The 144,179-nt window shown below is 40.3% G+C and overlaps 3 protein-coding genes across 7 annotated transcripts in view; 1 reads left to right on the top strand and 2 right to left on the bottom strand.

Moving 5' to 3' along the window:
• The first annotated feature begins 2,815 nt into the window (after positions 1-2,815).
• Positions 2,816-67,274, top strand: LOC149289070 (SH2B adapter protein 3-like). Its single transcript, XM_089491000.1, is given in 8 exon segments — positions 2,816-2,878; positions 21,378-22,193; positions 55,322-55,423; positions 59,078-59,166; positions 65,096-65,190; positions 65,725-65,939; positions 66,438-66,625; positions 66,995-67,274. Coding segments are annotated over 8 exon segments (1,848 nt in total).
• A 9,447-nt stretch (positions 67,275-76,721) lies between these two features.
• Positions 76,722-109,280, bottom strand: LOC149289071 (ataxin-2-like). Of its 3 annotated transcripts, XM_089491051.1 has the most exons (24): positions 109,251-109,280; positions 107,758-107,817; positions 104,228-104,299; positions 102,535-102,682; positions 102,040-102,185; positions 101,548-101,639; positions 97,033-97,227; positions 96,763-96,947; positions 96,194-96,403; positions 92,245-92,424; positions 91,303-91,500; positions 90,768-90,872; positions 90,160-90,230; positions 89,297-89,607; positions 87,036-87,099; positions 86,428-86,580; positions 85,787-85,853; positions 84,948-85,132; positions 84,578-84,710; positions 82,322-82,375; positions 78,437-78,582; positions 77,686-77,910; positions 76,969-77,122; positions 76,722-76,750 (listed from the first exon to the last, which is right to left on the bottom strand). In XM_089491051.1, the coding sequence occupies exons 2-24, from the start codon at positions 107,788-107,790 to the stop codon at positions 76,722-76,724; spliced, it is 3,156 nt and encodes a 1,051-aa protein (XP_089347177.1). In that variant the 5' UTR covers positions 107,791-107,817; positions 109,251-109,280. The 3 variants fall into 3 exon arrangements, with proteins under 3 accessions (XP_089347177.1, XP_089347175.1, XP_089347176.1); XM_089491049.1 differs by lacking the exon at positions 109,251-109,280 and having other exon boundaries at positions 76,969-77,155; positions 77,638-77,910; positions 85,793-85,853; positions 107,758-107,790; XM_089491050.1 differs by lacking the exons at positions 82,322-82,375; positions 104,228-104,299; positions 109,251-109,280 and having other exon boundaries at positions 85,793-85,853; positions 107,758-107,790.
• Positions 109,281-141,635: 32,355 nt separating this feature from the next.
• LOC149289072 (BRCA1-associated protein-like) overlaps positions 141,636-144,179 on the bottom strand; it is a 19,147-nt gene continuing 16,603 nt past the window's right edge. For all 3 annotated transcript variants that reach the window (XM_089491059.1, XM_089491057.1, XM_089491058.1), the window contains 3 exons: positions 143,019-143,108; positions 142,336-142,439; positions 141,636-141,990 (listed from right to left, as the gene is read on the bottom strand). In XM_089491059.1, coding sequence (XP_089347185.1) covers positions 141,636-141,990; positions 142,336-142,439; positions 143,019-143,108 — 549 coding nt within the window. The remainder of the gene's footprint in view (positions 141,991-142,335; positions 142,440-143,018; positions 143,109-144,179) is intronic.

The following is a 144,179-nucleotide window of genomic DNA, read 5'->3' on the forward strand; positions in this document are numbered from 1 at the left end:
TAACATGCAGAACTGAAGCTGGAAGACTTTCCGTGGGCGCATTAATGCAGGATGAGATATGATATGCTCCATCATACATCCAGGCTTATCTTCTTCTGTCAGGACTCATTGTTATGTGTGGTTGGTGTTTTAAGCAGGATGTTAGTACGCGGTGGGCTATTGAGACAGTCCAAAGCAACTCTCTCACTTTGATGGGGATTCTACATTTGGACGCTCAGCGGAGTTAATAAAGGAAATCCGTATCCAAAAATATATTGTCTTCATAAAGCAAACAAGTGTAGCATGATGCTGCGTCTGTTATTATTGTTTTTTTAAAGGTCCATTTAGAGAGGAATATGAGGGAGTAGAAATATTATTTTACCACATTACTCACAACTACAATCACTGCCACTGATAGAGGATCACCATGTTCTCCAACCCAGTCACCAAGGATGACTTACAAAATGTTTTCACGTCCCACTTACCCTTACTGCCGTTCCAGTGGCTGATCAGGTTCTTGGGTAGCCACTGGCTGGATATGGCTGCACGCTACCAGTATATGGACCGCATGTCACTGAGCGGCCAGTGGCCTTAAAGCGCAGGGTCTGGTCCAGTCCAGTCCTATTGTTGACCTTCAAGATGTAAAGGCTGGGAGAATCTGCAGAAAGTGTTTCAAAACGTTTCGAGACTGAGAAACCGCTTATACCATCCATCGGACACGTTATCGAAACGATGTGTAAAGCTGTGGCTTCTTGCTAACGCCCAATTATGGGGCATCGAGAGTACCTGCCAATCAATGTTGAAGGCATTTACAAAACTCAGACTCACAGGCAAACAATTCAATGGAAACCCTTGCAGTTCTTGAATCTGGTCACTTCAATATTCGGTGGTTTATCCTACATTACATGCCCCACCTGAAGAGCCTTAATGTCATTCTCGACTACTAAAAAGCATGCAATTTCAGAATCAGCCTCCCAGGACACCTTGTATGGCACATCATTTCTACTATAGCAAACATGCTTTCTCTGAAAAACCTCTTAACTGTTCGAATTATGTTTTACCGGAAAAGAAAAGTGTCCCGCGCTATATAAGTGAAATAATGATTGAATAAATAATTTATAGATTAATGACTCTGATATGCATTCAAATGAATATAAGTAACATATAAGTGATACAAATATCTAAATCAATACATATATAGATAAGTGAATGAATATGTAAATAGACAAATAATAAATCAATACTTTTTATTGCTTTATTTATTTACATAGTTATTAACTTATCTATATATATATATATATATATAGTTGTTGATTTAGTTATTTTTATCACTTATATGTTGCTTAATATTAATTTTAATCATTATTTATTCAATCTTTATTTCCCTTATGTTTAGCGCAGGACACATCTTTTATTCTTGGCACAGACAAAGAGTGGTTTAAAGCATGTTTATAGGATGCATTGTATGTTTTGTGTGTTAGGGGGTTATATAGTTTGTTTTCTATAAAGCTGTATTCCTCATTGAACATGCTGGTGTTACACCGAGCCCCGAGTCAGTGCTTGCACAAACATCTACACCTTTTTGTAACAAAAAAGGGCAGGTTAAAGAGAAAGGGGCAGCACACAGGAATGCTGGATAAACAATAGCACTCCGAGAGAATGACGGGAACAAAGGCAAGACGGGTTGTATTTCATGTGGTTTAGGGAAAGAGATACTATAAAAATGGAAAAAAGGGAAATATTATAATAGCACATTTAGTGCTGCTTATACCAACCTGTTCTTAGTGCCAGGTGGCTGTCTGGGGTGCCTGGATCAGGGGGCTCTGGCAGCAGGCCTGCACTGGCCACTTGGCAAATCCCTAGTGGCCTCCTGGCCAAAAGCCAGAGCCCGATCTGCCACTCTGTGAGCATAAAAACGTAACGCGCGGCCTGCCATATCCAGGCATGCTTGTATCACAAGGCGCCACCGGCCTTAAAGTGCCAGGGGCTGCCTTGTTATCCCCAATAAGCCGTTGACTGGTACAAAATGCACCCAATGTGTACAAGTTGGTTTGGTACCTGATGCAACAGAAGCCTCACAATCTGGGGGGGGGGGGGGCTGCATCGACATTCCAAATTAATAAAGTGGGGTGTTTATGTGGGGCAATAAAGGTGCTTCTTGCCTGGTGCGCTATTCAGTTGAGGATCAGCCCTGTGCTGTTGGAAAGTTACAGAGACAGGCAGACAGATGACAGATCCATCTTCATCTTGAGTTTTGCAGCTGCATTACCCCAAACTATAAACCCCCACCCCTAAAATTACACATTCGATGAACTGCAGACACATTGAGAGGTTAATGGAATTGAAATAACTCAAAGCCTAAACTTTATTAACCCCTTTTTAAGTAGAGCCTCGCCGGCCCCCGTAGCAGGAATTAAAGGGAGCGAGTCGGGGGGCTCGCGGGGACAGGATGTGCGAATCCTAGAGAGAGCCGCCAGCCCTAGGGGTGTGCGGGGGGAGGATATTAATGGCTGCGCTCCTCCCTTCGCTGGGCAGAGGGGCATGAAGCTCACTTTCGGTTTTGGAGCCTCTATGCAACTTGGTGTGAATTCTTCCATTAAAATCTTTAACAGTCCCACGCGCGAGTGCTGGGATTTAAGCCACGCATCAGCCGTTTCACCCGCTTCTCGGTACAGATCTTTTCGGTGCAGATCTTTTGTGAGGGGTGCAATCGCTTGGATTATGTCCTGCAACGGGAGATCTACCGGATCTGATACTTGTAGAATGCGATCCATCTCAGCGTACGGTGATCTCTGAGGATACACTGAGCTGGAAGTCCCACTGCCTTTCTGAATGAATGCAGACCCGCCTTTGTGACTATGTACCGGAGATCCAAGAGCGCCGTTGCTGGGTAGATCCGGTGGGTTTCTAAATTCAACAACTGTCCCCACATTCTCTCCGCTGTCACTCGTGGCCGTGCACATCTAGCTGTCACGCTGTCTTCTCGGATCCACGCACAGAGGACACTGCAGGACAGATAGTGGATCCCACCTCCTCGCTTTACATAACATCTGACCATGGGAAGCGCATGCCGTGGACCCACCAGCGAGGATCTAACACGGAGAACCCGTTGATCCCCCCCCCCGGGATCTCCCCACTGGCACCCGATTACCGAGCCCGGGCTTCCATTCAGCTGTCAGATTCGTCTATATTCACAGAAGCTGTTCTATTTTTTAGTTCTCTCCTGGCGGAAATGATGAGAGTTTAAGAGTATTTATTCAGGGGGATCGGCTTCCTCCCTTGAAGACCTATGCAAAGTTATGGCTTGAGACACCATGGGGACACGGAAGACAAGAGACTTCTCCTGCAGGTAAATGCCGCTTATTTAACCCTTTCCGTGCCTTGCAAACTTACTATTTTTTTCTTTTTTTTTAATCAAACTCGCATGATCCGTCCCTGTTACCCTTTCTAGTAATTTAAGGTCCAGTCTGCATTGCAACCCCCATAGTCACCCCAGCATTTAGATCGTGGGGCCCTAGCTGTTTGTTAACTCCATGTGTCACCTCAACAACCCCTATGCGGCGTGCAGTGACCACCTCCCCCTCCCTGCAGCCCTCGCCTGCCCCACTATCTGATACTAGCAGGTGATAATGGAGCTGTCAGGCTGGTCCGCGACACGAGGGACCGGGAAAGCTCTCTAGTAACACAGCCCGCGGCTTCACCACGTTCCCTCTGTTTACTCTCTCACCGGAGATCTAGACCCGGAGCGGCCCAAATTTAACACACAGGCAGCAGTGAGAATTATTTAGTAGATCCCACTGGAATTGACGCGTGACGCGTGCGAAAACACGCAGAGATCGTGTTTTTCACCTGTCAGAAGGGGTTATATACCCGCAATGCACGGAGTCACTTGTTGATCCTGCGATCCGTTTTTAAGGATCGTATAGGTTTCTAGCTGCAAACACGCGGATCGTGTCCAGGTCTCCCCACCGAGAAATAATGTATTATTGCACAAACACGTGTCACTATTATTAGTGGGTGCACGTTGCGGTGCCATGTTGTTTTATTGCTGCAAGCAAATGGAATCTATGTTCCTGTCTTTTATTATTAAGCCTGTTCCAAGACCTATATAATAAGTACATATTTCAGTGGGGTTTATTCACTAAAGAGAGAGTTGTGGTTTCTCACTCCACTAATCATTATGAAGAGCCAGCATTCGAAAGTTTCTCCAGAGCTGGACAGGTATCGAGTATAATTCAATGTGTAAGGAGAACCTTCGCTGGTTTAGCTATACATTTTACAGGGCCAGCCAAGATTTTTCTGCAGCAGAAGCTCACTGGGGTTTGGACCTTCATAATGTAGAATGAAGTCAAGGAGCGAAAACGCAGCTCTCCTGCCTACTCTCCCTTCAGTGAATAGACCTCCTTTTCTCCTATTTGTTTCTCAATGGGAGTGAATGGGTTGACGCTGGTTGCAAAGTATTTTAATTCAGGACCCGAACAATCTGTATTATTTGTAGTAACTACATATTAATATATCCAGGTTACAGCATCCTATAATCATTTTGTTCCTAGTGCCAAAAAAAAGGCCTTATAACAAAAGCAGATTAAAAATGTACGAAATAAAGTGAATTATTATAATTATTCTCCACCCTAAGTGATAAATTACCAAATCTCAATTTTATACACGTGGACCACGTTCAAATAAGTATAGTTACTTATTTATTAAGAATCACAAAAATGTCCATAAATGCCAAATTAAGAGCTTATATGCAGAAAGTAAACATATGGGTCAGTCTCAATATGAAGTCTGGCTTCGGCCTCTCGGTCTGCCCCGCCATTGTTAACAAAAATCCCCATATATTATATAAAGTATTATAACTGGGCCTGTGTATCGCTACCTCAGAAATGCTTGTTAACTGTAAGAAAAAAGTGAGGAAAAGGCTAAACCGCTAAAATTGTTTCTGCAGAAAAGTTAATTCTTATCTTATGATATAAACTAAATATTTGTTTGGCATAGTTGACTAAGCATACATTACCTGTGCCTGTTACAATGTATGTATTAAGTAGGCCAGTAATTAATAAGTGAGAAGCAACACCGCCAAGAACTCCCTGAAACGCTATGCAGACAAGTATAAGAAGCCGATTGTGTCTTTCTGAGGAAGTCCGTTGCACCAGTATATTGCTTAAAACCAACGGAACCGAGCATGAGGTGTTCTTTCTATTATCGAAGCCCCCAGGGCAGTCACCTAGGCCGTGGAAAAACACTATACTGCTCCACAGAGTATGTTGGTGGTATTTAAAAATAAATAAATACATATGCTGTTCTTATTTGGAGTATGTTTCCCTGGAGTGGGAAATGTAATAATGATGAGAGGACTTCCTGTGTGCCCACCGAGTGTTGGTGTGTGGCCAGGTTCCGGTGTTTTCCTGTGATATGAGGCGGGTGAAGTGCTTGGGTCGCTGTTTCGGTGGGTAAATGACCACTGAGAGGAGGTGAGGGCTGGGCTGTGACACCGCTCTGTTTGTCATGATATGCCTGAGCCTAGGACATTGTGTCCTTTTAACCTTGTTGCTTCTAGAATGTTTGGCACAGTTGGCTCTGAAAGTTTACCTTAGGTTATACGAAAACCAGTGCTGGGCAGGTTAACAAGGCCGGTGTTAGTGTGGTAATGTATGTGTGTGTGTTGTTGGAAACACAGTGTCTTATAAGTTAAAGCGCAGGCTGTCAGGGGATGGAACCAGTAAACCTACTGTAGGAGGTTATTATGTTTGGAACTGGTTAATGCTGGTCCTGGCTGCAGGTACCCTGTAATTAATGGCTATAGGCACCTCTCCTTTTCTCATTTTGGAGGAGTATGGATTTCAGGAGTATGGAGTATGCTGCCTTTGCTATGCCTGGAATGTAAATAGCTTGTTAGAGAGTAAAGGCAGCATTATAATTACCCCGCATATCACCCGAGCAGCTCTGTTAGGCCACGGCAGGGCATGACAACCAAACAAATATCGAATTTCATTGTTCTGCTGTCCATACGTGAAGATGCTCCTTCTGCGCTGTATCACATTTAAGTGTTAAAAACTTTAGCTCTCTTAACCCATTCACGTGCCCAAGAGGGTGAGCAAAGCAATGCATTGCATTTAAACAGAAACCATTAACCCCCCTTCACTGTGAGAAAGCCCTTAAACATTTTCCATTATTCTGTTCACTTAGAAACAAAGAGCAACAATAATAAAACAAAAGTTTATTAAATAATGTCAGGCGACCAAATACATTGTCATGACGCTCGGTAGCTTAGCCCCCCTCGTGCTCAAGAGGTGAGCAAAGCAACGCATTGAAACAGAAACCATTAACCCCTTAATGTGAGAAAGCACTTAAACGCACTGCAAAGCAATGCATAGTTTGTCCTTTAAGAACAGGAAGAGTTAACCCTTTCAGTGACTGAAGGGAGCGGCACGTATACACACAGTGCTGAAAGGGTTACATTTTAAGTAGATACATTTCTATTTCACTTGTGCTCCTAGTGTGTTAAATAAAGTGTTTTTGAAATGGAGGTGGTTTTTATTAAGTACTGGAAATCGTCATCGATAACAGTTTCAGGTCCTTGGCGGTGAGTAAAAACAGTAACTACTGCGTCGATATATTTATATTAAGTTTCTCAATTTCCTGGATGTAATTATACTTTTGTTGTTAGATTCAGATTCAGTCGATGAAAGTACAGGATGTCTGGGGGGTAATCCCATCTTTTCCCCGCTGCACTATAAATGCACAGTTCTAAGCGCTCTACAGTATGGTAGTTCTTTCCGAGAATGTTAATGTATTTGAATAGTGACAGTGATGTATAGGTGACATATGCCTGTCTGTGTTTAACTACTGTTGCTAAACAGTGTTATTGTGCATTGAATTCAAATAGCAGTGTTTCTAAGCTGTAACTTTATGTATGTAATATATTTACATATAAAAATAGTATTCTGTTTGGTCAGTTTTTAGCAAAAATATGCAAAATAAAATCTCTCCATAATTTCAATGGTTAGTAAATACCCTTCTTTATATGAGAGATATGAAGATAACTCCAAACTCCCAGCAGAAGTGGTAGGGGTTAATACAAGTGAGAGAATGTAAACATGCATGGGATTAGCGTATATCTATACTGAAAGTAAGACAAGAGCAATGAACGATTTAAAGCAGGAATGACGGTTCAATGTTTTTTATCCTTTGTTCAATTGTCCTACATTGCAGAAAATAATAGAATATCTCTAGCGCCAGCAGATACCGTAGCGCTTTATGGTCAGAGTCGGTAGGATAAATTTAAAAACTGGTAGAAAAGGAGAAGAGTGGAGTAGGAAACTTCTAGTCCTCAAGTGAATATAATCTACGTCTAGTGTCCCATACAGCAATTAACGCATATTAAAAGGTTTTGTAAGTACTTTCATATCCTTTATGTATCTGTAGGGGGGGGTCAGTTATCTTCATCAGTGGCTGCGTCAGTCGGTGGCAGGAAAGCACCCCATTTAAATAAATGGGAAATCTTTCTGGTCATGCGCTCAAGGGGTCATGTTAGGCCTCCTGGAACTCTTGTGTGAGCCCATGCTTGAGCTGGTTGCTAGTAAGTATAGCGCGCATGTTCCTTGACAAGCAGAGGATGCGTTTGATTGAACACATCTCCTGCAAGCGTAGGAGCCAAGGGTGAGGGAAAGAGGCAAAAGGCATAGAAGAAGTGGAGAAATGATAGAACTAGAGGTCATGGTCTAAAACTGGAGGGTCAGAGGCTTAGCTGTAATTTAAGGAAGTTCAACTTTACTGAGAGGGTAGTAGGTGAATGGACTAGGCACCCAGCAGAAGTGGTAGATGCTAATACAGTGAGCAAATTTAAACAGGCATGGGATAGACATAAAGCCATCCTCGCTATAGGACCTGACCACGGACTGATACATTGCTTGCTATATTGGATCTTTAATCCCTTTCATGGTGAGCAACCCTATAGCACTAAGTGGTTTGCTGGTTTCTAATGGGCAGCATGGTGTACTCGCTATGGCCGGATCGTGTGTTCATCATGTTTCTCACAAGGTTTCCAAGCCAATAGTGTTCTTGGTTCTGATACAGAGTCTCTGTGTACTCTCTGTGTACCTGATACACATGCACCTAAACTACGTTTTTGAACAGTTTGAAATAGAAGTGTGTTGGTGGTAATGTTTTAGTATTGAAAAAAATGCATTTTTGTGTATTATTTTGGCAAGTTAACATTCAGGTAATTTGTAAAAATAAAAGAGTGATTTTTAAAAAAAAATTATTTTGGGCAATAGATCTGTCCCTGTAAAATGCCCCTAAATTTAGCAATTTCACTTTCACTGAAACCATGATTGATTTCGGGTTTCGAGTGTTGCAGATAGAAACATGTTTTGAATCGGTGTAGTCTGCTTATCTAAAAGTTTCAATTGCTTTTCACAGCTTCTTAAATGTTTTGTTTAACTTCTAATATTCTGGTGTCTTTGATACATTGATGCACCCGTTTTTATTCTCCCAGTAAAATAATTTGGCTTTTATGTTTCCTCATAGTATGTGTACGTTAGTCTAGCCTTCAGAAGCTAAATGTTTATTCACATTGAGGTTGTTCTATCTGTCATTAAGTCGTTTCTATTCACATTGTGGTGCTCAAAGGATGTATTGATATACTAGAGAGAAGCAATCTGAAGCCCTCCAGATATTATCAGAATATACTCATTGTGTCTGAGCGAAGTAGGTTGTTATTTCCTGAAGAACAAAATTTTGAACACCTGCCATAGTTTTTAGTGTCTATCTTGCCTCTAGAATCACGTTTATATATAACTTTTTGAGGTTGCTCCTTTGATGCAAATTTTGGTGAATTGCATGACAAAAGAGCCTGATTATGGTCAGTACAGATGTATTCTTTAGAACTGGCCAGAAACCAAGAGGTTTAACCGATTTCAAGTCAGAGTTTTTGTCCTTTTCACCTCTACTTGGTAGTCCTTGGACCCCAGAATATCTTCCCCTAGTTATGTTTTCACATTGGTCAATCCCCTGGTAAATTAATCCAATTCCTCGCTCATACACAGTTAAACATAACTATAATTTTCTTAATTATAAGATTTCCTAACTACTGACCACAGCCTCAGCCACGTGAATGGTAAGTATGTGGTAGGTGGGAGTAGCGTTGTGGAAAAAGGCAAACAGTGATAAATAGTGCCTACAGATTAGTGCAATAACTACATCGTGCCTTCACTGTGGAAATGGTATAGAGGGTTCTACTTCACATCATTGTGTTAACGTTATGGTCTTTATGGGCTAGATCGTACATTGACTGAAATGGGACGTGTCAGGAGGTTGGGAGGAGATGGTTTTGAGGCTTTTGAGCCCTTATATAAGCCCTTATATAATTATTAGTGAATTGAAGGGTAAGATTGGCCCAGGCAGTTGTAAATAGTATAATCATATGGAGGATAATGAAACATAAAAGCATTAAATAAGGAATAACTCGGATGAACTGTGGTGCAACTTTAGAAATTAGAGCTTTGTTTAGTATATGGTTTTCATCACAGTTCACAAGTGTTTTTTTCCCATGCTGTATCTGTTTTCTGGCGTTCCCTATCATGTTCTGTCTGACTCTTTCCGACCTGCTCTAACTTTAAACACTCACTAGAAGCCCCACCTTGTCAGAGAAGCATTCAGCTCCTCCAATATCCCAATCCTACATCTTGAACAAGCCACCCATTCTCCCCACAGGGATAGGCAAAGTGTCCTTACAAGGACACCAGTCTCCATGGCAAGGTTTGTGAAGGTCCATTGAGCATCATTAAATTGTCCACCACAGACCCAGTAAATGTCCAAATCCTACTCACCCAAGCAGTCCCTCTCCCACTTTCTCATTCAACCTCGAAATACATTGTACGCTTCTCCCATACCAGTATGTCTAAATGTATGTTACTATCAAATTGTGTATGGTCACTTTTAATATTATTGCCGATTGTCCCATTATTGTGATAGCAGTACAGAATCCGCTGGTATTCTACAGAGAAGTATAATATGCCCGTTACCTGACTATTGATTCGGTGTTGTTTTTCTGTGGCACTAATGCTAAATGCATTCATCAATTTGTACTGGGTACGATGTCCCCCTCCAAGCCATAATATGTTGCCGGTTCATAAATAAATGATGATAGTGACACGTCACATTCCAGAGAAACTATTTTCTTCACAGTTCCATTCAAGAATGAATTGTTTATCAAATCTTAGTGATTTGCTGCAAGCAGTAGAATGTCGGAGCCTTTTCTGAAATATCTCTTTACTGCATATTGACCCCTATGAGAAAGCTATACCGGATTCTGATATCACGCTGCTAAACTCATAGTTGCTTCACGTAGACCCTTCCGTGTCCAGATAAGCTCCCAAAACTGATAAAGTGTCTCCCGGTGACGTCAGAACTACTCGAGCATATCAGATCCCATGTAATGTCAGTGTCCCCTTGGCAAGCATCCCATACCACGATGGCTGTGAAATGTTTGGTCGTTTAGAGGTCGGGTGGACCTAAGAAGCTTAATTTTGCCCACTTCTGTATCTAGTGTGTGTTCCATAACTGAATGGATGCATGGAAGCGTGAGTAGACCCCAGATTCTGTAGCACTGAGTACATGTCTTGCACGTTCGGCTTGGTGTGTTGTGTGACGTCGGTGAGAGTGTTAAACAGGCGCGTTAAGTTCTCGTTCAGCTTGCGTCTGTGTCGTGTGCAGGAAGAAGCTTGACAAGTGGCTAGAAGGATGCTGAGTCATTTACTGCCTGGCAGTGACAGAGCTGATAGACCAGACAGGGGGGCCCGTGAAGGGACATTCATGGAGATCATCTCCACAGCAGGTCCTCTATTTGTGCTGTCCCTAATGCATTATAAGAGTATTTTATTTAGCAAAATATCGCTTTCATGTGAACGCAAACATTCACAACTTCAGCTTCAATGTAAACGTGATCGATTTTGTGCTTTGAAGATAGCACAGTAGGTTCCTAAAAGAGCCCAAGAGCGCGTGTGGTGGAAGATAATAGAATGAGGGAGTGCTAAGCATTCTGAGTGAAACCCTCCGTATAGTTGCTTGGCTCTGCCCTTTTTCGAGCTAAGGGCATGTTAGTGTGTCTAGCAGGCCAGCACGTCAGTGACGCAGACGTTTAGCGGCATGGAACAGTCATGAATATTGCATTCTGTATTGGTAGTTGCATATACATGTGCATTACAATTGGGGTGCTGTATGCCTACTTCACTGAACCCTATAAAAAATAGGCATGAGCGCTGCCTTAAACTTCTGCTTTTATGTTTTTCTACATTTCATCTGTGATATCTGAATGTGGATGTTCTTTATTAATATATGTTCGTTCTTTACTTTTGTTTATCCCCTGCCTACAAGACATACTAACGAGATCTCGAAATGATTCAGTGCCAGATCCCATAAAGTTCAGTATCCTGGTGACTGCCAGCTACAAAATTAGATTTCTTATAATGCTGTCAACCATTTCATGCATGTGCGCTCTCAGGGAAATCAAGCAGACCACGGGGGAAAACAGGTCAGTGTCAGCCGAACTGCCCAGCTCCCTTCCTCTGACCTGTAATGATGTCTAATTAAAAAACCCACGGCCACCAAATACTTTTTTATTTATCTTGTGGTACTTGTCTGTCCTGGCCACTGTGATCACACAAATTTCCAAACATCCAGCAGGAGAAACCTCTTTCCATGCAATTAGGAACATAGAATTTGACGGCAGACCATTAGTCTGACTATTCTTCCTGATGTTAAGACTCTAATCTTGTCTTAGATTCAGTATTGCTTTTACGTGTCCCTTGTATGCTTAATTTCCCTCACAGTTTAGTAAATTTGTGCAACGCAGTGGAAGCTCTTGGGCCCAGTGTCACTGTACTTTTGTTAGTAACAATGACTGATGAGCCTATTTTCTTCTAGTTATTTATTTATTACTGAATTGCTGTTTTGATGGTTTTCCAGCAGATTAGATTGAAGGTGAACTTTCTTAAGGATAACATACTTTTTATCTGCATGGCAGATAATGGTGTAAAATATCAGAAAGCTCCCTAAGCACCCTTTTTGACACACTTAGGCTGGTGGATGCAACATTGATGCAATTTGATGAGGTGCCAGTATTTGCATAAACTAGATAAGTACATATATAAAAGGGCATATTTCATTCATATTTTTTAATGGCAGTTTTATTTTATGGTTGTTTTATCTTTAATTTAATTACCATTAAATGTGATTATTATTGATTTTTTGAACATATTTAATGTGCATAGTTCTGTATACAGTAAATTTAAATTGCATACAAGGGCACCACACCTGGGCGCTCTGAATAGCAGGGACACATCGGGCTGGGACCTCAGAGCAAGGGTAGAAGTCTGTGCAAGTTGAGTTTCCCAACGTTCTCCGCCTTCCAATTCCGCGTTTCTGTTTGCTTTCTAGCAGCACTTGCCTCTTCTTGTTTTTCTGCCTTCGTCCACTTCTCCCAGTGTCTTCTTTCTTCATCTGCTTCTTCATGAATCAGGCCTCCTGGAGCAGTTCCGCAAAAGGAGGAACGAGGGGAGGCTGTCCCCGTGGCTCTGCCGTTTTGCAGAAGTACTCAGAGAGGTCAGAATAAGAAACTTTCTCTGCAAGAGTGAGTGAGAAAGATAGTGTGAGTAGGGCTGCAACTAACGATTATTTTAATAATCGATTAGTTGGCCGATTATTTTTTCGATTAATCGATTAATCGGATAAAAAAAACAATATGCAAATTGTTTGTTTATTTAAAATTTAGTGAACTGGATGTTAAAAAACAACTTCAAATTTACATTAACATTCTTATTTTGTTATGATGTAATAAAAAAACAATATGTTCAAAGTACAAAAACCCAAACACAATATTTATGAAACAAAATAACCCCAAACATTCTGAAAAGAGGTGGACTATTACTGTTCAAGAAACTTTGCCCCAGCCCTGGCACTTTGCACCCAGCACTTTGCACCCAGCACTTTGCACCCAGCCCTGGCACTTTGCACCCAGCACTTTGCCCCACCCCTGGCACTTTGCACCCAGCACTTTGCACCCAGCACTTTGCACCCAGCCCTGGCACTTTGCACCCAGCCCTGGCACTTTGCACCCAGCACTTTGCCCCAGCCCTGGCACTTTGCACCCAGCACTTTGCACCCAGCCCTGGCACTTTGCACCCAGCCCTGGCACTTTGCACCCAGCCCTGGCACTTTGCACCCAGCACTTTGCCCCAGCCCTGGCACTTTGCACCCAGAACTTTGCACCCAGCCCTGGCACTTTGCACCCAGCCCTGGCACTTTGCACCCAGCCCTGGCACTTTGCACCCAGCACTTTGCACTGTGCCCCTGCACCCAGTCTCCAACTCTGCCCTGCACCCAGCCCTGCCCCCACATTCTGCCCTGCCCCCACACTCACACCCTGCACCCAATCTGCCCTGCACCCACACTCACACCCTGCACCCACACTCACACCCTGCACCCAGTCTCCAACTCTGCCCTGCACCCAGTCTCCAACTCTGCCCTGCACCCAGTCTCCTGCCCTGCCCCCACACTCACACCCTGCCCTGCATCCCCATCCCCACTCTGCCCTGCACTCAGTCTCCTACCCTGGCCTGCCCCCCCACCCCCACTCTGCCCTGCATCCCCTGAAACCCCACCCCCACCCCCGCGAATCGCTCTGTGCGAATGGAGCCACTCGCACAGAGCGAACCGCTCTGTGCGAACGGAGCCACTCGCACAGAGCGAACCGCTCTGTGCGAACGGAGCCACACGCAACTAAAAGAAGGCGGAGAGTGCAGCGGAAGCGGGGAACGCTCGCGGAGGTAAGTAAAAGGAGCCGAGTGCTCCAACAACGAATCGTTATCGATTATTATCGATTTTATCGATTCGTTGTTTCAGCCCTAAGTGTGAGTAAGAGCATTCAAATGAAAGTGATGATAGGAGATGGGATTTATGCTGTGCCACCAGCGGTATCAGACTCAGCATATAGTGATGTGAGTTATGCTGTACCACTATCTGTGTCTGGCTTACTATATAATGATAGGAATCAATATGTACCATGGTTTGTGTCTGGCTCACTATATAATGATAGGAATCATGCTGTACCACTGTCTGTGTTAGGTTTGCTATATAATTATAGGAGTCATGCTGTACCACCTTCTGTGTCTGGCTTGCTATATAATGATAGGAGCCATGCTGTACCACTGTGGTATTTTCTCTAAATAAAAAACAATTATGGCCTATGCACGCATGCATTTTTTCGTCTTAGGCTATATGGTATATATCAGGGGCGTCCAACATGCGGCCCGCGGGCCAAATGCGGCCCGCGAGACCTCGAGGTGCGGCCCGCATAAGATCGGCAGCCAGGGCAACCGATCTTACACGAGCCCCACCTCAAGCCCTGCTACTTACTTGTGGGAGGGTCTTCTGGACAGCACAGAGGAAGCGGAGTTCACGTGACATCCTACTTCCTTTGTGCTTTAGCAGAGAAGGCAGAGGGAGGCCGCGCCCCCTGCTGAAGTCTGTGAGCGGCATCGAAGGGAGATGCAGTGTAGGTAAGGGGGTGGGGAGGGTGTTTGAATGAGTGTGTGTGATAGCATGGATGTGTAAGTGCTGGAACCTAGGCATGATGGGACTGTGATTGCTGTTAGCAATCACACTCCTATCATGCCAAGTCAGCCAGTACATGCTGAAACCTGGCCAGCTGCCCCCCTTGTGTAGTGATGCTGCCAGCAGTATGGGGTCTGCACTTACAGCCACCCTGTACCAGCATGTACTGGCTGACTTGGCATGATAGGAGTGTGATTGCTAACAGCAATCACAGTCCCATAATGCCTAGGTTCCAGCATTTACTGGATGGATGTGTAAGTGCTGGAACCTAGGCATGATGGGACTGTGATTGCTGTTAGCAATCACACTCCTATCATGCCAAGTCAGCCAGTACATGCTGAAACCTGGCTAGCTGCCCCCCTTGTGTATTGATGCTGCCAGCAGTATGGGGTCTGCACATCACTTACAGCCATCCTGTACCAGCGTGTATTGGCTGACTTGGCATGATAGGAGTGTGATTGCTAATAGCAATCAGAGTCCCATCATGCCTAGGTTCCAGCATTTACTGGATGGATGTGTAAGTGCTGGAACCTAGGCATGATGGGACTGTGACTACTGTTAGCAATCACACTCCTATCATGCCAAGTCAGCCAGTACATGCTGAAACCTAGCTAGCTGCCCCCCTTGTGTAGTGATACTGCCAGCAGTATAGGGTCTGCACATCACTTACAGCCACCCTGTACCAGCATGTACTGGCTGACTTGGCATGATAGGAGTGTGATTGCTAACAGCAATCACAGCGAGCACAGTCCCATCATGCCTAGGTACCAGCATTTACTGGTTGCCTGGGTATGATAGGAGTGTGATTGCTAACATATGCCAAGTCATATTGCTAATTTTGTCCAATTGTGTGTTACCTACTTTTATTAAACATGTGAGTTTTTATTATTATTTTTAAAGGTGGGGGTCATTTTCAGTTTTGGCTAAGTGAACCCTGAATGTTTTGGTCCAGAATTTTCATTTTAGTTCATCCCTAGAATAAATCTAGGGAATCCTGAATTTGTAGTCGCAAAACTTTCAAGGCCCAGAAATCAGTGAGAGGAAGAGTAAAGGTTTTGTGTCATTTTACTTTATTTTAATCTGCATATTTTATTAAAGGCCATATTTTTTGTCACAGTGAAAAATGAGTGTGGCCCGCGCACGTATACAATTCTGATGAAGTGGCCCACTGCAGAAAAAACTCGGACACCCCTGGTATATATAATAATTGGTATGTAGCAGAAAGTAATTTTAAAATGACTTGGATTTAATATTCATGCTTGAATTGTATTAAGTTTTTAAGTGCATTATTAATGAGTATTGAATGCTGGTGGTCTTATTACATTACACTATTGCTCGTTGTTTCAACATAAAGATTTTTTTTTTTTAAAGTAAACATTTACACACCGGGCTCGATAAATTTGGTTTATATCTAGGATCCAGCTAGAAAAGTTAGGAGCCAGCTTTATTTTTCTTCCCCAGTCATGTTTTTACTCAGATATTACCCAACCTGGCGCCCTCGTCGAGTCTCGCCATACATTTAATATATATGTACAAACTCTAGCACCATACAGTGACACATGTTAACATCTTATGCTCACAAACACTAACATGCTACAGTAAAGCACGCATCCTAACTTTCTACCATACACTAACACACATACACACTCTAACACTGCAGAAATGCACATGCTAATACTGTAACAAACAACACCATGCACTCTAGCACCACACTCTTATACAATGTACACACACTTACACTGGCTAACTCTATACATATATAAAAATACACAACAACACTATGGACACATACACACATATACACACACACACTACTCTCCCTCTCACCTTCCATGCCGATGCCTATCTTCTGTCATTGTGAATCTGGCACACTATGCTTTCCAACGGATGCACTGTAAAGCGAGTGACGTAAAGGCACCCAGCAGGGTCACGTAGCATGAATGCCCCTCACGGCACCCGCTACAGCGGATTCATGATGGCAGCCCTACAGAACCTTGGCCCCCAGGAAGTGATTTTAGTCACCATGGCAACCTGACACTCTGGGTTTGTCTAGCCCTGTACTAAAGTGACTGTGAATGTGCTGTGGTAATAAACTGCAAATTCAGCGGCATTGAATTTAGTGTAGGAGTACCATTGTGGCTTCCTTTTTATGGCACGGTCCAGGTGTTTACATTGACATTTACATTTATCTTCCTTACCATGCATTGCATTTCTTTTGTTGTGTCTTGTGTATTCTAGACAAAGTTGTTGATAGTCTGGAATGCACTGAAGTCTAGTTTCCATAATCACTATTTCTTGATTTGTCATGGAGTTGAATCGCGAACCTACTGAGGATTTGGACAGTCCCTGAATGGAGCGAAATATCACGACAAAGTCTTTGTGTGTTTTAAACTCCTGATTCAGGAATATTTTTAAGTTAGATTTTCTAAATCATCTTAATGATGCAGCAGGGCTCGTGATAATTGGTTATTAGTCATCAGTGGTTTGCAATGTATAAACACTGACTGATTTTTTTTCTATTACATTTTCAGGGATTTGGTTTGATATTCAGTAATTTCTGTAAGTTATGAGTTATGTAAAATGATATCCTTGTTTATGACTGGGGAGAGAATACGAGAAACGGGTGAATGGGCCATAATGTTGAGAATTACATTTGCAATGTTTATACTTCAATAGCTAGGTAGGCAGAGGCAATGGCCAACATATAATGACTGCAAATGGATTAGAAGAAAGGATGACCAACAGCAGATAATGCCGTACTGGTTTTCATATTGACGTAAAATTAAAGAATGTATTATTAAAGGAGCATTGGTGGTCCTCGAAGATCCTGCTGGGAAAAGAAATTTCTGAGCCTAAACAGTATTAGGATTTTGTTATGTAATATGTAGTTATATGTATAACGTATAACCTTGAAGACTTTGCCAAAGCAGTTGATTACTGAGCCTCTGGGGAACTGTTTAGTATTACAAATAACAGTATATTGGGATGTTTGAAAATTAACCGAGATGGCAGCGGACAACCCAATTACATATGATTATTACAATCAGAAAAAAGAATGATTAACACAGTTTGTGCAATAGATGTGGCCAGTACATCACCTGGGATAAACTGTTTAAAGGGACAGTTTAATGTACCTTTCCATACTAAGCTCTTCTGTGCTATACATTTACATGTCCATTTATTTCTATATGCAGGGCCGGCCCGACAATGGAGCTGAGTGGGGCAACTGCACTTTGCCGCCCCAAGCCCTTTTTTTTTTGTTAGAGAGGGAGAGGGACGCCGAGTGGTTTTTGCTTACCAAGTTGTCAGTACCCGCTCAGCGCCTCTCTCTCCTCTGTGGCGAGTCTCCCTGTTCGGTCTTGGTGCCCGCTTGTAATGCTGAGCGCAGGAAGATTACGTCATTTCCGGCGCTCAGCATTGCAAGCCGGCACCGAGACCGAACTGGGAGACTCACCGCAGGAGTGCTGAAAGGTAAGTACAAGGGGGGTGGTAGGGTAGATAATAGGGAGGAAGGGAAAGGAAGGGTAGATAATGGGGGGGCGGCAGGGATGGAGGAACGGACGGAGGGAGAGAAAGGGTAGATAATGCGGGGGGCCGCATTTTAAACTTCGCCCCAGGCGGCATTTTGTCTTGAGCCAGCCCTGTCTATATGTTCAGACAAAACATTTCTCACACCCACTATCTAAATCTTGTTGTTTTTTTCAAGCTGTCGAAGCTTGAATCTATAGAAAGTGTTAAATCAACATATTACCGTATTTGCTCGATTATAAGACGACCCCCCAAATCTGAATATTAATTTAGGAAAAAAAGAAAAAGCCTGAATATAAGACGAGCCTATAGGAAAAAGTCTTACCAGTAAATGTTAATTCATCTAAACTATTTTTTTTTTTATAAAAGCTATGATTGAGAAAAATATTTTGGTTTTATTTCCTTCTATTTTCCAACCTGCCCCCCAGTTATGCACATCTGCCCCAGATATGCCACTGTGCCCCATGATATGCCTTTTAACCCTCTAAATGCCACTGTGCCCCATGATATGCCTTTTAACCCTATATGACACTGTGCCCCATGATATGCCTTTTGACCACCTATGTGCCACTCTGCCTCCAGAAATGCCTTATACCCCTATATGCCACTCTGGCATTTAGAGGGTTAAAAGGCATATTATGGGGAAGAGTGGCATATAGGGAGGTTTAAGGCATTCAGGAGGCAGAGTGGCGTATAGAGGGTTAAAAAGGCATTTCTGGAGGCAGAGTGGCATTAAGTGGGTTAAAAGGCATTTCACAGAGCACTCTGCCTCCAGAAATGCCTTATGCCCCCCATTTAACCCCCCCCCCAACTTACCGGTGCTTCTGACTTCCCTGTCATGTAGCCGGGGCAGCGTGTAGATCCCACGCACTTACGCTGCAGCAGGAAGGAGGTGTGGCTAGCAGCGGGGGTTGTCTGCGTCCATCGCGCAGACCTTCCCTGACTGTCAGAGACAGCCGGGGAAGGTCTGCGCGTAGACATCTACACGCTGCCCCAGCTACACACCGGGGACTCAGAAGTACCGGTAAGTGGGGCGGGGGACAGGAGGATCCAGGTCCCCTGCAGCTGCAGGGGATCTGGATCTTAGTCGTCTCATAGTCAGACCTATTTGAGGTCTGATTATAAGACGACCCCGACTATAAGACGAGGGGTATTTTTCAGAGCATTTGTGGCTGTGGTTATGAGTTAGGCAGAATATGTTTCTCATTTGGCAAGGTTGCCAAATGGCCTTATAGTGTTTGTTCCTCTCATAAGTAGTCAGGTTATAAATTAATATTTTAAGAAATTCTCAACTCCTTTCTTCATCATTGGGAGGGTTATATCATGCTTTGTTCTGCTTTATAAAACCACTAGTAGGAAGAGAAAATGTTTTCTGAGATCACTTCCAGTTTGTTCTAAAGTTTTATTCAATATTCCTCTGTCTCCATTAACCAAAAAAAAAGTTTGCAGTATTTTAATGCTAGATTATGTTTTTACCAACATACCCTACAAAGTGTCTGGACTTATTATAAACAGAAACCGATTGTTTTAATATTTTAGGTATACATTAACAGACCTAGGTGCCTTTTTATCTGAACAATTACCTCAGATCAGCCCCTTATATTTGCAAGTAAAGTCATGTAATCTATAGCATCTTTTTCATAAATTTTTGTTGTTTCCTTAAATGTCGTATTGTACCGATTATAGGGCGCACCTCTATCATTTGGTGCTATTTTTAAAAAAAATTAAATGTAAAAGAATATACACATTAGTAGAAGAGTAAAACAATATTTCCTCACTCTTGCACTCACACTCTTACTCATGCTCTCACACTTTTGCGCTCCCTACCTTCTCAACCGATCGCTTCAGTTTCCCTTTCTTCTCTCCCACAGGTCCACTGTTTCTCTTGCATCTTCTTGTTCTTCTGACTTTGTCTGCTTCTTCCCATGTCTTCTGTCTTCTTCTCCATGAAACAGGCCTCCCGTGCACTTTTGCAAAAATGGCGGTGCCTCTGGACACCCCCTCTCCCCTAATGGAGAAACGGAGGAGAAGCTGTCCCAGTGACTACTCTCTCTTGCGGAAGTAAGCCAATTGGCCAGAATAATACAGACAGGTTGGTGGAGAAAGAGAAGCATTTCTGCACCTCTCTTTCTCCACCCTTTTGCATAAGTGCATGGGAGGGCTGGTTCACGGAGAAGAACAGAAGACATGGGAAGAAGTGGACAAAGACAGAGGAATGTAGAACAAGAAGATGCAAGAGAATCAGCGGACCTGTGGGAAACGAGACAGGGACACGGAAGTGGTCAGCAAAGGAGGTTGGGAGACCTTGAGAACATCTAAACTCCGATTATAGGGCTTACTTCTAATCGGGACAATGCCATAATTATAACTTTGATAAATATACATCTTATCCTGGAGTGATGTAACAGAAAAAATAACATTGTCAGAAAATAAACATGTTTTACGCTTTTTTTTTATGTACAGTGACAAATGCTCAGCGGAGAAGATAAAAGGCCCCCACTTAGTTCTTTGTCTTATACACTCCCCCCAGTCACGATTCTTAGGTGCTTAAATGTGCTGTTCCACTTGATGCAGCATTGGAAACATAATTATAGGTACTAGATGAGTACTCAGTGTTTACATTTATATATGGTATATACGGTACAAACCTTTTGTACGTTAAGAGTGCTATTGGTGAGGAGAGTCTTCATCCACAAAATAGATTGGTATCTAGTCAAATCACATACGTATTTGTATGCTTATAGTTGTGATGTGTATTCTGTACTAGATAAATGTAGTATAATGTAAAGGCAAATACCTCTTCCAAATTTAATAATTATAATGCAATGTTGTGATCACCAATACAGTTTCCATGGGTAGACTATACATAAATATCCTTTTAAAATGTTAAATACTTAATTCACATGTATTATTTAATTACTAGGTGATCACTGATTTCGTCTGTAAGGTTAATCATCATTAATCAGTTTTCAGCAAATGATGGTGACTTAACCTGTGCACATTAAAGTGTTTTACTAATCACTTGTGTAGCCTGGATTCAGTGCTCTGACATATGTTTATCTCTTACATATAAATACACATATTCCCATAGACTTCAGCTCAATAATTTTTGATAGAAGGTGAGATATTTATCTCCGGCAATTTGATTCAGCTGTAAGTATCCCTGTCTAATTTGCTGCAGAATAGCTTCCTCATGACATTGCTTATTCAGTGGAAAGCACCTCATTCATTGTTTCCTTTTTCTGCTTTCGTAGCACACCACAGCTGCTTCAGTCACTGAGATGAATGGGGACACTATTCAACCTGAAAGTTCCTCCGTCCCACAGGGCTGGAATGAGTTCTGTGAGCTCCACGCCATCTCCACTGCGAGGGAGCTGGCAAAGCAGTATTGGTTATTCGCTAACCAGAACCCGCATCATGACATCCTGGCTGCGGAGAACTTCTCTTTACAGTTCACCGATCTCTTCCAGCAGTATTTCAGGAACGAGGTGAGGGAAGGTCGGGGCATGGACCAATGTAGATTTTTCCCATTTAGCAGAGTAAAAGATTATCGAGAAACAGGCAGGAGGCCCTCAGAGGAGTCTCCAAGTACGGTTGCAGCAAAGGTGGAGGTGGACGTGGCAGCTCGCCATGAAAACTCTGAGCAGACTGTTTGTGATACTGGTGTCCAACATGTGCCAAAATCATGGAGCTTAGAGGAACTCCGGCCCAGCCTCAACCATCCACCTGCGAGACCATTCATTCGATTTTCATTCAATAGCCTCAGGAGAAGCCTTCGTAATATATTCCGTAGGAGGCCTTCTGGCCCCGCAGCCGGCGACACCAGAGAAACAGAGGCTGATACAGCAGAGTCACCCACTTGGCATGGCCTTCAAAAACGGATTTTACCATGGACTACTACAAGAGAGCAAGTGGTGGAAGTAAAAAAAGAAGGGCAGTTAAATTATAGCATGGTGGATGAGGCATGTATGGACAGTGGGAATGTTTGGCAGAGGTGTCGGTTGGTTCTGCGGAAAGCAAGCTGTCTGGAGACTGAAGATTACCTTCTAGAGCTGTTTGATCCTCCCAAAGTAAGTTACCTGATTATTAATTTTTTTGGAATGTCTCATATTAAAGCCATGGAAAGTTCAGTGTGTTTCTGTATGATTTGATTGTGTGTTTGTTCATTTGTGTATCTTTGGTTGATGATGGTGACTTAAAAATAAGTGTCATCAGACAAGATTCACTCCAGTAAATCTGACACTAAAATAAGAGATGAAAATGGCCTTCTGATACAAACCTTATACCACAACCCCTTTGTGCTAACTTTTCATAGCATCAAGGTTAGTATGTATTACCAGGGGTCTCAGCACATGCCCACCTCTACAGGCACGGGTTTAGTTCAGCTCATGCCAACCGCCTACCTACCTCAATACATTTTAAGACATTGAGCTGGGGGAACCTGTTTATTTAGTTCACTTTATAAATAGTTTGGGCAGGGCCCTCCTCACATGTTGTTTCTGTTATATACTTGTTATGCGATATACTACTTGTCATGTCCTGTTTACCCATTGTACAGCGCTGTGGAATATGACGGCGCTATATAAAACAAGAATAATGCTGTATGATAATGGGTATGCAGTAGTGTGGAAGCTCACTAAACGTTTCATGTCACGCAGCTATTCTAGCTAAGTTTTGAAGGGAGCGTCCATGGTATTTACAAAAAAAATACCGCTTTTTATATTAATAGGAAGATAGGGAATTTAAAAAAATTAAGCTTGTTTCTCTACCCATGCTTGAATTCACTGCAGCGTAAAGTGTACGCCAGTCATATTTCAACTCAACATAAAACCTTGTGGACAGTCCTTGTCATTTCTCACCATCCATAGCAGAGAACTGTAGTCATTTTCATTGCAGTGACATTAATGCACTCTTGTCATTGTGGGATAATTTGCGATATTAGCGTTCAACTTGCAAGTTCTTTCCAGCCTAATGTTGTTTTTCTTTTCCATATTTTAATATATTTCCATGGTAAAAGATTATGACCTTTTAAAACATGTTTATTTTATTTGCCAGGTATGTGAGCTTTTCAGTCCTCCAATTGTTATATAATGATTTGCCTTTTAATTTGTAGCGTCATCTGTGGATAAAAACCTTTGCAGAAGATGATCACACAATAAATAGCAATCTTGATTAAACAGAGCAGAGACACCCCTTGGCATCGTATATAGTGGTTCCATGGCTGCATATGAGGGTGATGTTTGCATTTAAATGCAAGTTAGATACAAAAAACAATAAGTATAAAGAAGAAGAGTAATTCATACAAGCATGTGTGAGAGATGGGAAATCCAGATTTGGTGCACAATACTTGAATGGCTAGTCAAATGCATTACAGTGAAGTACTTCAAGTAGGTTACATCTTCAGGCCTTTTATATCTAGTTTCCATGGTTCCTCTTAAAAAGCGGGACTATTGACACCTACCTATTGGAGAATCCGTTGGTGAGATAAGTCATGTATAATTTCTTGTTTCACTTTCTGCCATACCTACTGTGAACTAGTTTGATATCCCTTGGAGATCTCTTTTGAATTTTGATTATAGTGAATAGATTATATTAAACCCTATCCCTATGGGACAATACATTTTGATTATTTAGTGTGAATTTACCAAATCGAGGACAGTATTCAATAAAATATGCAATAAATGCTGGAAACTGCTACTGCTATAGAATAGAGTCACACCCTCTCTTGTCTTTTCCCATCTCTCTCTATTTTAAAACAAGACAGATACATGACTTTGGTAGGGTACATGGCATACTGCCCAGACAAATGTTAAATATCTTAAAGTACAGGAAAAGAAAAAAAAAACTTCCTTTGATAAGAGTCTGACAAAAAAAGTATAGAAATATCTGATCTGGCAGATTTCCCAGAGAGATAGTATTGAAACCTCCATGCGTCACATAGTTCTCTATAACTTTTAATTCACGCTAATTCAGGCCTTGACAAAAAAGCCGTTGCTTTAAAGATGCGAATTGCGGCACCTACCTTTTAAAGTTTTTTTGGTTACATGTTTAGCTATTAAGTAAATCAGAACGCCTCCTAATTTCTCCACTCATTATATCAAGTCTTGCTCCAAACATCCTCCCTTTTAGGTTAGACGTCATCCTCCTCTGATAATTTGGGAATCGCATTCAAATGAATTTGAATTATTACTGCTTTTCTTAGAAGCAAGGGATGAGGCCCATACATACAAGACCATCTTTAACTGTTTTCTAAATATCACCTAAAAAAATAGCAAGCTCAATAATTGGGGTATCCATGTAGGGTTTTAGGACATTAGAGCCAAACAATGGCAGGAATATGATTGGAGTGCAGCAAAATGTTTAACACGTGTGCTAGCAGGTGTCAAGAAGTTATTTTATATTGAATGAACACTTTATCATAATATATATTAGTTCTACCCATAAAAGAAATGTTAAGCTACGCATTTAGCAGTGTCTGATATGTTGTGTGAAAAGGGTTAACATTAATATGCTGGCTCGGAATTTAACTCAGTGCATTACAGGCTTTTGGTACTGAACGGGTTAAAAAGCATAGCGGAAATAGAGGCGTGACTATAAAATGTCATATCCACTATAGAATTTTTGAAATTTTCACTTTGACCACTGATTTTTTTCGTGGTGGTAACTGAACCTGTGCGTGCCTAGTTTCCTTAAACATCACAGGTTATAGAGGAAGTCACCACATCCTCTCCCACTTTCTAAAGAAAGTCACAAGATATTACCAGGCCTAAAAATTCCCGAGTCAGTTACACTTCTGTATCGCAAACTTTTACTTCCCCCTGCAGAGGATATATTACCGTATTGGCTCGGATATAGCCCGCACCCGAATATAGGCTGCACCCTAAAAGTTAGGTGCTTTTTTAAAGAGAAAAGTTTCTGCCCCCCCGAGATATGCTGCCACTCTGTCCCCAAGATGTCCCCCCCACCAGACTTACCAGTGCAGACTCCACGGGGTCTTGCGGGGCCGGCGGGGCACATCTACGCATAACGCGTATTCAACTTCCCACTGCGGAAGATTGTTCGCGCAGACGTTCACCGGCAGCGGCGATGCGAGCATAAACAACCTCCGCTGCCGGCATGTTTGCAAGATGTGCTTTAAAAATCTCCCTTGCCGGGACTCCCCCCGTGGAAAGTGCTGGCAGGGGAGGCTGTCTGAGCGTATTGGAGAGTAGGATGCAGGTCCCCTGCACCGCTGTGGGGGATCTGTATCCTAACCCCGAATATAGGCCGCACCCCCACTTTAAAGACTTAAAGTGGGGGGAAAAAGTGCGGCCTATATTCGGGCCAATACGGTATATTATGTGTTACATTTAAAGGGACACGCCAGCCATCATATGCACTTTAATGTATATGGTAGCGGTGTGGTCCCTTTAAATTGATGTGTTGTCGCTTTTTTTTGTAAATGGGGGTATTTTGCAGAATCCCCCAATATGAATTTGCCCCTTCCCCAGCTATTTTCCGTGCAGGAGATGGATTCAGCTGAATATACTCGTCCTCCAGTCAGCTCCAGTTTATCCAGTCCCTGTGATAATGTGTGGGAAGTATTCCCATTGATTTTAATGGGAATGTTTTCCTGTCACTGATTGGCTGCAAGTCAACGGTCCCTTTAACATCTTAAAGCCTTCAAGGTCATCCATGTGCATTTCTCAGCACAAAGAAGCACAAAAAGAAATGTCCAATAAATGACAAACTGTTTAGGCCAGTGTGTAGCAAAGTCCTCCAGGTAGCACCAATTATATTATATAGCGCCTATATGCGGCTAGTGTGATCTTTGCAGTGTATCAGGTTCTGCTTGCAGCAGCCAATCACTGGCAGGAAAGTGCTCCCATCGAATTCATTGGGAGCGCTTTCTGTGCATTGACATGGGGTTATGTACGTCTGCAGCGTTCACCATGCCAACACTGGAGCGGACTGGAGATAAGTATAGCATGTGCATGGAGGCCACACAGGTCATATAGCTGGGGGGGGGGGGGGCAGATGCTAATGGGGGGATCCTGCAGAAGCCCTCCATGCAGCATTTGCGTTGGGGCACCAGATATGGATCACACAGATATCATATTCCTTTAACAATTTTCATCAGTCATAATAAAACCCTTCAGATTATTCACTTTCAGGTCATCTGTGATGACTCAAAGCTTTCCAGAAAACCCTTGGAAAGCATTTTGTTTTGTAGTACATTCCATTATGATTTACATGCCAGGATGCTTCTATTTCGGGGCCTGGATTGTCAAATGAGCTGCTGGGAATCTCCATGTGCAAACAAGAAAGCTGTTGGGACAAAGATTTTTCTTATCAGCTGTCGGACGTGGACTGATCCTCTACCAAAACTGGCACTATGGATTCAGAAGAATGCTGTATAAAACTGTAAGAAGGGTTTTATAGGATAAAAAGAGCTACATTCACAAGTTAAGTTCATTTACATGTTCCTAAAGTGTTCTTTTTTTTTATTCTTGCAATTATTTTGGTCTACAGCGCCTGTGCCTTTTTAGACCCATTGTACAGCGTCGCGGAATATGATGGCGCTATATAAAACAATAAATAATAATATGTATTCTACAACACGTGCGACTAAAAATGAAATGCATTATGTTTTGGTTCAACAGGTTCAAAACTTTTTTTGTCTGTCAATGATCATTTTATTTAATGTCCAGTTTATGAAACTTCTAAGAGTTTATTTAAGGTCACAATGCCAGCTGTAGAATGGCATACTTTGCAAATATAGAACAGGATGTATTTCACAGCTCGGTGTGTTACATCATAAGCACTCTCTTGAAATGATGTAACCATATGTTCATTCAATTCTTTGAAATGAAAGGGAACACAGAAAGGTACAGGCTGTAATACCTATTTAGGTTACATTCATTTAGGCAATGATCCTAGCAAAAGGACCCACTGAAGAAATGTGTATTAAAGTAGCTTTAATAAGCAGTTTCTAAAAATGAAGAAAGTAAAAGAAAAAAAAAACCACATTAAGTGGAAGATGCAGCTTCAGTGCTACAGCTACCCACCTCCTCCATGGCCCAATGATTCTATCCACTGATTGGCTGCTTAAAGCATCTAATTAGTGGCATTAAAGTGTTCTCATTAAAATCAAACTTTGCACCACAATCACTTTTTGCACATCATCCCATATCAGTCTTGACCTTCTAAAATGTGTTATGGACCTTAGTCATTCGCACCTTCCAGCAATTACACAAATTGCTGGCAGAGCGGAATTAAGAATGGGAATGGCTACCCGTTGCCTCTCCATGCTGACTTTTTCTCAGTGCCCATGGGCAGCTGACGGTCTCCAGGCCAAGGTATTTCTACCCCTTTAAGACATGCAGATCATAATAAAGCTGTTTAAAATAAACTTCAACATGTCTTAACCTTACAGGCATCCTAAAAATTCTCTGCTCCATGTTTGTGTCTTTTCCTTTGGAATAGTAATTTCTATTGGATGGCCTGCAATATGTTCAGCTAATTTCTTCTTGGATTGAACACTTTGACAAAAAATATCTAGGAAATCGGCACAGGTGCCGATGCTGTTCTATATTAACTATATTTATAGAGGGTCTTTTCCTTTAAATACTATAAATGTGCTGAAAACCTGTTTTTAGTGCCTGAAAAACATTGCTAGTCGGTGGCAATAAATAATTATCAGAGCTTAACATGCCGCTGAGGGTTTTGTGTCTTTATGTATTATATATGATCAGAGTTCCGTTGGAATATATTTAATAGGTCTAGATTTCTGAACCGGGCGCAGGGATCTACCTCGCTGTTACATATGTTGTTGGAAATGAATGTTGAGCTAAAAATGGCAGCGCGTTATGCGGTTAGGAACTCCTCATGTGAGGTCTTTCATTTGTAAATCTGACAACTCGCAAGGCGTACCGTCACAACCACCTTCACAGATAAGAAGAGCAAATGTGCAAAAACATCAGTTTGATTTTTTTTTTAACGTCACATCCCGAGGTTTGCTACAAGGTGCTGCTGCTCGAACAGCCAACGTATTTTTATATGAACAAAGGCGGAGAAAGCACGTTGTTCTTAGAATTAAGATGTTGGTACAGGAAACCGACTCCGATAACACGAGAGCCACATGCATATATAATCTGTGAGTGCAGCTGTCAGTGAATGGGACTCCGCCATTCTGCGATCTCCAGCTAGACTGCACTTGTCTGCAGTGAATATAATGTGTCTCTTTATAATGCCCCTCGCCCCACAAGCACGATGAGAAGGGAATGGTTGTTTTCAGTTGGCCTGACCTTGTACTATTAGCGGATTCATTAGTTTGCCGTAATGTCAACTTTGCACCTAAAACAAAACCACCTCTCCCGGAGAGAACAGAAATTGCTCGGGGCACATGCGACCTGCTTAATAATGTCATATTAAATCACTTTATTGGGTGTGTTATTAACCCCATACGTAGCCTGCAGTCCTCTTCAGACGCAGTAGGTCTAGGGAATACTATACCACAAGTGATGGGGAAATAATAGTAATAGTGGTAATAAAAAAATAAAAATAAATATATATATATATATATATATATATATATATATATATATATATTGTGCCATTTTTAATAAGCAGAATTAGTTTTACTAATCAGGTGCAAACAAGCTGCACAGCTTTTATATTTTGGCAGTGCTTTTGTATCAAAATCTTTCCAACATTTTGTTCTATAAACTGACATTTTTTTTATTGTTACAACTTGTTGCAAATTTCCAATGTGACGCCATTATAAATTACCCATAGCGATTCAAAAATAAAGCACACTCGCATCATTCCCTGTTTTACACCTTTTCTCATGTAAGGGCTCACATGTACATCTCATTGGCCTTTATAAAAATGTCTTTGATCTCTTGAAATGGAAGTCCTTTTTATATCTTAAATAAAATGGGTAGACTAGATCGGCCAGATTGTTCTTATCAGCCATGTGGTATACTCACCGCCAGTTAACTCTAGCGCTGGCTTGGTGAACGCTGTGGCCGGTGGTCTGTTGAGACCCTTTTGTGCTTCGGTGGATTTCCAGAAGAAAGATAACTTTACATTCTCTTTCTCTGGACACTTATAAGCAGAGTTAGATTAATTGTGAATATTTCTCCCATATAAGAAGAGAGAGGGAGGATGCAATGGAAACATTTAACCCCTTAATGACAAAGCCCATACATGTACAGGCTGAAAATGCATTGTTTTCAATGGGTTTAGGGACCGCCCATTGTCCTTAAGGGGTTAAATACTTAAAGGGCTTAACAAAGCTTATTTGAAAGGAGGAGCAATGTTAGAACAAGAGGTCATGTTCTAAAACTTGAAGGCCAGAGGCTTAGATGTAAAGTAAGGAAGTTCTACTTTACTCAGAGGCTGGTTGGTAAATGGAACAGTCTCCCAGCAGCAGTGGTGGAGGCTAATACAGTAAGGGAATTTAAACAAGCATGGTGTAGACATAAAGCTTCCCTCACTATAGGTCCTGACCAAAGACTTATAGCGGTTTAAACCCCTTAATCAGGAAAAAATGGGCAGACTAGATGGTCGAATGGATCTTATCTGCCGTCAAATTCTATGTTTCTAAAACACCAATGTCTACCTGGTTTTGTTGCCAAGTCCATAAAAATGCATAGGGCAAATGTCCTCCCAAAAGCAGCAAAAGGCATATAACAATTGATTCTCTTATTAAGTGCCAAGTACAAATTGCAATTCATTGGCTCTAGTCTCTCAGCCACTAAAGGGTAAGACAGAAATTTGAATTGAGTCAACACCAATGTATGTAATATTTGCTCAAAGTTCCTTATAAAAAGGCTGGTTATGAGGTTTCCCCACTTCCCTTTTCAAACAAGTTTTCTTTAAAATATAAAGAAATATGAAGGGAAAAAGGTTTGCACGTCTGTACCCGTACAGTAATGTGAACAATTTTCAGCTAAACTAGTTCTCACCATTGCCCATTTCCTACTGGCCTTTTTTGCAATTGTAGCTGTTCCAGGACAGGACAAACTTAGACACAATCAAACTGTTTATCTTTTTTGGAAAAGTCAACTTCCTTCCTGCAAAACAGACTGTGTGCGTGTTACTCCTTAAACAAAGCCATCACGTTAAACGCTGCGTCATTAAGCTTCTTTTTTCTTTTTAAACTTAGAATGTAACATCAGATAAGAGATGGTTGGCCCACCCAGTCTGCCCCTCTCTTTACCCCCCCAATGCTTCCTTAAAAATATATGCTTCCTTAAAAATATATGCTTCCATTTGCTCTATTACCGTTAATTTTGAATTACGTATAGCTTTCAGGATGCTATAGGAGACCTTCCATGATTTCACCACCTTTATAATAATACAGTTATTAAAATATATAGCACAGATATCACCTCTGAAAAGTTCAGTAGGATTTATGTCTTTAAAGACTGTTCTTGGATGGAATTCCAGTAAGATGGTATAACAGGGGAACACCAAAGAGGAACCCTCTACTGCACAGGGGAACCTTATGGAGAAACCCCCTGATTGCTGTAAAAATCATGTCATATCTATCCCCATAATACATTTTAAAAAACCTCCACCCCCTACAATGCTCCCCAGTTACCCTAAAAAAAAAAATATAAACACTACTGGCGAAAAGAGGCAACTTTTAAAATTACCATAACAAATTTTTAAATACCGCCTTACTCAAATTTCCACCACATCACATATAGTGTTGATATTGCACATGATAATGCACACAGGGATCCAACGAATGTTCGTGTTCCTCAGATACCCTGATGATTCCTGCTAGACCTCCTTAGACAGCGCTTTTCTTCTGCTTCCCTGCTTTGTGAAGGCCTCCACTGGCTCCCTATTACCTCAAGAATGAAATGTAAAATCCTTATACTATGAAACAATCCCCTCCATGGTGCTGCTGCCCATACATTTCTTCCCGCTGTGGACTAAGCCTCTCCTCGTCCGTTATCACGTCTTCCTTCGCATGCTTACCCAACATAACTTGTGCTGCTCATACCTCTCTTTCACCAAACCTCCGGCTCTCACCTTGTCTCTTAACTGCCAAGAAAAACCTCAAAACCCTCAAAAACTCAATTGCACTATTTAACTATTTTAGCCCTGGTTCTCCATGCCTTATGTTTTCTGTCCCCTCTAGACGGTAAGATTGCGGGTAGGGCCCTCTTTACCTAATGTATCAGTTTCTTTGTCAGTTCTAGTTTTGTCATTCCCTTTCAATATATGCACGTTGTTGATGCCATATAAATAAAAGGTACTCCTACTAATAATAATAATGAATCCTTATCTTCCATCGGTCTGCCTCTGTTATACCAAGTCTCTTTATGTGTGATGTGGTGTCTTTGCACTCTTCCTTTTAGCTATGGATTTGAATCATCGTTCTTCGAAGGTTTCCTTTTACATGGCTCTGTTCATATCATGCTTGTATTCATAGCAAATGTCCCTTTTGACTGTATTTAAACCACATTGTTTTCCATTCTGGGTCTAAAATGAGAAAAGAAAAAAAAACTGCCGTGCAGAGACCTCAGACCTTGTGTGTTAATGAAGAACACATTACTTATTTTGGAAACTCTGCAAGGAAACCCATTCTTCAGCGTGGTGTCAGAACCACTAGAGCAGAACATCCAGGGTGTGAACATTTGAGTTTTAACCACTTCGCTGCAGGGTTACACAAGCCTGTTGGTGCTTATGTAGCCAAACGGAGCAAAGAGCCACTTATGATTTATCATAAAGGTATTCTAATTAAAAGAAGGTATTCTAATTAAAAGAGTGCAGCTGAGGACGTGTGATTGCTGAATGTAGACACCCAAGACTTGAAGGACCAAAATAGCTGTATAGACGATAGAGTTGGAGAACGTGCCGTGGGAGCTTTCTTGCCTGTAGCCGGCTGTGCCCAAATTTTTGCAGAACTATAGAAGAAGCGCCTTACCTCTATTCTGTTTGGAGATTTGTAAACCCAACTGTTAAAACACACACACACATATATATACACACACACCCACTTTGATTCCGATCACTTATATGGAAAGTGCAATTCTGATGCAAAGTGGTTAAAAAGATGCCGCTAACCTAGAATCCCTGGGATGCCGCTTGTGATTGCAGCAAATTTACATTACTCAAGCTTAGAAACATAGAATTTGATGGCAGATTAAAACCATTCGGTCCTCTAGTCTGCCCGTTATTTTTCTAATGTAAAGATCAGGGCTTAGTCTCATCTTACATTGCTGTTTATAACCCCCAACCTTAATCTTTTGGACCAAAACTTTCCATGATTATAAACCGGCGTCTCAATTCTTTAGAAATCTTTATAGAGGAATTCTAAATACATAAAAGCTTGTGCATGGAATAAAACAATAAGAGAAAAGTAGAAGAAATAAAAGTTATTAAAAGAAGGCACTATGTCACCAGATACAGTCCAGGGGAAGTATAAAACGGTCTGTATATGTTATGTGTTGAAATCGTTATATCTCAGTGGATGTATTTAACAGAAATACCTGCCACATTGTATATCGAATAAATAAAAATGTATATGGAGAGAGAGAGCACGTGGCTGTACATTAGGTACTTCCTATATTTCTTTATTGTTGTATATTTTTTGTTCCCCTTTTTATTTTTTTAAACATCATAAAGCCCAAAATAAAGATTTTTCTTTTTTCAAAAGTTGACCCTTCGCATACTGAGTATTCTGTTATTTATGTGTAGCATTCTGATCATCTCAGTCTATTTGAGATCATTGTTCATACAGAAATATTTGCAGAATGACCCTAATCCAGATTTGCCTCTGTGGATACATTCATACTGGACTAAAACTGTTTTATGCTGTTCCTCCTCTGGGTGCCGTGCGGTAGGTTCTCCTGGTAGAAATGGATAAAATAAAACACTTTGCTAAACCAGCAAAAAGAGTATCCAAAGGCAGTCTTTTTTACTGCCATGGAGACATCAAAATGTGATTTATGATTTGTCTTTGTATGCTGTCCTCAATCCAAAGGCATCACTGGGCTTCCTTGTTGGCCTAGTTACGTACCAATATGTCACACATGCTTTAATGATCAAGGAGGCACAGAATAAGAGACAGCTTTACATGCTGTCACATTTAGTTTAAAAGTGAATCAAGGGCACACTGTTCAGAAACATGGCCTACGCTAAAAGACGACAGAGCTAACAGAGAAGGCTCTTACTGCTGAAGGGGGAAATATGGCTGGTTTTCATCAATAACCAACATAAGTGTTAGGCTCACTTCTGTACCAAGCCGCTGATGTCTCCTCCCTGCTCCCTCGACTGCAGCTCCGTTGTGTGTAGGCCACAGCGCCAGTCTATGGTAGGCGCATCATGATCTTGATCCTACATGCACAAAGAACAGGCCTTGGTCCTGTGAAATCAGGCTCCAGGAGGTGACCATGCCCATGGAGTCTCAATTAGCTGCAAAGAGGTTGCACAGGTGAATGGACAGGTAAACCTTCTGCCATTGGTTAGCCAGCTTTTGAACAGTGTCTCACAGGTGCTACAGGTGATTGATAATTGCCTGCAGCCCTACATTGCCCCATCACATACTTCAGTCAGTGCTAAGTTGTCTGATGCAGTCCATTTCTGATGCCTTTTGCTCTGATGAGGACTTTGCTGTGTGATTACGGGACTAACTCTGGCTAACCTGTTGAACCTTCACCACCGCTACTGACCTATGGACAGTTTGTTGACTATGCTTTTGTCTGTTTCCTTTATTCCAACAAATTGTGGATTTGTTCCAGTAGCTTTTGTCTTGAGTGGTTCTGTACTTCCTGGTGACCGACCTAGTATCGGAACCCCTGGGCCTGTGTTCCACAAACCCAACCTGCTAAATTATATGCAAGCTTCCTGTTATCTATAGGCGCTGGAAACAGAGGACTAAAGCAATAAGAATAGTAGAAAGGAATTAAATGTAATTTAATAAAGGGACGGTTTCACCGCATGTGATCCACAGGAAGTGGTGTGCGTACAGCGCTCTCTATGTGTATATTATACATATATGTATATATATATATATAGTATAAATTATATCTGTGTTTTATAGATTATATTGCTCGCTGGCCTACATCAGGTGCCAGTGCGATTTGCCCCCCCCCAACTGTGCTACTGCGCTGCACCCCTGTGTAGTATATTCAAACCTATGTCCCATTTTATTATAACATTATTGTATTTATATTTATTTTCCCGATAAAATATTGCCCATGTTTTCCCAATAGTTACACAGTAGCAATAACTTTTTTGGATTATTTTATAAATTACTGGTAAGGGATGAAATATGTTTAACCCATATGTATCTCTTGTGCTAGAAGGGTGTACAGGTATAATAAATATTTTTCACCTACTGAGTAGTGAGTATGCTAACTCTCTGCATTACCACATTGTGATATGATGTCCATTTAAAAAATATCTTTTTTGGAATTAAACTTGTTGCAGCTAATTAAACTTCCACCTAGTGAAACCATTCACTTGCAGAAAGCAGAGAAAAATCTGTAGTTGGCTATGAAAAAAAAGTAGATGACGAACGACAGCATTTAATCACAAGCCGTTATTTATAAGGATGGGTTCACTTTCTTTCTGGGTGGGCAAATTGTAAAGGGTTGCTAATGTTCACTAATCCAGTTTACTTTTAACCCTTTAAGGGTTTACACTACAGTACCAGAGCAATCTTTGTTTTTGCTACTTCTCATTTCTTTCTCATTTAGTATCCCCACACAAATCACACACATACACACACATAATTTTAGGACTAAGAATTGTGAATAAAAATTGTATTTTGCTTAAGAGGGCCAAAAGACTACCTTACACGGTACACTGAGTTTACTATGTTTTTAATACTTACAGATTGATGACAGCAAAAAGAGAGCAGTGCAACATGACTAGCAGGCATCTCTCTTGAAAATAGCAGGTACTCTTGATGAAGTCATGGTGACATCACTAGGGTCTGCATAATTATTTAGTTTTATTGTTTTTTTTTATATCACTATTTAAATTACTTTGTAATTATTTTCAATGGTTTTGAACAGGGTGAAGCTTTGTTCCCCCTTTTCTCACTCTTATCACCCTGACTGCTGATCAGATCAGTCATCAGGAAACAGTACAGCCCTGCTGTGATCAACAGAAGCCCCAGCAGGGTCACGAGGTTGTTAAGTTAGCACTGTTTATATGTTGACATTATAGATTGCATTTGCAGAATTCTACATATATCTGTTTTTTATTATAGGACCTGGATTTTTTTTAAAAAATTAATTGCTGATAGATAGCTCCAATTAGTTATCTGGTTAGAGTTTTACTGGTTTATAGTTTTCATCTGATTGGTACTTCAGAAGCCTAGGATTTGGGTATTTTAATGAACCACCCATGTTTTGACTCCCAAAAGTAAATTTAATAGTCCCTACTAGTTTTTAAATGCTGTAAACATATGTCATAAACCAGATGAAAAATCTGAGAAAATTAATAAGTAAAGAAAAGGATAAAACATGTCTCCCTCTATTTAACACATAAGCAAAATGCTTTTTACAAACCATGGACTAAGCTTAAACAGAAAAAAGGGCAGATAAAATTAGTTCCTGTCACAACTGATGTAACACTTGTTAGTGATTGAGATGTGCTGTACACGCGTTTCACAGAATTATCCCCTCCTTTCCAATGAAATTAATTTCTGTGAAATCCTCTGCTATTTACCACCACTTGTTTATATAGGGGTATCAGTTAAGAGGGACTACTTTTTATTGTCAATTTTTTTTTGTTTAAGCTTATTCCAGTGATGGCATTTTTCTCAGCTTTTACTTTTTTTAAAATACAAATGTTTACGTTTTCTAGGACACATTTATATATACACAATGTGGGCAAAAGTATTGGGACACCCTGACCATTACACCAACAGGGCCTTTTATGACATCACATTCTAATTACATAGACATTAATATGTATAACAGCTTCCACTCTTCTTGGAAGGCTTTCCACAAGATTTTGGAGTGTTTCTGTGGGGATTTTTGCCCATTCATCCAGTAGAGCAGTTATTTATTTATAAGGGGACAATTACCTGCATCAAAATGTGTTGAAAAATATATTTTCCTCTTCTTAAAATTTGTACATAGAAGCAAAGTTGTTTTTTTCCGGGAAGGAAGGATGAGCGGCAAATGTAGGAGATACGTTTTGGACTGTCATGTTGTGTGAATAAAATAATAGGTACATTAAGATACTAACAATAATCGGGGAATGGTGTCTGGAATCTTTACATTTACCTTTATAAATGTATATATATTGATGGTGTGTGTATTTTTATATATATATATATATAGTACACCCTTATTCTAATGAGTAATCTATATTTAATTCTAATATAATTACCATATTTAATTACGTGTTAAATTAATTTAAGTACAAATCAAGATCTTTGCTTTGTATTAGCAGGGTGTGTGGGGAATATTTACTAAACAGAAATGGCTGCTTTGGTACTAATAAGAAGGGACAGAGAGTTTAATCACTGAGTTTTAGAAATTATTTTATATTTTTAATAGACACAAAAGTTACTTAGACACAATAAAAATTTCGGTTATGTTCTTTAATGAAGTACTCCCAGCCGCACCAGGCTAAGCAGTAACTAAGACTAAGCTGTTACTATAAAGACAATTGACAAAGAAGAAGACTAGAAAAAATAAGGATTTCATTCATTCAAGACTAGAGACCATGACAGAACAGTCAGTCAGAAGAGAGACAAGAGTGACCTCTGTGTACACGCATTCCTTATGTATGTATATGAATGTGACATCTTGGTGTCCATATACTAGATAAAGCTGTGTGACACACAGTGACTGTTCTGCTTCGCTTGCATATGTGGATGCCCCATGTCGGTTGGTGTAGAGCGGTTTCTGCATAAAACCAAGTTGCAGACCTTAAAGTGCAAATACGTTGGTGCCTATCCTTGTTGCGGTTCAGCGTTGTTTTCACCTTCCAGAAAAACACCACATAACACACGTAAGCACATACTTACCCTCACTTGCATGCAAGCACACATACATACAAATTCCTACCTTTGTAGGCGCACGTGGCTTCAGTGCTGAGCTCCGGCATATGGCATCATATCCTGGCACTCCGCATCAATAGCCGCCATGCTTCGAGAGACCACATGCCACAACAGAGGCCTGGTATAGTGGCTTGCCGTATTATGATACAATTATTTCTATAAAAATATAGAAAATAACGATAGGCCTGATCGAACCATAGGACATGCAGGGTAAATATTGGGCAGGCAGCTAGGTTGAGGCATACGTCACAATTACATTGGCCTTTAATGTCTGAACCAGTGTGCAGGGCACTTATAGTGAAAGGGAACATTTGGTGTGTTTAAAAATACAGTGTTTTTTCATAGACATTTGTCAGCTCAAACCCTACTAACGCTATAGAAATAAATGATTCGGTGAGCTGGAGAGTATTATTTTAATGCCAAGTACATTTTGACTCTGGGAATGTGTTTCTTACTCTGTTATATTGCCCAAGCTATTGTGTTCTGAGAAAAAAAAAAACTCAGAAAAAAAAAAGATATTCGGAGTTCAAGAAATCAACAAAATAATGATCATCTAATCATTAACCAGCAAAAACCACAATTTCCTGAGAGGAAACTGCAGCCATACTCACCTTCTCAGAAACCTAAAAAGTATAAAAAATTTCCGGCGATTACTGCAAAAAATGTTAAAGAAAAAAATAAGACGTAAGGATTACTGCAGACAGCAAAAAAAAAAAAAAAGAAAAATACATTTGATGGCGATTGCGGCTTGAAACGGTCACATTCTTATGCTTTTTATAAAACACAATCTCAACAGCGTAAGTAAAACAGAAATCAATGAACTGATGTAAATTATTATTTCTTCTAGCTTGTCTCCGAGCCATCAGTGATACATAAATTTAGGGGAGAATAAACAATGAGACAGAGGAAGCAGAGGTGCTCCTGGGCACCTGGTGGCAAGGGGCCCTCACTTTCTGCAGTGAAATGTATGCATATGCTTGTGCTGGGTGGTTTATTCACTAAAAGAAGAGTTTGCAGGATATTTGTGGTTTCAGTACCTTGACTTCAATATGCATTATGAGGATCTAACTCCAGAAGAGCCTCTCCTGCAGGAAAGTCTTGGCTTTTTTAAATCAACAATATTATATTACGGCTTACACAGGGCAAGCTCAGCCCTAATAGCTGCATAAAACTGCCAATGTTGGTCCTTCGTAATGAATAGTAAGGTTGGCAGACTCTTCTGCCAACTCTCCCTTTAGTAAATAGAGTTATGTGGGATATCTCTGTATGAATACTTGTTCCTTTTATGCATGTGTATGTATGCGCATTATGCCTTTTTGTATCAGTATCTCCGCTTAAATTGTATATACAAAGATTTATTTTATGCTTTCTTGTCTGATGGATATCTATAAGATTTGCGCATTCAGATTCATACAAATTGCAAATTTACTGAATTTTGGCAAATTCGGTGATTCATATAAAGCCCCAAAAACAAGGCAAAACCCCCCACGACGGACACAAATGAAGCAAAAAGCTCAGTATTTTTGTCCGAATTCATGGGCCCACATTCACTTACACTAGCTCTCTCATTCACTCTCTCTCACGCTCTCCAAATGTTTTCCTTCCTTTTCCTCTGCCGACCACTTCCGCATCTTTTCCCTTCTCTTCAATCTTCTATCTTAATTAGCATCTCTGCAATGGTGGCACTTGTGGTGACATCCTCTCCCCAATCCGCTAATCCAATTAACATTTTTGTGTAAACCAAGAATTGTGTTATAGATAATGCATGGTTTTGTAACTGCAAAGCCTGTTCACTTGCGGTGTTAAATGTTTTCCCATCTGCTGTTCCAGATAGCATATACATTACATTGTACTTCACAATTTAATGAAACTGGTATTCAGTATGTGTAGCGTGTTTATTGCTCGTTTATTGTATGCGCCTGCTGGGCAGAATGTAGTACAGGTATTTACATGTGGCCCTAATGTAACATAAAAATGGTAAAAAGACAAATACATTTAAACTTGGGGAAAGGCAGTTTCCTTCATTCTGATTATAGAAACCGTTCATAATCAACACTATTATACATTCCTGGCATGAAAAAAATATAGATTCATGGTAAACATCCCATTTATCACATAACCAGTTCATCAAAACCTTCTATCCGGTATTCAAAATAATGGCATACATTAATTTAAAAAAAACAAGCATTCGTACCCATTTTCTTTCACACAGCAGGACCCCTAAGCTGATCAGTGCAGTAGTATGGACGCTGCGTGATATATGTTAATGGTGATTGAATTGTGCCCCCTATAGTTGAACTGAAATCAGTTTTTGGGACTTTTTTTTACCAATGTTCTGGAAACCCAATTTTTTGGGATCTCTACTAAGCATCTGGAGACCTGTGCTTACCTTAGGTGAGTATAGAACATGAGTATAGAACAGAGTTGCTCTCTACAGATGTATTTTAATTAATTGTCACCATTTCTATTAGGAATAGATGCCACATAATAAATGGGACAAAAAGTGCAACATGTGAAAAAATCCTGATCTTTAAAACAGGAATCCTCTGGAATACATCAGTTTATCACTAACCTAGGAAAGGTAGCAGCATGCCCTGGTCCATAGGTTGGTGCCTCTCTGTCTGTCCCCATTCCCCTATGACTTGATTTCTAGAGAAAGATGTCCCCTTTAGAAATGACATTTCCTCTTTGATACCTAAATCCTTGCGTGTCTCCCCTCGTTTGATGCCTATGGGTGGTTTACCTCCCTTGTGTGCCACAGCTCTAAACGGAGCAGGCTGGGAGATCTGTGCAGCGCTCCATCAGCAGGGAGCCGGCACATAACACCGTATCCCAACGCTCTGCATCAAGGAGACCACAGAAGACTGAAAGGACCTCTGCACGTCGTAGGTCTGAGGGTCAGGCCTAGGGCAGCTGTCCTAGAAATATATCTAATGTCACCATTTACTAGTATTATCTGGCCGTTATATGCGGTAACTCACATGCTTGCTGGAGTAAGGTGGGTGAAACACATATTGTAAAGAAAAGATTGGGCAATCCTAACTGCAAATATCATTGACCCCTCATAAGTAAATTGTAAAACTAATTATTTTAACGTATCATGGGAAAGCTGTACAAGAGAATGATTTCCTTACGATTAACAAAGGCATTCTGGGAAATCAGTGAGGGGACTTTGTCTCTGATTGGCCAGCTGCCATGTAAGCAATCATTGCTTTTCATGAATGCTTAATCTTCCACAAGCAGGAACAGGCTATCCTTGCTACATCCTTGATACAACAGATCATTATACAGTCTACTGCATAATAAATATAATCTTGTTTGAGTATTCACATTTGCTCACTGTAGAGTATTTATTTTTCACTCCCTATGTGTATTGTATTTACCAATCCTGTCCTTAAGTGTGCCATAATATAGATGGATGCTATAGGATATGGTGAAAGGTAACATACTGAATTTACTACCCCAAGGGTGCCCATCCTGTAGCTCTCTACCTGCTGCGGAGTTAAAGCCTGCGGCATCCATGTTAGGGCATATAATAGTGGTCCCTTTAAATATTCATGGTGTTCTTTTTGCAAATGCATAGGAGGATTCCACAGAATGCCCCATATGCATTTTCTCTGTGTGTGTGTGTGTGTGTGTCCCGCTATCTTGCATGCAGGAGACATGTTTACTAGACACATCTCCCTGCATGCAAAATACTTATGCCAGTAAGCCCCAGGCAAATGCTGCAGATGGGAGTCTATTCAGATCTGCATGTGCGGCAAGCAGTCCCATTGATTTTTTTGGTGGGGATGCCAGTGACATTAAACTGTCCATTTTTAAGAGATGCCAGTGCTTAATGGTAGGTGAGCCAGCCAGTGGAGCAGAGCCATATATAACTTCACCCTTCACTTGCATATTTGCAGTTGCAACACTAAATGATTAAGTTTTCTTACATTTCTTACAATTTATTAACTCATTAACTGTGACCTTTTTACTCAACCATATGTTTTATGGTAATAGTGAAAGTTTAACTATATACATGCCAGAGGGATGTACTCAGGAACAGTACAGATGACCTGGCGGTGGCCAGTCATGATTAAATTCAATGTTGACTGAACTAACAGAAGCGTTTATTGTGTTTATAACTTGCATAAAAACACACATTTTACCCTTCTAGATCTGTACCCCCCCCGTAGTGCAGTCAGCGAATTGTTATAGGAGCCAGGAAGTAATGTGTCACTACAGATCTATGCAATATAGCACAAAACTTAGGTATGAACGGTTGCCAAGTCCATTTGGCTCCTGTGGGAACCGTTTAGCTAAATGAAAAGCCCTTAAAATATATAAATTTGCAGGTAAGTTTGACTTTATTTTACTTTATTTTTCAACCCTTTCAGCATCTAACGGGTGAAATTTTTGGAACAAATCATAGAAAATACATCTGATCTTAAGTAAAAGTATTCTTCTTTGATCATTGAAGCCAAGACTCCTGGGAGGTTTAGTTTGCATGGGAACACACAGTTAAGAATCTGCGGTTCTAAGTACAGTACTTCCTTGAGCAAAAAATTGTGACAGTCATGTGAATTCCCTAAACGGATGCTGTTAATTGCATTATACGCTGGTTTGACATTGGCCGAAGCAGTGTGGCTGGCACTGAAAAGTAACCGTTGGTAGGGCGATATCAATCTAACTTATTGTGTTCCATTGTCGGCATCATTCAAAGTCTGAGATCATACAAACTAACCCAATATAGGCGATAATGGCATTCCGCTTAGAGATATGTGTGATAGTTTTATCAGAGCTGCTCACATGCTTTTTTTTTTTTTCAAGGCACAGTTTCAAATGATTTTGTTTTCCTATATGAACCAGGAGTTACATGCAGCGGTATATTTACCTATGGCCTTGCCCTAGCCTTGACCCAGGGCAGCGCCTCTAGCTGCCTCTTTCATGACTGCCATCTGCACTGCAGGGGGCTGGTATATTACTTAATTGTGTGCCTTTTAATACAGCCTAGTGTAAATTGGCCGGTTTGGGAAATTAGAGATCTCTCCTGTAACTGTCCTATTAAGCAAAAGCACACCGGAAGGAGCTGATCACCCAAGGGGGTCATCTATCACACCCACCCCATCCCTGGTATTGCAACAGAGGGACTGCAACCTACGTCTAGGATATGTCATTGGGCACATGGAGGTTTTATGCTAAAGTGCTAAATATGTAACTGTCAAGAACATAAGAATGGTCGCTATGGTAATTGCACCACTTTTAATGCCTCGTGCTGCAGTGGCTCTTGGTTGAGATTTAAGCTACCAAGGCTTGTAAGAATTTCCTTGAGCATAAAAGTAAGTACTTTGGGGGGAGTTTCTCTCACTCTCCTCCACATGAATCACATATATGCACTGGTCCTATTCAGTTAGAGTTTTAGGGGATTAGAGATGATGTGTTACTGTCTCTGGTAGCAATAATAGATAAATCAGAGAGTTTGTGTTGGTGTGATAAGTGTGGGTTATGTGTAGAGTAGCCAGGTACATTTGTTTTTTTAATGGCCAATCAGAAGAAATTCTGGTGCGTGTGGACAAAAGTAGAGCAATCAAAGGCAATTATCGTGCAAAGTGGTAAAATTGCAAAATGAACAGGTATTCTGGTGCAAACTGGCAAATTTCAGCAGCAATTGTAATGAGAACTGGAAGAATTGAGCAATCAGAAGGAATTCCATTGTGAAATTATAAAATAGAACAATCAGCACTGGTTTCCATGGTGATTGCTTAACTTTCACCACCAGAACACCTCTTCATACATGATGAAAGATGAATAATACAGGATCTAATTAATTATCCTAAACGTGTATGACTCGCTGTTACTACAGAATACTACTACAGCCCCCACAGTACCCAAAGTTGAGCCAGATGTGAGTTAAAAAGATTTTCTCATATCCGGTCCCATCCTCCCTCAGTTTGACCTTCATCGTCTTAGTCTGCCGCTGCCTTATCTGCAGATTTTATTCATAGGGAATAAATGAGAGCAACATAAAACATAAAAATACATTCCCACGTTGTCTGACAATCTGTCTAATGGCTGGAAATTAAAACAAAAAAACCCCTCAGTGCTCCTTTGGAGTCATGAAAAGACCTGCTGAGTGATATTGCAGAAAATACCTAGGATTCCAAGATTCCCTCAGGAATGCAAAACAGAACTTCGATTCATGTTCTTATTTATTATGTCTCATAGCAGTGGTAACATATCAGTCTTGTATTCCAGTTTGGGCAATGAAAATGATCGCCACCTTAGCCATGCTTTAGTAGCCTCCCATTTTTCTTTTATAGAAGAATGCATGTTAAAGTTAGTGAGTAACCATAACCCTTTGTAAGCACTTAAAACCTTTAACAACGATTGGCGTGCCAGGTATGTCACTGTATGTGACAATTTACGTGCCTGGCATGCCATGGGGTTAAGTGAGCTAATAAATCAACTTTTTTTTTTTAGTTGCTCAAACAGTGTTGCTGCAATGCCTCAATGTCGAGGTATTCAGCTACTCAAAAAATGTAGAGGCCTAATGTGATAGCTCTCATGTCAAGACATTTCAGCAACATCGGCTGAACAAAAGAAGTGATCAATGATGATGGTATCACCGTACTCACGAGTTATTGCGGAGCACATATTGGGGTGGTATTTGGCTGTGACAAATATCAGGAGCTGTAAATTCATACCTGATGAAAAAAAATATGGTTAGATGGGGTAAATTGAATTGGCCAGCTTCAAAGATGTTCCAAATAGGACATGGATGCAGGATGACCAGAAGTCAAAACGCAAGTTGAACAACTGAAATGTCCCAAACAACCCAACAAACCTATGCATCACTGTACTCAAGAGCTGTTGCTGAAATTCTCATTAAATGTATGCCTGAATGGCAATTCGTGTGAAAAGAATGTTACCTCTTTTGGCAAAGTTTGGTGGTAGAATGACTGTATGAAAAGTGTCAAAATATCTCAAATTGAATACCCTGGGTTGCCTACTTTTCATAAGCATGTACATGGGCGTCGATTCAGGCATTTAGGACAGAGATCAGTGTTATAGTGTAACCATTGCTAATTTTGAAATCGTAATACACTACTTGTTCTTATTGTAACAAAAGTAAATGTTTTTTACAATTTTTTTGTAAATTAGATGACATGATCAAGATAATGGTCCCGCAGGTTTTTCGGCGGGACCCACAGGACCCGCATCCCAATGCAGTCCTCTACACTGCAGAAATGTCATTGGGTACAAAAATGTAAAAACAAAGGGGTTAATATGCAATTCTTGCAGAACAAAAACAGAACAATAAAACTCTTACATGACATAATTTGCAGCCATGGTGAAAAATCCTAGTAAATAGTGAAATCTATTGACAGCCTAAGCAACCAATCAGTGTCAGGAAAGTGCTCCCATTGACATGAATTGAAATACCTTATTCATGCGGACAGAGGGCTAAACAGACCCCTCCACGCATTGTTCAGCTGAGCCAGAGCTAGATCTGACTGGAGGTGAGTACATCAATGCATTCGACCGAATATCTCTACTTTAGGACATTTTGCTGGGGGTGTAGGGAAAGGGACAAATGCATTTAGGGGAATTCCCAATGCAGAATCCTCCTTTTTGCAAAGTGGACCACATGAAAATTTAAAGGGACCACACACCTATCATTTGCATTAACATGTGTATGATGGCTGGAGTGTCCCTTTAAAATGGCATTCTAGTAGTCTGTAATGATGTCCTCTCCATGACCCCGCATTTGGCTTTTAGATCATTCCAGGGATTATCATGTACACACTTGGCGGCTTCCCACTCACAAATCTTCCTGGGATTTTTATCGGAACAAAATAAATCCTGTGAAACTGAAGACGGCATTGTGGGAGCACGCAGCCCACAAGGCAGCCATGTTTGTAGTTTTACTTCTCTAAACTGTTGGGCAACATAGAGATTTGAATATGTATATGATGACATTTGATCTATACCAGTGGCGTTGCTACAGGGGGGCAAGGGGGGGGCAATTGCCCCCCTAGGTTAATCCTTGCCCCCCCTGTTGCCCCCCTGCCGAATTTGGAAAAAAGTCGCAATGCGACTTTAAATCCCGTTTTGTTTTTTTTTAATGCGGAGGAGAGAGAGGGGAGCCTAGCAACCGCTCGGCGCCCCCCATTCTCCTCCACAAGGCCTCTACCTCCGTCGCGGTCCCGGCATTTCATCCTGAGCGCCGAAATATGATGTCATATTTCGGCGCTCAGCAGTGAAGCAGCGGCCACCGCAGCAGAGAACGAAGACAGAAGCCTCGTACTCCTGTCGCTGGACCTAAAGGTGAGAGAACTACAAAAGGGGAGGGTAGATAGTGAGTAGGGAGAGGGGGTTAGAAAGTGATAAGGGAGGGAGAGGGGGTTAGAAAGTGATAAGGCAGGGGCGTCCAACATGCGGCCCGCGAGACCTCGAGGTGCGGCCCGCGTAAGATCGCCAGCCAGTGCAACCGATCTTACGCGGGCCGCACCTCGAGCATGTACTGGCTGACTTGGCATGATAGGAGTGTGATTGCTAACAGCAATCAGTCCCATCATGCCTAGGTTCCAGCACTTACACATCCGACCAGTAAATGCTGGAACCTAGGCATGATGGGACTGTGATTGCTGTTAGCAATCACACTATTGATGCTGCCAGCAGTATGGGGTCTGCACATCACTTACAGCCACCCTGTACCAGCATGTACTGGCTGACTTGGCATGATAGGAGTGTGATTGCTAACAGCAATCACAGTCCCATCATGCCTAGGTTCCAGCATTTACTGGTTGGATGTGTAAGTGCTGGAACCTAGGCATGATGGGACTTTGATTGCTGTTCGCAATCACACTTCTATCATGCCAAGTCAGCCAGTACATGCTGAAACCTAGCTAGCTGTCCCCCTTGTGTATTGATGCTGCCAGCAGTATGGGGTCTACACATCACTTACAGCCACCCTGTACCAGCATGTACTGGCTGACTTGGCATGATAGGAGTGTGATTGCTAACAGCAACCACAGCAAGCACAGTCCCATCATGCCTAGGTACCAGCATTTACGGGTTGCCTGGGTATGATAGGAGTGTGATTGCAGTGTGGACGCCAGGGCTGGCTTTGGGGTATGCAACCTGTGATCTATGCGTGTAATTTAGGGGGTTTTAAATATACCTTTTAATTACGTGTTTTTTTGTGAATTCCAATTGATCTAAACCTGCAAAGCTGGGGTTGTGTGTTATTCTGTAGATCCATATCTGCTATGCTATGTTTCCATACATTATTTATGTATACCTGCAGTGTTTGGGTGTTGGTGTGGCAGAGCCTGTCCTGGTGTGTGTGTGTTCGGTTGTCAGTGTGTCAGAGCCTGTCCTGGTGTCCTGTGTGTGTTTGGATGTGGGTGTGGCAGAGCCTGTCCTGATGTGTGTGGGTGTCTGTGTGGCATAGCCTGTCCTGGTGTGTGTGTGTGTTTGGTTGTCGGTGTGACAGCCTGTCCTGGTGTGTGTGTCTGGGTGTCGGTGTGACAGAGCCTGTCCTGGTGTGTGTGTCTGGGTGTCGGTGTAACAGAGCCTGTCCTGGTGTGTGTGTGTGTTTGGTTGTTGGTGTGGCAGAGCCTGTCCTGGTGTGTGTGTCTGGGTGTCGGTGTGACAGAGCCTGTCCTGGTGTGTGTGTCTGGGTGTCGGTGTGGCAGAGCCTGTCCTGGTGTGTGTGTGTGTCTGTGTGGCAGAGCCTGTCCTGGTGTGTATGTGTGTTTGGTTGTCGGTGTGGCAGGGCCTGTCCTGGTGTGTGTGTCTGGGTGTCGGTGTGACAGAGCCTGTCCTGGTGTGTGTGTCTGTGTCACAGAGCCTGTCCTGGTGTGTGTGTCTGGGTGTCGGTGTGACAGAGCCTGTCCTGGTGTGTGTGTTCAGTTGTCAGTGTGGCAGAGCCTGTCCTAGTGTGTGTGTCGGTGTGGCAGAGCCTGTCCTGGTGTGTCTGTTTGGTTGTCGGTGTGGCAGAGCCTGTCCTGGTGTGTGTGTCGGTGTGACAGAGCCTGTGTTGGTGTGTGTGTTTGGTCATCTGTTTCCTGGCACTTAACTTACAGTAGGAATTATTTAATTTATATTTATCCAGAGATAAAATGCCCTCCTGAAGTTGTAGTGACTTCAGGGGACAAAGCGTTCAAGGCCCTGAAACCATTTAGTGGAAAAGTTATTTATTGTGTTATAATATTTATTTCAAGGATTAGTCGCACTCAATTGTGGCTTCAGGCTTCCCATGTTGAATGATCAAGTATTATTATTTTAGCCCAATAACAAAAGTATAATTCCATAGCACATTACTTTTGGAAATTAATAATGCCCCCCAGTTTGACTGTGGTATCTTGTGTGCCCCCCCCCTATATATTGTTTCTAGAGTCACCACTGATCTATACAATTGTTAAAAATTGGAATAGATTGCATTTTGCTGTATAAAAAGTGCTGTCATGAAGTTTTAGTGACAATTTAAGCCCTGGTGATTCAGTGTGAGCATCTCAACTCTAAGGGGTTAAACAGCTTTAATGTGTCAGTATATTACCGTGCGTAGGTTGCAAGACTTCTATCCCAAGACACATTAGTAAAGAAACTGACTGCGGAATAATCGGTTATGCCAGTTCATCCCTTTGCTGCATTCGGACAACCATCTGATTGCTTTGTAAACATGTCCTAATGGTACTGAAATAGTTAAATAGCCAAATTGTTTTATAGTATGGCTAACCTAACGGTGAACTGGGAATTCTGACGTTTATCTGATGCCTAATTACCACGCTGGTCCGAGCATCACCCCGTTTGTGTATAATGATGCTGTATCCCATTACCTGCGATCCTTTGATCCTCGGAGCCTGGCCGTTTGTTCTAAGCATTACTTACAGCTTCTTGCACATTAATTACCGCTGCCTGCTTCACATAGCTTTGCACTGGGACTGCAAGATGGTTTCAGCAGATTTCCACTGGAATTATCCAACATATATAAATCTCACGTAAACCCTGGGGATAGTCCAGGAATAAGGAAACCGAACACATTGTCTGGATTGTACATTCTTCATATTTCTCAGGAAGGCCGGATTAGTCATTAACTTGACCTCTGCCACATTTACTCGGATTTTGAGAATGTTTTAGTAATTAAATTACTTTCTCTGTATGGAGCTTATGTGGACTGTCTATGACTTTTGTTTGGAACAGTGTATATATCCCCTGCATAATAATACAGAGGTAATTTACCATTCCTACAGAACCAAAAAACAGGGGCAGGAAAACGTGTGTGTGTGCGTGAAAATGTGTGTGTGAGTGGCTGAGCTGTTGTTGCGCCTTCACAATAACAGCATTTACATTGGACCCGTCAGATGTAGCAAGGCAGAAATTTCAAAAACTAACTTCTGACAAAGATGGCATCCTATGACAGCGCAACATTTAAAGTCATTGCGCTCTTCAGTACAATCCACTCTGTGGCCAGTGTTTGTCTACTGAGATGGTATGTGCTTGATTTTATAGACGTGTTACCAATGGACTGAAACACCTAAACTCAATAATTAGTTTCCATGTGTCCACATACTTTTTTTCATATAGTGTGTAAGTGTATATATTATATAGTCATAGGTAAAACTGGCAGAGCTAAGCCGTGGACTACCAGCCATTGGTAAACTTTGTGTCTAGCTGTTATTTTAACCACAGGCATTCCAGAGTTGTGAATATAATAACACTAAATAGCTTTAGCTAGTTCTACCAATAGCGGTTATGGCAGAGGGGACTTTGTTTTTTTAAAGGAACAGTGTGAGGTCCTTGATGCCCCTACTATTGAAGAATGCATATTAAAGTACGCTGAGAAATAAAGCACCTACCTGAGAATTTACAGCCATGGTTCAAGATCAAATTCTTTGTCCGTGATTTTATATTTCTTGCAACTGATTGGCTGGTTGAAGCTGTCAATCAGTGGTAGGAAAGTACAATTTCTGTCACTGACAGCTTAAGCAGCCACTCAGTGCCAGGAAAAGCTCCCTCTGAAGTCAATGGGAAGACTTTACTCATCCTGACAAGGGTCAAGACAGACCTTTCCATGCAGCGTTCATGCATTTGTAAAATGGACCACACACCGTGTATTGATGTGCATATGACGACTGGAGTGTTTCTTTAACAAGTAAAGGTACTTTTTAAAGCAGCTTAGAAAAGGAAATAAGCTTTGGGCTTGTAGTGGTATTATGTGTTTTTCTGTGTGTTTTGGGGGAAGAGGTTAAATGGACGCTCCGTAATCCATGCTATAGCCACAACACTTGTTTTGGGCTTTTCATAAATTCTTGTGAATTTTGATACATGAAGGGCAGTCAGCGGAAGGTTAAACTAGACATGTTGTGTCTGGTGCTTTCCTAGCATTGCATTTACATATTTTAATCTGTGAAATACCAGCGTAGAGCCTAGTTTCTGCTGTCCATTCAACTTCCGTTACCTGCATATAGTAAGTGTATTGTCCTAGAAGGAATTAAGATTAAAATTAAACATTGAAGGAAAGTAGCCTCTAATTTAAATGGTAACGTGTATCCTTTTTAAAAATGTAGAAAGGTCTCGTTTTAATACATGGATGGTGAGGAGGACTTGAAACCCTTTTGGTTGCCATCCAGTGCATACTAACAGTACAATGAATGGAAAAGGTTGGTCTCCTGTGTGCCCCGTATGCCTGAGATGGGCACCCTTGCAAATAATTCGGAAAGATGTATCACCCTATTATTATTGTTATGTTTTATTTATGTAGCCCCAACAATTTAGGCAGCGCTCCTTACTGTACATACATAGAACTGAAAGCCTAAAATAAACTGATACATTAGGTAGAGAGCACTCTGCTCACAAGGTTAACATCTTGGGGGATAGGGTGTAGAAAGATAAAAACTTTAGAGAAAGAGGGATGGTTCTGTTGATGACTGTCTTGTACCATTTGTTATGTACCTTATATTTTGAGGCACTCTGCCGCTATTTATGTGCCCCATCTCCTAACCAACTTGCCCATGAAGTAGAGGGAAGATAACCCTATAGCTCTATCACCCCCTGCTGGTCCACACTTAGAAACAGATAAGCTTTTGGCCCATGTAGTAATAGCCTAGGACTCAGCCATCAGGCACTCAGTATGCTTACTGGCAGGAAACGGGAGAAGAATGATCTGTGCTGATAAGATTTGCACTGGCTTATTGGCGTACATCAGACCTGCACGTGGAGACTTGTGGGAAATTTTTTAGATAAACAACTGCCATGTAAAAAGTCTGATATGATGTGACATGGTATGTGTTTTTTGTTTTTTTTTAGTAAATCACCACTGCTTAAAGGTGAGCAGGTTATTTTAGCAAACAAAAGGTGTATCCAGCAGAACAGAGGAATAGCAATATACAGAGACATTAATACCTTACTAAGGAAAAGGACATAATACACTAAATTCTCCATTCTTTCAGCTTCAGCACCAAAAGTTTAGTCCTCATTCAGTTGGGCCTGTGACTTGATCATGTAGAATTATTACATTACTGTGAGCCTTGTCCATAAATACCAAAGTGTAACACCACATACACAAACCAGCAATACACCATATGACTTTGGCACTAACCTCCACAGATCATACAAATGATCATCCCTTCACATGGAAACCACATCAATTCATGCATTCACTTCACACTTACAAGAACACTGCTAACTGTTGTCAGTCTAGTTGAAAGACCGCGCTCATTCCCATACTTGTGCAAATGGACCAGAAACGATAATAATTTTTCCATTCGTCTTCGGACAACCAGTTCGGACAAAATTCAGAGGGCTTTTTACATTTATAAATGAACTTCGCTCTCACTAACACTCTCTCTACAGCTCAACCTCTTCTCTGGACCTTTCTTGTTCTTCTATCTATTTCTTTCTTCGGCCATATCGCTCTGTTATCCAGACTTAATGGAGAACTTCCGCAGAAAGGTGGAGCCTCCATGCACACCCTTTTCCTCGATTGGAGGAACGGGAGATAGAGGCTGTTGCCGTGGCTCAGCCCTTTTCCGGAAGTTCTCCAGAAGGGCAAGTGATGGTGCGGATACCTGGGACGAAGACGGAAGAACAAGAAGAGGCAAGAGAAAAATCGTACCTGCAGTAAAGGAGGCAAGGACATTGGTATTGGTCGGCAGATATGATAGAAAGACATTAATAGAAAGTGTGACATAGTGTGAGTGGGTGTGAGAGAGAGTCGGTAAGTGAAAAGCAACCAAATTCCCCCCAAAAAATTCTGAGGCCTCTGCTTTGTTTTATTGCAGGACCCTTCTCGTTTTTGGACATTCATATAAATTAACGAAAGTGGCAGATTTTTATGAAATGAAAATTTAAAACAAATCTACTTTACAGCTTAATAAACCTAGGTGCAATGTTTTCACACACCGCAGTAAACAAATGGTCTCGATGTGACAGTCCATGTAACATGATTCTGCTTCAGCAATTCTAGACTACTGACAGCTGGAAGATACATCCATCAGTGACCCTGTCCTGAGGTAGCCTTTTCTGAGGGGATGTTGGATGTGTTGGGCCCAGGCCTCTTGTGACATTAGCATCTTTGTTTTTCAGAAGAAGCAGGGTCACTATGGGGGCTTGTGTGGACTGCCAGCCAGTTTGCGAGCACACGGTGTAAATAAATATTCAGGAGCGCATGCAGACTGTATGCAGAACGTACTAAATGTTCTCAGGCTCGTTGGCCGAAAGAAAAAGTGATGCTTAATTATCATTGACAGGAAGGAGTTAAAGCAGACAAACTCAGTGTCACAGCAATCGACGTGTTTTCCTGTAAGGAATCTAGCAATTCCCACAGTGGGAGTATTAGCGGAACATATCCGTTATGTTCCGTTAATTGGAAACATTAGCTCGGGGCTGTTGGGGAGATTTTTTAATCGAAGCAGTCATGTGCGTTAACACTTTAAATGCCAAAAGTGTAAAACAAATGTGCATTGAGCCTTTCATACTGTTCTTTTTTTAAAGTTTTATTTATTTATTTACTTATTGCTGACGTTCGGGTACAGAGTGGAGGGTTTCGGGGGGCCTAAGTAACTGAGATGGACTGTGTGTCGATAGAGAGCACAATAACATATGTGGTAAAGTTAAAGACACTCCACTGAGGGACTGCCCTTGGGAGGGTGAATTAAAAGGCCTGTTCCACTTTTGAAGTAAAATACCCTTAAGTTACCGCTCTAGCATGTTAAACAAATAAACCGTAGCAGGTCTGTTATATCATTCCTTCCTCTGAAGGTTTAATCACATAAAAATAACAGTTCAGTTTCAGTAGCCTTTTCCGTTTTAATTACAGCAACCTGTCAGTGCCTGCTTTGGTCACAGGCCAAACTTTCCATGATTAAGTAATTATTTCTGGGATGTGGGCATTCAAGGGTTTTAAGAATGTGCTGCGTTTAGTTATAAAAATGTTCAATTCTGTAAAAGCAATAACTTGTTAAAAGGACACACTTTCATTTTCTTTAAAATGTGGTCACATGATCAGAAGACTGCATTGTCGTGCTGGGCTTTCTAAAGGTATGGGAAGATTCCAAATAGAAGGAGTAAAAGGTCAAATTCTCTGGCTTTCAGTATGATTCAGATTCTGAGAATGAAGGGAGAAGTCTTGTGTTAGTGTGAAGTGATGGTTTCTCGGTCTTAGGGGTGCTCAGGCTGATACTCAAAGAACTTCACCTTGAGTAACCCAGCGTATTCTTTGGGTAAACCTTGATTTATTTTTTATGGGGGTGAAAGGAAAAAATCTTTGTCCATGTGGTTTTAGCCTAAATGGGAAAATGTCATACGAGACAGAGGACCATGGTTATAAAAAGCAGTTCTGTGGCTGAAAGTGGACTCGGCAGGAGCACTCCATTGGGTTGTAGTGCAATTTAGCATTTTGAGGCAGCTTATTCTAAACCCTTTTTATGCACATTTAGTCAAGTTTTCCATGTCAACCAACAATTCTGGATAGAGACCTAAGCCCTACTTTGCTCAGAATTTCAGAAACAGGAATAAATACAACGGTCTATAGAAATCGGCCAGCTCATGTGTGGCTTACGTTGCACGTGCAGCGATTGCACATGGGAAAAGCAGCTGGGGTGCCCATCCCCGGTAAGGGCCACATGCAGAGTCTGGGGATTGGGGAGTTAAAACTCAACAGAAACAAGGGTGATGACCCTTTCTGTAGAAGGAAGGTCCACTGTTGGGGGGTTTGTAAGTGAAGTTTGGAATGTGGACAATATATAAACTAACATCTCCATCCCAAGGATTCTGCATATACGTAGGCCCTTTGGAAAAGTCTCTATATTGTCTGTTTGACACAGACAGTGCCAGAGGTTGGATTGAGTTTCTCTCATCCAGACCCTGTCCTATTAATCAAAGGCCTTATATTTCCTAATAAGGAAAAACATGCGCTTTGTTAAAGACACTTCTGCCTTTTCTTCCCCTGCAGCGTAGAAGGAATTGCACAAACTCGGTGTAGGTTCTCAGGACTCACATGCTCTGTTTTTGATGGTTAACCCTTTTATGTTGACATTTTTCTCTCGTTATTTTATTATTCACAAAGACTACCACTGTGTTTCGCCTCATGTACCAGTATTTTTTTTTTTTTAAATGTTATTCAAAGGTTTAGAGAGGCAATACTGTAAGTGCTCACACATGGTTGGTTTATGTGTCATTGCAGTGTTTGCATGTGCTGCACCCATTGTAACGTCAGTAGTATATACCCTGCTTTATCCATCAGATATGATGGCAAGAGCTGCATTTTTTCATGGTATATTTGATGTTAAGATGATCAGTTGTAGTAGCAGCATTAATTATTTTATGGTAGGTTTGCACAGGTTACTGATTTCAGTGTCCTTTGGCAAATCGTCAATCACATTTTTGTCTTACTGGACAGCATCTACTTTGTCACAATATAATCCTCTCCATAACCATCTTCCTGGGTTTTTGTTTGCATTTTAAGGAACAAAAAAAAAAGTACTTGGGAAGCGCTTGTTCCCAAGTGTTAGCATAACACGACGGTCTTGTAGCATAGTTGTAACCAATAGGGTACTGTGATTTTTCACTTCATGGGAAACGATAATAATAATTTCCTGGATACAAGAAATGAAACAATTCAATTTATTATAAAATTGTCTCTGAATACTAACATCCATATATGAGAGAAAAATACTTGTTAAGCTGCATAGCTGGTGTAACTTCATCAGAAGTCCCAGTTCGCTAGATCATGATATTATACCCTGGTGACTGGATAAGTATTTATACCCTATACCATGTATAACTATACCATACTTATGGTATTGGGATACAGGTATCACCACTACCTACTCTCCTTATTTTCTAGCAACTCTTCGTGGTCTTCTTCTATTTATGTAGAAAGCCTCCATAAGATGCCTCTTTTCAGTTGATGTAGAATGTGCGTGGATAGGGTAGAACGCGCCACGTAGACATTTAATCTCTAAATATGGCCATAATGTGGATATTAAAAAAAAACAAAAAACAGCCCTTCCTTAACGCGAAGGAAATGAATGAAAATAACATGGGAATTTATTTGATGACTGATTGATAATTAAAAAACTAACCAGAAGTCTGCAGTTTCGTCTAGCTGCAGGTCTATAATTCTTGCCTCCATCCCTTTTCCTGTTCAATGTATAAAGTTTTTTACAATATGTTAATAACTCATGTGCTTGGAAGGGATTTCTGTTTAAAGTAATGCACACTCTGAACAGTCTTACAGGTTCCATTCCTTGTCGCAGAAATCCAGACAGTATATAACCGTAATAACTGTAATGTCTGCTAAAACAAAGCCATCTTTAGACATTGTACAGTGTAAGCCTCACTTCCTGGTACCTTGGATCGTCTCTCTTTTTTTTTTTTTTTTTTTACCAAAAAAAGAAGTCCTTGTTCTGTTGCCACTGAGTCAATATTAGACGACCGGTGTGTGCCCAGGAAGACAGAGCTACAGTCAAGAGCTATTCCCGCCCGTGTGTGCCTGACGTGTATGCACATGGAGCCGTGGCACTGATGTTTGTGGTTCCATTGAGAAATTAGACAGAATTTGTACACAGTGTACTAATGTAACCCATTTGCTACTGGAATATGGCAAGATGTGCATCCTGTCTGTTTTTATAGATGACATGGCTCTCTCTAATTCAGTGTGTCTCTCTCTTTCCTCTGCAGTGCTCCAAGCCAAAGCTACGAGTCCTGTGCGGTGCTGTCCAGGAGATCCGGAAATGTACCAGACTAGAGATGCCAGACAATATTAACACGTTTATGTTGAAGGTAGTCATAATGTATAATAACCGTGATTATATAATTATTATTGGTCTTGACACTTTAATCAACCATGCTAGAATGGAGCCGCACTTCTTTCTCTATCAGGCAAGCAGAACCTGATGTCAACCATACTTTTCCATTGGGGTATTCACTAAACTATGAGTTGCCATAAGAAAACAAATTATCTCACAAAATTAAAAAAATCACCAACCCAGGTATTTCCTACAAGAGGGGGAATAACATTTTTCACCTTACACTAACTCACTTTTTAGTGAATCATACCCAAATGAAAAAGTGCATATACTGTAGTTACTTTATTAAGCTGTAACAGACAACATTGTGGCACTTCGCACCTTTCATCACCAGGAAACAAACAGCAGGCGGCATGTTACTGTTGCTGCTACTTCAGTAACAGTTGGAAGCAGCGTTCCCCCCCGTGCAATGATTCCATTTAAATTCATGCTGGGTGATAAGTAGGTGATTACATCCAATCATGATTCCATGTCAAGGATTTATATGTAGATTTATAGGGCTGTGTGAATGGAGATCTTTATGGCCTCCAATCACAAAGGTTCTGTATTGGGTTACAACTGATAGGTGGTGTGTAGATGAGGTTGATGAAATGGAGGGCTTTTTGGCATTGAAGTTGGGGAGGGGCACGAGACAATGTGTGGATGATGTCTGTCAGACAGAGGATTACGCATGGGTGTGATTAAGATGCAGAGAGGTTTCTTGACGAAGTTGAGAATGCAAAGTTTGGTGAGAAGTGGATGAAGATAGAGAGTGGGGTGTGGATTTGATTAAGGAGGTACCTGAGTTTGAGGAGATGGTGTGTGGTATAAAACTGGGAGGGAGGTAGGTATGATGAGTAGGATGGGTTTGTGAAAGAGGTGTGTAGGTTGGGAGATGCTACCCTTCAGGATCCACTCTCCAGTATGGATTTTTTCCCCCTTATGTTTTAATTACCCTAGTAGTCTAATAATCAACTATAAGTACACAGATTTAGAGGTGTTATAATAGTCACCTGCAGGCAATAGCTTCACTTTATTGGGTCCACACATTTTACCCGAGTTAACCCAGATGTGTAGTGTTATCATGGCTATAAATAGGCCTTATTGGCAATATCTGTTTCCCAAATGCAGTGGAAAGTATCTCTGTTTGTGTAGGAGTGCAGGCAGAAGGATTTCTTTACAAACTGCTGTTGATGCCCATTTTCATGAATGTTCACTCCTGTGCCGGAAATGTGGTTTTAGATGTAAGGTCAAACTGAAGTGCTGGATTGTTCTTCAAGGAAACATTAAAAGGTTATCCTTAAACTGCAAACCCCAACACAGAATAGCAATAGTCCAGATATGATTAGATCGCTTCCCACTGGAATCCTCTGGTGAATTATTCGGAATGAAAATATTTATCAGCTATCCAGCTGCATACAACCAGTTAAAACAGATTAAGGAATGTTTTTTTGCTGCATAAACAGTTTGGTTTAATGTCCTAAATCATTACCCCTTTAATTTTGTTGGCTCATTACAATAAATAAAAGGTTTTACATACATAATACACTGTATGTAAATAAAGTTTGTTGAAGTTAATTGAAAGCATTGATACTGAAATGAAACAACACTAATATGTTTTATAAAAACTAAATATTTTGAGTTCTTGGGTTTTGGGACAGAAGTAATCTCTTAGAATCTTTTCACGATTACACCTTTAACTGCAAGCCTTTGGGAATCATTCATATGGGATTTGGCATTTGGAAACCACAACAAGCAGTACTGAATAAAAAATTTATTGGGTTTATGCCGTTTGATTTTGCTCTCGGTTTTGGTTTTCCCTAAAGCTATTTCTTAGGGTCTTTGATCTGATCAATAGTTGACACACACAGTTTGAACTAAATTCCACTGGAATTCCATTAATTATTATTATTTATTGATTTATATACTGCCATCATATTCTATGGTGCACAGTTGGATTGAATTGTGAAGGTAAAATGCTTTTATATGTTTGAAGCCTGTCCCGCTGAGTGTGGAGAGACTGTCATTGTAATGGCAGGTATATACGCTAGTAGGTAAACATTAATAATTCCACTTTGAATTTGCTTTCTTAAAATAGCCAAGTAGACAAAGGAAATTTATCAAACCAGCCAAACTGATATGCCCTGTTTGCACAACCAGATTAAGGCGCTTGGGGCTCTAGAGCTCACATATATAAAAAGGGCCCTACTTTTGTTTTTTCCACGTCAACACAAATAAAACATAATTAATATAAAATAAAAAACAAAACGTTTATTGCAGAGACCTCTACATCCCTGGCATAACATGTCCCACCCGAGGTGGCCCACTGCACATGTCCAAACCATGTTTCACTGTGCACCAATGAAGTGCCGATCTGTTGTGACTTTAGCCAGGAATGTTGGCAAGCGGCACGAAACTTCTGGTCAATACTGTCCCGTTATTATCAGGGTAATTGAAGAAAATTAAAAGCCAGGGTACAGTGTTTTACTAACTATACCACACAACACAGGAGCAAACACTGGAGAAAATAAGAAACCTAAGCATCTCTAAACTGCCCTAGTGTTGATATCAGCCCTTGCAGCTCAAGACACTTGTTGTCTGGGGGCTGCTGTCCTCTTACAAGCAAAAATAGATGACAGGGACAAGCTCCTGAAGTGTTTACATAAATGCCTGAATCTATTAATTACTACAAAATCCTCAAATGGATACTCAAACAGAAGCAATACATTGGGTTCCATAAAAAATATCTTGCCAGTATTCTTGGTGGTGTTCTGAATCAGATTCTGGAGAATCTATTAATACAAAAGGCAAGCACTGTGAGGTCTTAACCACAAACAAACATGGTACTAGAGTAGAAAGTATTTCTTTCAATAGGAATACTCAGTAGAAGTTGCTCTGTTGATTAAGGCTGATATCAACTGTAAATTGCCAGGTTCTACTAAGCTGAATTGCTTTCAGTGAAAATGTGTTAGAAGCTAAGCTTCAGTTGCATGGAAATATCTGCTTTTCATAGATTTTGAACCCAACTTGGCAAGGCCCAGTTTGTTGAAAGAGCTTGTCCAGTTCACTGGATGTCAGATCTGGAATGGTTTCCAGTTGAAATTTGGTGTACAATCAAAACCCAGTTTTCAGAGATCGATATCAATTCAAGGTTAAATTAATTGTCCTCTCTGAATTATGTTTTCAACTTGGTCTCATTTCTAAGAATGATATACACAAGCTTTTAAGTAAACCAGAAAGTTCCCAAAACCTGATGACTTAAAAATGTTTGAAAATATATGTATATTAATAGGCAAAGTTTTTAAAGCAAATATATAGCATTTGCTTATTTTGGGCAATTACAATAAGAATTCTGTATTTATTTATAAGGTTTAAAACGACATTATTCCATTTTTTTATATAAGTGATCTGCATTCTGTGACTATTTTCTTACAAACAAATAAGATTGACTTAATTAAAAGATTAACACACGGATTGTCACTGTTTTCTTTACTTTGCCCTTAAGCCCTGGGAAAATGCTGACCATTTTATGACAAGAGAGGTTCTCAGCTATTTAACATGTGGATAAGTGAGATTCATATATATATATGTATATAAATAGTGGCAGAATTTTATTATTGTATTATTAATGTTTTGGGTTTTTTTGTAGGTCAATGCAGCGGAGGTTATCTTTGAAGTCAGCGACGACCAACAGCTAACTTTGTGGATATCTGAAATCAAAGCATGCATGAGCCGCTGGTAGGCAAGCCTTTTTTTAAAATGTTCATTGTAAATTATGGTTGTGAACACTCTAAACAAACCTAAATAAGTAGTATATTTAGGTTACTAAAATCAACCTTTGTTCATTGAAAGAGGTAGAGAATGTCTAAAGTACTTTATTACATTGCCAAGTCTCCTTCTACTAAAACCAAGCCCAACAAGAGGACATGAAAACAAGAACGCTAGATTTCAGTGATTTTACGAAAACAGTGTTTTCTTCACTGGTGTCCTTCTTTCTTGGCCATTTCTTTAATTCCAGTGGGACTCTAAGGAGCCATATTTTCATACTGAAATAGATTTTATATTAGAGAATTCTAATGGGCCCAGTTTATTAAGAACAAATGTTCTTCCTGTTTTACAGTTTACAGTATAATAAAAAGTCCAGTCATCCAGTGAATATACTAGTCCAGTACGAATTTTTATCAGAGTACCATAGGTATGAATACATTGGGGCTTTTCAGTAGAACTGTCATTAGTAGCAGTGTGTTTGGCTCCCTGAATTACTATGCCACAATGGCCATACCTTAGAAACGTCCCTTTAAGGTGGGCTGAGCTGGCCATGATTGATATATGCTGCAATTCAAAAGTTTGAGGTCACTTGGAAATGTCAGCATCAAATGGATCAGAAATACAGTGTAGACGTTGTTAATTCTGTAAATGACTATTGTAGCTGGAAACGGCTGATTTCTAATGGAATATCTTCATGGGTGTACAGAGTCAGTGTGTGTATGTGTATATATGTATAGTGCTGGAGTCAATGTGTGTATGTGTATACCACAGTGTCAGAGTCAATGTGTATATGTATAGTGCTGGAGTCAATGTGTATATGTGTATACCGTAGTGTCAGTGTGTATGCGTGTATGTGTGTATATGTATAGTGCTGGAGTCAATGTGTATATGTGTATACCGTAGTGTCAGTGTGTATGTGTGTATATGTATAGTGTTAGTCGGTATGTCTACTGTATTGTAGTGTCAGTTTCTGTGTATGTGTCTATAGTCTGAGTGTGTATTTTTATATATGTATAGTGTTAGCCAGTGCATGTGTGTGAGTGTATGTTGTTGCATAGTGTGTACATGTGTATAAGGGTGTGGTGTTGTGTATGTTACAGTATGGCATTAGTATGAGTGTATATGTCAGCATATAGTGTTGTATGAGTGTATGGTGTTAGCATGTGTCTGCATGAGCCTAGAATGTTAGCGTGTGTTACTGTAAGGTGTTGTTTGTGAGCATAAGATGTTAGTGTTTGTCTGTTACTGAAGTGCTGTACAATTTGGTGCAGCAATGAAGAAAGGTGTTTCCCCGATAAACATCCTTTAACTGCAGACCAGGGGGTAAAAAATAAAAATTATTAGGGAAGGGGGGAAAAAAAGCTGGCTTCTAATTTTTTTTGGCTGGCTCATAGGTTTACCCCTGAAGTAAACTTACTTTCTGTTGTTCATGAACATATTGTAAATTTTAGGCGGTAGAACTCCATTATAGACTCATGTTCAACAAACATTCTGAACTCCTAAAAAAAGTCAGACATCGGGGGAGCAAAGGGAGATTTGGGTCCAAAAGAGGCACTGACCCAACTAAAGAGGGACATTTGGTGAAATTATTTTTGGAAGAGAAGATCGCTGGAGTTGCCCTTTCATACTGTAAAGTTAAGTCGGTTAGCTGAAACTGCAACTCTCCTGCCAAGTTCCGCTTTAGTGATAAAGCCCTTAAAGTGTACATATCCCATATATGTTAATGCGAGGTGTGTTTAATAACAATGAAATTATACACAGGCTTCGCACTCCGTTAAGTAATGCCAAAGTGCTTTAATGTGCAATAAAGCGGTGATATCTTGGTCTTCGGCACTCGTTCCCCCGTACGGCTTTTTGCGAGGATTGGAGGATCACCGGCGTGCAGCGTGTTTAACAATTTCATGACTTCTGTGTTTAATACCACCAAAATCTTGCTGTCTCTTTCCCATCAAGTAAAAGAGTAGTAAGACATCAAAGACAATATTTTATAAAAATAAATGGTTTCATTGCGATGCTGAAAAATGCAGAACTGGAGTTTATAAAATTGGTACTAATATTTAAAAATGTAGTGGAACTTCCTGAATGTGTGCTTATATAGCATTGAAATAGTGTCTAAATATAGAATGTTGTGTATGGAAAGGGGATTTGGAATGTGATCCGCACTTACAGCTGGGATCTGTGGGGAATACAAATTGCTTGCAGCGCCCAGGCGGTGTCAGGGTTAATCCAGCCGACGGCGCTGACAGACGAGTGCTGCGTATAAGTCCAGAGAGCTCACCTGCTGTCCCGGAGGGTTGCATGTGGTCCTGTCTCCATGGTTTGGTGATAATCACGGTTTCTTAGGCAGGAAGCGGAGGAAGTGCATGTTGACCTGTACGGTTTGCATATGGTACAGCCTCCATCGCTTTGCTGAAAGGCTTTTCCTGTTATTGAAATAACAAGAACTCTGTTTGCAATTAATCATGGTGTGATTTCCAGAGCTTGGCCTGCTCTATCACTCTCATGTTTTCCCATGATTTAGAAGTATGTTTCTGGGCCCTGCTCTATGGAAGCCTACGATAGAGTCCTTGTTCCACAATGCTGATCTTGTCGGAAATGGATCTATGTTTCTACTGGTACCCTTGTCACTTCTCTCTCTGAAATGGATCCCCCCTGTGTAGTCGGACACACGGTAGATGCTGTGTTCTGTGCAATAAGACCTCTTTATAGCATGCAGACTCAGTTTAAATACAAGAGAAGCTCTTAATAGTGGAATTTTATAGAAGTCCAGCATTAAGAACAAGGATTTCAACCTGGTGACTCACAACGGGTTTGGGGAAAGAATGGAACATCTTGGGGAACTACAGAGGTCCTATGAAATTTTATTTTTATTTTGTAGCCTGTATAAAATGTTCCAGTGGGTGAGACATGAACAAGTAGCCCAATTATAACCATTGCAGAAGCCAGTACAGATTCTCCTGCGTTATAACACTTGTATTGCCAGAATCTAGCTCTATAACATGCAGGGTACAGTGTCTTTAGTAGTTGTGTTTCCAGAACACCAGATTCTAGTCCCTAAAATTCTAGATATTTAGCAATCACCGTTGTATTCTCAAATGTTAAACACATACAGCATTGGAAAATAAGACATCTGTCCTCCAGCTGCCTCTCCTGAAAGCAGGGAGCACCTTGCAATATGCTGGCCCATTCTCATTAGAAGTCCCATCCTAGTCAGTGGAGATTTCAAAGGGAAGAAGAGACCTCTGAGGTCCTGAAAACTTTTACAACTTCTTATGTAACTTTCTCTATGTTGGTCCATTAAAACATATCAACTCCCTTTCTCTGGGGTTAATATGGCTATATCCATTTTCTTCTTGAGCTCCGTTGGAAATCAGTGGTAGTAAGTACATTGGCCAACCACATGTATGTGACTGACCGCTGCTTTAGTTATTGGGGGGGGGGGTCCACTGAGCATGTGCAAGAATCAGAGGCTTCTGACTCCACTACTTAATATGTGCTTCAATTTGCGTGCAGTTAAACGCATTGAAGTCCGTGCAAAGTGGATAAGCATTAAATCCACAAAATAAAATTTTGCTTCTGAATTGACCTTTATACAGAACCTCAGCGAGACATAAGACTGGTCAGTTTTAGTTTTGTTTAAAGAACATTAAGATATTGAAACGTGAAATTTCTGTTTTCATTATTAATCGTCCTAGAAGAAAAGACAAAGACACCTATCAAGTGTAATCACACCAATCCAATTGTTAATTTTCACTTCCTTTGCTCATAATACCACAATGTTTCTCTCCCTGAACATTAGATTACATTTCCTGGCACTGTTTTTATTGCATCCTACAAAAATACGATCTGTGATACTAGCTTCCTCGCTTTCATATATACAATTATGTTTTCCCACCGGACACATGTATAACGTTCTGTGTGGACAGATTCCAAAATGTATTGCAGAACTCGGATGCCCAATCGTTTTTATTGAAATGAACACCAGTATGCACGACCACTTCCTATTTCACATGGACACCAAATAAATGATGAATCTTAGCAGATGACCTTCTTGGAACCTGAAGGTTACAGTTCTGTGGCATTATAGCTCATCTCAGGTGTGCCTGGTGGGCATCTGAAGCTCAGTCACTAATTCATCTAGCAGAGCTTATCCAGATCAGTTCTAGACTTTTTCCAAAACTATTTGTGGCACAAGAGAGCAGTGATCTGCACCAGTCCTCCAAGTGCCCTGACAACCCCAATTAAAAGCCATATCATGGGGCTATCTCATCCTAGATACATCCATAATTAAATCCAACAATGAAAGGAGTATTGTGTCAGCCTCTGTGTCCACTAAAAGCACAGGTTATTTCATGCAAATCCCCCCTTATTGCTCATGATCCCTCAGGGGAGACAACTTGGAAATCTTAGGAACCTCAAAAGGGTCTGTATAGATACGTCAATGCTTCTTGTGATGTCAGCTCTGACAATCTTCATCCAGGCATTTAGACCCTTTCAGTAGAACATGCGCAGAATCGTACTTGGTTCAACATAAGGGAAACCAAAGAACCCACTCCCCACAATTGTAAATGTGATCGGCATTGCAATGCTGATTTTAACCCATAACCAGGTATGTCTATGCTCTAATAGAACCTTTTCTGATGTAGCTGCTCCATCGTTGATTGGGGAGGTGTTAAACTTGCACGGGATAAGGATACGGCTATCCTGAATATGAGACCAAGTACCAAATAAGGTTTCTGCAGCAGGAAGAAGCATGGGCAGACTAGATAGACATCAAACTTTGTTTCTAAAATGGTCTTCTGAACCACCGAGACCCTGTCCTATGTTTTTGGAAAGGAAGAGGTTTCCTTCTGTGAAGGGAAATTTGTATCAAACAGTTGAAGTACTTTGTGCCAGTGTTGCTGGATTTTCTGGAGCTCATTGTGCAAAAATTGCTTGAGGCTTAAAGTAAGTAGGACAACGATGACCTTCTGTTTTGTGAAGCCCAACTCCAAAACATGGGAATATAACTGATTTATTAGAGTGGTTTTATTTTTGGATTGTGAATTCCCTTACAGTATCAATGCCCTATTTACAGGGGCATCTTCTCTAAAGATCAAAGATGGGAAAGGGATTAACGAACCTGGTGACATTTTTTTTTTTTTTTTATTAAGTGAGTATTTAAGCAGGAAATTCAGAAATGTGAATAGAAAATAGATGGTACATAAACTTCATGAAATAAAATGGAAAATAATAAAGGCTGTGGAGCTGTATCTTCTAAAGATAAGTCTACAAATGTGTATTTTCTTTTTTTTTCTTTTAATGCATATTAACGTACTTACAATGTACTTCAGTGTACATTATTCATTGGCTTGGCTGTATGGGACCCTTGCCTGGCCCTTTGAAAATTTATCATTAACACATTACAAAAGATAGTGTAAGACATTAGATAATGGTGCAATTTTTTATGATGTTGGAAGTTATATGAAAAAGCGAAACACTTCCACATCGTGTATGTTTATTGTGTCTCAGTTGGGCAGGAAGCCAACATTTCGATGTTCACAAGGCTTGTTAAGGTCTGGAGTAGGTCAAACCATTACCTTCCTGTCCTATGTAATCCTGCCCAGTAATCGGCCATGTAACTATTTACATGTTGCTTCTCTCTTTGGTTATGGATGATTTGAATAGGTGAGGTGGAACTATGGGGATATCCGCATCCTCCTTGTGGATTAGATTGTCTATCTGTGAAGGCTCTGCTCCTATAAGTACTATGAAGAAAATAATATTTGTTTATCACTGTTGTATTTGTAGGTGCCTACTATGTTCTGGTCAGTCATATGTTCCCACATTGTTTAGGTTGCAGAAGCTTTACCGGAATTGTTCATCTTATGACACTAGCTAATGAAACATATTGTTTTAGGTCTGAAGAGTCTGATCGTGACACACATGAGATTTCCCAGTCAGACATAGGTTCCCAGAATCCTGCCAGCGGAAGCACAGACTCCATCACTCAAGGTACGTTCTGCCTTCGCCGTGAAACTAGGACACAATCAGTGTCTGCACATCATTGTGAACGCATTCATTCTGAAACAATACCTTTGCATGGGCTGGCCCAAAACCGAATGGTGAGCTGATTCTCGGTTAAGAATGCTGTTGGAGGCGATGTACTTAGTTTAATAAATGCAACATTTTTTCAATTACTTTGTTGCAAAAAGATACGTTTCATCGTACAGCACTACATAATGTGATGGCGCGATATAAATCAATAAATAATATGTTGCCATTATGTTCATGGCTGTGTTTGTACACAGAGAATTGGATTAAAAAGGAGAAGAACTTAATATGCAAAAGAGAAATTTAACATTTTGTTAAAAACATAACATATATTTTCTGCACTGTGCAGAGCCGGTAGGATGTTGTCCATTCGTTTCCTCTCGGCAATAACCTCTTTTTGTACAATAGTTATAAAGTTTTGCCTATTTGAAAATTGCTTATTATTAGATTTTATGTCTGTTCTTTTAATGAATTGCTTGATGCTTTTCTCCTTAGGCGCCGCGGTCCTTCTTCCTCCAGAGCAGTGTAGTCACAGAACCGACCATTTCCTTGCACCCTATCCGTGGTTCCACGGGTCCATTACCAGAATCAAAGCAGCCCAGCTCGTCCAATCCCAGGGATTTGAAGGACACGGTGTCTTCCTTGTAAGGCAGAGTGAAACGCGTCGGGGGGAGTATGTCCTCACATTTAATTTCCAAGGCAGAGCAAAGGTAATGCCCGAAAAAAGCATGCATACGTTATATATATTTTATTCCCAAACACATTGACTGAGTCAGTTATCAAGGACTGAGTCAGTTATCAAGGACTCTGTTAACTCCTTAAAATCAAATGGATCTGATACATGAACAGAGTAGAATAGGAGTAGCCAAATAAAAAGGCCTTCAGAATTTAGCATAGAAGCCTGCAAATAATTTATTACTTACAACTTTACATGCCAGCCATACCAAGGTTTTTGGGACAGATTTTAATAGATTATTTAAAATCCATTTTTTATGTTTAGTTACTATCTCTGGTAAAGCAAACATATAAGCATTCACATGCAAAAAAATAGAATGGCAAATGAGCTTTCACAATGAAATGGTTTGAGTTTGTTGTACGTGTAAGAGGAACGTGTTTTAGTTATATTGATGTAATATTTACCCAGGATCAGTCATGTTTGGCTCACTTGGCACAGAAAGTCACAGATTTGTTATATGTTCTCTTGGCAGCACTTACGCCTAACGTTGACACGCAGTGGGCAATGCCACGTCCAGCATCTGCGCTTCCTGTCCGTGGTAGAAATGCTTCACTACTTCAGATTAAATCCGATTCCATTGGAAAGTGGAGCCGCCTGCGATGTGAAGTTATCTAGTTACGTGGTAGCAGCTGCCCATTCACAAGGTACATGTTAATGCCTGTAACTTTTCCTGTGCACTCAATGTCCAAAATACAACTCCTTTGTTTGTTGGCAATAAAGGGAGCGTGAAGGTCACGTGAGTGGGGATATTCATGTGGGCTTTAAGTCATCAATATCCACATAAATCCATGGGGTTTGGGGCCATATGGTATTGGGACAAAGTGATAATTAAACTCATATTGATTTGTTTGCCAGTAATCATTTATTGACTGAGCAGACTGTATGGAACACACAGTGGAATTTATCAACTGCTTGATGTGTTACTAGTACCTTACAATAAAACACCGCATGTTGATACAATGCACCCTGTCATTAGTTATCTCCATCATCTCTGTTATTTTTTCTTCCAGAGCATAGCACCTCAGTCAGAACATTACTGTTCCCACTGCCGATCCAGCCCTGGAACTCAGACCGCAGTGTCCCCTGCCTAAACCTACGGCAAGAACCTTATGCAGAAGACAGCCGGAGGAGCTCCTATTCAGAGCAGATTTTTCACCTTGTCCCCTCTCCGGAGGAGCTGGCTCGTAGTTTTCAGCGGAGCGAGGCCGGTGTGGCCCAGTCAAGCAGTCACAGGGATTCGGACTATGAAATGGATTCTTCATCAAGGGGCCACATGCGAGCAATAGACAATCCTTACACTCCTCTTTGACAGTGTGGCTGCTGTACATAATGAACATACTTTTTTTACTTTCATACAGAAAATGATCACCAGAGCCTTAATATGAGCTGATCAAATCAAGAATGTAACTATTTTGTATTCCTATTTTTTCCTATGTTACATGGCAGGGATGGATATACTTTACACCTGCATTAGGTGTTATTCTATTAGGCCTGTTAAAGGGCCCTGCTTTTTTGCTGCATTCTAGGTCTGCACTGGCCTGAAAGTGGTGAAAGGTTTAATTTGTAAGCAGTCTAAAAGCTTCCATGTTTGTGTTAGTTTACATAGTACATCTGAGGGTAATATACTTCTAGCTATATTTCTTATAAATTCATATGTATTCGGTAACTACAAATTAGAGATTTCTTATAACACATTGTTATCCAGCTGTTTAATGGCACACCATTCAGTAGTGTAGGCTGAAGACTCTGTCACGTCTTAGACATAATAGTATAGAACCTGAAGGATTTTCTAGTAGGCTAAGCGCCATACAGTTATCCTCAGACTCCTGGCCCTCCTTTGAGACAACAGTACCTGGTGTAACCCATCCACAGCGAGTTACAGGGAAGAGTGCATTGTTTGATAAAAATAGGGTGTGTAGGTAATATATGTGTGTGTGTATATGTGTATATGTATATATATATATATATATATATATATATATATATATATACACACACACACGTATCAATCTATGAACATAAAACTTCCATATTTAAAAATCCCATGTCTTCTTGTACAGTCTAAAGTGTATTTATTAGCTTCAGCGTCCCAAAGGAATATGCAACTCTAATTAGTATTGATCTTTGACACCGTAAATGTATGTTCACAGCTACTCAATGGGTTTCCTGAAGTCTGATTAAAAGAACATAATTTGTTAAATAACAATATTTCTTTTTAACGCTTATTTAAAATGCTGAAACTATGTCCAAAAATAGTAGATCTGTACTTCATACCATTTTTGTTTCCAATATTCTTATTAGGATGTTCAGACTATGGCTACAGCGGGAAGCCATCTTGCATTTCTTTAGACTGTGATTGTAGGCTGATAAACAAGAACCTAACATGTGATGTGATTCGTGCAACGCGACAAAAGATATCACAAAAAGATATTGGACCCTTTAAAATAAGCTATTTTTTATTACTAACATAAGTATTAAGTTACCCCTATATTATCCTACAAGGATTCCTTGCTATGGAAAAGGGAACACTAAGATTTTTAGACACACGGTGGTACCTGCAAAAGTTCCTTCTTCTGTAATAAATTAGTTATTTGATAATATTTCCTTCTAGCCAATAAAGAAATGGTATACTGAAGGGCAGCGATAACCCAGTCAAAGCTTCTGCAGCAATTAGATAATGAGTTTTGTCTTACAAGCTGGGACAATTTTGCATCTGATGCAACACATTGTTTAGTTAATGGAGATGGAAAATGAGATGTCCTCTTAATTTTAACTCCTCCCTCAGCAGTCTGTACTGAAAGCAGGAAGCATTCCTATGTACACTTCATGCAAGCACTCACTAGTCCTCAATTTATAATCAATGGGAGCATCCGCCATGACATGTATGCTATCGTAACACGAACGTTTTGTTGGCAAACCACATGATTAGCTGCCGGCCCTCCCTCTGATTTCAGTGCGGTGCTGCTGAGCGTGTGCATTGCCTGGTTTAAGTAGGAGGATTTATTTGAGGTATACATCTAATTTTGTAATTTCAATTACTAAAGGAATGCATTCAAAATGGGCTTTAAGCATGCATAAAATTTTTTTTTAAAAATGTGGGTGTCTTGACTGTTCCATTACATACAGGAATTCTGTATTTTACTTACATAGAGATGTTTATAGCAGTATTTATTGAATTAATTACAGTAATACAGCAAACCTAAAGTAAATATAATTTAGTCTCTTTTTATTTGTGGGGGTGTAACTTCAACATAACGTTGATATTTCAGCTACCATGTTGAATTTCACTCTTTTTATATGAAATGCAGAAGTCCAAGCATTAACCCCAGTACTGTAGAATGCCCAAACCAGTCCCAGAAATAATTATTTTACCGTGCCAAATTTCATGTCATTCATATTTTTTGCTGGTCACAAAAGACAGCACCTATAGGTTTTTACCATAGAAAGAAAAAGTAAGCTTCTGTGTTGCTTTTATGTGATTAAAATATAAAATGACAGCTCAAAGATATATTTGCTTAACACACTAGAAAGCGCAGTTAATGTTTTGAATAAGTTATTGGAAGAGCACCTTTTAAATGTCCTTACAAAGTCAACCTTAGGGTCTCCTAAGCTGCAAGTGCCTTTGCATAAAGTCTGTCTATTCAATGTACAGATTGTGTGCCTTTTTATTTATTTTTATTTTCTATATTATGTCTTTTTACAAGAGTTTAACAACAAGGTTTCAGAGACTTTCAGCCAAAATCCAGGGGTTTAAAGCTTTAATAATATATATATATATTTTTTTTTTAAGTATGTTATTGGTGATCACGCAGAAACCCTCTAATGCAAATTCTAAGGTTATAGGTAATAAACAGCAAATCCTAGACTATGATTTTTCTATCAATTTCTCCTGGCTGCAGGCAGCAGTTCTTTTCATTCTTGTTGGTTTTGGCTTGAAAATTGCAATCGGAAGAGGAAGTAACCGCACACATTTCTGAGTGATTTTCTTGGCAGGCGATAGCTTAACATCCAGCTGTGCTAATGAAAATAGATCATTTGAAACACTAATAGCCAGTCATCTCACATACATGTTCAAGGAAAATGCAGTATCAAGAGTTCAGAATGTTACGACTGGTTTCAGATATGTTAACCTTTTTTAGTGCATAGTTCAAATTGGCTTAACTTGCAGACAAGAAATAGGGTTTTTGTTTAGTTATTTTTGTAAAGGGCCTCATAGTTTAAAATATCAGCATTTGTGTTTTGGGTTTTTTTGGTAGATCGGATTGGATTTTAGAATTCCATCATTTTTTGTGTATGTATATATATGTATGTATATATATATATATATATATATATATATATATATATATATATATATATATACATACACACACACATATATACATGTATATGCAATGCACTGAGAAACAAGAAGATATCATAAATTCTAAAAAAAAAAAAAAAAAAAAAAAAAGTAAATTCCACTAATTTGCAGTTACTCATCCACATTTTTAGAGGTATTTAGCCAGGCAATAAACTTACTGTGACACCCATGGAATGGAGTCTAGGCTACTTTGTCAAGGCTGCCATCTCAGCCATTTAAATGATCATACCTACAAATTATGTGTTGCAGGACAGGCTTGTTGCGAATGCAGCCCAGGACAATGTGGGAATTATAGGCTTAAATATGCCACTGCACGAGTTCTGCTGGCAGTTGGTCTAAAATACAGAATTTGTAGAGGTCTACTTTTGAATGACTGGTATTACAAAGCCAACTTGCACATTGCGTGAAATGTCCCTCTGCCATCAGAGATGATATACAATTGTCCATTTGCCTATTAGTGGGGAAGTTTTGTTTGCTGCACTGAGCCCTTAAAGCTTGCATCAGTGTGATGGCCTGCAAAGTGTGATGGCCTGCCTGAGCACTTTGACCCATGTGGGTGTGAAGCATTATGAGCATTACCTTCTTGGAACTTTAGCCCCAAACCCCAGTGGCAACTTGTAGGTTAGGGTGATAAGATGGTGCCTGATGCATCATGCAAGACAGCAATTTTGAAGCAGCCCTGTAGTACATATTTTATATAAGCATCATCAGTTAAATGGACCATCCCAGTTTGGTAGGATCCTTAAAACCCGTTGGAGAGTTAGTCCGCAAAGAAGCAATTGTGCCATACTCTGGTGTTTGACCTGAAGTGTGTGGGAGAAGACCAATTATTTGAACACAAAGCATATATTGGTGTGCTGTAATTTACTATAATTAAAGGGTTGCTTGAAGTCATATTGCAGCATACAGCTTGTTCAGTCTTCAGTATCAGAAGCACAGCATTTCTCATTAGTGCATGTTAATAAGTTTATGGCACATAAGTCTGACACATTAGCCCTATATCAGAGCAAAAAATCTGAGGGAAGGTATAAGAGACACTTTCATATATATATAGATAGATAGATATAGATTTTCTGGTCAGTTGTTAAGGGTGTTTAAACCAGTGACACAGCATGCATTATTCACCAGCTTATCTCTGCAGGTGGCGCGAGGCTTCCCTGTATCTGCGCATAATCACAGATCTGTGTAAGCATATATCCCCAACCTAACCCTCAGCTGTGCTTTCAGAAGACATTTCCCCACACACTAAAACTGGTGGTCTAATTAAAATAAGATTGATAATCAGCAATTTAGTCCACATTGTACGAGATGCTGCTATGAATTGTCAAATTATAGTTAAAGATCCAGAACATCAAGTTATTCCTAACATTCCTAGGAACTCCTTTCATGCCTAAAATTATAGTAACATACAAAATGAAACTACAAAAAAAAAGACAAGTAAAAATACAACAGATATTACTGAGTAAATGTGATCTGCTGGACAAACATTGGTAGCAGGCGCTACTAGTTTTTATACTTATTTTCTTACATGGCTGTGTACATTAAACAAAGCATTATTGTGTTGAGTAATTGTGTAGCGTAGGGGTCCCCGGCATCTTTAAATGGAACGAACGCAGGAGATCGGCTTCACCTTAACCTATATAATTGCCACTGCATTAGCTTCTTACACGCTATTTTAAATATGCCATAATTACAAACCAGAGATCATGCAGATATTTTGTTTTTTATGTACTGTACCAATCACTTAAATTTTATTTTGCTAGAATGTACAGATCTGCTGTTGAAATACTTTAATTTCTATCTTTACAAAATGTTTTTTTAAACCGACAGAGGAAAAAAAAAAAATTATATAATATATATATATAATATATATATAATATATATATTTCATGGTAAATTTTTTTTTTTTTTTTTTTTGCCTGGAGCTTCTCTTTTGCCTTATTGAAATAAAATACAATACTGTAAAAGTATAAAGCTGCCCTTTTCTCCATAAACGAATGGTTGCTTTAGAGGTGCTGCTGTTTAGAAGAAAAGAGGCATGAAAGTCTTCTGCTTGCTAGGCAATGCTTTTCATCGTTAGAACCGGATATACTACAGAATAAAGAAAAACACGATAAATAGTCTAATATCTCCCACTAGAGGTTTGTTTAAAACAATGGTGGTTCATATATACATGTCATGATAAAGTGGATACATACATCAGAGATAATCACGATAAACAGAATCTGTGATATAAGTGTTAGCTTATGTTTACAGTGATAGGCTGGTGTCAGACCTTGTAGCCACCAGTATCCCAATAAAGCACAGTAACATCAAGACAATGTGGGTGAATAATTATTGCCTTGCTTGCAACGCATAAGCACAGTTGCCATTTGTTCGTTAAAGACTAACCCACACTTAAGCCACACATTGACCATTCCCTTAAATGATCTCTGGTGCTGTAGCATAGAAAAGGAAGAGGCATGGTCATTACCAAGGTCCCCGCTAAATTTTAGTAGGTGTGTGCAGAAATCTTATCTTGAGCAATTTTTTTTTCCGTTACAAAAATGCAAATGCAAACCTGAAATTGTTTCAACATAACTTTGGCACAAACTATCTTGTGTGCTACAACTCTTTTCCTCCTCCATGTTATTCAAGTATAGATCAAATGATAAGACATACAAACCCTGTATTATAGGGGTATAGATTAAATAAATAACACATGGAAACTCAGCATTGAAGGTATAAAGCGACTGAAGACACAAACCCAGCCATGAAGGCATGGATAACACATGTAAGCCCTAAATTGAAGGCATAGATCACACACTCCAAAGGCCAGCCCTGGCACCTAGATTGGGTGCTGGGTAAATCCTGTGTCTGTCTGCAGATTGTACCCACAGTGGTCTTCTCTCGGAGTCTGAGGTCTCATCTCAGTCTGTCTCAGGCACACTCTATTCATTCTATAGCCTTTAGGCCCAAAACAGTAACAATAATGAATAGACTGTCTAACTATACACACTCCACCCTTACAAAAGCCTGCTCATACATACACAGGCGGTCATGTTTGCCCCTACACAAACATCCTGGCTTATACTTGCCCTAACATGAAAACACTTCCTCACACTCACTATCCTCTGTCATAATTTCAGTAAGATAATCCTTATTGTCTCATACCCTATGCTTTTCTTTGATAAACCTTCTCATATTCCCCCTTTGCATGTCTTTGTACTCTCTCTCTCCACCTCTTTCCCAATACCTACCCTACAAATCTCCCCTACTCATTCCCTTTCTCCCCCTCTTATCTGACTTTTTTCTCCCCCTTTCCGATTAACTCTCCTCTCCCGTTACACCCACTATTTCAATGCTTTCGATCTCCTCTCCCATTTCTCTTTATGTCATGCCTTATTCATTGTCACTCCCCATCTCTACATCCCCCCCTTGCTCCTAGTTCTCATTATCTTCCCCTTCTCGCTCCTCTTTCTCTCAATTTTCTTACCTCTGCCCTTCTCCCCCTCTCTTACTTTTCTGTAGTCATGTAGCTTGAGGTCCGTTCTCTTCAGTTTCAGTGGTCCCTCACCATGACATATCCAGGTGCTCAGCATCAATTGCCAGAAGCATTGCACGAGAGTGTGAAACCTTGCACTCCCTGTATTTTGGGACCGTTAGAGGGAGAGATCCATGATCTTCCCAATTGCTCCCTGCTCCTCCAGCATCAGGCAGTGACAGGCAGCCCAGTCCGCCGCAGATGAGGCGCTAGTCCCTTTTGTATGTGTGCCTCTTTCGGAGTGTGTGTGTTAGTGTGTGTGTGTGTTAGAGTGTGTGTGTGTTAGAGTGTGTGTGTGTTAGAGTGTGTGTGTGTTAGAGTGTGTGTGTGTTAGAGTGTGTGTGTGTTAGAGTGTGTGTGTGTTAGAGTGTGTGTGTGTTAGAGTGTGTGTGTGTTAGAGTGTGTGTGTGTTAGAGTGTGTGTGTGTTAGAGTGTGTGTGTGTTAGAGTGTGTGTGTGTTAGAGTGTGTGTGTGTTAGAGTGTGTGTGTGTTAGAGTGTGTGTGTGTTAGAGTGTGTGTGTGTTAGAGTGTGTGTGTGTTAGAGTGTGTGTGTGTTAGAGCGTGTGTGTGTTAGAGCGTGTGTGTGTTAGAGCGTGTGTGTGTTAGAGCGTGTGTGTGTTAGAGCGTGTGTGTGTTAGAGCGTGTGTGTGTTAGAGCGTGTGTGTGTTAGAGCGTGTGTGTGTTAGAGCGTGTGTGTGTTAGAGCGTGTGTGTGTTAGAGCGTGTGTGTGTTAGAGCGTGTGTGTGTTAGAGCGTGTGTGTGTTAGAGCGTGTGTGTGTTAGAGCGTGTGTGTGTTAGAGCGTGTGTGTGTTAGAGCGTGTGTGTACACACACACACCCTCATTTAGAAATGTAGAAATCTCTCCCCCAACCCCAAGTGTAAAATAATTAACCAAGCAGAGTTAAAAAAAAAAAAATTAATGTCTACAGATTGCTGATCATTCTATAGACAAATTTATATATTAAAATAACGTTGTCGCTTCTCACTGCCTCTCCTCCTCACAATCCCAGTGAAGCAGAGGTATCGATCACTTGTAAAGGCAATGTTGAAAGACGCTGCAGTTGCCAGCCTGCATGTGCCCAAGTAATCACATTTACAGAACTATCGTCTATAGGCTGCTGCGGTCTGTCTAGGTCTCCATGCAGCCAGTAGTAGCATTCCTGATGCAGTCCTGGTGAGCATGTAATATTACACCCTCCATCCTGAATGGGTTAATATACCTCCACTACATTTCTACAGGAAACATGTTAAAATAGTGAACATAGGATTAAAAGTTACAGGCTGACCCATGTGGATCCTCCAATATTTCAGCACAACGCCCTTTGTCAAATATTTTACATATGTCCTTGTACACAATAGCTCTTAATTACCTGGCCATAATCAGTGCACACACCTGACATCACGTGGCACGATGATGTCAAAGCGCTCAAAATTAAGACATAAAGCAAAATTTTGAACCTGTGACCAAACAGGTACAAGCTTAGGACATGTCCACCAGACATTTATATAGGAGCCATGATTCACACATTGTTTCCAACACAAAACATTCAGGAGTTTGACCCCAGTACATTTATTTAAAACACACATATACCAGCACAACATTGTTTTTAAATGACGGTTGGCAAGGCTTCCCAGATTTTATTCCACTTGGACCGGGGTTTGGTTCTAGGAGTCCATCTTCCCATTTCATCACCTAAGAAAACGTATCCGTGAGGCCTGGGATATGTGGGCTTTATCATTAGGATTATGTAGTATTTGCAAGATTAGTAATCTGTGAATATATTACAAAACTACTTAGATGCATGTATAGGGCAAAATCAAAACGGCTCAACTGAGTGATCAGGAAGGGTCCAAAATGTAACCAATTTACTGTTATGAAAGTGTAGTTATCTGAATACCAATATACATTAATTATCTCTATATCTAAACATGAGCATGTACCTAGCCTCCAAGGGTCCTGATGAAGTATGTGCCCTAAAAAGAGTATTATTAATTAAAACGATGTTTATAGAAATCCAAGTCCTGGTTCTCCTCCTCCTCAGTAGCACAACTTCCATAAAACCTGCAAACTTTAGCAAAGTCTGCGTACTGGAGTGGCCAGTTTCAATCGTTTAAGCCTCCCATTGTATTGATTAGTGAACCTAAGGTTACATAGTAATTGCCGATTTATAGCCAAACTGTAAAATAATCCGATTTCCCTTAGTTGGATGCCTTCCAAAAATCCATATAGAGAAGGTGGTAAGAATGAGTCACACAAACATGGATGTCAGTTTTTAAAACTTTTTTATTTTTTTATTTTTTTTTTAGGTTTTATTTTATATTATCTACAAAGTAAAAGTTGTTTTGTTTTTTTTTTTACTTAACTTAAAAGTTACACCACTGTCTTAAAGCAGCGGCTGCATCATCAAACCTGACTCATAAATAATAATCCATCAGTTTGATGATCAGAATCTTTACTGAATCGGTTTCAAGTTTAGTTAGAAGATAAGGGATTTTAGAGTCTTGATTTTTTGTCTTTAATGTGGAGATAGCAGCAAGAATCAATTGTGTTACTTCCTTCGCTAGCTGATGAGTTCATAACTTAGAAGGGCCTTTCAAAATAAATAACTTCCAGTTATCAGCAAGCAAAGGCAGGGCTTTTGGAGGACTGGTGCAGTTTGTCAGACACCCTGCATGTTCCTACATGCCTCTACTCAGTCCAAATCTTTCCCACTGCAAGATGATCAGTTAGCATTCCTATTGGATGTTATCAGAAATAAAGTTTTGTTTGGTTTTTTTTTAAACAAAAAAGGAGATTCTAGATATCGGGCTTCCAGTGGAGGGATTTTGGCCTGTAAAATGGTGCCAGCCTTTCCGGTACTACTCCAAATTCACAGCTGCTGTTGGTGATGTGCTTGCACTAAACAGGGAAATTAAAACACATTAAAAGTGAAAATATACATACAAGTTCTGAAACTGTCAACAGGTTACACAACACAATTGTGCAATATTTGTTGGTAACATGCCTAGCAGCCATATGTTTACAGTAACCAGAACAAAGCAGCATTTGTAGGGGCCGTATAAATAATGCCACTAAAGAAAAAAAGCAATAATAATGGTAAAGTGAGCGACACTTACCTGGAGGATGTGTCATGTAGGGAAAATGTGCAGTTGTAGAGACAGGAATGGGTTGTAAACCACTTTGAGCAAGAGCAGCTTGGGGGCCCCCTGGTGGCTGAGCGGTCATCAGCATCATAGGGTGAGAAGGAACCATCCCAGACTGTACATGAGCCTGTAAACAAAGGGATGCATTGAAATAAACCTCCTGTAAGAGCAGCAAAGCTAAATAGTCATCAACAGCAATACAGAAAGGCACAATGCATGCATAAAATGACCAAAACATCTAGCCATTTTTATATGGCGTTGTAAAAATGAGGACTCCCTGAAGCATTTATATATGAATAATCCCTCTCATGTTGACTGCACATAACAATATTTAGTGTGCCATCTGTGGGAACTGATAACAGGGATCCATGCTAAACCCGATCACTGACAGGGAACAAGCCCTGTGGAACGCCCACAGGATTGATGAATGACAGAACTCTGGCAGCCCTACATAAACTGCTCATTTTTATTCCCAGGTCACCCAAGATAAAAAAAATTACTTGCTAAGCACTTAAAGCATTCTGTAATTAAAATACCAATTGTCACACTTCAAGAACGTGACTTGCGAGATAAGTCAGAAAGATTGGAAAAATATATTGTTTAGTATATTGTATATGGACGCTAGCTAGGAAGTGTGAAAGCAGAGAGGGATGGTGATTGTGTATGCCGACTGCCTACAGCAAAAGTTACCTGTTGCACGTGAGCCATGTGCGGTGGGTTGGTGTAGGCAGGCTGGACATGCGAGGGGTGGATCGTGAATACTGTCTGTTGAGTGGGAAAGCTACTTTGTGGAGACTGTGCATTGGAGCCAGGGGTCATTGATGGTGGAGTAGGAGCCAGGCCAGCATGGTATATGGCAGACTGCTGCTGCTGGTTAGCTAGGTGGAGAGCCTGGGCTGCCTGATGTTGATGGTGCTGTAACAAAATACGGTCTTACATTTATTTTTAAAAAAACAAAAACACACACTCACAAACATAGACCCATGTAATTGTCACTGAGATGAGAAGTTGCAATATTAGTATATTTAAATAATTACACCATTACAAAATACAGTAGCCAACGTATAGCTCCAAAAAAACAAACCCTGTACGGTGCTAAGCGACCATGATGACAATCGTATGGTCCTCTTTTTGGTTGTAAATGGCAGATTATGCCATCAATAAGGCAGGTGGCCAAACACATCAATACCATCCCCACTACATATATTAATTTTACATGCATGGCTTTCTACACAGATGTTATTTTTGTATTAACAACATTATTCATACAAAAAGACAGACTATACATATACAAATAGTAAGAAATACATATATATCTCTTCCACACAAGATTATATATATCATATATAAAATCTAATATAATATATTGTGTAGATACACTAAACATAAAAAAGGGAACCTTGATTGAACAAGTCACAGGTCATGAATGGGTTAACCTTACCTGTACTGGGCTTGGGGCTGCGTGACTACCTCCATGTTGGTTCTGTTGCTGGCCAGTAGGTGTGGCAGAAGGCTGTGGATGCGGAGGATGGGGGTGAAGAGCCGCGTTTGGGTGGGCATACTGCTGTGCTAGAGAGTTGGTTGAAACTGAAATAAGGGAGAACATTTAAGAACAAAGAAAACATTCTTTATTCTTTTGAGTGCAGCAGCGAAAGACGCCTGAACGAACAGAGCAGATCGTGTTATTCCGTAATGACCTAGCTATAAGCCATAAGACGAATATCCGTAATAGTTCCCAATCACAACTTCATAGCTGAAGCCACACATTCTATAAGAACCCCCATACAATGTGGGGAATTGATTTCATTCAGCCACAAAGGCATTAGTGATGTTGAGCCCTGATGCTGGTTACTAGGCTTATAATTCTACCTGAAAGCCGTATTGAGGTAAAGACTTCACAGGCCGGTCAAGCTCTTCCCCCTTTGTTTGGCCGCAGCAGCACTACTATGCTGGATCGGGGGACACCCAGAGGTGGGAACACAGAATCGTGCAGAATTCGTGTCACTGTATGCTGTCTCTTCAAACTCTAAGGGGGCTAGTAACGAACATTAAAGTACTTCAGAGCACTTTTCCTCCTCTACCTATACATTACAACTCATCGCCCCTATGCCATTGATCTGGCGTGTTTCTATCAAAATAACTAAAAGATCATAGAGAGGGAAACGATGCTATTGATAAAGAATAAAGCATAAAGGAGTGTGATGCCGTTACCAATAGGTATCAGGTAAATGCCAATGTCTTAGGGCGTTTTATAAACATTTAAGCATGTAGCAAAACCATTAAAAAGCCACCGGGGAATGCCCACTCACTTGGATTAGTTGGTGAACACTCAGGATTAATGGATAGAAATGTTGGTAGGGCTACTACAGGAGTGAGTAACTGTCAAAACATGGCCTGGGTAGACCTCACAAGACAGGCAAAAGCATTTAAATGCCTGCTAATGGATGCATCAACATTATTATGAGCATTTATAGGAGTATTTTATGTTACTCCTTGTAATAAAATTATGCTCAGCATAATGAAATTACATCAGTTTGTGGGAGTGAGTGAATGATCGGATGGTGGTTTTGTGGGAGTGAGTGAATGATCGGATGGTGGTTTTGTGGGAGTGAGTGAATGATCGGATGGTGGTTTTGTGGGAGTGAGTGAATGATCGGATGGTGGTTTTGGATGTTTGAGGGACACCTAAGGCCAAACTCCAGACCAAGCCCTATACTCAACAAGAAGCCGCTCTGTCCAACTCCCAACAGCTAGAGAAACAGACTGCCGAGGTCACATTGTTGTTGAGGCAAATATCCCCACTTGGCATAGCATGCTTATTAGGCTAGTTACGGGTACTTGCAACAATCTGGCATACAATGCAACAGGCATTGCCACATCGTCCTCTCATCCACACAGAGTGACGGCTCATTTCCATGCAAAAACACAGAGGACGGCCTATACTTTATATTGTAACATTTCCACCTGGAAGATAGAGAAAATCCAAAGGCTGCAGTTTGCAGGTGGTAATAGTGGTAATGTGTAACAGAATAAAAGACCTAGTTTATGGAAGACTGAAACTTGTGAATGGCCAAGAGTGTGTGGTACTAAACAAGAAGCAAGCAGATCAATTTAAGACAAGACTTAACTAGTAAACTTGAAAGAAGAATATAAATTGTAGGTGCGAAGTACTTAAAAACTTTAACACAAGACCAAAGGAGAAACATTGGCGCTACTGAATTTCCAGCAACATCTGCATTCTTTATTAACGGGTTCAGTGGGGCAGACTTCAGACTTTCAATGTTTCAAGCATCAGTGGCCTATGAAGTAGTATTTGGAGGGGGAGGCTGTTAAATTTAGTACAGAGAACAAGGCATTTGTTAAAATACCGTATTTTTCGCTCCATAAGACGCAGTTTTTTTCCTCCCAAAGTAGGATGAAAAATCAGCCGCGTCTTATGGAGCGAAGATGCAGGCAGGGAGGGGGGGGAGGGGGCAACGATATACCGTATTTATCGGCGTATAACACGCACTTTTTTAACTAAAATCCGGAGCTTAAACCCTACCTGCGTGTTATACGCCGATAAATCCGGGGTCGCAACTGAGGCAGGCGGCGGCGGCGGCGGCCGCCAGCAGAGGAGTCCTGGATTTCTGCCAGTCAGGGGGGCCCAAGGGGTGCCGAGCGGTTGCTGAAGACAACCGCTCGGCAACTCTCGGGCCCCCCTGCCTGACAGATATACAGGAATCCTTTGCTGGCGGCGGCCGCCGCCACTGCCGCCTGCCTCAGCGCTTCAACTCCTGTGTTGGAAGCGTTTGTCTCGGGTGCCGGCGCTTTACGCTGGGCGCCGGCATATGACGTCAGACGCCGGCGCTCAGCAGTGAAGCGCCGGCACCCGAGACAAACGCCTCACGCTTCCAACACAGGAGTTTAAGGTAAGTGACCGGGGCGGGGGGGGGGGGAGATCCTGAGAAGGGGGGGTTAGGGAGTTAGAGGGGAGATCCTGAGAAGGGGGGGTTAGGGAGTTAGAGGGGAGATACTGAGAAGGGGGGTTAGGGAGGGAGGTCTTACTGTGTGTGTCTTACTGTGTGTGTGTGTGTGTCTTACTGTGTGTGTGTGTGTGTGTCTTACTGTGTCTGTGTGTGTCTTACTGTGTGTGTCTTACTGTGTTCATATCTTATTCAGTTATTGTAATAAATATTTTAGCCCATTTTTTAGCTCAAAATATTTTTTCCTTTTTTTTCTCCTCTAAAATCTAGGTGCGTCTTATCAGCAGGTGCGTCTTATAGAGCGAAAAATACGGTATGTTTTTGTGGCCTCGGAGCGCACTCAGATATAAGCAGCAATCAAAGTTGTTGGGGAAGGCCATCCATCTCCTGCTGTGAACTTTAAGCCGAGTACAGGGCAATCGAGACGATTAGTAAGACGGGTGAATCATCTTAACACTGATGGATCCACACTACGGTTATGAGATTTCCAGAGCCGAGTAAGTAGTATTGTGATTTGCCCAGGGTGAGTAAAACAGGGTCACAAAAGTACTCCTCTAATGCTTGTTCTGATATCCCACAAACCAGTATGTGGGTTTCTATGACCAGCACTTCTAAATGCAATACAAATTGTAAGCAGGGGGATTCTCAACACTTACTCTGCTGCAAGCCATGGGGACAGCAATGAGAAACCTGCAAACACTGACGCTACAGTTCTACCATTTACTGCACTACTTTGTATGTTTTTGCCATTGAAATTTTTCCGAAATGCTACAATTAAAATCAACAGCAGTCTTAAACTAACTTTAGCCAGAACAAACGAAACAGTGTGTGAATGTTGTGCCAAAATCAGCTATTAGAAGCCCTACGCAAGTATATCTGATGCGTAGATTACGAATCATGTATATCAGGAAGCCATCCTTACATTAAGAGTTTGTATGCTGTCCTTTTTGGTGACTATGTTGGAAAGGACTGGACGTGTTTTGAGCAAATTTAGTCACTTGGCCGGGTATGGCTGTAGTAAATCTCTAATGCCTACAAACAATCTACAATGTGCCACTGGGGAGGAAAATCACTCTGGCATCGGGTAAAGCGAGAGCTAGAAGAAATCTGGAGAAGGTGAAACCAAGACAGTGCCCAATTACAAACCTTTGGCCAAGTGTGTTATTACAGACAAATGGTTGTGGAATGGAAAAGGCATGGACTTGGTGATAACACAATGGGACGGAATAACTAAGGACTATACAGGGCAGCACCACAGGGTGTATTTCAGGTTTAGGAAAGTTTGGCAATGCAATCACCAAATGTGTTTTGTTTCTTTTAAGCACAGTCATTTAGAAGTAAATCAAAATGAAGCCACTCACTGGTAAAGTAGAAAGAAGGGGTTGTCTCCTTGTTGTTTGGCATTTTGGGACATGCTGAATTTGGGGAAAATAGAAAGGGAAGTTAGCCTTTTTACAAACGCAAAACATTACCGGCATTTATATGATGGACAAAAAGGTGTTTAATCCTAATCATACACCATACGGCAATCAAACATATCAGAGGTTTATCAATAAACTGGTTTGAATGTCCTACACATTGAGGAAATGTAAAGCATACAGGTCATCTCGTTATAGAACGGAACGTTTTAAGACTAACTGGAAAGAAAACCTATTTACCTATATGCTAACATTAAAAAAAAGCAAAATCTCAGGCCTGAGAAAGACTGAACAAGACCTCAGAAACATACCACAAACGAGCTAGCACCAGAGACGTGGAATGACCCACCAGACAACGGGAAACTACATGTCCGACAGGACTACGGTGGGGTCTTGTGGGCGCCAGACAACTAATTTGGCAATAAACAAAGCTGGAGAAATCAGACAGCCCTGTACAGAGCTTATACATACATGTGCATTCAACTCATTGTAAAAATCCCTTCTTCTGCAAATAAGGACAGCTCTACAAGTCCTACAGACGATATCTTCTCTCAAATCAAATGCAGTTATGGAGCTACCGTTAAAGCACAGAGGAAAAAAGTTACTTAGATTAACAGGAAAATGAGAATCCAGCCTATGCATATTAACTATGAGGCCATCCGTTTACACAAGAACATGCGCCATACAGAAAACGCAACATATGCCTTTCTAGCCAAAGGACATGTGACAGTTCCTCCAAAACAGGATTGCATTTCTTCATTTGTTATAGATCTTCAATACTTCCTTAAAATACAGTTTCATAACCGGCGTGTTCAACGTAACAAACATCGACACAAAGAAGTATAAAATATACACCAGCTCTGCAAGCTGTACTTATGAATGGAGTAAGTAGACAATCGCAGACGGTTCACACAAAGATTCTCTGTCGCACCACCAGCTGGTAGGACAATGAGAAGGGATTCCCATTAACAGCTAAATACCATTCCAACAAGAAGTCACAGATAGTAACATTATTATTATTACGCATAGGATCTCTATAAAAGATACGATTAAAAAGGACTTTAATGTAAAGCCATACAAACTAAAGAGGGGATATCTTGTGTAAATAAACCGGCCACTAAAGAGGCATTTCAGACTACACGGGACCGTTTAACAATCACTCTGTCCTAGAGGTAGGGAATACACATTGCCACCAGAACAGCAGCAGACAGGGCAATGAGAAACTGAAAAAGCTCCTACTTCACAGACTTGTATGTAGCGTAAGAAAAATGGTCACAAATCTCTAACAGGAATTTGAATGTCAGTTTCAGCCTCATATCTTAAAAGCCGCTCCTAGAAAACCGATGACACAGGATGGTAAATACTTTGGATATACATTATGCGAACAATGGATAGCCAACGCACATTTACCTTAAAGTTTCTAAACTACTTCTATACCAGCATAGAAATAAGTACAAATATGATCTCTGGCTATACCGCGGTCGACACGTCACAAATCCTCTCCATATCACAGAGTGCGGTAATACATAATTGTAGGCGCACGCACAACTAAAAAGAAACATGTACCAGCGGGGTGTGTACATATATCTGTATAATTATGCATAACTGGAGCGTTAAGTTACTATGCGGAATGACCATTCATCGAGTATTTAAAGCCGTAACTGTTGATCAAGGAGAATAGGTTCCATTTTTTTCCCCAATCTTTATTCCCAAAGTAAGCCAGTACAATAAGAACAAAAAATAAAAATTCTAACATCAACTACAATGCAATAAGTAAAATAAGTCATGTGACAAGTACGACGAACAAATGATGGCCTCTAACAATCATCTTCCATCACCAAGGAGACATAATTACTTGTAGACCATAAGATAACAATAACCCCAAAGAGCAGTAAGGTACCAATGCAGCCTTAAGGTCTGGTTACAATTACAGCCATTTTAATATTAGAGAGATAAGCAAAGCCGCAGAAAGTATTAACCAAAAGGCAAACACACTGCACGTTTCTGTCTACCGACACAGGATAATGTTACGTTTCAATAACTCGAAAACTTCTCAAACACAGACCTGCACCATGTATAAAGTTTAAATACAAGTTTTATAACTGCAGTGAGTGTAGTATTGCGCAGAAGACATTCAGGGACTATAAAAACACTACTAAGGATAAAGTAAGTACCCCTGCATGTGGTGATTTATCTTACCGTACATGGTGTGCGTTTGCTCGGGAGCACCATATTGGGTTCCAGACGATGATACTAAGCCAGCCTGCGCATGTGCTGGTGGTGCCATCACCCTAGTACTCCCTGGTATAACCTGGCCATACATATGTGGATGCTGAAACAAGAACAAAAAGAATATTTAGAAAAAAGGCATTTATGTGAAGCTTACAATATTATCACATGGGAGAAAATTGAACGCGGAACATTCAATTCATGCTACAAGTGTGGAAGGCGAGCAGAAATCAGTACTTTGTTTAAACATCAAGTTCCTTCCACCCAAAAAATCAACTAAGAAGTGAAATAAGTGAATGCGATTCGCAGTGTAGGCTGGCAGAACTATAAGAGGGATTACCTGAGACTGATAATGCTGCACATGTTGCATGAGAGGCTGATTAGGGAACTGCTGCGGGCTGTAAGTGACGTATTGTGCAGAGTACGCAGGTGAAGTCGCAACAATCGGAGGACCTGCAGCAGACACGGGATGCATCATTGTGTTTTGGTGATGCTGATCTTGTCGTTGTTGTGGCATATTAGATACTGAAATGCAACGTAAACATGATTAGCCAACATTCAATCATTTTACAATATAAAAAATCAAAGCTAAGGCCCGGTCGCTAGGTGCAGCCTGCCTCCGCACAACAGCTTAGACATCTCAAGCCTGCAGGCGCATGGGACAGAAAAAATATATTCTATTTTAAAATCCTCATATTGATCTTAGCAACCAAGCTAATTTTGATTGCTTCCATCATCTGCAAGCCATCTTGTTTCTCTTCCCTTGGAGAGATCATACAATGTTTTCAAACATGTCCAAATGAATTCTTTGCCACTAAACCTGGGGCTGACTACCCTCGTAGGTAGACGTTTCCTTCAATGCTTTGAAGTCATTGGTGCCTCGACAAGGACATTATACCTACTTGTGCTCCTCACAGAGTTAAAGAAATCTTTAAAATGCCCAAAAAATTAAAGCCCTACTTACCATTTTCCAAAAAAAACCAAAACACATTATATAAAAGCTATTAGAGAAGAAAAAAAAAAAACTAAAATATTTTACGCTTGGGATTAAAAATAAATAAAAACAATACAGGGCTCAAAAAGTGTAATGCCATTTTCTAATAGATAAAACATGAAAAAAATATGCTGAACCACGTAGCATGCAGACTGAGAAACTGAGCACAAGTGCGCACATCTCACCTTTACCTGCTCTGTAAGTTTTAGCCTGATTCACCGGCATCGTAGTCATTGGAATAGAATACAGGGGCTGTTGGGGGGGGGGGAGAGAACACAGTGTTTGACATTACTAAACAGAAACTATTAAAACTTGATAGATATTGACAATCTTTTTTGACTGTAATGAAATCAAGTTCGATTTTATACATCCCGGCAAACTAAGGAGCACACTGGAATTGCTTAAGGTAACACCTGTGCCCCTTGCAGTCCCACCACAGGATAAAAGCAAAGTATTGTGGAAATATTTGAATTTCATTATTCTGGTAAAATTAAAAAACAAACAAACAAAAAAAAAAAAAAAAACTTAACTCTACTGTGCCAGTTTTGAATGCCTGAAGGAGCCAGCCACTGGAAGAAGAGTGCTACTACTGAAACCAATGGGAATGCTTTTTGAGCTTGAAGGGTCATTGATAGACCCCCCTTGAACTGGAGCAAACCTGGACTAGCTGAGGACAAATAGGAGTTGGAATGCATGGAGGGATTTGTAACACTTAGCTATTATACACATTTACACTGCTACAACGTCTGGAGTGTCCCTTGAGGATCATTTGGTATGATTCAACAATCAACATACATTCATACATTTAGGGTATGTTTCAAAATACCTGAACTCCAGGGCTCACAGGAACTGGATACATCATGTTGGGTGCAAAACAAACCGGTTGTGTGTATACAGGAGTCGGCTGCTGATGACCAACCATAGATGGACTAGGCTGTGCCTGTGGTCGAGGAGATGTTGGGGTTGTGGAAGGCTTAGGCTGTTAGACAGATACCATAGGTTAACATTGCCAAGGTAAGAATAAATTGTTAAGAAAAGGGGGTAACAGTTGTCCTTTTATATTAAATTCATACTGGGGAGCATTTTGCATGGTCTCCGATGTATTTTACTATGTGTTACTGGGTGCATGCATTCTTTGGTTACTGGCGTTAGCAAAGGATATTTAGCAAAAGCATGTAAACAGGATGAATAGTTATGTGCACCTCCTGCACATGATCAGCTCATTCCTTTTTAAACGTATGAGTAAGTACAACCAACCAGCTTGACAAGGGTAGTTAAAACAAAATAATACAAAAATAAAAACCAACAACAACCACACAACATGCTGCTCTCTATTACATTCACTTTGGTCATTGCACTACAGTCTCTAAAAATAATCTATGTTCCAACATCCAGAAGCTTTATACTTGGCTATAACAGACTGCAGACACCTACCTGCGCATATGATCGTGGATTAAACTCCTTTGCGTTGGGGTTTAGTGTTGATTTTTTCACTTGTCTTTCAAAAGGGGGAAAAACAAAGCAAGCAAGAATTACAAAATTGCATTTTCATTCATATTTTTGAACAAAGCATGTTCTCACATATTTAACCCCTTGATGACAATTGCCGGTCCGGGCACGTCACCGAAATTCAAGTCGTTAACGACAATTGACGTGCCAGGACCGGCACGTCTTTAAACGGGTGCAGAAAGCGATCTATTTTCGCTTTCTGCACCGAAACGGCGTTGCTGTAATGCCTCGACCGAGGCATTCAGCAACGCCATGATCGGCACAAAGGGGCCATCTCTGGCCCCTCCCCGGGGCGTCAACATCCGTTTTAAAAGCGTTTGAGGCGATCAACGATCGCCACCTAAATTTAAATGGTGTCGCTGGAATGCCTCAATCAGGAGGCATCCAGTGACACCAAACACTTACCGGTGCCGGTGAGCTTCGCCATCAGCAAGATGGTGGCGGTCCGGGGAAAAAAACAGACGAAAAAGTTCGCTAGATGGTCTCCAGACCCTCTAGAGAACTCTGGCTCCACTTGCGGGTTGAATACAGGTACTGCATTCAACCATCAAGTCAATGGAGCTCAGCTTTCTAATCACAGTGTGATTAGTAAAAATAAATTTCCAATTAGAAAAATGCACACGTACCAAATGTGGCCTTTTAGTTCCCCCAAAAATGGCAAACCCATGCATGTGGGGTATCAATGTACTCAGGAGATGTTGCTGAACACATATTGGGGTGGCATAAACCAGGAGCTGTAAATTCATACATAAAGTAGGTGTGTGTGGGGAAAATACACACACAAAAATACTACTGCAAACTTTGAAAAAATGCTGGTGGTAAAATGTGTGCATGCAAAGAGTTAAAATACCAGCAATTAAAATACCCTGGGGTGTCTAGTGTTCAAAAATATATGGTTTTGTTGGGCACACTGAAATGGCCCGGCTCAAAGATGTACCAAATAGGGCATGGGCAGTGGATCCCCAAATGCCAAAGTTCAACATTGAAAAATGTGCATGCCCCAAATGTGGCCCTTTTGTCCCCAAACAGCCAGGCAAAATCATTCATGTGAGGTATCGCTGTACTCAGGAGATGTTGCTAAACACATGTTTTATGATAGTGACATATACCAGAACCTGTTTATTCATACCTGAAGTAAAATGTGTGTGAAAAAACAAATGCAAAAAAAATGACTACCACAAAGTTTGACAAAGACTGGTGGTAGATATGGTGCATGGAAAGAGTTAAAATACTAGCATTTGAAATACCCTGGGCTGTCTAGTTTTCAAAAATATATGACTTGATGGGGTAAATTGCATTGGCCGGCTTCAAATATACCCGAAATGGGACATGGGGGAAGAATGACCAGATTTGGAAAAAATGGCTTTGAAATAGCAAAACGCTACCTGTACTTATTGCTCCATAACGTGCAGAAAAAAGCAAAAAAAAAAACATAAAAACATTGGGTATTTCTAAACTCAGGACAAATAGTAGAATCTATTTAGCAGTTTTTTTTATTACCTTTTATAGATGAGTAAAAGATTTTTCAACTAAAAGTTAGAAACAGTCATTTTTTTTCCTAAATGTTTCACCATATTTTATACTTTTTTTAATAGTAAATATGATACAATCAAAACAATGTCATCTAAAGAAATCCCTTCTTGTCCTGTGTGTGGGTTCAGTAAACGGGAAAGAAGAAAATCACAGCTAAACACGAGCAGCGCAAAAAAGGTACAAAAAGTAAAATCAGCCTGTCACGAAGGGGTTAAAAGAAGAAAACTCCATCATAAGGGGCTATAAACTAAACTAGTTGTTGATATTTGACACTGAACATGATTCTGACAGTTCACAGGCTGCGGTGTCCACCATAGACTGGATGATTATTGCTTTTTATTGCTGGCCGTTGATGACCAGTGATGGAAACCTCTATGCCATGAAGAAAGGTCATTGCATATTTTATAGTCCTAAACTGATTTTGGGTAGAGACCCACGGAGCCTGCAGGATCACTCCATGTGTCATGGGTCAAAAGAGGAAACATTAGTCTGTCATTCCCACTGGTGGAGACACCAAAAGTAACTTTATAACCAAATATTAGGCCTGTGATGCAACAGTGCATTTTTGTACATACGTTGTTAGGTAAGTAACCCCAGGGGGTTAAATTCTGTTTAGAAAGAGTGTGGGGTGGAATTATTACAGCAATACTCACTCTGTAGCGTTTTCCTTTTTGTCTTCCTTGTCATCACGGTCTTGTTTGCCCGGGCCAGAGGTTTGTACACCTTGTGAAGTTACTTCTGGACCTCTTTTGTATTCTGAGCTGCTGCTGCTAATGGAGGGTGAGATGCTAGGACTACTAGGTTTGCTACTGCTATTGCTTGTCGGTGCATTGCTGCCACTTTCACTGGCAGATTCCTTTGCAGATGAATCTTTCTCCTTCATAAGTTCTCTAGGCTTCTCTCCACTGTCTCGGCTTTTGCAGAGAAGCTGATCCATAGAATCAGGGCTTGAGCTAGGTTGTAACTGGAAACAAAAGAATGTTTAAATAAAGTGAATATGATAGTGGTCCCTTTTGTGTAGTCTATTTTGCAAAAGCATGGGTGGATTCTTAAAATGTATTCGTACCCCCCCCCCCACCACACACACACACACACACACACACACACAAGATTCTGTGCAGGAGAGGCACCTCCAGCGCTGCGTGTACATGGGTAAAAGCCTTTAGAATCATTTCAATGTAAGTACTTCCCTGTTGCTGTTTAGCGGATTCAGCTGTTAATCAGAGACAGGGAAGTATGCCGCTGATTTCAATTGAAGAACTTCCCTGCCAATGATTTACAGCTCCAAGCAGTGTCAAGAAATGTCGGATCATGGAGGAAGAATGAAGCTTCTGCAGCACGGGAACAGATCCAGGTAAGTGTAAGGTAAGTGCGTTTTTTTTCCAGAAGAATGCATATTCTATTATGTCCTTATTCTTGTTATATAGTAGGAGTGTCGGGGACATTAGACGGTCCCTTTAGGGGGGCATTGCCCCCCACAAGGATGTTTGCTATATAATTGGCAAGTCTTACTTACCCTAAAGTCATTTTTAAACTTCTTTAAGTCATCTAGTTGTTTCCTTTGTTCTGATGCCATGGGAGACACGACTTTAAGAGAAAATAGAGCTAATCATCAGAATGCATGAGATGGACAAATGCATCATATGCCATAAAATGACCAATACTAACAAGCAATATTCATGGAAAAACTAGCAAAAATAAAATAGGTACCCCTTTAAAAGAGAAATACAAGTTAATAGAGTAAGATTTACACTTTATTAAATCTATGGTATCATTTCTTTTTAAATGAAAGTACATATGTGTGAAATGCCTTTTAAATTCTGTTCTTGAGATTATGGTTGGCTTGACAGGTTTACCCAAATATAATACAAATCAGTTTTATAAAATGAGAACAGAGGGACGAATGCAATAGTTCACGCTGACCTTTCCTTCAGCGATTCGCATCTGTTACATACTTTTCAATAACATGGCAGGACATATGGTAACCACAAGACCAAAAACGAACATTTCTGTTATCTTTTCACTTTATCAGATGAAGCGACACGAGGGTTGAATTCCTCCAGCGCTTAAGTTCCAAGTAGTAACAAATGCATTAGTGTTTCCATTTTAGCACAGAGTACCCACCTTTGTTTTCAGGTTTGTTAAAGCTAGAAGATTCACTTTGTTTCATGCTTTCTCTGCCACCAGCAGGTGAATTTTGTCTCTGGTCTTGCAACCTTGAATCCTTTGCTGAAAGATATTTTTTTTGTTATATTCCGTCTCACAATGAATCACAGCCCATATTAACAAAAAATTATTTACCAAAAATGAACGTGCTTGTACCTAATTATTAGGTGCTAATAAAATCTTATATTGCTTGATAGGTCTATGGATCAGAAACGATGCTATAGCGGTAGCCGTGACATGTTGCCCCTGAATGGATACATTAATCGGAGCTGAATTATGCAGAGCTACACCTGCAATGGTGCACGATGGCTCTACAACTGTTATTGTAATACGTGTATTGTTTAATCAAATCCAGTACGAGGAAGGGAAAACAAAAATTCACTTTAGTGCTTAAGTGTTTTACAACAGCGTTGCTCTCTTGCATACACTATACCGTTCGCTGCTGATGTGCCAACAGCAGCTTAACGGACTGAAAAGTTATTATAAGACATACCTTCACAAGATGGAGTAACTGCTCTGTTCGAGGCAGGGCTGGCAGGTGTAGGCGAAGCAGCAGGAGGTGGCATGGTAACAGATTCTGGGGGAAGAGTACCAGACTGGGGAGAGCTCAGGGTAGGACCTGGGACACCACCTCCCATGGCACCCTGTCTGGGGGATCTAGGCCTGTGGGTCTTGGGAGAGAGTCGTTGAACTAGGAAAAGGATGGGAGAATGGCAATTTAATGTGTAGGTGTGAAATGCAATTTTTTTTTTTTTTTTTATTTAAGTTTTTTTACAGTTACTTACAGTTGGAACGCAATACAGAATTGTGAAACTGAATTTCATTGTGATAGTGCCATAACAAATGCAGTCATATGCAGGGGTGAGCTTAGACTTAGTGGCAGTATTTCTTCTACTATACAAAGCCCCCCCACCCCACCCCCGTAACCAACACAAAATTAGTACTCTCCCCCTAACAAACACACATTATCCCTGTATCCCATGACCTCTCTCTCCTGCCCTCTCCTCATCTCAGATACAGTCCTGTCTTCACTGCAGCTTGCACTCTCCATGCAAGGGGCAGCTACTACGGTGGGGTCCCGCAGAATACGTGAGCTTACGAGATACTCTGCCTACCTTAGCACTTCTCTGGTCATATGAAGAGGAGAGTGTGTAAGTCCTTCACCATACCTACACTCATCAGCTTCACATCTCTAAAGTGCACTTACAGCTTAAACAATTTTTCACATTCTATACTTATAAATAGGTGGAAAAAGTAATACTCCAGAGTGTCATAATTTACTATTATTTCAAATAAGTCTGTTTCTAATATACTAAAACTATATAGTTATCAAGATACCACTGGGAAAGCTACCACTATAAATTTATTTTAATAAATGAATCCTGAACAAACACTAAAATTTGAAAAAAAACAAAAACAAAACAAAAAAACATACCCCCAATAACTACCGATGACCAAGTTCCACCAGAACTGTTTCGGGCAACAGGTGGGACAGAAACTTCTCCTGATTCATTGCGGGAGACAAACTCTAGACCTCCACACATGGTACTTCTACCATTTGCAACCCTGTGGGTACGAGGATGTCGCTGAGCCTTCGGAGACATCCTTGGAGGTCCTGGAAGGGCAAAACATATTCCATGAAAAATTATATTCTGAAACAAAATACTTACAATGCAATCAAGCAGCTATGCCGAAAGTGTTAAAAGCAGTCACTTTACAGTAATGTTAGACAATCATTACTTGTTGGTGGTGATTTAACATTTGTACTGACAAACAAATGCAAAATAACTTGGGAGTTGTCAAGTTGTGTTTGAAGCACAATTACCAGCAACTCCAGATAAAATAGTGCTCTTCACACTTGGAAAACAAAGCCAAGGAAGACAAAGTTAGGAAACAAACGCACTTTAAGAACACAGTAGAAATCAGTTCTTCCCTCTGATGTGAAAATACACAAGCTTAATATAGATTGAGGTTTCCCTTCAAGGTGCAATCTTTACTCTCAAAATAGGTGTTTTTGTTCTTTGCAGTAAAATGTAACCTTTTCCCCAGAAATATTTGTTATTTTTAACCCCTTCAATCCCAGGGGTTTTTGGTACCTCAAAGCCCGGAGCATTTTTGCCATTTTTGCGCTATGTCGGTTTAACGATGATTCTCCTTTCCTGTGAATAGTGTACCCATGTAAACTATATATTGTTTTTTCAAGGAGAGATAGAGCTTTCGTTTCATACCATAGTTGGATGATTAGCTGAAAACTTAGAATGAGAAATTTAGTAAAAACTAGTGAAGATTAGAAAAAAAAACTAATTTTTTTTTTACATTTTCTCTCTGAATCCTCACAAAATTAGGTAAAGTGATGGAAAATCCCCTCCAAGTTTATCAATTCAGGTGTTCTGATTTCAGAAATACCTAATTTATATAGATTTTCCAGACTTTCCCAGCACCAGGGAGCATACTATAAGGTGTACAATTTTGTATACTTTTTATTCCTATGGCTTAACGGGTTTGGGGGTTGTGAACGAGGGTTATACTGGCTAGATGTTATGCTAGGGCAATGGGAAGTAAGGTTTTTTTATATTTTTTTTTTATTATCTTTTTTTTTATATATATATATTTTTTTTTATTATTTTTTTTTATTTTTTATATTTTTTTTTTTAATACAGAAACGGTTAGAGGAAGGGAATGCCCGATCGCGCGTTTGATCGGGCAGTTTACAGTGTAACCGCTTACCGGCTTTCATGCCGGAAGCTGTTACAGGAGATCGGACAGCAGAAAGCCGGCAATGCCGGCTTCTGCTGTCAGTAGGGAGTCCAGGCTGTCAAACGTCCCTGACGCTGCAAGAAGGGCTGGACGTACCGGAACGTCCATAGGGGATTCTTAATAGGCGTTTTTTGGACGTCCCGGTACGTCTATAGGGGAATGAAGGGGTTAAATATGTTCTACACACACATGCTGACCATATTTATCAACGTGTAGTTAATTAGGTCATAGAAGGTGAGGCCATCCCAAGATTCCCTATCCCATAAGGTCCCCTCCCACCATATTCCTATCTTTAACATGGAATGGGGTGTTGTATGCTTCTCCCAATGCACCTTCTAGTGCTTACCACCAATCCCCATAACTTTTGAAGTTCACTCTGCCCATCTCTCATCCCCTCTCACCACCATGTGTGTGACTCACCAACTCCCTACTCTTACATCCCAATGTATTGATCTTTTTGCTGCACTCCCTCTTTGCTGCTATGCCCACATTAATCTAAGGGGGTTCCAACACACCGGTTGACAATCCATCTTTCCCTGCTGCCACCTCCCCCGTGCACTGTAATCACTACCAAATAGACTTGTCTTCTCCCACTCCTGTACGGTCTGACAATTTTCAATGACCTCCTTTTTGTCGCACCTTACAACTATTCCTCCCTCTACCTATAACACTCTGCAAACCTAGAAAAACCTGTACACTAGACATCCCCAGGGCCGAACTGGGAATGAAAAGCCACCCTGGAAACATTTGGAGACCAGCCCCATATAGTTTATCTCGCGGCCAAGCTCTTATAACCACACACACCCCTTATACACACCCGAGTCACACTATTTGCCGTACAAACTATAAAACATTATTTTTATCACATTTGGATTGAAATGCCAGAAAGCAAAAGTGTTAAAAGGCCCTAATAAATGAAATACCGTATCTGCTCGATTATAAGACTACCCTGATTATAAGACGACCCCCCAAAATCTGAATATTAATTAAGGAAAAAAAAGAAAGCCTGAATATAAGATGACCCTATAGGAAAAAAGTTTTACCAGTAAATGTTAATTCATGTAAACTATGTGAACAATTGTTTGTTAATAAAAGCTATGATTGAGAAAAATTTTGTTTTTATTACAACCTGCCCCCCAGTTATGCACATCTGCCCCCAGAAATGCCTTATACCCTCCTATATGCCACTCTGGCTCCAGAAATGCCTTTTGACCCCCTATATGCCACTCTGGCATAAAGGAGATAAAAGGCATATCGTGGGACTTCTCTTTCGGGTGTCAATTTATTTTAAACTTTTTCTCTCTTTTATTGTTTTTGAAATGACAAGCATCAAATAAGTTCTCAAAAACATTGTAGAATGCTCTTAAAGTTTGTTCAGATAATGTTTTCAGACAACTGCATGTTAGCCACTTGTGTGTTTTCCGTTTTCTTAGTCCAACCTACTAGACAAAACCCTCCTTGTTGTTTACTGTGATAAACTATATAATCCCACATTCCCATCTTCTTGGCCTCGCCTACTGGAATGTTTAATCTACAACCAATCTTCCATCATCCAGCTCTGATTGACCCTCTAAAATGCCGTTTCAGTAGAGAGATCTGCACAGAAAGAGAGACTGCCCTGAGCAACATTACTAATAATGTCCTCACCTATTAAAACAAAACATCTCCTGATTCAAGTCCTACTTCTCTGACCATACATTTAGAGTCTCCTTTATCTCAAGATTGTAAACTTGCGAGCCGGGCTCTCTCCACCTAATGTATCGGTTTGTCTTAGTCTGTCAATTTTTGTCTTGAATATATGTATTGTCATACCCCTTGAATATATTAATTGTATTAAGCGCTGCGTAAACAGTTGGCGCTATATAAATAAAAGATAATAATAATCTAGCAATGAATCCCCACCATACCGCCCTCTGTTGGTGTGCTGCAGGTTCAGCTCAGCTTCCACACCCCTAACCTCCTCTCTATCTATAGCTCTTTTCTCAGACAACGAAACCTTTTTGGTCCACCAGCAGCACCTATATGTTATATTACAATGCATTTACCTCATGGTCAAGATATTCTTGCAAAATGATACAAGACATACCTGTATATGCAAGTGATTGTAACCAGATACATGTCACCCACTCAACCTACCTTAAACATATTGCACACTGATCAGAGAACATAACCAGCATATTGAGAGATTGTCTCAAGAGTTATATGACCAGAGTTGCAAAATAACCTTTAGCAAATCCAAAAAAAAAGAATTTAGAAGGCATCACAATGAAGCATCTTAAACAGTACATTGGAAGTTCCCTGATGCCCAAGTAACTAAAATCAAAGCGAAACTTTCAAAAACACTACATACCAGTTCAATAAAATAAAAACACACCAACTAGTTAACTCTAAGTTGCAGAAATCATAATGCAGACACATAAATAGAAGTCTTATGGCTACAATCCAATTTTAACACGCTTTAAGCCAATTACAAAGATTACAATGAGAAGGTCTGACAAGCATGCAACACATTGAGGCCACATATGTAAGTGATTATTGTTAAAACCCTAAGAATGCCGTGAGCATAGATGCAGGGTAAGAAGGGATTTTTACAAGAACAAAAAAAAACAAAAACAGAGGTGTTGTACCTTCTGAAGACATGCGTTTAGGCATAGTAGAGACAGGAGCTGGAGAACCATGAGCAGAGGGGTGAGACGGGGGTCTGGATGGCCTCGAAGGGGGCCTGGAGGGCGGCCTTGTAGGGGTGGCTGCCCGAGGTGGAAGAGAGTTGGGACCTGACTGGTAGCGAGAAGGTGGGCGGGAAGAAGGAGATGGACAAGGCGATGGCCAGGAAACACCTGACAGAACAAATGAGATGAAGGAAAGTATAATAAAAAGAAAAAAAGAAAAAAAAAAAAAAAGAAAAAATGGGATGAAGGGAGGGAAAAAATAGGTCAACAGAAAAAAATAAACTATAACAAGGTAGGGTATATGGTTCCTCACACTCAATTCTGGGTTTGTACGTGTAACTTCATTATTCTCACATGAACAAACTTTAAAAACCCTTCAAACAACCAAGACTCATAACTTATTTTTGTTAAATGCAATGAACATAAGTGCATTTGAACATTAAAACTGGTTTGGGATAGTATTTAATAATCAAAAGATATACTTCAAAAGCTGTTCTTTAGAGGCAACGGTGTGCTTCATTACATACCTCCATTGACAACTCTTTGGTCAGTTCCAGAACTAGGACTGAAGTCCGAAGAATGGGAACTAGTTCTTGATGGTAGTGGTCCAGATCCAGACTGACCCATTCTTGGGGAATTCTGTCTCCCACCATGGCTACTCCATGACATTGTATCTTTATTTCTCTGTCCAGGAGGAATGTATTTGTTCTCTCTTAAAAACACAAAGAAGCCTTTTCAAAATGACATCTGTAAGTAGTATGAAATGAATGCAGAAAGAACCCTACTAATTAGCTTACCGGTTAGTTACAGGGTGCCCTTCTCTATCACTGTTACGTTGAACAGCGGTGTACTTTTCCTCTTCTGATCGTTCATCATTTTCCAAGGCAACACGGGCTTTGTACTGGGAGCTTGACTCAATCTCCTCAGCTATCTGTGCTGCTCTTGCTTCCCTCTTTAAATATTCCTCAGAATTATCTTTCTCCAATGGTACTCTGATGAAAACAAAAGAGAAATAAATGATGCAGATTTGGCAATGTTTTTAAGTTACACAAACATACAAAAAAGGGACTAAAAATGGACGATACAAACGTTTTTTTTCCTCTCTAATTTCAAGGTTTCGTGTATATTATACATATTGAACTTGGTATTACGTGAAATAAACCATATATGTGTAATATTATACATATTACACATATACGGTATATTTCACGAAATACCAAGTTCAATAAGAGTGCTTCCCAGGCAGCAGCCTAAACTAAGTGGGTATTTATGCTGCAGCACCTTAAGCAGTAAGTTACTTGATTTATTAAAGTCTTATAAGTACTTTATATACATCCATCTTTGCTGAGGCTGTATAAACATAAGGCCACCTTTTTTCACTAAATAGATCAAGATAAATTAAGGTGGAAAAAGAATTTTAAGCTCACATTGTTAACCAAGCATTATGAAGGGCTGTATTGGCTTTTCACAATACATTGCCATGGAAGTGATGACATCGCCGGCAAGGACTCTCAGGGGTGCCTAACTCACTGGCTGATCGCGCCATGTGCAATTAGTGAGTGTGCGTGCGGGTATGCTGCAGCCCTTTGACAGAGATTTCATGGGGCTGCACACAGTAATCAGAGGGCGCTCTGTTGGATTCCCATGCTTGCTGTACTGGGGAATCCCAACAGGAGATACCACAGGGGTTCCACTGTGCCGATATACATTCATAGGGTCATAAAAGACTCCAAAGCGCAAAGTGGATATCTATAAAATGTGACTGACTCATTTTAAAAATCTTTCCAACCACCTAAAAGCTGACCGATTCCCTAAATATTATATATTAAATGTAACACCCTCCCACTAATTTTAAGGGGAAAAAAGTAAATTTGAATTGGGGGCCAGCTAAACTAACTTGAGGGATACCACATAACAAAATAGTTTTTTTTCTTCTGCAGCAGCTTACTTCGGCAAGAAATGAAAAACAACATGCAATGTGAGAAATACAAATCCAAAATACGGAAAATTTCAGAAGTTTTATGTATCTTATATTACATTTTAGATATACAAACTAATGTCATGGACATTAAGGGTCAACAGAGACATGGTAAAAACATGTTAATTGCTGCTATCCTTCTCCTCCATAATCCAATGATTGTCACAACTGGCTGCCAAACACCGGCAGGAAAGTGTTCCCATTGACGATAACGACAGCTCTTTCCACGCATAGGTATGGGGAGGGTTGTCTAACTAGACCTGCATGGAAAATAGCTGGGGTGCAGGCAAAGGGACAAATGCATATGGGGGGCTGTGCAGACCACTTAAAACACTGCATCAAAATCACTTTTTAGACATGATCCACACTGAAAACAAAGTAATTTCTTAATGACCAAATGTATTTCAATACTTGATTTGTGAAGGCATTTAAATTGCGTAATATCACTGCCTTACGGTAAACAAAAAACAAACCTCAATCTTAACCTATCAGTGGAGACCTTAAAACTAAGCAAGTTATGTGGAAAGATTTAGCAAGAACTAAGTTGTGCTGGGTGGTTTGTGAACAGAAAGAAAATACGGGTGTCATGCAAAATTCCTATGTTAAATGGTTAAAATTTAATCAGTTTAACCCCTTAACGACAATTGCCGGTCCTGGCACGACACGGAAAAGCATGTGCTTTACGACAATTGACGTGCCAGGACCGGCACGTCTTTAAACGGGTGCAGAAAGCGATCTGTTTTCGCTTTCTGCACCCAAAAAACGTTGCTGAATGCCTCGACCTCGAGGCATTCAGCAACGCCGCAATCGGAACGAAGGGGCCATCTCAGGCCCCTCCACGGGGCGTCAACATCCGCCATTTTAAAAGCGTTTAGGAGGCGATCGACGATCGCCTCCTAAACTTAAATGGTGTCGCTGGAATGCCTCGATCAGGAGGCATCCAGCGACACCAAACACTTACCTTTCGATGGGCTGTGACCGCTCCGGAGAGCGGTCACAGCCGCAGCTGCCGATGATCTTCGCCATCAAGCAAGATGGCCGCTGCCCTGTAACAGGAACCAACAAATTTTAAAAGTTCGCTAGATGGTCCAGACCATCTAGAGAACTTTGGCTCCACTTGCAGGTTGAATACAGGTACTGCATTCACCATGCAAGTCAATGGAACCCAGCTTTCTAATCACAGTGTGATTAGTGAAAATCAATAAAAAAAATTAAATAAAATTAATAATTAGAAAAAAAAGTAAAAAACTAGTAAAATGTAAAAATCATTTCCCACTGATGTCACTATCAGGGGAACCTCCAAGTTGAAAAAAAATTTTAAATTTTTTTTTTTAAAAAGACAAAAAAAAAAAATATATATATAAAAAATATATTTTTGTGAGCAAGTCCTAAAATTAGCATATTAGCTTAAAACAATTCTCGCATGGAAAGAGTTAAAATACTGGCATATTAAATGCCCGTGGGGTGTCTACTTTTAAAAAAGGTATGACTTGATGGGGTAAATTGAATGGGCCGGGTTCAACAAGGTCCCAATTAACACCGGGGGAAGGATGGCCACACACCTAATTTCCAATTAGAAAAATGCACATGTACCAAATGTGGCCTTTTAGTTCCCACAAAAATGACAAACCCATGCATGTGGGGTATCACTGCACTCAGGAGATGTTGCTGAACACATTATGGGGTGTTGTGTGACAGCGGCATATACCAGGAGCTGTAAATTCATACATAAAGTAGGTGTGTGTGGGAAAAATACACACACAAAAATACTACTGCAAACTTTGAAAACATGCTGGTGGTAAAATGTGTGCATGCAAAGAGTTAAAATACCAGCATTTAAAATACCCTGTGGTGTCTAGTTTTGAAAAATATATGGTTTTGTTGGGCACACTGAAATGGCCCGGCTCAAAGATGTACCAAATAGGGCATGGGCAGTGGATCCCCAAATGCCAAAGTTCAACATTGAAAAATGCGCATGCCCCAAATGTGGCCCTTTTGCCCCCAAACGGCCAGGCAAAATCATTCATGTGAGGTATCGCTGTACTCAGGAGATGTTGCTGAACACATATTGGGGTGTTTTGTGATAGTGACATAAACGAGAACTTTTTAATTCATACCTGAAGTAAAATGTGTGTGGAAAACCAAATGCAAAAAAATGACTACCACAAAGTTTGACAAAAACTGGTGGTAGATATGGTGCATGGAAAGAGTTAAAATACTAGCATTTGGAATACCCTGGGCTGTCTAGTTTTCAAAAATATATGATTTGATGGGGTAAATTGCATTGGCCGGGTTCAAAGATACCCGAAATGGCACATGGGGGGAAGAATTACCAGATTTGGAAAAAATGGCTTTGAAATAGCAAAACGCTACCTGTACTTATTGCCCCATAATGGGTAGAAAAAAGCAAAAAAAACATAAAAACATTGGGTATTTCTAAACTCAGGACAAATAGTAGAATCCATTTAGCAGGTTTTTTCATTACCTTTTATAGATGAGTAAAAGATTTTTCAACTAAAAGTTAGAAACAGTCATTTTTTTCTAAATTTTTCACCATATTTTATACTTTTTTTAGTAGTAAATAATATGATACAATCAAAACAATGTCATCTAAAGAAAGCCCTTCTTGTCCTGAAAAAAACAATATCTAATGTGTGTGGGTTCAGTAAACGGGAAAGAAGAAAATTACAGCTAAACACGAGCAGCGCAGAAATGTTAAAAAGGCCATTGTCACGAAGGGTACAAAAAGTAAAATCAGCCTTTGTCACGAAGGGGTTAAACAAAATCAGTGGGGCAGGAAGAGCATCCAAGCAGGACATCTTCTAAAGATACCAGATGGCCTGTGCTGGGTGCCATAAACTTAGAGGACCAGGCACTGGGGTCACACAGGGGGCTCAGCACCTAGCATCCTCAGAGTTATGATTTGAGAAATGTGGTTAAGTTTTCATAGTAGAATCATGCCATGAAGACTATTTGTGTGATGACAGTGTGGCCTTCACATATCAAACATGTCAGGAAGGAATAAAACAGGGCCTGTGAAATAAGGCCCGGTCATCTATCAGGTAGGAATGGGATTTTGGTACCTGCACACTTCTAATAACATGGTCACCCCAGAGTTATTAAGGTGCACTGTACCAGAACAGCAAAATATGACATATTAAAATATGAGGCAGGCATTTGCTGCCAGGTTTTATGACCCAGCTTTAAACTCAAAGCTTCCTGGGATAGCCAGTAGTGTTTGCTGCTCCTGTATGCATTTAAGGGGCTTCTGTGACACCTGGAAATCTTGGTAATTTTTTTATTTTTTAAAATATGTAACTGTGATATGACTTACGTATAGGAAGAGAGGCTACTGTCATAGGTGGACACCACACCATAATTTTCTTCATTGTAACGGAACATTTCGTTGGGGTCCCAACCATTAGACTACAGAATTTGAATTGAAAAAAGATAGTTAACAGTTTATCTAAACTTTCTAGATACAGTTCGACATTTCAAAACCATATCGAAACCTCTTATTTCAGTCTTTTCAAAGAAAATCATGGCGTGCTATCTATAGGAAAAAAAACCCATTCACAAAATACAACAGGAGCACTATAAATATGCAAAGTTTTACTTCTATAAAAATTTCCTTCCTGTTTATCTCTGCAATAGATTATAAAACGTGGTTTTATGGTCTACAAAAGGAATTATGGATTAACCAGTAGTCTTGGGCCCAGCGGACTTGCTTGCCACATAGTATAATAAACAGTCTCTACTATAGTGAATTAGTACAGATACCTTCTGAAAACCCAAAACGGATGATTAATGGCAAATATTTACTTACTACATCATTGTCTAGACACTCCAGTTCGTCACTAGCAGCAGGCACGCTGCTACTCACAAGGCTTTCGCCTCCATCCCAAGGCTCTAGATCTTTTTCCTTGTGTTCACCATTCAGCTTAGATGTTATACCAGAATCAGTGAAACCATCTGAAAGATAGTAGGCCTTTTTTGACAAACTAAACAGATTTTACACTGATGTAGACACAGAAGCAAAATAAAGACTTTGCAGCTGACCACAACTTAAACTCCAAGGTAGCTAGGGAAAAAAGCTCAGTAAAATGACGACATTTACAAAATTATCACTTTTTTTGTACATTATTATTGCTACTTAATTAGGTACTCTCTCTCAACTTTGTGTTGGGCAGTTTATTAATTCGGTTTATAACAAAAGTATTTTTTAGGTAAGGGATCAAAAGTTGCACAATAAGGAAAAAATAGCCTCAACAAAATCTCTACAATTGCAATTCACACTCTTAACATAAATAAATAGTAATACCTCTTCTTGCATAATTTACATCCATATCTTTAAACTGCACCATAACAAAATCGGAAGACTTGAACAATATACTATCCACAATGTCTTCACGTTTTGGCCCCACAGAATCAGTTATTTTCTTATGAGCTGCATCAAGCACTAAATCGCACTGCAGGAACAAAAATGTAAATTAGTCGAGTATATCTTCTTTGTTAGAAGTAAAAGTTATTCTTTTTTCAGTATTGCATTAATGTCACATGCACACATTAGGCAAAGTCACGTGGGGTTAATTGTCCAAGCCAGTAAAACAAAAAGTTTTTCACAGTAGAAAATGTAAGCTTTATTTTTCTTCATGCATCAAATAGTAGGGAGTAATACTAACAGGCGCACAAGGAGTTATGGTGGCTTAGATATGCCAACTGCCTCACACTTTTTGCACTGAAAGCCAATATTACTCCTACTTAAAGAAGGCACGGTTGCTGTCTGCCTAGAAGTCTGGGCAGAGAAGCAATAGAGAAAGAACCCCCCTCCCCCTACAAGACTACATCCCAGCTGATGTGGGTAGCTTCAGTGCCAAAGAACTAAATTTCTTCTTTCCAACCCTGACCCTCCCCCTGCAGCACCACTACTCCATGAGAGCGATCATGCAGCGTTAGACCCCTCGATGCCACAATCTTGTGATGCATTTTATGGGTAAATGCCTTCAGTCCACATAGGCACAACACCACAAAAATGTAAAACAAAACAGTGACCCGTTTACGTCACCGATTATTGATCAATCTTAATCAGGCCTAAACTTGTCAATTACAAAGGATATAATAGCGATTATTTTTTTTTCTTTTAACCTAATAGCCAGTGATCTAATTTGATCACCATCCCTATTACTAACACTATACAGTAACCCAACGCCAACATCAAACTGTACCTAACACAGTCACTACCCACTAACAGGACTCTGGCACTACATTTTACCCCCAGAATAACTGCTAGGTAAATTCACTAAGCTGTTAGGTTAGTTATTTGCATGTTTGAGACATCAAAATCACATTTCAAAGATTAGCCCCAGACACCACAGATATTTTAAAAAACTGCCCCAGAACACAAGGGAGGAACTTCAGCAAAAAAAAAATTCCACGTGTAAAATATAATGAAAAATGCTTTTATTTTTTCTATTGGAAATGTGCTGGTGTGGAATCTGCTGCATGGAACATGCCATTATGCCTCTAATCAGAGTCCCCGAGTTGTCTAGTTTTTTTCTGAAAACAGTTTTGTGGGGTTCAATTGAAACATAGGACCTTTGCTGCCTGAAATGAGACGTGGGCCTAGCAAAGCGATCAGTCAAAATTCCAAGCTTGAAAACTAATGTGCATGTTCTAGTTTTGATCCGGCACGACTATGCAATCTACTCAAAAAAACAACAAAAAAAAAAAACACCTTGTATGTGTTTGTTAATAAGAAAACAAACAAAAAAAAACCTTACATTTTACTGCAATGTTTGGTATAGGTTGGCACTAAAATGGTTGAATAAAAAGCCCGTAGTACTTTGAGTTGCTAAATTAAAAAAAATATATATTTTTTTCTAGCGGTTATCAGGGCCCAACTCACAGTTTATTACATTGTAAAAAAATCTTGCTTGGAAACACTGATGAAAATTTTACATTTAGTGAAACTACCTTGGCCCCTAAGGGGCTAAAAAGAAAGAGGAGAAGCTTACCTTAGGACTATAGGTTTTAAAAACTCCTTCGTATACATTGCCATTTTTCACATGAACTTCGCACTTTGAGCCCTAGAAAGATAGTCAATGATTTTATGAGATTACTTTTGATTTGTGTGGGACTTCACTAAGAAATGTGTATTTGTTGGAATAAAGCATACTGATCTTGGTCTAACCCTCCACGTGTTAGGACCAAGAAGATGCAGTTCACCGTTTTTCATCTTAAAATTAGTACACAAATATCTCTCTTGTATATACACAGAGATGAACTAAATAAGCTTACAATTCAATGTATATAATATTTAAATCACCAAAATAATCAGAAATTACACATGTACGTTTACAAAAATTATTTCATCAACCAGATAACATTGTACATTTTGTAATTTGTTTCCATATCATTCAACCAGCATTTAAGGGGACATAAGGTCACCGAACAGCGTAGGTGTGAAATAAACATGCACCAAAATTAAAATTGGGGACAGAAACCGAAATTTCAGGATTCACTTGGCCGAAACTGAAAATTACCCCAACTTTAAAAAAAAAAAAAAAAAAAAAAAGTAACACCAAAATTAGACCAAAAAAACCCAACATTAATATATATATATATGATTAACAGCAATCACACTCCTATCATACCCAGGCATATCCAGATTACAGTATGTACTGGCTGACTTGGCATGATAGGAGTGTGATTGCCGATATATAATATATATATATATTATATATTATATATATATATATGACGTCTGCAGGGTTCCAGCTGTGCAAGCAACTTCTCTAGCCCAGCCCTCAGGGAAAGAAGGAAGGGGGCAGAGTCATGTGATGCGCATTCACATGACTCCGCTGAGTTCCTGCTTTTCCTGGCTGGTACAAGAGACGCTGCTCGCACACCGTGCGACCAACGCACAAGTAAGCAACCCAGCCCCTGCAGACGATTATTTTTGGCCTCTGCATTTTGACGATAATGCCCTTTCCGGCCGATATATTGGTGCATCCCTAGTGTGAAGGCCTGCATAAGATGGTCTCACACAGGAGTTCCGACATCAAATTACGTAACTATGCTCAGCTATGAACACATCTAAATTGTAGAAACTGCGTAAAATGTACCAGTAGTCATTTATGGACCTGTGTTAAAAACAGATCCAAATAGGTGTGACTATAGTACTGGTCCCACAGCACAGAATATACAATGTTAAGATTTAACCATCAGTTACTGGATGACATTTTTATTTTTTTTCCATTTAGTGGAGACATTGGTTGACTATGCATGAAAGGGGAGAACAAAAGGAAACCTGCATATTACAGTTATATTAAACACGTATTAATGGACACAGCAAACATTGGATACTATCAATACATCTGACCAACAGCAGCAAACTATCCTATGCCATTTTGTCCAAGGGCTCTAAAACATCAGACCTTACTTAGTCCTCATGCCTATGCCATATAAGCTTACATGTATCTCTTCCGCTGGCTATTTCATTTATCTACCACCATCTATGTGAAACAATGCTCTTTATATAAAATTTAAAAGAACCTGCCACATCTATTTTAGTCTGTGGCTTCTTGTGCTTGAATTTTCCTTTGCTTGGAAGAGAAAATTGAAGCTGAAAATGTCTTTTCCTTCTCATTCCTGGTAGCATGTAGTAGGAGAGATAGCCCCGCTTATCCAGGTAGGGTAGGAAATAATAAAACTCCCGGAACCTCCCCCTTACCCTCAGTGAATAACAAAGGTGGACTCAGAACTCAAGCAATACAAAATGTTATTAGGGTGGGCATTGTGCTACCAGGAAATGACAAAGACAAGAAATTCTTAGTTAAGAATGTTCTGTTTCAATGTCATCCCCAGCAGCCATTCCAGGGATCTTTCTGGCCCTCACTACCCAGAGCCTCCCCTTGATGTCGTGAGACACATGCTTTTGATGGAGAAGTGGGATTTTCCCAGTAGTGACCCGGAGAAGCGGCTTTTCACCTGGAGGGTTCCCATGCATGCTGGTAGCATGTAGTAGGAGATCCAACAAAGCAGCAGGGAGGGAACAGGAAATCTTCACCTGGAGAATCCTCAGACCGATAGAGTAACCAGATTTTTCCAAAACTGGATCATAGACACGCCAGCTGCCTCTGTCCAAGATGCTGAGACAACCGTAGTGGAATGAGCTCATAATTCAGGAGGCTCATTTCCAGCCTTCGTGTCAGCTTTCTAATGAACACAATCCAACAGGCAGTAGTGGGTTTAAACACTTCCTTTAACTTGAGCCTGCAAAGCCAATCTAGATGACTTCTCCGGGAAGTTGTCTTATTCAGATAAATTAGCTAGCATCTGTATACGTCTAATGCTTAGAGGTGGAATTCCTCCTCATACTTAGGATTGGGATATACTGGTAAAATAATGATCCAAGAGGGAAGTGGAGTAGACACCAAAAACTGGAGGTAGGGAAAGACCAACACAATCTTTTCCTTCTCCCCTACCTAAAGTAAGAGCTATGGATGATGTCTTATGAGGAATTTTACAGATATTTTGGGCAAAGATTGTAAAGGTGTTGCAGTTAGCTGGAAGATTATAATACTTAGATCCCAGAATGTTGACATTCTTCTTTTAGGTCCAATTCAACACATTTCTATAGAAAACCACTTACTTAAATATGTAATATTAGTAGATTAGCAAAAAGACACTAGTGCGGTCATCTGTATCTTCAGAAACATCTGAGATGTTGATCAATAAAGCAGGGCCTTTAGATCTAGTAGAGCAGGCATAAGACTGAATATCATAGAGCTTGTCATCTCTGAAGACCAGGGTCAATCAGCATGTTTACCAGGCCTTCAATCGTCAAACTGGCTCTGGATGCAGAATAGGTCCAGCCTGATCTCTAGACTTATAGGTCCTACCACAGATAGACAGACCAGATCCGGAAACCACACCTACAGGCCAAACGAAGGTAATCAGGATACCAAATTCCCCTCAGTCTTCATCCCAAGCTAAGAGGAGCACATGACCCATCAGATTAGCACCTGGTCAGGCCTTGAATATACACAGAGAAGCAGCCATATTCAGAATCCAAAGAACCAATTCTCTGCTGAGAAAACTTCTCTTGAAATTGCCTGAGCTCTTGACTCATCCTCAGGCATGATTTTCATCCCTTCTGGGCTACTGGAGGAAAATAACACACCTACCCTTAAGTGATGGGGGGGAAAAACCCAGGATTTTTATAATTTCCTGCCATATATAGAGCAAAGCTCCCTCTCCAACTAAATGCTACTGGGAACGACGCTGAAAATACTTTACCTTGCTCGTGTCCAGAATGTTCCAACTCTCCCATCGTTCTATCAAGATATATTGAAACCATACTATTTTTTGGAATATATGCTACAGAAGAGGAACCCTTTCAGATGCTCTGCGGTGTTTTTTTCTCCTAATAATGAATGGTGTATTGACCAGTAATACTCAAACACTCAGATGTTTAAGGCAAATCTATAAAGATTGAATATCACATTTAAATAATACACGTATAAAATAAATGAATACTTACAACAACCGAGGTGAGAATATGGACCATTCTCATGTTTGCATAGATACCATCAAACGAAATCTAAAAGAAGCAACATATATATAAACCATATATTTAAACCATACATATGCCTATATTGATACACAATTAAGTCCCAAAAGGGAATGCATTCCTAAAATATCTTATAACTTAACAAATGGGTGCATGTTTTCTCATGTTCCAACTAAGACAGATTGATTTCAGTAGGAAGAACCATGGTCTCAGCTAGAAGCAAGATTAATCTGCATCAATTTAACTTTCAAATCGCACCTTTTAAGCATTACATAAAGCACACATTTAACGAAAATGAAAATTTCCGTCTGCTCAGAATCAAGATAAAATGAATCTTCTGATAATAAAGCGTTAATAACCTTTGAGTGCCAGCCAGGTAACTGGCGATTATTGCTTATAAATAGTTCACCTCAACGTTCAAGCACTTCAATCGTTCGGAGAAAGAAGAGGGGGGGGGGAGCAAGTTTTCTCAGTTGGTAAAAGCCAATCTGGGAATTTGGATTCCACCCGTATTTTCATGTTAAGCGCGTATTTCGACAGATTTTAACAAAATCAGCTTGGTGATGCATTGCGAGGAGCACAAATGCCTTACTTTAAGAGCCTACAATACACTCTTTGTGTCTCGAAAGCTGAATCCTTAATGCAGCAAGCTCTAGAGCCAAAGAAATCCCTTGATTTGAAAGCATATTTTTATTTATTTTTATATTTCTCAACACCATCCTACAGCGAGTTCATATAGAGGCTTAGCATATTGAGCTTTAGTCATCACAAATATTCAGAAGTCAGAAGCACTGGTAAGTTGGGGGGGTGTTGTATAAGGCTTTTCTGGAGGCAGAGTGTCTTCTAATAATCAAGTTGTCTTATAATCGAGCAAATACGGTAGCAACAGGAGACCTTAGTGCATATGTTTTACATTTCTTATCTGCTATATTAGTAGGTTCCAAAAAAAATAAATAATTCAAGTACCGGTAGGTAAGGAAGAGGTTTGCACAAGTTTCTCTTAGTTTATCCTTTCAAAAGTCTAACGCAAATGTCTTAAACACTACCAAATTGTTTGCAAAAAAAAAGGGGGGGTTATTAAAAGGTGTTGCTTCACAGACTCTATTAATATATTAATTCCTTGAGGTAGAAGGTGCAAACTGTTTCCAGAAATGATTCCTTAGTCGTGTGACAAAATCAGGCACTAGCATATTGTGATCATAGAAAAAGAAAAAATTTAAAGGTTTGTGTTTAAGTGATTCAGCTTTCAGAAGAATAAAATGGACAGATTAACCAAGGTATATTTATAATATAAAGTACAATTAATAGTCTGTCAAAGTGGATCCTAATTAAAGGTTCATTTGGTTTTTGTCACAAAGGCATTTCAAATAAATAAAAGAATGGTCCTAAACAAATAAGTTAGTGGTCCAAAATATCTAGTTTTTGTGAAGACTTCAAAATGTAAAGGTCAATATTTTACTTACAGATTGTGGGGGGCCTTTTCCACTGCTGCGTCCTCTAAAAACAGAAGAGAAAAAGAGGGAATTAATCACTTTTTGCTTATACAATGACCTCTTCGCTTATTATTATTAGGTTTTTTTTTTATATAGTGCCATCAAATTCCATAGTGTTGTACAATGGGTAGACAGGACATAACAAGTAGTATGTAACATAACAAATTGACTTACAGAGACAACAGGTGAGGAGGGCCCTGCTCAGACGAGTTTACAATCTAGAGGCGTTTAGGGTGTATTACCAGTGCCAGTGTAAGGGATGGAGCAGCCACAATAGTGCAAGTACTGCATTAGAGGGACTTAGGAGAGGTGAGCGTTAATGTGCTGTGTTGTAAGCGTCCTTAAAGAAGTGGGTCTTAATGCCTACAATAACCAAGCAAGAGATTATACCAATGGATCCGAGGGTAGATTCAATGTTTTCCGTGTGGCACACAATTTAGAGATTCGTAGTAAATAAAGCCACGGTACGAGTTTCCGATAAAAGACATGATATCCTGGCTCGCTGTACCTTAAAGGCGCACTGTATGGTGGCCGTGCCGAGAGATCACAGCCTCCGTGGAACAAATCGGCAGGTCGGGACATCAAGGATGACCTTGTAACTGGCCCATTGTGGGGAGAGGGAGTTTGATGTAAAAATGTATTCATGTAAAATTCCCAACTGAAGAAACATTTATATAGACTATTTTACGTTGATAATGTAATGTACAAGTTCTACGTTTTTTTGCAGTCAGAATGCTTGGTTTGTAACTGTAAAAGCGAACAGAACACATTGCCAAACCCACAGAAGTATGTGTGTGTGTGTTATATATATATATATATATATATATATATATATATATACACACAACTATTTGGCCGCATCCGTTTTCTGCACCCCCTCGCCACAAATTATTCATGTGAAGCTGCTGAGAAATACACCAAAAGTTTGTTCAGCTGTATCAACGACTGAAGAACACAAATCGGCACATGCCAATTACAGATTTCAACCTGATACCTGTACATTCATAACACGGGGAACGGGATCACCCCAGAGTTATTAAACAGCACACGGGAGCGCTCCCAGGGGAAGAAGATTCCAATAAGAATGGGGAGTGAATATCCTTGTACTTTTGAACATTGGACTGTTACATCAGAGAATCCCCTGGGATTATTTTACTTTATGTATTCTGTGTTTTATCCTAGTTTGTTTTATACTGTTTCGTATGTATTTTTGTATATCCTCTGTAACCATTATTTTTGTATTAAAGCACTATGACCATTCTTGCTCAGATCAAATCTAAATTAACCAGTTATGTCTTTGTGCTCTAATTTGTAGCTTTCTGGGATAGCCAGAGTTTTCAAGTTTTTCTTGGGGGGGTAAGGGGGTTACCAAAGCCTCTTTAGGTATTTTGTTAAACCTTAAGTAGAACTTAGTGGCTGCAACTCACGGGTGTGGGCTGACCAGCTTTGGCGTTAAGGGGTAGCTGCTCTGGGCCCTGCAGGGACAGCGGTGAGCGAGTCTGCTGGTTGGTTTTCCCATTAACCCTTTAATGCCCACACTCCCCCTAGTTAATGTCAAGGTGAGTGCCAGCAGGCAAGCGGTGGGTCCTGCTGCTGTCTGGGGCCTCAGTTACAATATTACTTTCCCAACGAGCACATGAGTTTTTTTTGTTTTTTTAATTTACAGGGCCCAAATAATAAAATGCCCATATGATATTTGCAAATATTAAAATTCAGGAAGAATCTATGCATACACGCACAGCACTGTGCAAAAGTTTTAGGCAGGCGTGTAAAGTAATTTGCTCAACAGAGATGAGCGGGGGGGGGGTGTAGAGTGTGTGTGTACTGTAGCAATAGAGCTAGTGTGTCTACCATATTGTAGTGCCAGATGCAATATGTATTTGTGTTTAACGTTAGATTAACTTTGTATAGTTTATATATGTGTAGTGTTAGTGTGTATGCGAGTTGTTCAAAAGTGTGCACTCGTGGTGTTAGCATGAACGGGCAACATGGTGTGTGTGTCACCGAATGGCATTAGCATGAGTATATATGTCAGCATATAGTGTTAGAATGTGTGTACTACTGTATGGTAGCAGGTCTGTTACTGTATGGCATTACCATGGGTCTGTGGGATTACCATGAGTGTGTGTCAGGAGTGAACCTAGGGCGAGTGGCACCCGGGAGATGGAGAGGAGCAGGGGACTGCTTGATGGATCCATGCTATGGGGGTCACACTTGTTCCAGCATGAAGGACAGACACAGTGAGCTTCATGTCAGGTAGATTTATGTTGCTTCATTTATGAGTAAATAATGTACTAATGCATTTACCAACTTTATTTAATGAACACTGAATTGATTTTTCTCCATTCAATCTATTTAGCAATGTAATATTTATCAATTAACGTGATCAATAAATGTATCATATTTACCAGCTTATTAAATGGATTCATGTTTTCACTAAATCATTATTAAACAGATCATACATTTTCCAAGTATTTAATGTACTGATCAATATTTTATTTACATATTTTTCAAGATATCCATCTTAAGAACAGGATATTTTTCTGGAGCATCACCTTAAAATGAGAGGGGGGTGACAAACTTTATATATTAGCTTCTGGAAATGTAAGATATCTATATATCTACATCTTTTTTCTACAGTGTTTATAAGGCAAACTAGAAAGCAACTATTTTGTAATATGTAGCAGGTTGTATTGACTGATGGCGTACTGACAGCATCAGCTGCTTCCCAGCAGACACTGGCGGTTCCTTTATGGTGGACAATTGACAAGACATACATAGATTGAGAAAGAAAAAGCAAGCATATCCTTCCTGTACAAATCTTGGGTAACAATATTAGTGTGCAATTGGCACAATTAAGAAGTTATTTTAAGTTTAAACACTAAGTGTTGACAGCAAAATATAAAATGAGGCAGCCACAAAGCCAATTGTTACAAACACGGTCTATCACGCGGTGCATGTGATTTGTTGGGGGGTCAGGCTGGCTCCTTGGGGACTACCTCGTCGACTTCACCACAAACTGATAGTGTGCAACATTGCCACTAAATTTTTTTTTACAGGACATACTATTAAATCCAAGAGCTGTAAGAACTAGTTTCTACGGCAAGGGTGTCTAACCTGCTGCAGGACTACATCTCCCATAATGCTCTTTCAGCCAAAGGGCTGGCTGAGGAGTATGGGAGATGTAGTCCTGCAGCAGCTTGAGGGCCGCAGGTTGGATGCCCCTGTTCTACGGGAAACACTAATGTGTTGAAGTGACAGCATGCGCAAACGAAATCAACATCTCCCATACAGGACAGCGGTGCATATAGTTCTTAATAGAAAACTGGCACCTTTGATGTCTATGGGACAAAGCCAATGAGTTTTGAACCTTTTCCTGGTAGCGTCCAACTGGTGTGATGGAGCTTGCACTTCACAAACACTAATCTTAAGGCACTGGGACATTTAGCATTCTTCAGAACGCAGGTATTACCTCAAAGACAGGAGACAAAATATTACATCCTTCTTAAGAGATCTCCCTGATGTTTTCCTGTCAGACAGCCAGCATAGCTGCTCTGAGCACTGTTCCAATGTAACAATAATGCTATTTTAACGCAATCCTACTTAATTGTGCTTAGAAACATCAAAAAAGTGCAGGATGAAATTCAAATAATCATTGCTTAGAATCCCAACACGTCTTACTAACATCCTCAATTTGTGTAGAGTCTTTCCTGTAGCTAAATATGATCGAAGAACTTACAGCGCGTAAAAAGCTCCCGGTCCAATCATACAGAGAAGCGTATTCAATCCGGCCCAATCACCCACAGAGGACTAACAGAGAAAGCCTAGAATAGCACAGTACACAGATCAAACCCCACTCCATCAACCTTAGCGGAACACATGCATCTAACCGAGCGGTAACTCAAAGATAAATTAAAGTAACCGTAGTAACGGCAAGTTACAGCCGCAAAGAAAACAAATGACATTATTTAATTGCACGTAAAAGGTTTTGTGTACAACTGCATCAAGGAAAGCTTTGCCACAAGGAACCTCAGGCGACAGCAGCTCTGATTACTGTGTGTTAAGAGGGTAAAACTTAGACGCAACACACCATCGAGGAGAGGATTCTGCACAAGCACATTCTCCACATTTAGAAACACGTATACAGTATAAAAGCCTTGGTCATCACAGCAAAAAGCAAAACTACAAGATGTCTGCAACAAAATGTATGTACATAAAGATATCTTTAAACGGGAAGCCCCGTGGAAAGAAACTCATCGAGAAATAAAATATAGTATATGGTAATGCAGTTTAGCGGACAAAAACTTGCCTTTCATTTTGCTCTAATGAACGTCTAACTGCAGACCTGGAGGCTGACGCTGTTGTCAGCTGTGATATTGTGAAGGGCTTTCCCTGAGCTGATTCTTTATGGCAATTTGAATGAAGTCTGGATTATACAATGCAAGGTCTTCCCCTATAGATTTCCAATAGTCAAGGTGTCATGTTGGGGGATTAAGACTGAGCCATTCTACTGTTTACTACAATGGTGTATAATGAGGAGTCAAGGCCTAGCAGACTGGGCTACAATAATACAGCTAGAATAATATGTAAACATACAAAAAAATATTTTTTTTAAATATTTTAATCTCATATGAGCATTGCCCCTCCAGAGTTTCCCCCCCACACGAAAATGATTAGGATCCCTTTATATAATGTTTCCATTAACGGAGTATTCTTTTGTTTATTGCAATGCAGTATAAGAATTGACGTTCAAAGCAAGACAAAGTTTGCCCAGTAAATCGCTTAAACCAACTTGTGAAATGATTATGAACTGATCCATATGCAAAACAGGAACATTTATGAATAACCAACCAACCATCTTGTTCCCCCAAAATATTCTACAAACCGAACAGATTGCCAGTGATCTGAATAGTTATAAAACTGGCATACAGTAGGTGCTTAAAGAAAAATAAATAACAAACAAGAAATATAGAACCATTCAGGGCCCAAGTGAAAATTCCCCCTTTAAAAAGTAAAAAGCAGCTTGTCAAACGTTTTTACGAAAGGATGTAGAACCCAAGTCAAATAGTTGCGTTTACTCAAAGAATTAAACTTCTTTCAAACTATACACGGTCTTAAAACATTTTGCCCGAAAATGTTAATTATCTGAAGAGTAAAAACCGAGTCACTTTAAGACGTTATGATTATCGAGTTCAGAAGAATCTGGCCAGCAAATCAAGTTTTAATATCTGGCTCTGTACTCAAAAACATTTGATTTAAAATTGAAACAATGTGAACACTGTCAGCTTTTATTTGGGGGCATCTACATTGAAAAACGAAAACCATTTAAGATTGCCTCCATTTTAGGATATCAGTGTTATATTATTGTTCAAGCACCCGACTCAACACATTATTTTTAGTATTTTGTTGCAAATGCTTTGATGATTGCCTCAAATCTTTTTTCTTATAGACATTAACAGATGCTGGGTGTTTTCTATGGTGTTACTCTCTGCCTATCCTGTATCACTTTTCAGATCCTGTTGGTTTCTGAGTGTTTTACTTCAATGCTTTCGCTGCCCCACAGCACGGTGAAGAACCTTCAGCTATAGATGCCCAGGTCACGACACCAGCGCCACAAGGTCACTCAGCGGAAGTAATATGCACTTCATTTCCTTCTCCACACTTTCCACCCCTCGGATACAGGTTCATCTTCGGTTCATCAGTTCCACAGCCAGACATATTTCTGTAGTTTTTAGCACACCGTTACCTGGCCTCTGTTCTTGAAGCTTATCATTGGTTCCTCAGCCATTTACTACAGCAGCCTTCCAGCTTGTTTAGTACGGCAGGGTTCAGCTGTGTAGTCGTGAAAACTAACTGTATACCACATAGTTGATTGACATTCCAAAACAAACTAAAAATGTATTGGCATGAACCAATGCAATAAAACACAAGTTATACTCCGCACTTTAGCCTCAGTCACTGTTTCATTTCAGACCCAACGTGCCCTCAATCTCAAGAGAAAACGTTATTTTGCTATTCATATTCTACCGAGAGAACGTAGGAATCTTTATGGAGCTGCTAGAGACTTATCAAAAACCTACAAAAGTTCTATTTAAAGTATCAAAAGAAACATGGGCATCTTTTTAAAAGTCTGAATGGTTTATTCCTAAGGTTTAAAGCTTTCAGTTGTTCATGCATGCTAAAAAGGTAGAATAGATCACACATATGCGACGGATAACCACATCAGCATCATTGTATTACAGTGTAACGAGAACAATATGTTCTATGCTCATTAGCCCGATTTTAATTTTAAACAATATAACATTAATTTAGAACATTTCCTTTAGAACCATTATATGCTGATATAATGATGTATTCGGGGCTAGCAAGCCTTCCACACAGAGCAATGGTAAGTCCAAAAACTGACATGACTTAAGAAAAATATGCTAAAACGGTACTATGAACCATGTCCGCCTACTATACAACATTTTGTAGCATGGGTAAGGAATTGCAACTCCTATTACTAACATCTGCACAGTAGCTTTAGCCCAATTATAGTTTTTGAGCAAAAATATCCCACTGAATACCCAGATTGTTAAAATGTTTTATTTCCAGGGAAAAAAATAAAGATAAAACACTGATATAAAATGAACGCATGGATAGAAGTCGGTGATGTGGAAAGACTTTGCATTTAATCTGTGCTGGAGGTAGCTTGGGAAGAGAGGTGTGCAAAGAAAATTCATTCCCCCAGATCACGAAAAACACACGCAATTATTGCTACCTTTTTCCTACTAGATCTTAGCACAATAGCAGCCACAGAGCCTTACGACCAAGTAATCAAGGGTGTGTTTGTAGCCAGGAAGGCAGTAACACGTTAAATGCAGCAAGCCCTCACTCCTCCCGTCTACATTCAGCCATATTGCAGTGTGCATTAGAAACGTCACCGCTGAAGCCATGCCCGAGCACACGGGGACACGGGGGGGGCACCAACAGGCAGTGCAGCCGCTGTCACACATACACAATCTCGGACAATGGCACGCTACATGGCCGCGGTGCCTTTCCATTCACATAAGTGATCGGGCTGACCTTGCGCCCGCACTTCCATAAATGTCAGCATTCCTATGTTAAAATGAATAAATCGGTGGTTGTACAATTAACCGGCAAAAGGTCAAACAGCGCGGACGGTGCTGCGGAAAGGAGACATTTAAATGCCATTACTGTGCGCCAGACAGGGGGCCTGATTCACATGCTTATGAGTAAGGGACCTGAAGGTGTCATTGTTTCACTCCGGGAACATGTATGACAAGGTGACGATATCAACGCGCGGATTTCTGAGCGATCGGAAAAGGTTTATTTGATCGTTTCTGTTAAAGAGGACCGGGAATATACGATCCACGGCAAAGGGTGGGGGGTTTGGAGGGGATATTACGGTGGAGACCAGGATTGGATGATTTTTAGGAAGCAGCACAGAAAACATAAAAATGCGCAGCCGGCATAAACGCCCTGTCTGCTATTGGCGAGCAATGCGGATTAACCTGTACAATACCAGAGGGGACAGCACTGCCAAGAGCCCATTGCAGAGATCATGGGAAATAAGCAGCCATCGCATGCAGAGGGTAGAAAGCATGTGACCTCTGGGAAGCAATGGGTTAACAGGCTTTAAAAATGGGGTCTTGTCCTCTACTGTTTTTAACCAAACCGGCCCACGCCTGGTAAAACACAACGATCTTGGCGATATGCTCCGTAACAAGACATGCCACTCCATGTTTAAAGGGCACAGATCCCGTGGGTGTCACACAGCTTGCGGATTACGCACGTCCTTCTCTACCGGCTTCCCAACAAGCCAAGTATAAAGAAGCCAACAAGCTTCTTTATACAACATGTCCACGGTCGGTATACGTATACATGTATAAAGCACACATGCGGCATTTAACGTCATGCCGGCCTCAACCCGAACTCACATGGAAAAAAGCTACAGCATTCTTGGAAGGCCCCACAGGCCCGTCGCTGGGCATATAGACCATGTACTGTCATCGGGACATGCAACCTTGCAGCGCGATCTGAAATAATGGGGACGTGCTACTCATCCGGCACAGCAGCGTCCAATGTTAGGGGGCTGGATGTGCATTTAATAATGGAGGTATGAGGGCTGTGCTGAGACACACAGCAGCGGAGGAAGTGCTGGGAAGGTAAGGAGAGGTCACTTGGGATGCGCCGGCCGGATGCGGCATTTAATCAAGGGCCGTTGCTCCGCAGGCCTCATTTTCAGGACGGGTAAGGCCTGAAACTGCCACGGCCGTGGCCAGCTTTGAAGGTAATGCCCATAGGGAACCAACGGTCCGAGCCTCCACCGCCCTAACCCGCAACGCCCTTTCTAATAACATGGCTCCCCTCATCACCCACCTGCCCATGTTCTGTCTTCCTCCAGCCGCCGGGACGCTGCCCCCGCCGGGCTTTCGGTTATTGCCGGCCTGCTTCATTGACATGACGGTCCCATAAACAACTGGAAATCTCCACCGCTGACGAACCAAATAAAACAGGAACGCGCTTTTCTTTCTCAATTAAAAAAATAACCAAGTAAAAAAGTTCTAGTTTAAAACAAAACGCCGAGAAATCACCACCGGGCCTACCACAGAAGTAAAGCCGGACGCTTAGCGCAGAGCCGGTGCCGGGATAAGTAAATGCTATTCCGGAGGAGCTAAAGTCTCCGCAGTTGCCACAGGCGAGCAAGACCAAAACAGTCTGAGGAAAACGGGACCGCGGAAGAATACAAACAACCAACCACCGTTACTATATCCGACAACCGAGTGTCTGCTATAGTCCAAAACACAAAGCTTCGGAGCCCGAACCGGTGAAGTAAACAAAGAAAAATGTATCTGTATACGCTTTAATCAAAACTACGAATCCAAAACGCCCCAGTAACAGGTATAGGTAAAAGGGGAGGCGTCTGGCAGGGAACTATTTACGGGAAGTCGGAAGGATACGCAGAGAGAGTAGAGCAGTGAAAAAGGTAGCACGTGAGCCGGTTTGTGCTGCTGAAGTGGAAGTAGAGCTGGGAGGATGCCGAGGAGGCTTGTTTTTAATAGAAATAAAAGCACCAAAAAATACATTTCCTTTAATTTAGGTGTATGTGTATATATACACCACTGTTAAAAGGTTTGGGGTCGCATAGAAATTGCCTTGTTCTGTAAAAAAAAAATAAAAAAATTGTCCGTTAAAATAACATCAAATGGATCAAAAATACAGCGTGGACATTGTTAATGTTGTAAATGATTATTGTAGCTGGAAATCGCTGATTTTGATGGAATATCTTCATATGTGTACAGCGGCCCCTTATCACTCCCATCACTCCTGTGTTCCAATGACAAGTTGTGTTCGCTAACCCAAGGTTAAAAGGCTAATTGATCGTTAGAAAACCCTTTTGCAATTGTTACAACTAGAAATGTCCTTGTTCTCCATTTAATAGTGACCTCAACCTTTTGAACAGCTGTTTATATAAGCTGTTTGGATATCCTCTTGCAAAATCATGGACATTAATATTTAGTTGGTACCTGCTTTGTGACTACAAAAACATCCACTCTTCTGGGAATGCTTTGCAAAAGATTTTGGAGTGTGTGTGTAGTGATTTGTTACCATTCTGCCATGAAAGGATTTTTGAGGTCAGGCCCTGATGTTGGATAAGAAGTCCTGGCTCGCAATCTCTGTTCCAGTTCATCCCAAAGGTGTTAGATGGGGCTTTATGGACCTTGCTTTGTATGCTGGGGCACAGTCTTGCTGGAATAGAACAAGATCTTACCAAAATGACAATATTTCAGATAAGTGTAACCTTCTGTAGATGCATTTGTTCAGGGTCATTCTTAGCGCCAGAGAAGTCAGACAGCTGTCTGTGGTGCCTAGACCAGGTGGAGCCACCTGTCACCCCAATGTGTAGAAATCAGTTTAGTACCTGAAAGGGAAGCAACAGAATTCCTGACAAGTTGTGTTGGGAGGCATATAGAAAGATTTATGCCTACACTGGTCGTGGAGTATACTGGTTTGAGCATCAAAGAAGCTTCTTTCTGGGGTGCGCTTTGGTCCAGAACTGGCCCTGTCCATGGGAAGCAATAGAGTCCTGTTGGGATTAGCTAGCACTGAGGCTATCTTGCATTTTAAAGCCCTCTCTGAACACCAATAATAAAGTACCTATGTGTTAGATGGGGTGCTTAACCCCAAGGTCTTGCCAAAACCTGCAAATATGCACAAATATAGAAAAATCACTGAGATAGACAGCGTGATGTTCTCCAATGGCTGTGCTCTGCTTTTAGGGTCACCATCAGCCTTTATAATTATTATTATCTTTTATTTATATAGCACCAACAATTTATGCAGCGCTTAACACAATATTTATATTCATAGCGTGGGGGTTATATTAGCGGCAGATAAGGTCTAGATGTAGTACTTACACAAAAAAGGACTTATTTACTAAAGATTTGGCTGCAGAGTTGCTGTCTCATCTCAGACTCCACTTTATATCACAAAGGGCCTTCCACAGTGAGCTTCTGGAGTAAGAGTAGCTTTTATGTTTCTGTATAAAACATTTTAATCTGTGACATTTCTTAAACATCATCTCTCATTAAACTTTGCATTATATTCCGCTCAGCCCTTAAAGTGTAAAAAAAAATGGGTTGGCCCTTGATAACTCAAAGTGAACTCAGGGAGTTGAAACAAGTATCCTGCAAATTCTGTTGGCAACTCTCTCTTTAGTGAGAAAACCTCAAATAATATGTCAGGGTATCTGCTTGCTCAAGGGTCATTTCACTAAATGTTATATTAAGTTTCCAGCTGACGAGTAACTCTTAAGTGGCTCTCTATTGCTCAGGTGGAAGTGGACTGTGAGCAGCTTACAGCCTCCCTTTAATTATGCCTCTGATTTAGCAATTGGCCCAGAACTGCCAGGGTTTTGCGTTGCTAAATATGTCCTTTGGTCCCTTGCAGTTGTACACACATAGTTTGATCCCCAACCACCCGTAAAGGAACACACGAGATGTATTCCAATAAATATATTTCAAATGTTCTTAAATAAACCTGTTACTATTATTTATATAATAGACATGGTATTGTGACTTAATTCCAGATATACTGTATGTTCCTGCTGGCACATATTGGGAGGGGTCACTTGACTTTTCAATTGAAAATGAAAGCAGCCTGAGAGGACTTTCTTACAGTAGCTGATATTCTGCAACACACCTTGAGATTTCATCACATGTTACCTACTAACAGCGTCAGGAAGAGAAGGATATGTAAATTAAGAGCACTTGTTACGTGAAAGTGCATTGTTATTTTACTTAAAGTGAATGTGTCACATTTTTCAAATCCTACGTTAAAGTGCTAGAAACATACGTTGCCTGTTTATTATGAGGAAAGGTATTTTTTTTAGGATCTACAAAAATATCCTTCACAATTAACATATCTCTGCTCAATTGTTATAGTATTGTTATATTGTTGATGATTGGTTCAGACAGCCTTTGTAAAATGAAGGATGTGTCAGGAAATGAAACCCATCAGATATTGCTGGCTCTGTCACATGCTGCTGCTGATTTCAGCTATCACAAGGTAGACATTTAAGTGTAATATCTCTAAAACACTTAATCAATGGAAACAGTAACTGCTAATTGCATGTAAAGCTGCTGAACACTGTGATTGACTGCTGCTTTTCCTCTCCTTGATTCAGGCCCGGTGCTACCTATAGTAGCAGAAATATTAGGGGGGCACTTAGGGGGACCACATGTAATGGATTGTACCATGTGGATAGGCTCTCCTCTGATTAGAGGAACAGGACAGTCCCAGGTCCTGTTGCTCCAATCGGGGGAGAGACTGTCCACATGGTGTGTGGAGGCTTCGTCCTTATGCGGAAGGGCTCCAGAGGGCCTGATCAATGGAGAGAGTGTGAGTGAAAGAGGGTTTGAGTCAAAAAAAAAAAAGAAATGTAAATGAAACTGATGATATTGGGAGATGGCAGTTATGCTGTACCACCCTCATTGTCTGGTTCAGTATATATTGATGAGAGATATGGTGTACCACCATCAGTGCCTGGCTCCGTTTATAGTGATGGGAGTTCTGGCTTAATATATGATAGGAGTCATGCTGTACCGTTGTCTGAGTCTGGCTTGCTCTATAATGATAGGAGCCATACTGTACCACCATCTGAGTCTGGCTGTTAGAAATGTGGCCACCCTAGCTGTGTGCCACGCCCTGCACTCTGCTAGAGCCACCCCTGGTAACTGCTGTATCCCAACTCCATAAACGAGTGACACAGTGCGCTGGGCAGCTCATTTTTCATTATATTTTTGTCATTTGAAGAGACCTCTGGGGTCCAAAAATCTAATGTGCCTACATGTTAGCCCAAAAAAGCTATCACGCACCTCTAAAGACTTCTCTTGGACTAATACGGTTATATCCAGTTTCCTTATGCAGAACCAGGGAGACACCAAAATATTAATGTCCCTAAAACATAGATAATCTTATAGGTAAAGGCCTTATATCTACCATTATATGGACATTTGTTTTACCAATAGTCCCCTTTAACTAGAGACCTAAATAATGCATGCTAATATTTTTTTTATCTTTACACCTATTACATCATTCAAGGTTGGTAACAGGATCTACCAGAAGCTATACTTAAAGGTGACATGTATTACATATTTCATCCAAAGACAGACCTCCGTTTCCTGTACAGCTGAATTAAAGGCTTCAAATAAGAATACATTTTCACTGCTTTTTATATAGACTTCATACAATAATTTGAGACGATGCTTTGACTTTAGTTAATACCCTACTTTATGTATTCCCCCAGTGCCTCAACTTTCAGTTTTGCTTGAATCAGTGAAACAAAGCTTGGCTTTTGCTTAATAAAAAAGAACAGAGGGAGGATATTTATAATGGTTTCCTGTGTATCTTTTAAAGTTGCATGATTAATAGCATCTTTATATGCACAGACGTCTGAAGCACTTTGACTAGACCAGGTGAAAAACTTCTGAATTTTGTCAGCTGGGGGAGGTCAACAAACCATTAGCATGGGTGACAGCTAATTGTTTACATCCGATATACAATGCTAAGGAATCGTGCTGTGCTTAGTCACAGTCTTGTAAAGTGATGGTTCATTTCCATTTTCTTTGTATTCTCTTTGTAATCCAATCAAAAATATTCATACATTAGAAAGGGTCACAATACGGGTCATATGTACATTTTCCAAGCAGTGGCGTCTCCAGCTTTCATATTTAGGGGGGGCACATGGGGGGCCAGGAACCAAAGTATGGGGGCCAATTATAAAACGGTACATATACACTATATATATATATATATATATATATATATATATATATATATATACACACATATATACACACACACGTTAGGCAGTTATTTCTCATTCTTTAATATTAGCCCCTGCTGATGACAATATATAGAAATATTACACCCTGCTTCTGATATATATTAATATTAACCCCTGCTGCGGATATATATTGATATTAGCCCCTGCTGCGGATATATACTTATATTATACCCTGCTGCCGATATACATAAAAATTATACCCTGCTGCCGATATATATTAATATTTGACCCTGCTACCAGTATATATTAATATTAGCCCCTACTGCCAATATATATTATTAGTCCCTGCAGCCAATATATATATAAACTTAGCCCCTGCAGCCAATATATATTAATATTAGCCCCTGCTGCCGATATATATATAAATACTAGACCCTGCTGCCAATATGAATATAAATACTAGACCCTGCTGCCAATTAATATTAATATTAGCCCCTGCTGCCAATATATGTTAATATCTCCCTCTCCCTCCCAAACTATCCTAACTACCCCCTCTCCCTCCCAATCTATCCTATTTACCCCCTCTCTCCCTCCCAATGTATCCCTATCTACCTCTTCTCACTTCCTATCTACCTCTTTTCACTCTCTAACCCCCTCCTAACTTTCTACCCTCCTCCCCCCCCTTTGAAGTTCACTTACCTTGGGCTTGTAGAAGTCCAGCGGCGGGATCGCGAGGTCTCTGTCTTCCTGGTTCTGCCGCAGTGTGCGCGGCTTCATTGCTGAGCGCCGGATATGACATCATATACCGGCGCTCGGCTTGAAATGCCGGCACTGCGACCAAGGCAGAGGCCTCGCGGTCGCGGAAAAGAGTGAGAGGCGCCGAACGGTCGCTGAGAACTTATTCCTCAGCGACCGCTCGGCGCCTCTCTCTCTCCTCCGGATCTATTAAAAAAAAAAAAAAAGACGGCGTTTCAATTGGGGGGGCACACCGGGGGGCACAGCATGATTTAGGGGGGCCATGGCCCCCTCTGGCCCCCCCCTGCCGACGCCACTGTTTCCAAGTATAAAGAATCGAGCACACATTGTTTAATTCTGGGTGAGGAAAGAATTTGTAATTAATGTTTGAGATATTGTAACTACCAAAATCCACAACTGATTTCGAAACCTGTGCCCCCCAGACTCTAAAGGAAATTTCTGTTAAAATGCTCAAAAATTGACCTTTCCAAATATGTAACCTTCCCTGCCACCATTCTAAGACACAAGACCAGCTACTACCAAGATAGGAGATCAGCTGCACAGTTTTTTGGCCCTTTGTGATTTCATAGTAAAATATCAATTGAATTGAAACGCCATGTTTTATATAACACCCTGATTTTCCTATTGACAGGAGATCACTTATTCCCTACAGGAAGGGCAGGAGGCATAACAAAAAAGTAGCAAGTATTAAGGGTTGTTTCTCTCCATTAGATAATAGATCCTGTGATTGAAACAAATATGTCATTCTTTTTTTTTCTGATAAAAAATTACATGAGTGTTTCCTACTGCCATGTTGATATGTAGAGACTGCAAATGCAAACTGACCATGGTGCTTCAAGGCCAGCAGCCAGCAAATGACAGCATGCAGTTGTCTGAAGGATACATGTAGAGCTGCATGCTGCACTTTTGTAGCATGCAGCCATGTGTATCCTGCAGGCAGTCTCACAGTAAAGAACTGGATCAATTGCATGAGTGGTATAAAAAAAAAAGTAGGTGGTATCAGACACCGGCCTGCCAGGCATTTGCCAGGTATGCCCAATGGCTAGTCTGAACCTGGTCCCAGCTTCCCCTGTCTACTGCAGCACCATATATTTTGGTTTATATTGGCTTTGAGTTTCAATGTTGGAGGTTCTACAGAAATTGTATATTGCTCAGAGACTGTTCAAGGGGTGTTTAGGGTGCCATGAATCTCAGTCATGGTGCCACACACCAACCTATCACTTTGGCACATTGTTTACATTTTGCCATAACACTCACTAGGATTTTCACTCCAGAACTGAAGATGTTAACAACTCACACAGACATTTTACACTCGCATCACTGAAGAGGCTAATAACACACAGTTAATAAAAACAGACAGAGTAGTTTGGAATGGCAAATGTTAATGTGAAGTTAGCTGTGCTGCTAGATACTTAACAATGTACAGTATATGGACAAAATGTATGGACACCTGACCATTAAACCAACAGGGACTTTTGTGGCATCGGATTCTAAATACATAGACATTAATATGTAGTTGCCCCCCTTTCTGTGGGAATATTTGTCCATTTATCCAGGAGAGCATTTGTGAGATCTGACATGTTGGGCGAGAAGGCCTGGCTCGCAATCTCTGTTCCAGTGCATTCCAAAGTTGTTTGATGGGGATAGGGTTCTGTGCTTGTCAAGTTCTTCTACACTAAACGCATCCAACCATGTCTTTATGGACCTTGCTTTGTGCACTGAGATACATACATACATACTGGAATAGAAAAGGGCTTTCCCCAAACTGTTCCCACAAAGTTGGAAGCATAGCATTGTTCAAATGTCTTGGTATACTGAAGCATTAAGATTTCCCTTCACTGGAAGTAAGGGCCCAACCCCTGAAAAATAGCCCCATACCATAATCCTACCTCCACCAAACATTACGGTTGGCACAATGTAGTCAGACAGGTAACGTTCTCCTGGCATCCACCAAACAGAGAAGCGAGATTTGTCACTCCACAGAATACGTTTCCACTGCTGAGTCCAGTGGTGCTGTGCTTTACACCACTTGATCCGACAGCTACTTAGGACCCTAGTAAGTTATGTATCCTAGTATAAGATGGAAGTGAGCGAATTTTACAAGTATGGTGAAGATGTGTAATTATACCTAGCAACTGAGTAACATCTCCCTTATTGTGACCGCATCACTTCAATGCATTGTATGTAGCTGTAAACCTTTTGAGTATGTGTCCATTTGGAAGATAGAAGCTCTAGGCCTTAAAATACTTTACATGCACAGATATTGGAGTATGCTGTAAATTCCATTATGTTAACAACATTAATATAAGACTTGTCCAGTTTAGAAAGAAGCCCACATTTTTAGTTCCAACCTAATAATATGGCACATTGTGTAAATCATCGGTCCATACTTGCATCATGCTACTTGCAGTCAGGGCTGAATGAATCAAGCAGATACCTGGGGTGCTTGGACAATGGGGATGCTGGCAATCTCCCTAGAAAATGTCCCAATATGTAGAAATTGGTTCGGTACCTTACAGGGGTGCAATGGAAGGCTTCACGCTGCACGGGGACATGTACAAGAGAACTATGCCTTCACTGTATAAAAAAGACATAGCATGTGGGGTGACAAAGGCACATTACCCGAATATAGTGGATTCCTGGATTATCCCTCCAGTTGTAGTGTAACGGGTTAATACAGGGAGTTCAGGAATGCTTTCATAAATCTAATAAGTATGAGATCTGAAAATGGACATACAAGATGGGCCAGATGGTCAGTACCTGCCTTTATGTTATATGGTTCTGCGATAAGACAGCCTGGTGTTACCTGTGTGATTATCAGTGCTGACCCTAAAGCTGGTGGCCGGCCATTACTGTATTAATGTGTAGTGATGTGCTAAAGAACCATATTGCTTGAGAACCTCTACACTGTTCCCCAAGCATAAAACAAAGCGCTTCTCAGACATTCCCTACATTAATTTTTAACATTGCTTTGGAGCCTCTACACCACATACCCGACCGTTCTGCTGTATTTATTTATATACTGTATTCCAGCCAGGGCCCAGGCTGGATCACGACATCATGACATGATGTATGCACCATTGTCATCATAATATTGCTGATGTGTACTGGAGTCATGGACAGGAAGGATAATGAGCTGTGTCAGTATGGCAAGATACCAGAATGCTAAATAAATACTGGAATAAACAAGTCTTTGCCTTTAAATGTATGTATTCTATAAAAAGAAACACAGTGCTGGGACTTTGACGCTGCTGATTCTTTTAGCCGTGAATGGTTATAATAAAACAAAAACTGTGCAATGTTCTTCTGCCGTCTTATAGAATAAGGCCTTTTTTCGTGTCTGTAGGAAGATAAATATGCAGCGATTTGAATAGGAGCCAGGGCCTGTGTGCTGGCAGCCTGACAGTAGTAGCAAGGGTGGCGAGTGCTTGGGAAGGGTACTGCAGTATGAGTAAAATCCTCATCCTTCCCTTGTGAGCAGAGACTACTCAATCTGCTTTGGCAGACATATCAGGAATTACTGCACTTTTCTCTTTGTTTGTAAAATGGAGAGCAGATTTCTAGCTCTCTGTTTGCAGATAACTTGGTTAATAATACTTTTCTACAATGAACACACAGAACGACACAGTGTTGTTTTTTCCTAGGATATACAGCAAAGAATCTGTTAACCCTTGTATGGACCATAACCTCTCGTCTAGTCTTAAAAGCTCCAGATGAAACCAAGGATCCTCCATGACCCTGGTGCACCCACCTAAAATCATCTTACCCAAACAGGTGCACTCCCCCCCAAGCATACCACCTGTCTTAAGCCCAAATGGCATCACATTTGAGGAGGCAGACTACTCCATGAGGGTCTGGTAAGGGGGGAAGTGCTCTTTTTCAGTGGGGGTTTACACACACACACAATCACCAACTTTAGTGAATAAACTCATATGACTTACTCCATTGAACAGCTGAACAGTGCAGAATGCCAATATATGACATCATAGACTGCTGCTGTACACCACGTGGGGAGATTATATCCCAACTCTCTGTATATTATAGATGACAGTTCTTAGTGATCTGTCTTGGAGGAGCATAGGTTTCGGTTCCCAAATAGCCAAGCACCTTGTGGACACCCTTTCTGGGCTCCATCAAGGTATAACACCCAGGTAGGGCTCCAAAAAAACATGATTTTAGCAGAACAAGAGTGGTGCCAGTTATAAGGTTCTTCTCATACCATGTCGTACGGAAGAACAGACATTTTATTGGCTTTGTGCAGTAACCTGACAGCTTATAATAAATAGGGGTGTCCTGTAACATAACATGCATTGGAACCCGATACTGTGTATTGTGAATTGCTTTTTTCAGACCCACATCATTTACAGCTGAGAGTTTATGGAATTTTATTACTGATAAATAGATTAAGGAAACCCTATCATAATATATTTTGTTACTTTTACGTTTAAACAGCTTTATTGTACTAAGTATGTTGCTTGGATTAATATGAATTAACTGCTGATTGAGTTCAGCTCTTTCAATGAAATATAGTGTAATCATCTTACTGATTGACTATAATCAATAGAATTGCTGATTGGGCTTACATTTTGGTTTGGATCTCTGTTGATATTTAATGGCCCTATGTGGAAAAATAACTTTGCAATAGCACTATAGCAGGAATGTCAACAGTACAAAAACAGACTTTGCATTGTACTATTATTTTATCATATGATTTGCCAGTAAGTAATATAAGAGGAAGATTCAAGCATTTAGTTCGATTAAAGGAGACTGTAAGTCTACAACGTACGGTTTGTAAATGTAATATGGAGTGGCCTTTACTTGAGAAAAGAGGAGCCACTGAAGCACAGACCTCATTTTGAAATCAAGAGCCTGACAGAGGTCAGCTAGAAGCCTTTTATCTCCTGGTGTGGCTTCAGCCAGGCAGCTTCACACATGCAGTAGCATATACAGAAGTATCTTAAGAATGCACAATGACATGCCACGAAACACTTCTGCAAACATTCTCTACTGTGTGCCATTGCGGTATCTCCCATTGTTCAATGGCAAGCTCCAGGCATGCCAAAAAGTGTTTATGCAATGCAATGTCCAAGTATGGAACTGGAGCATCATTTCTACAGATTCAAAATGTATCTTCAAAATGACCTGTGCCATTAGAAGAGGATAAATGACCATTTTCAGTGACTTGGCACTAAAAGCTTGTACACAAGCCAAGAAAGTGAAAGAAATGTAAGTTTAAAGAAAAACACAATCTATTCTGCACCCACCTCTCGGTCAGGTATAATGAATGTTATTATTGCATGCTAAAGTTTGTATGAAACACTGGGTCAAGCTAAGTTGAACAGAAACAGACAGTTGGCTTTAGCCCGCACTGGCTTGTACATTTTTACATACCTTACATACCAAATGTACCAAATATTGGAGCCTCTCCCAAGAATTGCTGGAATCTGTTTGCTATACAACGAAGCTCAATGTTCTCATGGTTTCCAACCAAGATACATCTTCATACATAAATAATTCAGGACCCAAGATTTTACTAGAGAATAAATACATTCAGCAACATAGAAGTCATAAAGTTAAGTGAATGCTCCATATGGAAGGTCACTGGTCTTGTTCCATGGCCATGGAAGCTGGTGAAACTAGGCCCAAGTTTGTCAACAACAAAGATTCTAATTTTATGTATTACGTTAACAGCTAAACACAATTCCTGGCCTTGGATGTCCCAACCTTGAAAAACATACTTCAGAGTGTCAGAAAATTCTAAAAACAACATATATAAAAGGAGCTTTAAAGGATTACGTACAAGTCTGTAGGATGAAAGCCATAATTATAATTGGGTGGGGAAAAACCAGAGAAGACCAGCATTTGAGTTAAAGAAACAATACTATGCTTTTTTTGTAAGATTAACTTATATTTGGCATCACCATGGGGTTGATACTAGTGCTGACTAATGCTTTTGAAAATACATTTATTATATTGTCCTTTAAAAAACAACTCTGCAAGTGAGTCAACTTTGTAGACTATTGCCAAACCTAACAACTTGTGTTTGTGAAGCACATCTCCTAAACATCATCCTTAACCCCAATAATACAGTAGTGTTCTAGCATTAATATGTGAATAGGGAACAGAATAGAACAATCATTTTTTACTGATTTTTGTTCTACAGGAGAGATAAAGAGATCTATCAGTAGTCTTAATTCACATCATGATATTCTTAGATAGCAGGCACAGTTTGAATATTAAGCTGGGCCTTTGCAATAGAGAGAACCAAGCAGTTGTCTTGGGAGCTGAGCTGCTATGGGAGAACTACTTAAACATTTTGATGAATCAGTCCAATGTTTGAGAATTGGGATCAAGTCATTCGTTCTCTGCTGGCCATAATTTGCCTCTGTCATAACCATAAAAACCAGAAAGGTATGTGGTTTTGCCCCTTGGTGGCATGCATCCAAGATGTATGCTCCCCAGCATAATGGATTTTTCTGAAACCATAAAAACATTATTATTATTATCCTGTAATACTGGTGGCAGAGGCAGTGCAATGTGTAGGAGCGAGCCACCTCCTGGGTAATCCTTATATATTACCGTATTTGCTCGATTATAAGACGACCCTGATTATAAGACGACCCCCCAAAATCTGAATATTAACTTAGGAAAAAAAGAAAAAGCCTGAATATAAGACGACCCTAAAGGAAAAAAGTTTTACCAGTAAATGTTAATTCATGTAAACTATTTTTTTTAATAAAAGCTATGATTGAGAAAAATATTTTTTTTGTTTTTATTTCTTGTATTTTCCAACCTGTCCCCCAGTTACGCACATCTGCCCCCAGGCTTGCCACTCCAATATGGCACTGTGGCCCATGATATGCCTTTTAACCCTCTATATGCCACTGTGCCCCATGGTATGCCTTTTGACCCCCTATGTGCCACTCTGCCTCCAGAAATGCCTTATACCCCTATATCCCATTCTGGCATTTAGGGGGTTAAAATGCATATTATGGGGCAGAGTGGCATATAGGGAGGTATAAGGCATTTCAGGAGGCAGAGTGGCATTAAGGGAGTTAAAAGGCATTGTATAGAGCACTCTGCCTCCAGAAATGCCTTATACCCCTATATGCCACTCTGGCATTTAGGGGGTTAAAATGCATATTATGGGGCAGAGTGGCATATAGGTGTATAAGGCATTTCAGGAGGCAGAGTGCTCTATTAAATGCCCCCTTAACGCCACTCCAGAAATGCCCTATGCCCTCATTTAACACACACACACACACACACACACACACACACACACACCCTATACCCCCATTTAACTAACACACACACACACACACACTCTCCCCTCCCCTCCCCTCTCAGCCCTCTCTTACCGGTGCTTCCAGCCGGGGCAGCGGGTTGACGTCGCCTTCTGCTGCAGCCGGAAGGAGGTGGAGTTGGCAGCGGGGGTTTGTATCCGTCCGTCGCGTATACTTTCCCCGGCTGTCAGAGATCAGAGTTCCCCGCACCGGTGCGGGGAACTCTGATCTCTGACAGTCGGGGAAGGTTTGCGCGACGGACGCAGACAACCCCCGCTGCTAGCCACACCTCCTTCCGGCTGCAGCGGACGTTGTCTACGCGGATCGCGTAGACGTCAACCCGCTGCCCCGGCAATACAGCAGGAAGCACCGGTAAGTGTGTATGATGGGGGGGGGGGGGTGAGACAGGAGGATCCAGGTCCCCTGCAGCGGTGCGGGGGATCTGGATCTTAGTCTCCTAATCAGACTCTATTTGAGGTCTGATTAGAAGACGACCCCGATTAGAAGACGAGGGGTATTTTTCAGAGCATTTGCTCTGAAAAAAACCTCGTCTTATAATCGAGCAATATATATCGTGGCAGGGAGAAAATCTCATGCTGACAGCTATTGTTGATTTTTATGGTTTAAACAAACCCTGGCCATCTTGCCACAATGTATGACTGAATTTATTCACAATTGTGGCATCACTTATTGAATTAAGTATTTTAGACTGGGGTATGTGTAAAATTGGTCAGGAAACATTTATCTAAGCAATGTGCAGTAAGAACCAATGCTTGGAGGCAGACAGCAAACAAGAAATGTTTACAAAGCAAAGTCATATGCTCAGTTCGGCTAGAATGCCAAGAATTTCAAAGCTGTTGACATGTGAAGCCAGTTTCCTGTTTTGCAATGTATGAATTCTCTTACATAAATTATGTGCCATGTATGGTGAGGGCGATGGTGCTCCATGATTACATGGCACCTCACATTTATGTGGATCCGACTTCCTCGGTACAGGACATACGAGCAGTTCCGTCATCCTCACACACACGGGTATTAGCATTTTGGTTTTACAAATTATTATACTAATTTATATAATTACCTGTCCATGTTTCATTTATACATTATGCTTGGTACATTACTAAACAGTAGACTTGTGCGAACGGACCAATTTTGTTTTTGGTCCATTCGTTTTCAGACAACGAATTTTGTTTCCCCCCTTTTGGTTCTGGCGTAAAATTGGAGGTATTTTTACATTCAGAAATCAAATATGTTGCCACTCACCCTCATTCACTTTCTTATGCTCTTCCACATTCACTCATGTTCTCTCACACTCTCATTCACTCTCTCTCCAGAGCCTCCGGGCACACCCTCTCCCTGTTCCTCCAATCGTGTCATCAGGTGACCACTAAAGATGTCACTAAGCACATGTGCTGGCCACCACCCCTCAAGTTAAACAAGAAGTATGGTCTCCCAAATCCCGTATTTACAGTTCTATACAATAAACTATGTAATGGGATTTACATGGTAAAATAAGTAAACTATATCTATTAAACGCCCGCCTCACCTGTGTAAAATGGGGAAAGTTATCTTAATATCCTGTTAGGGTTAGATGAGTTAGGCCTTAGAGCAGTGCTACCACCACTCTCCTTTTTTCTATAGACCATATTGCTGCACATCAGGATATCCAGAGCTGCAGCTCAGTGCCCCCTGCTTTTGGAATCAATGGGTGCACTTTCTGCGCATGCACATAGGGTTTCTTGTTAGACCCCCATAATCTCATCACGGAGCTGTCTGTAGGTAAGTACATCTCGGCCAAACACATCCCTCGCAAGGCAAGTAGCTGAGAAGATAGAAAAGGCAGCAAATGTTTACGGGAGGATTCTGTAGAATCCCCCCATCCATTTTCTAGGGAAACCACATGGAAAGAGATGGTATTGGTTTCCATAAAATCCAAGGCCATTGTACCTTAAAACACCTTCTCTGTATTCATAATAAAACATGATATTTAAGGTTACTATTTTTCTATGCATTTTATTGGATATTGAGTATGGCCGCTTTCCCAGAAAAGAGGAAAAAATCCTGTAAATGCTATTTGTGAGAATTGGAGGAAAGCACAGAAGTCTTTGTTACTTGTCTACTCAGCTGCTATTGTAAAATGACTCACCGACTACAAACATGCCAATATAGAAATGGATTGGACTCTGGTGTTTGTATTTCAGGATGCTGTGTCATCAAGTAGAATGTATCAGCTTGCAGAAATCAGCTTGTTGTGTTTATAACACGCTAAATTGCTTTTATATAGGTTCACCTGAGCGCATCTCATAGATGAAAGTGAACAAAGCTAGCTCTTTATAATGCATATAGAATGGTTTTATCTCACCGAAACATGTATGCATGTATGTATGTAATGGTTTAAAGAATGTAAGCTCCTGCGGGAACAGGGCCCTTCATTCCTCTAGTATCTGTATGTCAATTGCTGTATTGTACCTGTCGTTATCTGTAAAATCTGCGGAATCTGTCGGTGCTTTATAAATAAAGTATAATAAGAGGTTATTGTTCAAAATTATTATTTATTGATTTATATAGCCCTATCATATTCCGCAGCACTGTACAATGGGTTAACAGGGCATAAAAAAGAGCGCATAACAATTAGACTTAAAGCTCAAACAAGTTTACAATCTAGAAAATGGGGGAAAAAATTGTTCCTGTTTCGATTTTATAGCTAGGTCTCTTTCAACGTTTTACGGCCAATTCAGACTTGGATTTAGGTGTTCAGGTATACCGTACCTCCCAACAGTCCTACTTTTTAATGGGCACTGTCGAAGGTAGCTGCTCCCGGGTAGTGAAAATATATAGGGCATGGAACATTTTATCACCGTAAATGCCGTTTATTTGTTTATCAGTAGTGTTCCTGGAGCGGTTGCAAAAAGCACAATGACACATGGATCCGCTCGTTTAACAGTCCACAAAGCTCCAACACTTTAATGCTTACAAGTGTCCACAAACACAAGTAATGTCCTTTGCAAACATAATTCTCTAGGATTAACTGAGGTAGTCTGCTATAGAGGGGACATGCTGCTAAACGCTTAGAGAACAAATCAATACTCTGTCAATAAAGTACAGATTCAGACTTGCTCTGTGTCCACCTCTGTAGCAGTGTTGGCACGAGCTAGAAGATATTAATGTCTGCTTGCAGGAAAAACAAGCTTAACCCCTTCGAGACAAAGGCTGATTTTACTTTTTGTACCCTTTGTGACAATGGCCTTTTTAACATTTCTGCGCTGCTTGTGTTTAGCTGTAATTTTCTTCTTTCCCGTTTACTGAACCCACACACATTAGATATTTTTTTTTTCAGGACAAGAAGGGCTTTCTTTAGATGACATTGTTTTGATTGTATCATATTATTTACTATTAAAAAAATTATAAAATATGGTGAAAAATGTAGAAAAAAATGACTGTTTCTAACTTTTAGTTGAAAAATCTTTTACTCATCTATAAAAGGTAATGAAAAAACCTGCTAAATAGATTCTACTATTTGTCCTGAGTTTAGAAATACCCAATGTTTTTATGTTTTTTTGCTTTTTTCTACCCATTATGGGGCAATAAGTACAGGTAGCGTTTTGCTATTTCAAAGCCATTTTTTCCAAATCTGGTAATTCTTCCCCCCATGTGCCATTTCGGGTATCTTTGAACCCGGCCAATGCAATTTACCCCATCAAGTCATATATTTTTGAAAACTAGACAGCCCAGGGTATTCCAAATGCTAGTATTTTAACTCTTTCCATGCACCATATCTACCACCAGTCTTTGTCAAACTTTATGGTAGTCATTTTTTTGCATTTGTTTTGTCATACACATTTTACTTCAGGTATGAATTAAAATGTTCTAGTTTATGTCACTATCACAAAACACCCCAATATGTGTTCAGCAACATCTCCTGAGCGCAGCGATACCCCACATGAATGATTTTGCCTGGCTGTTTTGGGGCAAAAGGGCCACATTTGGGGCATGCGCATTTTTCAATGTTGAACTTTGGCATTTGGGGATCCACTGCCCATGCCCTATTTGGTACATCTTTGAGCCGGGCCATTTCAGTGTGCCCAATAAACCCATATATTTTTGAAAACTAGACACCCCAGGGTATTTCAAATGCTAGTATTTTAACTCTTTCCATGCACCATATCTACCACCAGTCTTTGTCAAACTTTGTGGTAGTCATTTTTTTGCATTTGGTATTCCACACACATTTTAATTCAGGTATGAATTAAAATGTTCTCGTATATGTCACTATCACAAAACACCCCAATATGTGTTCAGCAACATCTCCTGAGTACAGCGATACCTCACATGAATGATTTTGCCTGACTGTTTTGGGGCAAAAGGGCCACATTTGGGGCATGCGCTTTTTTCAATGTTGAACTTTGGCATTTGGGATCCACTGCCCATGCCCTATTTGGTACATCTTTGAGCCAGGCCATTTCAGTGTGCCCAACAAAACCATATATTTTTCAAAACTAGACACCACAGGGTATTTTAAATGCTGGTATTTTAACTCTTTGCATGCACATATTTTACCACCAGCATTTTTTCAAAGTTTGCAGTAATATTTTTGTGTGTGTATTTTTCCCACACACACCTACTTTATGTATGAATTTACAGCTCCTGGTATATGCCGCTGTCACACGACACCCCATAATGTGTTCAGCAACATCTCCTGAGTGCAGTGATACCCCACATGCATGGGTGTGTCATTTTTTGGGGGAACTAAAAGGCCACATTTGGTACGTGTGCATTTTTCTAATTGGAAATTAGATGTGTGGCCATCCTTCCCCCCGTGTTAATTGGGACGTTGTTGAACCTGGTCCATTCAATTTACCCCATCAAATCATACATTTTTTAAAAGTAGACACCCCACGGGCATTTAATATGCCAGTATTTTAACTCTTTCCATGCGAGAATTGTTTTAAGCTAATATGCTAATTTTAGGACTTGCTCACAAAAATATATTTTTTATATATATATATATATTTTTTTTATTTTTTTTTAAAAAAAATTTAACATTTTTTTTCAACTTGGAGGTTCCCCTGATAGTGACATCAGTGGGAAATGATTTTTACATTTTACTGTTTTTTTACTATTTTTTTCTAATTATTATTAATTTTATTTTATTTTTTAATTTATTTTTACTAATCACACTGTGATTAGAAAGCTGGGCTCCATTGACTTGCATGGTGAATGCAGTACCTGTATTCAACCTGCAAGTGGAGCCAAAGTTCTCTAGATGGTCTGGACTATCTAGCGAACTTTTAAAATTTGTGGTTCCTGTTACAGGACGGCGGCCATCTTCCTTGATGGCGAAGATTGCCGGCAGCTGCGGCTGTGACCGCTCTCCGGAGCGGTCACAGCCCATCAAAAGGTTAGTGTTTGGTGTCGCTGGATGCCTCCTGATCGAGGCATTCCAGCGACACCATTTAAGTTTAGGAGGCGATCGTCGATCGCCTCCTAAACGCTTTTAAAACGGGCGTCCGCCGCCATACAAAGTATGGCGGATGTTGACGCCCCGTGGAGGAGCCAGAGATGGCCCCTTTGTGCCGATCGCGGCGTTGCTGAATGCCTCGAGGTCGAGGCATTCAGCAACGCTTTTTGGGTGCAGAAAGCGATAGTAGATCGCTTTCTGCACCCGTTTAAAGACGTGCCGGTCCTGGCACGTCAATTGTCGTAAAGCACATGCTTTTCCGTGCCGTGCCAGGACCGGCAATTGTCATTAAGGGGTTAAACAATTTGCAACTGTAGCCCTGTGTGAGACAATATATTAGTAGGTTGAGTTGGAAACTACCAACTAAATGTCAATTAAAGAGTCCAAATCATTTTCTTACTTTACAATGAACATTATTTAAAAATAATAATTTGAAAAGGCCACTCATGGATTAGATTTTAACTTGAAAAACATTCTTGAATGTAGTCCTCGATTAGCCATTCAAAGTGGTTCTCACAGTAATCTTGGGCTGTTGGGTATTGAAAACCTTAGTTGTGATAAAGATACCAGGAATTGAGGAGACAGGAGAATGGCCAGTTGCTCAGTATTTGAGCTTCAGATAGCGAGATGCCATAACAGTAGCGGAGACAAACTAGTAGCAGAGGTACAATCGGAGAGGTCGTACTTGAACAAGGACTGCTTTGAGTCACACATACAAACAGGGATTAAGGGTTTGCATGGAAGGTGGTGATGGACTGGAGAGATTTGGGAAGATGAGTAAGGAGATGTTATTAGTGATCTTTTGTAACTTTGGTGATGGCTGTTTAGTGGAGCATGGAGAAATATTGGAAAAAAAAAAAGAGCTAAATGAAAGAAAGTTGAGTAGTTTGGAGCACAGAAAAGCTTAGTGAGATGCCAGTTAGAAATGCAGGATCTAGGTAAGGCGAGGGCATCGGAATAAGAAGGTAGGAGATGCAAAGGAATAGGGTCAAGTGTACAGGGAGTAAAGTGGGAGTATGGGAAGATATCAGATACCCTATTAGGGGTGATGGATCTGAAGCAATTGAGGTTATCTAGTTGACAAAGAGGCAACATCATGAGGGAAAATGTTATAAATGATGCTTTCTATCTACTTCTTAAATGGTCAACAAGTTCTTTGGCAGTGAGGATGAAAGGGGTGGTGAATGTTTTGAGACAGAGGAGGGTGATAGGAGCGGAAAACATTTAGGATGGATTTTTAGTGCATGAAGTCCTTAGGATTTCCCGACAGTTGTATTGAAATAAGTGTAGCTGCTACTAACCATAGCAGACCGGTCTTGTCAAGTATGGTGCAATACACCCTTGACAATAAATGGCAGTAGAAACATTCCAGAAAAAACCCCCAGAAAATAAAACCCCATCAAGCCATTATTTTTATTCTATTAGAATAAATGTGTCAGATTTGTTCAAACATCATGAGTTTGCTTTTATGGATATCTGTGGTCAATCCAGCATGTCTACTAGTCCTTCATCCTGACCCTTTTTTCCTCGTATTCTTTCCTAATGTCCCATTGTGGCTACTGACATGCACTTGGCACCGCATACCGCATAGTTAATGCAATTAGAAATAACACAATGCAGCTCATCTCACAAAATATTCTTGGGTTGACCTTCCACGATGCATGACTATGTTGGTCAAGTGAAATGTTTCATCTCATCTACAACCTATGGTTTAGTGCAGAATTTCCTAACCTCTAGTACTATGCATCCTTGAAAACCTGTTCTAAATGTTAATGGTATTTTACTTTAAACTGATACTAAGTTGTATTATTAGGGAACTTGGTTGAAACAAGTTGGAGTAACTGGTTTTAGTAAATAAACCCTTTTTCTTCTGAAACTGTCTGCTAAGTTGCTGTACGATGCACCCCCCAAACTTCATGTACCAGCAGAGAGAGGTCCCTTCGGTGTCGGGGAAAATACTTTCCTCTTGTGATTTACAGGATAGTCATAGAAAGAACTTCCAGAGAAGTGTGGTCACCTAGCATCTTATGATTAAGATGTGCTTGTCATTGAATTACTTTAAAAAAACAACAAAAAAATTAGAATTTCAGTTTATAAGATTCAGACTTTAATCGTTCTTTGATCTTTTCTTGGATTTAGTTTTATGCTCCGTTTATGTTCCACCCTCCCAGTAAAATAAAACTTCCTTGCATTACATCTAAACCTCTGACCCTCCAAAGGCATCAGAACCCAACAATGGGCAACATCTGTGCTTTCAGTAGACTCGGCTGCTGCAAAGAACTACAATTGTTTGTGTATGTTGGCTGTACACAGGCTTTGTGTTAAAACACAATGGGAAAAAATATACAGGAAAGATATAAACTAGACAACTGTGTACTATTCATTGAATGTCTCAGAACAGGCAGACTGTGCCAGGCATGTGTCATCCAACTGCAATTTATAAATAACAATTCGGTTTCTTCTAGCACAGTCCTTCTTATACTTGAAGGAACTGAACATACAGTACAAGGATGGTTGCTGGAAACAATGTACAAACATCAAAATGCAGGGTACAGAAATCCCCTTACCATTAGAACAAGATTAACTGTATATTGCCTCAAAAAAAAAAATACAGCTATTCTAAGAAATCTATAATGCTTTTTGAATTTCAAACAAATACGTTTAACCTAGCACATAGCCTGAAATTCTTAACTATGGTTCACAACTGCAGCTCTTTTACTGTTCCTGGTGTTAAACTATAGGGGCATAGAAGCGTATAAACACTGTTCTTTTAATTTACCTGGTGTGGGGGCACAAAGAAGAATAATTAATTATTTTGGGCATACACCCTTAAGAAATTATCTTAAATGCGTACGAAAGCCAAAGCAAAACTAGTGCAGCTTGTAAAAAAAAAATAAATAATAAAATCACAAAAGCTGAAGACTTCAAAAGTTTCTTTAATGATTTGCAGTAGAGTGACACACATTTTTTTTATATATAATCACACTAATGAAAATTCACTATGCATATTGAATTGGTGGCCAGGTTCACTTCTTCATGCAAATCTGTAGCATCTTTTCCATTATGGTGTCATAAGGCTCTGCTCATAGGCTCTACTCTAGGCACAAACCCAGGTCCACATACCCTGGTCTTGGCCTTGATTAAGAGTAATCTCAAAAATTAAAGAAACTGTTACATCACAAATTTGTATTTTGACATTTGTTAATTTTACCTATATATATTCATGTGAAACAAAGTCAAAGTCTGAAGGGGACAAAATTAAGGGGAAGGACAACATATTTAGGGAATAATTTAGGTAAGTTTTTATTGTGGACTAACTGGGCCAAAATCTGTCAAACTCTGTGTTGCTTATATTGTTGTAATGGGAAGAAGGTATGTTCTGGCTACTGTAAGGTCCATAAAGACATGGTTGGATGAGTTTGGTGTGTGGGAACTCGACCCTAAACCCATCAAACACTGGAATGAGGATGAACTGGAACCGAGATTGCCAGCCAGGCCTTCTCGGCCATTATCAGTGTCTGACCTCACTAATGCTCTACTGGATAAATGGGCAAAAATTCCCACAGAAACTCAAAAATCTTGTGGAAAGCTGTCCCAGAAGAGCTCAAGCTCTTATACATTCAAAGGGGGAACTTCATATTAATGTCTATGTACTTAGAATGCAATGTTATCAAAGTCCCTGTAAGTGTAATGGTCACGTGTCCCAATCCTTTGTCCATTAGGACCTCATGGTGGTTTTGCAAATGTTGAAAAATGTTTAAAGGAGGACACCAGCCCTATTTTCACGTAATTGAAACATATTGCAATCAATTTTGGACAGATTCCAAAGCATTTCACTGCATGCAACATAAAACAAGTATTCTTTGGTTAACTCCAGCAAAACCGCCTCTACTGACAGCAGGACGCATTTATACACTGCTTGCATATGGTCAGTGGCATTCCCGTTCTAGTCAAAAAGGTGTTTCTATGACTCAAGAGTAAGCCTGTATTACCAAATGTCTAATTTGTGTGGGTAAGTCAATCATGGAAAATGGGAATCTGTTGTATAGAGTATGGAAAAACGGCTCGGTAGCGAAATGGTTAGGCACTTAATGAAGAAAAGTAGGTGAGATTGTCCGTTGTATACGCTTATATTTATTCTAAATCTTAGTGCAGTGTATGTAGTAGTCTATAACCCATAATACAAATAAGTTTGGAAAGAGTAATACACACAGATATTCTGAACGGATGGCAACAAATTGTACATTTATACAGTAAACCTGCATAGAAACTCAACATGCATACTCAAGTTCAAAGTGGATAGAGACAGGAATGTATTACAGACCATCAACAGGGACATCCATATCATTGACGTTATAACATTAAGGTCAGTTGGGTTTGATAACAGAACTAATTTTCTTTTTTAATTTATTTTACAAACAGTGCAAACGATGCTGGGAGAAGGCATCAGCACACCGACAACGGCATAAAAAGGTTGCATTACTTTGAGAAATCCACTTACAACTCATAAATAAATAATGATTAAAACAATCTAAATACTATTTTAAAGAACCACTTACTTGTATTCAGTTACTAGCAGTAATAAATGAATTATGGCCACACATGATGTCATCAATATTGTCAGCCCTTTTATATTCAGTTAGAAGGCATCCAAAAGATTTTCATGTATGGTCATGATGTTTAAGGATTTTAATGTGATTATCTAGAATTGCCAAGAGTGCTTAGTACAGAAAATCTTCTGTACAAGACAATCTTCTTGTCATATTAGGTTCTTGTGGCCAGAACAAAATAGAAACACTGAAAAACCAAAGCATATGGCAGATTTAAGAGTTTATCCCCATGTTCTACGAAATATTATAGATTTTTTGTACTTCTGAAGTATTCTTAATTGCTGCAGTAACAATGCCAAAGTGTATGCAAAGCAGGTTAAAAACTATCCTTCAGGGGATTCCTAAATCTTTTTCTCACACACCACCAGCAGGCTTTATTTTAGGATTAGTCAACAAAAAAGTTGCATAATAAAACATTGAATCAAAATGTAACTTAACCAAAACAACTACTTAACTTGTCTTCAGCAAAAGATAGCCTACAGATAGCTGTCAGTTCTATGGTAGTCCGCCATCCGCAGACAAGCTCTTTTCAAGAACATAACTCAGCATCATGGGAGGTGGATACCCTTTGGTCTAGAGATATACTTGTGGCCAGTTAATAGTAATGGCAGGGAAACCCAAGAGCTCTTGTTGAAATGGTCCAATCATAAACCATTTACTCCCAAGTCTTTCAGTTAATTAGGCTATAAATGCTTTGTAGGCACCTATGGCATGACTTAAACCGACGTCTTTCAAGATTCTGTATTCTATGAATTCCGTCCGAGGACTTAAATGGCATAGCAGGATCAAACTGTGCTCTAAATCTGCCACACATCTCAGGCAATGAAACAGGTAGGTCTTACAACTACATATGCTTAATATGCCCCATTTAAAATATATATATTTTATGCCTAGGTCATACTGAAGTCTGCAGACTATATTTGGAGATATACAGGGTGAAAAAGCTTTGGATTTCTATTTTCCTCTTTTCCCACGCCCCTTCCGGGATGGATGTTTTGCAGACGCAGGAGGAGAACTGGAAGATGCCACCGGTATGTTGATCTGGCCGCCCTGAATATCCTGTCGTGTATCTGCAGGCATCTGATCGATTTTTTGCTGTGCCTCCAGGTAGAACATTACATCACGCAGCTGGTCCTGCATTTCCACGATCTGCACGTCCTTCTGCTCACAGAGTTCCTTCCGCAGGTTCTCTTCTTCTCGAAGTTTAGCTTGTAGGACAGTCTGGTTTGCTCTCAGGCATTTGTTCATTTCCTGTTCTTCCTTCAACTCTGATGAAAGCTTGGCTACTTTGGTGTTTAGTTGGGTGCACCTGCAAAATGTGGGTAAAAAACCGATTTATCTCTGCCTTATACAGATCCAGCAGAAGAAACTGGCTGGTGATGACCCCTAACAATATATTGTGAAAGTCTATCAGTAACCTACAAGCCCCAGATCTATTGACTAAAACCCCTAGTTATCTGATTACTTGTGCATTTTAGATTTGTGTTATTTTTTCTATTTATTCCCCTATGCATATTTTTTTCACCTTTGTATGTGGCATGTCCAATGTAATTGCCAACAACACTGATACAAACCACATTACTGGCAAATGCGTTGTGAACAGTTGTAGCGTGTTAACATCGACAATACGCACAGATTTGGAAGTTCTCAGTACCTTCGTTCTGCTGCTTGTTTGTCCTTAAGCAGGTCATTTAATTTGTGTTCCAGGCTGTCACATTTATCTATGGTCTCCTTAAACTTTGCTTTCATATTATTAATCTAAAATAGAGAGAGATTGTTACTTTTGTTTTTTCCTTAAAGCCAAATAAGAGCGTTAAACTAGACTGCCCTCTGTAGCGATTATTTATCATGGTATGCAGCCATTGCTGTAAAGTGTGTTGCAAACATTGATGCTGTGTAATTGTAAATCAGAGGGCTACTCCCATCACTGCATGAACGTCCCAGAGACTAAGTGCCGTCTGGCAGGGTAAGAGAACATACCAGTGCAAGATCCCGATACCGCTATCAGGAGGGGACAGCACTTAGTCCAGAGCAGCTCTTATAAATGTTATGGACAGATTACAGCCACATATAGAGATGTTATCCAGTTTTATGACACCATTCATGGGCTAAAGCATAGAACATGAGACTTTTAGACTATAATATAATCACTAGAGGTGTAATTACCTTTAACCGTTTGCGACATTCTGCCACACAGAACACTAGCTCAGCCACAGCAGTTGCTGCAACATTACTTTGAAGTAGTACTTTTAACACACAGCTGCTATCGCAAACCTTCCTGGCATTTCTTGCGCTTTAACAGGTTTTAAATGTTAACAGATTTCAGCGTGTGGTTACCTCGTCTGCTGTATCTTTCTCCAGACGGACAATCTTATTTTCCCAGTAGATGCGCTGAGATTCCAGCTGACTGGTGAGCAGGTAGGAATACTGAAACCATGCAAGACAGAAAAAAGGGCCAAGAAGATTACCAGCACATATACACCACTTTCTGTGAGCGGTGCTTGTTTCAGCGTCCATGTGTCATTTCACTGGTGGCTACCTGCTGATGCAAGTCACGACCACTGGTCATCCATGCCTACAACACAAGGCATTTGGAGTGCGCCTCGCTGCCTTCTCTAATGATTAGGTTAAGAACTGAACTCAGTCGTGTCATATAAAGAGCTGGCGGGGGACATTATGTTTTTTCCCCAGTGCAGAGGACAAAAAATAAGCCAATACGTGGCAAGAAATGTTGAAACCTCTTTGTTTCAAAGAATGCATGTTAAAGTATTGAAAGAGCACTTTAACATGCATTCTTTTTAATGGGATGTCAGGAACATTGAAGAGGTATATATAGTAACATGTATCAATTACATCCTTGTTTTTCCCTTACGACTTAATATACTAGTTCACTTTTCTTATAAGGAAAAAAAAAATCTGAACTGTAGTCAGATGTTTCAGATATATTTTAATCATCCACTTGTTTCAAAAGCCAGATAAGTGTTTATTTCATCGGTTTTTAACAGCAAATACACTACTAAAGAATGAAAACTAAATGTTAACTTAAATCCCATGACCCCACCTGCTGCGTTTAAAAATAAATCACACACCTAACTATATGCCTACAAAATCCCTAACCTTGTGCAAACGTACGTAGAAGAACTGACGCTCACACAGGTCACACCAAATATTGATTTGATTTAGATTTTTCGTCTGTTCACTCACTTTACATTTTATAAAATTTAAAAAAAATAAGTAAATAAAAAGAATTACCATATCTATTTTTTGAAAGCATTCTGATTCATCGTAATATCAGTAATTTATATTTTTAGAAAATATACTATCATTATACTAAGAAGATAAGTAATTGTACCTATGAATATATACTTATATATTTTTTGCATTTATACTTAGATTTATGGGCATAACTATTGTACATGACCTGATGTTACATAATACAAAGGGATCCTGATGGGCTAAGTCTTTTTTATATTACAATTTAAAAGATAAAACACAAGG

The sequence above is a fragment of the Sceloporus occidentalis genome, unplaced genomic scaffold (assembly GCF_023333645.1).
Source record: "Sceloporus occidentalis isolate IW3139 unplaced genomic scaffold, rSceOcc1.0.p SCAF_48, whole genome shotgun sequence".
Lineage (NCBI taxonomy): Eukaryota > Metazoa > Chordata > Lepidosauria > Squamata > Phrynosomatidae > Sceloporus > Sceloporus occidentalis.

Bases quoted from the DNA above. Each gene is read 5' to 3' on its own strand.
- LOC149289071 (XM_089491049.1), bottom strand. From the start codon at position 107,790: ATGAGAATGGTCCATATTCTCACCTCGGTTGTT. The intron at 97,228-101,547 runs GTAAGTCATATC...TGTTTTCATCAG, and splicing joins AGTAGCCTCTCTTCCTATAC to AGTACCATTGGAGAAAGATA. The intron at 77,911-78,436 runs GTAAGGTTAACC...ATTTTGTTACAG, and splicing joins CAGCCCCAAGCCCAGTACAG to CACCATCAACATCAGGCAGC.